The sequence below is a fragment of the Thamnophis elegans genome, chromosome 3 (assembly GCF_009769535.1).
Source record: "Thamnophis elegans isolate rThaEle1 chromosome 3, rThaEle1.pri, whole genome shotgun sequence".
Classification (NCBI taxonomy): Eukaryota; Metazoa; Chordata; class Lepidosauria; order Squamata; family Colubridae; genus Thamnophis; species Thamnophis elegans.
Genome location: NC_045543.1, coordinates 107,861,304 through 108,005,482, shown reverse-complemented (window position 1 = coordinate 108,005,482; position 144,179 = coordinate 107,861,304).

Here is a 144,179-nt window from a genome sequence, read left to right as displayed (position 1 = left end):
TGCAATTGGATAAGTTCACATCAAAAGTGAACTAAAATTATCTACCTTTCCCCCCCCCCCAAAAATTGAATTTGTATTCTCAATTCCCACCATACAACACACTTAAATTTCAACTTTAAAAGGCAAGAGACTCACCACACATCTTCCATATCACATAATATTTTGTTCTTACTGGAAGCTATTTATGCTTGATCTGCTATTTTGCTTGATGGGCTGAGACTTAAAGCTATTGTATTTCTCCTCTATTGAGCTGCATACATCCACTAATAATGTAGATGGCATATATAATAAAGTATTTTCAAAAAGTGTTTGTCACAGGACAATTAAGTGTAGAATCATTTGGTTGATCCCTGGAACAATTTTTAAGGTAAATATTTCATCCATATGTTTATACATAAATTTAACTACTGATAATTTAATGCTTATTTAGAATTCCTCTAGAACTAAAAGCACAAACCTTCAAAAAAGATCACAGTAAATGTCAATCTCTCGTGGTATTTACACTAAATAAATATTGGATGTTGCAAACCAATATCCATCAGAAACATGTACTTCCTTGATTGCTTCTGCTTTTGGTCTTACTCTTGGGGAAGATTACAAAACCGCCTAAAAAGTTTATCATGATAAAAAAAATACTTATTACTTGCTGGACTGACAAAAGTAACTCATCCACATGAGCTAGTTCTTTCAGCATGATAATTCCCATTTGCTTTTTGCTGAGGACATGTATTCACAACAGGAGCCTCTATCTCACTTCCAGCCTTTATTTGAAGTCTGCTAAGAAATATCTCTTTGCATCCCCTTTGTCTGTGTGTCTTCATAGCCATTTCAGTTCCAGCTCTAAGAGGAACCAGAGTCCTCAGCTGTATAACCTCTTTCTTTTCCATTGGGGAGATGACTCAGAAACTGGAATATCAACCACATGTAAAACTAAACCAGGAAACTGATATTCCTATTAGCACAGGGAAGGCACAACTTTGCTAGATCACTTTTTAAGGTCCTTGTTGGCAGACGAAATAAAGGTCATATACAGACATATCCTAATACCAGTACAATGGAAATATAAAATTATAGCAAATAACAACAAAGAACTTTAAACAGGACCTGAGAAAAGAAGGACTTAAGGGTCTTTTTAAACTTCAGGATTGTAGGTCTTAAGGCATATTTTACAAATAAGTCAATTCCAATGACAAGGATCTAGATGTGAAAAAAAATGAAGTGGCTATTTTAACATGATGAAAGTCTATTCAAAATTGATTGCATGATTGAGCTGAGCAGAGAAGAATGAGATTTTTTGTCAACTTATTAAGTTAACAGATACATGGAACATATGGCATTTAACCTGATAATTGAGTGCTTCCAAAGACCCAACTAAAGTTGGGATTGACTAAATACATACAGTACATATACATACATACATACATACATACACACACACACACACACACACACACACATGAATCAGAAGAAGTCTATAATTATTATACTTGCAGTGCTGTTTTGGTCTTGGAAAGCAAAGTTCCGCCAACAAAATAGTATAAAAATTCAGGTAGGACAATCCCAAGGCATTAGCAACTGCTAATCCATTCCTTTAATAAAATATGAATGGGTGATTTGGACATAAATCATAACTTTTGCAGTTTTATTGATGAACAATTTCAAAATAACTTTTAAAAATTATTATTAACAAGAATTAACAAGAGTAGACTTAGGACTGACCCTTGAGAAATACCTATGCACTGACATCAAAGACCTTTTACCTTAATCAAACATGTGTGATGAAAATTATTGAACTGAAGCCAACAAGAATCTGCCTACTGACCTCTGCAAAGATAAGAAAATGATGTTATAAAAATTCCACAGATAAGTCCAACAGCACTAATACTGAAGTCTAGAAATTTGCATTAGCCACCAGCAAGTCATTGATAATACAGTATGAGTGAGTGCTGACTCACTAGAATATCCCATAAGTACCTTAAAATAGGTCAGTGAAATTATTTGCTGACAAAATAATGGAATTAGAACAATTCATTCAGTGACCTTAGACAATAGAGAAACAAGAGACTTTGAGACATTGAATAGGCTGATGCAGCCAAAGTAGGGGGATAAGGATAATTTATATAAACAAGAAAATACCGGACTTTAAAGAGAATTTAACCAACCAACTCAAGAATGTAAAAAAAGAAAGGAAGAATATAAGAATGAATGAATGAATGAATGAATGAAGGAAGGAAGGAAGGAAGGAAGGAAGGAAGGAAGGAAGGAAGGAAGGAAATCTAACGCTTACTGTGAACTTCAGCTATTATTTTTATTAGTTTTATACCTTATTTTTGTTTTATAAGATCAATGTGGCATCTTCTGTCCCATTTTCTTAACAACAAAACGTAGGTGAGCTAAAGGAAGAATATGGACTTATGAGAATCCTGCATGAGAAGAAGCCTGAAACATTTCTATTGAGAAATAATAGAAAATACTTATAGATCAGAATTTAGACTTTGGCAGTGGTTTTCTCTCCAATATTGTTTCCATTTAATTCCAAAACATTTTGTTATCAGATTAGGTAACATTATGAGCAAGATTTTCTTGTCTTATTCTTCTTCTTTTTTAAAAAAAACCCTTCCTACAGCCAAAGAAACTCAGGAGAGTCTCCTCTAAGAATCTTCCCCAATCCACTATCCATTTGTGGGCTATGTTGTCTCTTATCTGACCATTCTCTAGGCAGCAATTCTTTGCCCAATCTCCCATTTTTCTCATGTACCATTCCCATGTCTATTGAGAGTATTACCATGACAATGAAGGAGACAGAACATCTTAACTCCCTAAGCAATAGTATCCAAATAATTGGCCAGAGACAAAAGCTACAAAGAAAATTCTACAACCAGTTGACTATTAGAACCAAAATGTTAATACATAAATACAATTAATCATTGTAATAAAAATTTCAATGCTACAACTAAAATATAAAAACCTCATTAGTATCATCCTAAGACAAATACAAAAATTACAAAATTTGGTTAAACAGCAGAATTGAACTTCTCTCCTTTCATAAATTCTTGGAGCCAGTACCGATTGGAAGTCACCCCAAGAAAAAGTAACCACAGACCAAGTTGCTATCAAGGGCTATGTTCAGTTGCAATTCACTTCTTCAAGAAACCAAACAATTGTGAGCTGATTGCTCTCTCATGAAAAATGCTGAACAAGGATAAGGCATGTTCATTTCCGAGACTTAGCTAGTTCACTGACAATTATCCCTTCTGCTACTGTATATAGAATCAAGTATAGCTTACAATCAAACATCTCTATAATCTATCAGCTCTGATGGAATTCATCCATGTGTTCATCCATCATTTTAAACCATAGAAGAAGAATGTCTAACAAGACTACTGTGTGTGAATGAATAGCTTTGGAGATATTATCAAGGGAAAATACTTGATTTTCAAGGCCATGGCCTCAGTTAGTTGAATGATACACTGTGGATACAAGGTGAATGGAATTCACCAGGATTGATAAAAGTATGTTTGGTCTAAACACTGAAAACATGATTATGAGGTTATCAGGCTAAAGTTGTGGGAGTTAGAAATGGAAACTTTGAAGTTAGTACTTAGATAAAGATGTGCCACTGTAAATATACAGGGAGCATTGTTGTAATGGGTTTTATTCAACCATTTAATGAAAAATCAGAAAGAACATTAGCTAATAAAATTCATTGCCTTCAGTTCTATAAACCAAATGTTCAGAATACTGAATGTTCAAATTAGTGCTCGAATGCAAGAATGACTTAATAGATTTAACCAGAGCTGGTAGGAAGACTCTCAAGATTAGAATGTAGCAATTGAAGGATACAGGTTGCTCAAAAGAAACAAGAAATAAAAAGAGAGAAAGGGTTTATTTTATGTTAAAAATATTCCACCCTGCTTAGTAAACCATGTTAGTGAGCTTGGTGATATGGCAAACAACAACAGATGTAAAATAAACGAAGACATAAAAACACTGCCTTTGTTGACGTCTACTATCATTTTGCCCAACCAGACACATGAATTGTGATTTATTGAGTTAAAATGCAGATCTTTGAAAGAGGTATGAAATAGGAGAGACATGGGACTAATTATCTTGCCATCAGTTGAGAGACCAACCTATTAAATATATTCCTTCCAGAAAATCCTTATCTTGTCTTGCTGACAATTCGACTCTTCCTTAAAGGAAGGAGGAGAGATAAAAGATCACTTATACTTGATGATACTAAATAAGGGGCATTTCTGAAGAATTGGAAATGATATAATGTGACTACTAGTGGAAAGTGCTAAAGTGCCTGATTTTAAGAAAAACTAAAGGTAAGTATTATTGAACAAAAACTTTAAAAAGCAAAATTTAATAACTTAAGAGCATTGATAATTAGGATCTTGAAAGAAGCTAAACATGGGTGGGAGGTCCTAAAAAGAACAATTACAAATAATTGCAACATGGTTTTAAAAACATGGGAAAGAAACCAATTTGGCTTCATTAAAAGCTTAGTGAAGAGATAAAACTCTTAAGGGGATTCATATCACAGTTGAAAAGAACAGCAACGACCCACAAAATTTTTCCTGAGATAGCCCAGATGTAGAGATTATATCAGAAAGTCATATACTCAGACTATGCTAACACTGATAAAGGATGCTAAAATACCAAAAAGGGTTTTTCCCTGGCACAAAAAGAAAAAGAAAAACTTTTTGAAAATGATAAACTCGAAGGATAGGAAAGGAAGAACTAATCAACTCCTATTATTCAAGTCCTAGTTTGTCTTAGTTTCCTCTATCAAGAAAATATGGGGTCCACAGAGCAATTATAAAGAAATGGATTAGGTGCCATTTTTTTCTATGTTGCTGCAATCCCACCTTCGCTATTGTTCCCAGGATATAGTCAATCTGGGAGAGAGAGAAAAGCAAGAAAGATGAAGGAACCAGAAACTAGAAATGAATAGAGGGTAAAGGAACTAGAAATGTTTAGGCTTGGGAACTCAATAGCACTCTTCAAATACTTTCTTTTGTCACACAGGAGCCCAAAACGTATTCTTTATCATCTCAAACAGGATAGCAGAATAATGGATTTAACTAGGAGGAAGGCAGATTTTAGGTGAAAGTTGAAAAAGAAAAATCTAATATTAATAGCAATTTGACAATACCCAGTAAAGTGCCATATTCCCATATATTGGATATATTTAACTGGAAACTAGGCAGCTCTTTACTCTGGATGCTTAATTGGATTTCTGTATGGAGTAGGGAATGGATTCTGTGGCCTTCAATACCCTTGCCAGCTCTATAACTCCATTAAACATTAGACTCAGATAGCATTTAGTGAAATTGAATAATGGGAATAGAAAAGGTATCCCATCCTACTGCATATTTTAGTATGGAATCCATATTATGAGATATGACAATGGACACCAAATATTAAAAAGGATAAGACAAATATTTGGGAAATAAAACAGTGTAAAATGTCCATTACTTTGATGACCAGAATCTAGAAGGGAGGTGCCTTCGCTTCTTGGCCTGCTTGATTTCTTTGCAGTATCTCAATGACTACTTCAGGAAACAAGATGATGGAAAAACAGCAAATCAGAGGAATTCCAGGGAGTAATGATGGATTTTACTTTCAAGGGAGCCAATAATTGTGGTGTAAAGTGGAGTCAGTAAAGAAACTGATTCCCTGAATTCCTCTCTGGAAAGGAGAGAACTTGGGATTGCTCCTTACAGATGTTCCCAATTATTTAATATTTGAAGAGAACATGACAAAGAGAAGTAAACATATGCATATAATCCACATTGTATCACAAAACCTGGGTACAACAGTGGCCTCATAACTGGATGTCCAACTTAGCTATCCAGGCAATCGCCTCTGGCATTGCTTTGTGGAGATTTTCTAGAGAAATAGAGAATGCATGTTGAATGCAGTCTTGCATAATATATTTAATTGTTTGCATATTAGCACCACAGTCACAACAAGAGGAATCTTTCCAGCTCCATTGATACAGGGCAGAGGCACTTCTTCCAGGGTCACATCTAATTCTGTTCAGCTTCATTCAGATAGAGAAAGGCAGATTAAAACCAGGTGGTTTCATAGATGGATCACTGATGGGTCAGGTTCCTTGTGAAAGGGCCATAAAGTTGTGGTCTCCAACAGGTTTTAGAAGTCTGGGAATTGAAAGAGATAGCTTTCCCCAAGTCATGGTCAGAACCTTTCATATGTATGTATGTGTATGAAGATTTGTGTTTAAAAACTATATTCCTTGAAAATGTTCTGAATAAGAGAAAAACATAATAAGAAGATTGGTTTCTAGAGGCAACTATAAAAAATTAAATATTATAATTAAAGAACCCCCATTAATACATTGTTTTGGCCTGTTGACTGCCATCCCCTCCAGCGGCCAAATCAGATGAGAAGGAGGCATGGGAGTCAAGGTCAGCATCAAGGCAACCTGAGAGCTCCGGGGGGAAGCAGGAATTGAGCTGTCAGAGAGAGAGAGAGAGAGAGAGACAGACAGACAGACAGACAGAGAAAGAGAGAGACAGACAGACAGACAGAGACAGAGGGGGGGGACCTGAGTTATCCGTCACCCCTCAGATGGAGAGTCAATAGTCCCTGGGTTTGGAGGAAGAGGAGGAACAGCTGGGTCCAGTGCCTGATGCACGGATGCGCAGAAGGCAGAAGAGAAGAGAGCAGTGGAAATCTGTGGGCTGATCCTTGGGATGAAAGAGTCACTGATGCTAGCGAAACTCCACCCTAGCTCTGAGGATAAAAGGCAGGGTTGGAGATGAATAGATTTGGCAGATGAAAATTCATCTCCCTGCCAGACAGACTTGCTTGTTAGCCTGCAGTGGGAGAGAAACATTTTATCAGGGTTGCTGATGGTCCTAATAAAGGAATAATTGCTTCAACAGAGGGTTTGTCATGTTTGGAGAGCTGGGTCATAATATACATAATGGAGAAAAATGTATTAAAAGCAATAGCACTTAGCCTTATATACTGCTTCATCTTTACAGCCTTTTCTAAGCAGTCTATTAAGTAAGTATATTGCTCCACCAATCTGGGCCCTCATTTTACTAACCTCAGAAGAATGAAAGTCCTTCTGAGGTCAACCTTGAGCCAATCAGGATCAAACTGCTGGCAGTTAGCAGAGTTAGCTTGCAATATTGCACTCTAACCACTGTGCCACCACAATTTTGGAGGTTCTGGAAGAATGTATTTGGCAACAATACACCAGAATTTATTCTTTAGACTGACTGATATAATAAAACTGAATTTAAATATGGATTTAAAACGAACAGGATATAAGTCTAAGAATGATATTGACTAAGATGTTATACAAAACCAACAAATGAAATTGGAATGAGGTTTCAATAGTTAAAAGGGACAGACCCACAAATGATAAATGAGAAGAATTACTTGGATGCATAGTTTATAACAAAGAAAAGTAACTTTGACATTTTTTTCTTATTATGAATTTACAAAAGGGATGTGGTATACTTTGGAAGAAACTTCTAACAAAACCAAAATGAGATGAAATGAGCTTTTGGCACATCGTCTAAAAGGAATACTCAAGAATCAAGTAAGGTTTACAAAGTGGACCTATCTAATCAAGGTTCAACTGTATATCATCCTCTTTTTTAAAACAGCTTTTTCTTGATTAGGAATGATGTTTATAGATAAGAAATGGAAAGCAGAGAGTTTTGTTGTATTTTGGAAGAAAGTGATAAGATATGATAGTATAATTGAGAGGTGATAAAGAAAATATGGGACATCATTTGAAGCAATTAAACATTAATATTTCAATTCATTGTTTCTAATAATTCTTAATGGAATTATTCTTAATTAAGATTCAATGGTGAAGTTTTACATATTTTTTATTGATGTAAGTTTTTTTTCTCTTTTACTTTTAGAAAAATGACAAGATATTGTGTATAGGAAAGGAAAGAATTGTGAAATTGTGTGTGTATATATAAACATATATACAGATATATATGTATGTATCAGTGGTGGGTTCCTACCGGTTTGGATAGGTTTGGACAAACCATTAGGGGTTTGGCTGCCTGAGTCGCTGGAACCGGCAGTGACCCAGGCCTACCACACCCCTGAACCGGTTCCCCAGGCTATCTTGTTCTTTAGTTCTGTGCATGCGCAGAACAATTTTAATTGCACTGCGCATGCATGCACAGCACACATCAAGCATGTTCACAGCATGCACATGAGCAAACCAGCAGTAGTGCCTGCTGGAACCCATCCCTGGTATGTATGTATTTATGTATGTATGTATGTATGTATGTATGTATGTATGTATGTATGTATGTATGTGCATGCGTATGTAGCTGTATACACACAAACATAGAATATATGTTGCTTTTTCTGGTACTTTTTAATGGATTTTGGCTGCTTAAGATTGAAAGATATTATTTGCCAGTAGATAAAAGATAAGATATAAAACAAAGAGAGTTTTGGTTAAAATATTAGAGATGTTATGCTATTGAGAATGTTTATACTTGTCTTGATAAAGGGGAAAGTTGTTTCTTTAGAATTTCAGGTGCAAAATCTCTCCGTCTCCAGTCATCTGCCCTATCCTTCACACAGGGAGCTGAAGGAGCTGCATCCCCTTAGCATTACCAGCTTCATGACAGCATCAGAACAGATTACTGACTGATAACACCCACAGTTCAGGGGCTATACATATGCTATCTATCTAAATAAGCAGCAATCATGATATGATGGCTGTTATTTTTCTCCTCCCTAGAAAATTGTGAATGTAGTTTTTGCTGTCCAGAAAGCAAATGATCCCTCTGAAATGTGGGACCATATGCTTGCACTTTGAGATATAACTGAAGCTGAAAAATATTTTTTTAAAAAAAATATATATACTAGTTCTTTTTTTATAAAGGTGGCTTGATGGGTTCTTGCTGAAATACAGTTCAGAAAATAAGGAACAGAGACTGTGGAAATGGAGATCTTAATCTTCTTATTCTAAGTATTCCTTTACTTCTTTATCTAGAAACATTTCTGCAGACATATTTTTAAGTATATATTGATATATATTTAAAAAAGCAAAATAAAAATTTATAGGAAACAGCAATAATCCTAGAATTTTTCTTCGAAATCCCAGCTTCCAGCACAGAGATATAATTGAAGTAGAAGATATATTTATAGTGCCTATTGCTCAGTATTTTAGAAGGATAGGATGATTTCCTGGACATTGTAAGCAGTGGTAATTTATCTATGGTTTTATCTGCACTTCCTAGCCATCCCAATAGGAAGATAGTTTACCTACTGTTTGGGGATGGAAGGAACAGATGTTGTTGATTTGAGTCCACCCCTAACCTGCTGGGGACCCATCTTCCATTCAAGTTTATCTGCATTAAAATGACTGTTTCCCCCCTCTGTCCTAATGTAAATAAGCCCATTGAGACAAATTGCTGAGCTTCACTCTGTCTCACATAAATGTTTTTGTGAGATTGCCATTCTAATATTATTACTGTTATTTTAAAAAGTTAGCATTCAATAAAATGCTGCCCATTTCTTAGCTTTTTTCTTTGAACTAGAAAGTTAAAAGAAAGTTCCCTTTCTAGCCCAAACAATAGGAAGAACTGTAAAACTGTTGTCTTTGTTGGTTCTACCAATCCTCAAAAGAGTGCAGTCACTTTTTGCTTCCTGGTTGGCAGGGCTAGTAAAAAAGTAGAGGAATCCAGTAATCACGGAACAGATGGAATCTCTGGTGACTGATGTGGCTAAAATAGGCCAACTAGTTGAAATCCAGAAGCATCTTTCTTAAGCCAGTTTCATATCTAGTTTATTGTTCACCACTTGTGCAGAAGATAGTGACAGGAACTACAAAATATTTTTTATCCAGACTCTTTTTTTCCTAACATGCCATCTTTGAGTCTTTAGTCTTTTTCAAGACTAAATTCTCCCAAGAGGTAAATTTAGAGACTGGTGAGGGGCTAGGAAGATTTTCTCATCATATGATCTTCTTGCTTCAATTTCATAGGGCAACTCTTTGGGAACCCCATAATGCAACTTTTATGAAATTAGACTGCCATTTTAATGGTATCTTTGCACAAAATAACATTCTCAGTTCTGATTTGTGCTGCCTTCCTTTTTCCCTCCAGTTGGTTAAGGAATTGATGAAAGATATTAGATAATTAACTCATTAAAATCATTATGTAAATGGTAAAACATGTGTGTATACTTATAACCTTTCTCTTCTATCCACGTCAATAGTCTTCATCACAAATACTGATTTTTAGCAGTGAAACATTTATGGCAGTCACCAAACATTTGTTAAATTTTTGCTGTGTGCAAAAGAAACCAGGAACAGGCAATGGGCTTTATAGTAGTCATATGATACAATTTCCATATTCTCCAGATTTCAAAACTATGCTATATGATTTTAAAATGTGTGGATGTTGTGAAGCTTTGTGAGATTTCTGACTTTTATGAGGAGATAGTCGGATTTATATTCACGGGCCAGCTGTATGAAATAATTCTTTTCTCCAGTACTACTCGCTGGTTAGGATGTCTAAGACTTCTAAGAATTATTTGGAAAAATCACAATCCAGATGGGCTGAGATATCTGGCAGCTGCACTCTGTGCTAACTGAGTGGGTACAGATGATCGTGTTCTTCAGTACTTCCATGAAGTTTAAGAACATCAGCTAACAAATGTGAAACCTTGAAATGAAATGAACTCTAAACACCAAGCCGTGGGCAAAAACAGGTTTTTAATTTTTGGAATCTTCTTTTCCCTTTCAAGTGTCAAATTTGCAATGAATAATGCATCCAAAGAATCCTTCAGTTCTAAATTCTGAATAACAAATTAGTTTGTCAAATGAGATATGCCATTCGCTTTCTGCACTCATCCTGCAGCACTTCTTTGATTTGATATGTGATGCTCACCTTGCTTGATCTCTTATTGGGACAGATTATGGTGGAAACATAAGTTTGTTATATCTCAAATTTGGCACAGAGATGTAAGCAAAAGAAAGAGTCTGAAAGTACAGAATATCGGTGGAAGATATTTTTGTCCTCTTTTCAGACCCAGTTCTTGTCCTAATAATATTGGCATGATAGACAACAATTTGCACAGTAAAATATCATTATGACAGTCCTTTTGGTATGGAACCAACTTTAGCTATTGTATTTCTACCCTTCAGAAAGATATTAAAGGAACAGTAGATATCTGAGTTTCATTTTTAAGGATGGCACAAAGCAGCAAGAAATTTCTTTGTTGGATGAGTCTGATTCCAACAAAAGATAGAAAAATCTTGCGATAGCATACACTGTAAGGAGACCCAGAATTGCCATTTTTCCTGTACCTAGGATTTAGAGATATGTCTTCCTCTATTAAACAGCACAGATTTTATATAGATTAAAGAACATATATATACCACCCTCCAGGCCTTCCACACAGCCCTTAAAACCTGGCTGTTCTGACAAGCCTGGGGCTAAAGACTCGCTGCCCCACTTCTAATGGTATGACTGTTGTACTTTTTAAACTATGTATGGTTTTATGTTTTCTGTAACTTTGTTTGATTTTCCCTCCCTTTGAGTTGTGAAGCCGCCCTGAGTCCCCTTAGGGAAAAGGGCGGCATACAAATAAATTAAAATGAAAAAAAAATGAAATGAAATGAAATGAAATGAAATTTATATAAAAATATTCCAGAATCATTTTCTGTTGTCTACAGGTATAGACACTGTTTGAAATTCTGGAAAAAAGTAAATATAAATCAAGGAAAGCATCCTATTGCTTTCCCGATATTTCTGAATTAATGCTCCAAACTTTCTTCACTAACTAAATATGTCAAGGCATCCTCAGTCCTCAGTAGTGAACTAGGTAAACCAGTTCATCTAACTTGCTGAAGAAAAGGTTCCATTTAAGTATTTATAACTATCAATAAACATATACTTCAGGAATGTATATAAACCATTTTGAAAGCCATACATGTGAATATAAGTAACTCTTTTCAAATGAATTCCATGTATCAATACTACATTGCATATTATTTATATGATATTCTATTATAAAAACAAATTTAGTCAATTTATATAATTGATCTCAAATGATATAGTAGAAATTGGCCTAAAACCTAGCTATCACAATGCTTTTCTTTAAGATATGCTGAATTGTTTTTCTTTTTGTGTAGTAAAAGTTACTACATAAAAGTAGTCAAATTTAGAAATCTCAACTAACTATGTTAATCTTATTATGGTCTCTGTGGTCCAAACCCAGAAAGATGTCATTGGGTACAAATAACAAAACTTTCAAATTTCAAGAGATGCCACCCAAGAGAGATTTATCTCTTGGGAAAGAATGAAGACCTCAAGGGAGAATACTGAGAACAGAATTGCCATGTGCCTGTTTTTCATAAGACTTCCATCTGTTTTTCACATATTTTTTTTCAATGCTTTCCATTCAATATAAATTGAAGCTTTGGTATTATTTAGTTGTCATCAATAGCATACAGTCATTAGTGCAAACTGTTTGGTGCCATTGGTAGAATGAGAACCTTTGATTTAGTTGTAGTAGACTTGCTTGCTTTTCAATTCAAAGTCATTCACAAACATTTTACTTTTAATATGAAAAGTTCAGATCTCGAAAGTACAAGACTTAGTTCCTTAGCCACAGGGTTAGCTATTCTTAGCACTGTAAGAAGCCCAGGGTTTGAATCTTACTTTTCAGTTGAGATTTCAGGACAACAGGTATAGTACCTATCTCTCTGTAACAGTTCCCTGTAGTTGAATAGTTAGTACATTCTACAAAGCATTTGTGCAACATATTAAATACGTGTAAATCGAAGCACTCTATCATCTCTGTCTTTCTATCTGGTGCAAAAATACAGAAAATAGCAACTAAATTTGATCAAGCAAGCAATTGTAGCAGCAAAAACTGTCCTGGGGTTCTTATTATTAGAGAAGGGATACTCAAGAGAGAATTTATTTTTCATTTTTATCTCATTGTACTAAATATAAGATGAAGCTGGTTTCTTGTAAGTGCATTACAGGGAATATATTTCTTTGCGCAAAGGATATCTAGTATGCATAATTCCTAACAGACAGTTACTTGATGGCCAGTAAAAAAACACGGATCTACACAAAGAAGCAGTACTAAAGAGGAAGTCATAACAAAGCAAGGACTAGGTGAAAAAAGGAGAGGGAAACACTTGAGTCCAATTGCAAAGGAAGTCCTGTCTAAGAAGTTTCTGCTTCCACTCCAAATGAATGATGTGAATGCAGATCAGTATTTCATCAGGAAAGCAACTAGATCCAGCATATTCTCATGCTTGGCTATTGGGTATTACTGGCTGTTTCTTTTTCATCACTAACATTTATAGTCTCATCTTCATGTCAGCTAAGTTGTTGTTCAGATGAACCTATCCTCCTTTTTTTTAAAAAAAAAAAAATCATTTCAGTCATTATGCGAAATTAGTTGATATCCCCCACTCCTGCGGGGGATGGATGTGTTTATTTAAGTTGTGGGCAGAGTTGAAGTGGGGGGATATTTGATATAGTGTTAGCTCATAATTTAGCCTTGACTATTTATTAAAGATTGGAAAATTAACTATTGGAAGATCCATCGATACGTATCAGCTATGACAGCTAAATGGAGTCTCCATGTCTAGAGGCAGTATACCTCTGGACACCAGATGCTGGAAACAACCAGCAGAGAATAGTTCCACACAGAGCCATATGGAATGACATTAAAATCAAAAGCAAAATATCATGTAAACATCAATGTATGCTTGCTCATTTCCATGCAAGCAGAAAATTCATATGGAAGTTTCCCATAAGAGTTTCCCCATATTTCTGATCCATATAAGGATTCAGGTGTAAATATTCCAGTAGACAATTACTTTGGGACTGTAAAACTCTGTCCATCCCCTGCCTACATCCAGCTGATATATAATCTGAATCTGGCAGAATTGGGCAGAAAAAAAACATAATATAGAATGAGATCTTTTAATTATATTAATATACTCTCAAACAAAAATCTGTTTCCAGTTCATAATCATTTTGTAAGAAGTCATATATAAGTTCATTTTATCCTAGTATTGCATTTATCTACAATTGTTTAAAATATATGTAAATTGGTATTCCTTTCCAGATTGTTTTTCTATAATAAATGCATTTTGAAATGAATGTACTCTAAATAAAGATACCATTTTTAATACATTTTTGTATTAGGAACTCAGGCACCATGCTTGCAAAAACGTGAAATTGGAAGATAACTGTGTCCCAATCTCAGATAACTCAATTTCTTAATCTAAAAAACATTGAACAAAAAAATTTGGAAAATGCATGCTAATATTTGATTCATGTCACTCAACCTACTATGTTTTCATTTCTAACAAACATTACAAACAATATACCCTCTATAATACTGACAAATCTGAAGACAAAAATAAAAAGCTCATTACTGATGTTTTTAAAAAATGCAAAAAATCTTAATAATGGCAGGTAAACTGAATAGTGATGTGAAAAAAATTAGCCCTACCACCATCACAGCTAAAAATCTTAGAAATGGTACTGAGAAGTGAGAAACATAATAAATGTCAATCATTTCTATCAAAACTTTCTCCTCTCCTGCAGGTTTTTTTTTTAAAATCGATGCTGAAATCTTCCCTCTTGATATTATAACAGTTTGAAAACAAACAGAAAAATAAATTATAGCTGTACTAGGATTGTTATCAATGCTTTCCATTTCTAATTAACTGTAAACATGTATTTCTTTTGTATATCAAAGAATTATCTTTCATGGAGCTCTTAATATTTTGGCCCTGATGAATACCTATTTTCCAACAAGGCTTCTTATGACTAAATAAGTGACACTGTAACACTTTTTAACGTTCAAACATAGGAAAGTTATCAAAGTAATCCAATTAAATTGAACAAAAATTCACACTGCTGGCACCTAAGACATGGAATGATAGATTGTGCCAAGGTAAGCAGGATCCCATCAGATATTGTCTTGAACCAACCTACATAAATGATACAGCTTGACGATGCTGAACACACTAGTGCAAAGCACTAACCTGTCTACAAGTCATATGTTGCTTGCCTATAATGCTTCTTCCTCATTAATAATACCCATGCTGATATGAAGCTGCCTTACCTTGTCATCAATTATAATCTCTGAAAAGACCTATCTTGTTAGAGGTCTTATAATGCTTGTCCCTGAAGGTGCTGCCTAGTGTGTGGCTTCTCCTCTTTATGCTTACTGGAAAACAATGTTGAAGTGATGTCAGTCATCTGATTCAAAGAATATGGGGATTGCAATGTTGTGTACAGTATTCATCATATAGAACAATCTGCAAAAAAAAAAAAAAAAAAAAACCAAACATATAAATCAGCTTCTGGCTATACTGAGTTGTTTGAGACTTTGCCATTTTATTGTATCTAAATTTCGTTTGGAAAATCTCTGGTAAACTATTTTATCCTATGTGTCTTTCTTTCTCTAACAGCATGCTATCTAAGCTCCTCTAGCTATCAGCAGCACCCCCTGTGGAGTGTTTGTAGCTCAGTAGTACAGTTTCCATGAGGATCAACCCAGATTCCATCTCTTGCATCTCCTGGAAACACTGGGAACTCCTGCTTGAAACTATGAAAAGTTGCTGCCAGTCAGCATTAACAAATAGACAATAGTTGGTATCAGCATGTGACACCCTTTGTTGTTTCTATATATTGTGCAAAAGTAATGGTTTTCTAATCATAGTGATGGGTTCTGGCCAAAAAGTGGGAAGGAGACAGCATTGGTTCTATGGTGATTACCTTTATTGACATGGGGATTGGGGTAGTATATTCTTCTGATCCTCCTAGACTTCTTCGTGATCTTTTGAGACCATTAACTATGGTAATAAGTCAAGGAGTACCTGTATACTTATTATTAGGGTTCTACCCTCCTATTTGATGTCTTCACTTAATGAAAGAAAAGGTGGTCAAAGGAAGAAGGTCCTTCTTTTTGGCAGAACTTCTGCTTCTCTGAAACAGCTTGCTAGTGAAAATTACAGTGCCCCCCTTCCTGAACCATTTAAAAAAATAGCAATAGCACTTAGACTTACAGTATACAGCCACTTTACAGTGCCAAATTGCAGCCAGCCAGCAGTCAGCAGCCTGCAGTACGGCACTTTAAGCACTGTGCCACCATTAAACATTGGCCTCTTTTAGAAAGTATTTGCAACTCAGAACTAGCCATTGCTCTCTATACACGGTTTACCATATCCATGTGTAGTTTTGTTCTGCTATGCCTGATTGATTTTGTGCTTTTTATTAATTTTAGATATTTTTATTTAGATCCACTATGGATGTTTGAATTGTTTTCTAAGCAATTTAGAACTTAAAACTAAGCACCAAGATTTTTGGTTATTCTTTTCCTATATGTATAATGTGAAGAGCTCTGAGTGGACTAATTAAAATTCTGATAGCTGAGTTCATATCTAATTAAAGCAACTGGATCATCTTCAAAAAGCAGCTGAGTACGTTGCAGGAATTGGCCACTGCTAGAGGCTAAAGTGTCTTAAATTGGCAAGGATAGCCTATGTCAGGTAAAATCACTTAAGGAGCACCCATAAATTATATGCCTGACTCCGTAAGGGGCATGCAACCTTATCCATTTTGGGAACCCAAATCTAAGGTCTACGACTCAACACCTAATTCCTTCTCCTGCATATTTGCTTTGAAGACATGATGCAATTCAAAACTCTGAAATTTACATTATGGAATCCCAACTCTCATTTTTTTTTTTTGCATAATTGGGATAAGAAACAGATACTTACAGTATGCCTGCACAGTCTGAATTTTATAAAAATTCATTTTCTATGTGTGCTGGATTTCTGATTTCAGAGACAAGAAACTTATATCATTACCTTGTATTAAATAAGATTATCAAATATTATCAGTGACCATTATTTAATTTATCAATATATCTGTAATATAAGTGTAAATTCATTGCTGGGTGGGCGTGGCCATGGTGGGCATGGCCTAGCCAGCCGCCTGCATCATGTCGGGGGACACTTTTTTGCATTCCTGAAGCTCCGGAGGCTTTCCTTGAGTCTCTAGGAGGGCGAAAACTGCTTCCCTCGGGCTCCAGAGGCCCTCCGGAGACTGGAAACAGGCCCGTTTCCAGACTTCTGGAACCTCCGGTAGGCCCATTCCCCCCCGACCATCCACACTTACCTGAAATGATGAACGGGCCATGTGGAGACTCCTGGGAGGGGTGGGGTGCGAGGGGTGGGGCGGGGCAGGCATAGCCAGACAGGGGTGGCATTTGGGATTTCACCAAACTGGGCAGAATCCTAGCTAGAGGATTGCCCAAACCCATGCAAATCCTCAGCAGCTCACTCCTGGGTTTATTTCCAAAATATTTGTTTGATGACATGTTAAACCAAATGGAACTCTCATGGCCTGTTTGTTTGGAGTTAATTTTGCAGGAATGTGATGCCTTTATGAATCTGAGTTTAGAGTGCTATAAGACTTTTTACAGCACTTTTTTTTTAAAAAAAGATGTTACTAAATGATTGAATCCTTCTGGATTCTTTTTCTGCTCCCCCACAACATCATTGTATAGGATAAAGACAAAAGATATTGAATGAGATAGCTTTGTTTCAGCTTTGTAAGGTCAGCCAAAGGAGAAATCTATTAAGCAATTAATTTAATATTTCCCCAAAGAAGAGAGGAAATGGAAGAAAATATGCACTGTAAACAATTCCCTGACTGTTTCTACAGTTCAGGATCTGTGTGCACAGCAAAGACAGAATGAGAATGAGTCAAGTACTTTCAGTAAGAGAAACATTGCACATTGAAGGAATCCATCCGTAAAAGCAATAGCAATCAAGCTTTTATACTAAACTGTTTCTCTGCGACATAATGGAACAGAAGACAAAAGCAACTGAATCAAATAAATGAATCTCATGAGCATATGGGGATTCCAGCATATCGGAGAGATGCCTGTGTCAGTTATTTTTTCCCTTCAATTAAATAACTCCAGCATTTCCCTTTCTGATTCTTGATTTTTTATTGTCGAAATCCTGCAATTAAGCCACATTTATATATTGAATCCTTCCTTTTCTGGGTAAAAAGCCAATGTAATATAACAGGGACTTTAATCAGCTGCAAGTGAACAAGAAGTACAAGCGTTAACAGGTGGAGAAAGCATATTATTATTTTTTAATCTGTAGATTGTAGGCCACACAAGGGGAAGAATGCTTTGTTCACTTAATTACTCCTTAGGGCATTGTTAGAATTGACACTTTCCAGGCTACTGTACTGATCCTTTTTGGCCTGCTAATGTTGATGCTTCTGTCTTAACTAAACAGTTGTGAAAGGACTACATGGCAGGAGGGAAATGCCAACTGTGTACTAAGGAGAAGCTATTCAACCAAATACATCCTCGACTTACAACCTCATTTGACCCCAAAAATTTCTATTGTTAAGAGAGAAATTTGTTCAATGAATTTTGCTCCATTTTATGATCTTTCATGCCATGGTTGTTAAGTGGATCACTGCAATCATTACGTTAGTAACACAGTTGTTAAGTGGATCTGGTTTTTCCATTGACTTTGCTTATCAGAAGGTTGCAAAAATTGACCACATGACCCCAAGACACTGCAATTGTCATAAATATGAATCAGTTGCTAGTTGTCTGAATTTTGAATATGTGAGCATGGGAATGTTGCAACGATTGTGTGAAAAATGGTCATAAGTCACATTTTTAGTGTTGCTTAACTTTGAATTGTCACTAAACTGTTGTAAATCAAAAATTACCTATACAGCCAGGACACACAACTTACAACAGGTTGATATAATAAATGTCTGATTCCAGAGCTGTTCTGAAGCTAAAAAGGGACACCATATATCTGTGATGGCAAACCTATGGCACATGTGCCACAGGGGACACACAGAGCCCGCTCTGCGGGCACTTGATCCATCACCCAGCTCAGCTCCACCTCCCATCAGCCAGCTGGTTTGCAGGTCTGTGCCGTGCATGCGTGAGGGTGGGGTGCATGTGTGGAGGTCACACGTGCATGCGCAGGTGGGTCAGACCGTGCGTGAAGGGCCTTCGCCCACATGTGTGTGGGTTGCATGTGCAATGGTGGGATTCAAAATTTTTACTACCAGTTCTGTGGGCGTGGCATGGCTTGGTGGGCAGGGCTTGGTGGGCGTGGCAGGGGAAGTATACTGTAAAATCTCTATTCCCTTCCCACTCTAGGAGAAGGTTACTGCAATATCCCCATTCCCTCCCGATCAGCTGGGACTCAGGAGGCAGAGAATAGATGGGGGTTGGGCCAGTCAGAGGTGGTATTTACCAGTTCTCTGAACTACTCAAAATTTCCCCTACCAGTTCTCTAGAACTGATCAGAACCTGCTGAATACCACCTCTGGTGTGGGAATGGGGGTCATGCACACATGTGCGGGAGTGGGGAAAGCGGGGGGGCACATGTGCATTGCATTATGGATGAGCACTTTCAGCATGCAGCGACTAAAAGATTAGCCATCACTGTCATATATTCTACTTGAATTTTTACAATGCAGTATATGTACAGTATGTGGTCAATAAATGGAAATAAGGAAAATAAAGTCTGCTTCAAATAAAATAGGCAAAAATGAAGAAAATTTTTGATTAGCTTCATTAGATTCCTTGAATTTTCAATATTTAAAGATTTAGACAATATTAATCAGACATATATCCACCACCCAAAGCAGTAAAAATAGAGCATCCATTTGAGTTTATGTCTTTCATTGTAGCTTACTTCAGACTAAGTCATCGAGGGACTAAGTTTCCTAACAGCTTCTTTACCTTAATTTTGATTGATCTGAGAGTGTGATCATTAACTAAGCTCCCTGCTAGATCATTTTAGTGTTGACTTCTAACCAGAGGTGGGTTCCTACCAGTTCGCACCTATTTGGTAGAATCGGTTCGTCAAATCTACCAAACCGGTTAGAAGAGGTTCCACCAGTGAACCCGGAAAGCAGGCCACACCTACAGAAGAGGTTCCAAAATTTTTTGAAACCCACCACTGGTCCTTGGATATGATTATTCTACACTATCATGCTCATATTTATAAAACTCAGTGCCTCTGTGAAAGGTAAGGATGACTACTGTGTTTGTGGTGCAATCAGAACATTGCATGTGTTCAAGTTGTTTTAACGCAAACCAAAGGTGCCTTTTAAAAAACAAGTTTACATCATAGTCTTATGTATGCCAGTGCTGTGTGTGAGGTAATTTAAGGTGGTTCTGACAAGTGTTGTTGGCATCTTCATATCCGGTCACATGGGCAGCAAGCCACTCCCATCCAGTCACATGGGCGGCAAGGCACTCCCACAAAGGAGGCTACACCCATAGAGTAGGTTCGAACAATTTTTGAAACCCACCACTGCTTCTAACCAACATACAATCTTTATAGAAAGGATATGTAAAAAAGGACACCATAACAATGGGCATTCAGGCACACATCTATGAATGTACATCCAATGTATTCGTGATACACAAATATAGTAAAGTGTTGAAAAATCACTAGTTTCAGTTGCTGCAAAAATTCAAAAGCTACATAATATTACAGCTGTTGAAAGTTGTATATGTTAGGATAACACATTGATTGAAATGATAATACCCAAACTCTCCTCTGTCCCTCAAAGGATTCTCACTTGTTTTTGTAAATCAGTTTTCACTTTCTTTTAAAAAAATGAAAGATGTGCATCTACAAAGTGGTCCTTCCTAAAAGTGTTTGCCAACATGATTAAAACATGGTTTTACTGAGAAAAGCACAAAGAGGCAAAGAAACCACTAGTTGACAGCAGGATTCCTCATTCATTCTTTATATTCAGCATTTGTAATTTCTGTTAGCTTCTTTTCTTTCTTTCTTTGAGATATTGCCTGTTTGGGTAGTACCCACAATATTGGGTAGTACCCACAATATTAAGTATGTTAGTCTCTTACAGGAAGAAAAAACAAGAAAGAGTATATTGATGTATTAATTATTTTTAATTAATCTTTAGTTTAAAAATACAAAACAATAATTATTCTCAAAGTTACAGATCTTTTTTTAAAGAAATGTAAAGTGTGAACTATAAAAAATGCTTCTATATTAAATATTAATTTATTAGCGGATATATAAATGGCAGTGATGTGCAGTCAGGGGAGCCAGGGGAGCAGAGCCTCACCACTGTCATCATGAAAAGAAAAAAAAATGTAAAAGGAAAAAGGCTGAGGTAGTTGCTGCCAGAGTCACAGTGGATGATTCTGCTTAGTGCTTAATTGTTTTAAAAAGCCTCTAAAAAATGCCCTCTACAGCAGGAGGCGGGAAAACCATGTGCCTCATTTAGTCTGACTTTATGATCACTCGAGCAGAGTTAAGCAAGGGTTAAAAGCCGAAAAATTCCTTATGTAGATGAGGCATGTGGTTCTTTTGCCTCCTCCTGTAGAGGGCTTTTTTAAAAGGCTTTTTTAAACAGTTAAGCAGAGTCTTCCATTGGGGACTCTGGCAGCAGCTAACCCAGCCTGACCTCAGCAGCTCTTGCCTTTTTCCTTTTACATTTTTACATTTCCATGATGGCAGGCAAGAGCAGAGTTGAAATCCTCTGTGAAACAGCTGGAAAAGGTATGTGGATCAGAGGGAGGGGGAGGAATTCAAAATTAATGTAATTTGTAAGTAATTGTAAGTAATTTTGTGTGTCTCTGTGTGTGTGTGTGTGTGCGTTTGCGTGTGTTTGTTTTTTGACTCAAACAAACTCTCTCTCAATTTGAGAGAGAGTTTGTTTGAGAGTGAAGAGAGGGAAGCGGGTAGGAGTCGTAGAGGCAGGGAAGGCAGCCCACCAGCTTTCTTTCTCTGTTTTCATGGCAGCCCGCCAGTAGAGGCGGGTCTTTTGCCCGCCTCTGCTGGCGGGCTGCAGCTTTCTTTCGCCTATCTGTCAGAGCTCAGTCAGGTGAAAGAAAGAAAGCGCTTTAGACAGTGGGGTGTTAGGGGAGAGGAGAGAATGCTCAGGCATTTTTTCCTCTCCCCCGACACCCCACTGTCTAAAGCGCTTTCTTTCACCCTCTCAGGCATTCTCTCCTCTCCCCCAACACCCCACTGTCTAAAGTGCTTTCTTTCGCCCACCTGTCAGAGCTCAGGCGGGTGAAAGAAAGAAAGTACTTTAGACAATGGGATGTCAGGGGAGAAGACTGTCTCACCAGCCATAAACCTCACTGCACGTCACTGATAAATGGTGTAGTCCATTTTTTATATACAAAGCATATAGATCTAGGAAAAAATTCTTAAGTGAAGTAAGAAAAAATTTAAAAGACAGGATTCTTTTATAGGTAATCCTATATAAAGAAATAATTTTCATGATAAAGTTAACATAGTTCTGTGATAAGTAACTTTGGTTCTTGTTCAAACCAGGAGAAATTGTGTCATATCTTCTACTGAATTCCTGCTCAGGTTTTTACAATGAACTCAATTTTTGTAATTCCTTTATTTGAGAACTACCATTTTGTGAACAGAGGCAGAATGTCTTCTGTTGATTTCTACAACTGATAGCAGATTTGTGCTTATTTATTCTTTTGTGCAGGGGCTCATCAGCTTCTCCAATGTGAAGTGACACTGCTGAGAGATAATGGTGGCTTCCATATTGGAAGATGAACAAGTCTATAATCACCTAATGTTATGAGAAGGACTGTCTAATTGTGTTGCCAAGCTAAGTATGAGACAATTCATTGTGCCAACTTAGATTTAAGTTCTTGTGTTCTCCATTCCTATCTTTAATTTCTAATGATTGGCCTAAAACAATTTTTTAATGATACAATAATTGATTGGACCAGAACCAGAGGCTTGTTCTTCCAAGCTTCCAGGCTTGTGCTGGAACCCATCCACAGGGAACTTCTCAATCTTTGGGATGTGATACACCTTAGAGATTGAGAAGTTTCCTTAGGATGGGCACCAGCATGAGTCTGAAAGCTTGGAAGGACAAACTTCTGGTCCAGTGACCAACTCAGATTGGATCCTGCAACATTATCCTGGAGCATGTATATTTGCCATCATTCATGATCAGTGGTGTTATTCTACCAGTTTGCACCGGTTCTAGGGAACCGGTAGTGCCAGTGAGCAGCTGACCCCATCCACCCAGCCCTGCCCTTTCCTTTCTTATATTTCCCTGTTTTTTAGCTCAGTTGATTTGCATGGCACAGTGGATTGCCATGTGTCAGCTGTTTTACTCACCAGCGCTGATATGGAAGGTAAGTCTTTAAGCTTAAAGGGGGCAGTTGTTGAATGCTGCGTGCACGCACAGCCTGCATTAGCTGCGTGTGCACACAAAGCATGTGCTCACCGAACTGGTTGTTAAACTGGTTGCATCCCACCCCTGTTCATGATACAACAATTTATAGACATAATAAGAAAACATACTATTAGGCTACTTGTGTCTTCCTGTATCAAATCTTGAATTAGACAACTTTTAAAGCAGTGTCTACCTTTTGGTGTCATCTCCCTAAGACAAATAAAGTTTCTCCTACCATGTCTCTTTATACATGAAGAAACAAGATATTTGAACTGATCTGATTGTTTGCTCTAGCATGCTACTGGTTCATATATAGTTCATTAAGTCAAGATCGCCATTTAGAATTGCATCTAAGTGGTGACTTCTTTTAGTCCTTCCTTCCTTCCTTCCTTCCTTCCTTCCTTCCTTCCTTCCTTCCTTCCTTCCTTCCTTCCTTCCTTCCTGCCTGCCTGCCTGCCTGCCTGCCTTCTCTTTCTTTCTTTCTTTCTCTCTCTCTCTCTCTCTTTCTTTTTCTTCAGAAAAAGGGTACTGCACACATGCAAATGTGTAATCATGTCTGACTAGACAATTAACAGAATTAATACAAAGATTGAATGTAGTTCACAAGTTTTTAAAAAAAAAATCCAAGAGTTTTGTCACTTCTAACATTTTAATGAGTGTAAGAAGCTTTCCTGCAAGGAGGCAGGCCTCTTGGGAGCTATTATTGCAGGAACTCATTGCAGAGGAATGTTTGCTAGACTCCACAAAAATGTGCCACCATATTAAACAGAGCTTGGAAGCTTTCAGTGCTGCAAGAAAAGGAAAAAAAAAATCATCACCAAGAAGGATACATCAAATAGATAGGTTGACACTGTTTACCTATCATTTCAGAGAAATTAAATGATTATTTAGGCTAAATCTTATAGGTGATATATTATCTCAGGCTATCTGATAAATAAAGCTGGCTGGAAGATATTTCTTCTAAATAAAATTACAGAATAGCAGAACAGGAATATTTCATTTAAATCACCAGCATGACCTACTTAACATATACATATTCAACAAAGTCCATTTCCGTTCCATTTTCAACATTGTTACTTTTTTACTTTTCTTGCACCTAATTCTAATAATAATAAAATAATTATTATAATTAATTTTAAAAATCTTAATTTTCATCTCAATTTAACTCTTTTGCGTATCAATAATTTAGTGGCCCTTTCCCAGAACTGACTTTCTCAGGTTTTAATGAATGATTTCATAGAGATGCACTATGGAACATGGCTAGGAATCTGAAGCATCTCCAAGGAAAAGATAGTATGATAAGTGAATAAGTATGTCGCTTTTAAAATGCCAAATGAACAATGTTAGGAGTAACATAATTTCATAAGCACACACAAACACATTCATTAAGTTAATATTTATCTATTTCGAGTTGATAACTGTTATACAAAAGTTATTTTTCAACCAGATTTCAAGATAATAGACACAATTCCCAAGTGCTTTTTCAACTAAATACTTTTTACTTTTTCTTCAAAAATGGCATTCTCTAGAAATTAAGAACAAATATTATTTATTTGAACAGTATATATTTGGCAGGAATAATAGTGCTTGTCATATTGAATGTAAATTAAAAGAGAGAGTGGAAAACACAGAACAACAGAACTGTGACAATTTTAAAGTCTTTCCTACAAAGGTATGGTTTGGGGGGGGGGGTTTCACATTCTCCTTTCTTCAATTTGAAAATCAAATTTCACACTACTGTCTTTATTCTGCTCAGTTCATCAATCTGTACTATAACCTGCTAATAATTTGACTATCTGCAAGCAAGGATTGAGAATTGGAGGAATCACTTAACTTCAACATAGAGGATAATATCTTTCAACAACCTTTGGGAGGCTATGAGTCTGGAATGAGATCTTATCAATATGCTGATGATTCTCAGTTGTACATTGCCACCCCAGGCTATGTTGTATATGTTATGGAAGTCCTGATACACTCTTTGGAAGCTGCCAAAGACTGGATGGAGAGATTAATTTTCAGCAAAATGGAGGCGGTGTTTATTATTAAATGCTTAGGCTTTCCAGAAGACCTAGTTTCAATAATTGCTGGAGGAGCAAAACTCTTGAATATACAATGGAAGTCCTGGCCACTTTTGGCTGGTGTGCAAGTTATGGATGTATCTTAAATAGGAAATCTTGGCAGTGGTGAATCATTTCCTTGGCATCAGGCAGTTGGACTATTACAATGTGTTGTACACTGGACTACTGTATCTCTAAAGATGATTTGGAAACAACTAATAATTCTATTGGGGGTTAAGCAGCATAAACTTCATAAAGGCCAAATTAAGAGAAATTTAAAGGAGGGATACTGAGTAGGAGAGTCTCTGAAAATCAAGTATATAGGATACTAATACATTTAGTTTCAAACAGGGCAACAGGGAGAAATATGTCAGAAGACTTCAAATAACCAAGGTATTGTCAACTCTTTAGAATGAGATGGATTTATTATCTGTTATTCCATAGGGTAAGACACGAACCAATGAGTGAAAATTATAAGCAAGTTCAATTCAGACTGAAAAAACTTCCTGCCTCTATGACTACAGATACTTGGAAGTTCTCCTTTGCTGAAGATCTTCAAACACAAGCTGAATTATAATCTATCAGAGATGCTGTATTGAATCCTGATTAGATGCTTACCAAAGCATTTCCCAATTCCAGGACTGTGTGATTCCCTTACTCTACACATTTAGGAAAGCATTCAAAACGTTCCATTTTAGGTGGTATTTGCCACTTCATAGATGGCTATTAGGATCCTAATGATGATTTTTTAAAATACAATGATGATTCTTTTAGCATCAGTTGGGAACCAAGCTGTGCAAGTGGTGAGTGAGTGCACAAGTGTGCAAAGCTACGTTTGTGCAAGTGGTACATACCAGTGGTGGGATTCAATTTTTTACTACTGGTTCTGTGGGTGTAGCTTGTTGGATGTGGCAGGGGAAAGATACTATAAAATCTCCATTCCTATCCCACTCTAGGGGAATGATACTGCAAAATCCCCATTTCCTGGGACCTGGGAGGAAGAGAATAGATGGGGGCAGGGCCAGTCAGAGGTGGTATTTACCGGTTCTCCAAACTACTCAAAATTTCCACTATCAGTTCTCCATAACTGGTCAGAACCTGCTGAATACCTCCTCTGGTGCACACACAAAGCCATTCCTTTCATTCTCACTGCTGGTCCCCAGAGCCACAAAAGTTAAAGATCACTGTTTTAGCAGAATGTTCAGTTAATATTTTATAGTATTTTATATCACTCAGTTACTAGCAAGCAGATGGCATTAAATGTAGTAAGTAGTTTTTAAATGAGTGAGCTGTTTTATTCAATGTGTTGCACTTATTTAGGAAGTTCACCTAATCAGAACTCACTTTAAAATTTTTGCATAATCTGTTCTTGAATTGAACAGAATTGTTCCTTTATTTATTTGATTTACCCCAGTTTTCTGCTCTGGTGAGCACTCAGAGATTAAATGAAATATTACCTCCCATGATTTCTTGTATCTGAGTCTTTTGATATTGAAGAAAGAGTCTAAATTTAATTTCAGCAGCTGATTCCAAGGAGCTTTGCTATGATTTTCCTCAATTACTCTAAAGGATTGATTAACAAACAGAAAAGTGGAAAGGATTTACAGGATTCTGCACTTCATTTTCTGCCAGATAAATTCTTATATTTCTTTCTAGAAAACTGATGTCTAGGTTGATATAGGTCCCTGATTTATTTAGTATACTATGTAACTTAGTATAGAACATTCAACAGTCTTGCCGGAATGAGAAAATCAATAATTCTTGATTTTTTTTATTGGCATATATAGAATTGTTTAAAGTACTGAACTGAGTGCTGACAGCTAGTAAAGGAGTTCACACAACTTCCATCCTCAACATCCTTGCTTCCTCATATTCCATTTTCTTTTGATTTGGTGTCAGAAGATCTGAAACAGTTTTCATATGCTGCTTGCCCTACAACTGTAAACCTAGCTTTATCTGAGTTTTTATTGAACTGAAGGGCTTCTACTCATCTTCCAGTGTCTACCAGTAGTGTTCCCTGTTAGTACCAGAAGATTTTAAGACAGAAAAATTGGAGAGAATATTTGTACACAAAGATACATAACCCCCTCTCTCCACACACATTTTGGCCATTTGTTCATAGGCTTAATGTTTCTCCAGAAGAATGCAATCCCACAAATGGGATTCAAAAGATTTAAGAAGAAACATGTATCAACCAGAAAATGACATTTTCTAGAAAAACCAGGGAGCTGAACTTTGCATAGTTATTTAACTTGCTTTTTCAGAGTACTATTAGTAGAATTGTATCACCTGTCACTGATTCTTGAGATTTTTCTCCAGCTACATAATTTAATCATTCCAGCTGAAGTGTCAGACAGTTAAGTATATTATTAGTTAAAAAGAGATGCTACTTTGCACTGAAGTAGCAGATTTGCAATTTGTTTTTAACTATTACATATAGAGCAAAAATTCAAAGAAATCTGCAGCAATGCTTTAAATGACTTTATGCTAATGCCACTTTAGATATCTAATTAAGTAAGAAAAGAAAACTCACTGGTTATTAGAACTTCTATAGAATTAGGCCTTGTTATTTAAGAAGTAATGTTAATCTTTGTTGTATTTATTAACATGACTTTTTTTAAAAATGAAGAGGCTGAGTTTCTCCCAATATTCAGTTCAGCAGTGCAAAAAATTGTGTTTTGTTTATTTATTTTTATTTCTATTTCTATTTATCATGGGCTTTAAAAAATTTAATGTTATTTAAGAAATTCTGAAATTCAGTTTTCTGCTAATCACTCACTGATACACTGGCTGATAATAAGGAGAGCCAAAATATTTGGAATAAATCAGATTGCATAACTATAAGTTAACATCTGAAAATAACCTCTATCTTTTGTTTCAGAAGATGATGTAAGTAGCATCAAAATCTAATCTTCGACATTTGATAAATCATAGGCAATAGGTTAAAACATGGATATATTTATTAACATGAGACATCCTATGACTAAAATAATTATTAAAAATATATACATATATACTTTTATATTTAAAAATCCCCCAGAACAGAAGAGCAATGCAATACTAGCCATTATTGGACAACTATTGTATGTTAAACAGTAATTTAAGAACAGCTATAACAAAGAAGAATGAAGACTCATTCAACAGTCTAAAGCTGTAACATTTAGGATCTCAATACAGTTAGCCTTCAAAAAGGGCAACTGGGGAGAAAATTGATTTTAAAATCAGAAGATAAAATATTAACTAGGTTTATTTACAAATTTAAAATCCTGTTATGATACTCAAGTTACTCTTCCACTGCCAGCACTCTTTTTCCATTCTCTGCCTATAGTTCTTCAAAGTTTCCCTTCCTTTCCTATAGTGACTTGCTACTGTTTTAGCAAAGTTGAACTATTAGTTGTTCCTTCTACAAAATTTCCATGGATCTGCTGTGGATTCTTTAGAAGAAGCTTGCTGCCCCGTGCACTTCATTTGAAAGGTGATAATGATGATGACAGAGGAAATAAGAATGGAAGATTTACCAGCTCCTTGTTGCTATGATTATTATAGCATCAGATCAATCATGGTATCATATCAAGTAAAAAATAAAGTCCCCTTCAGGATGAAAGAAGTAAAGGGGGAAGAAATCTCTGTGTGCAAACATCTGGCAAAAGATATTAATCCACACAGGGACAAGCCAACCAGCAAGGTTGATCTTGCCTTCCCTGCAGGAATGAAAGGATAAGAAGCAAGGGGACAAGCAATCAGGTAGTGCAATGACCATAGGGCAGACAGAGCAGCAGCCTACTGCTGTTGCTAAGTTTATTTTATTTTATTTATTTATTTAATTTTTCAAACATGTGCAGGATAACAGGTATAAGTATAAACATGGATATGAACAAAGGAAATGAGTACAAATAAATGGGGACAGTAGGAAAGGGACAGAAGGCATGCTGGTGCGCTTATGCACGCCCCCATAAAGACCTCTTAGGAAAGGGTGAGGTCCACGGTAGACAGTTTAAAATTAAAGTTATGAGGGTTTGGGGATGAAACCATGGAGTCAGGTAGAGCATTCCAAGCATTGACAACTCTGTTGCTGAAGTTGTATTTTCTGCAATCTAGTTTGGAGCTTGAGTTTGTATCTATTGTTTGCCTGAGTATTATTGAGGTTGAAGTTGAAGTAATTGTTGACAGGTAGGATGTTGTAGTAGACAATTTTGTCTACTGTTCTTAGGACAGACCATAGGCAGCATAGTTCCAGGTTACTGCAATCCAGATTGGAATTTCTGAAGGTGGTTTAACAAAAGCCAGGAGAGTACAGGATACCAGCAATTTGGCTGGCATACAAAATTATCCCCTAAAAGTTTGGTGAGGTTGTTTTGTACTTCCTAGTCATTTGTTTAGTACTGCTATGTGGCTGAGCTTCAATGAGCTCTTCAAAACTTTGCTATGAAATTGGAGGTGCAAAAAATAGTTTAAAAGCCAGGCAATGCAGATGAAGCCTCAAGTCAAATTTGACTTTTGGTGATTACACATAAAGGGCCATTCCCTTTCTTAATTGCAATATGAAAATGGTTTGCCATTGCCTCTTTCTAGAATAATTACTCCATTCAACTGCAAAGCAGGTCTGACCCTACTTAGCTTTTTAAAAGATCATCCAAGGTTAGCTAGGTGCTGCCACCTGCTGTGGCTTCACCTTACTTATTCCCATAATAAGGACTTTTGGAAGTCAGCCGATTACCCCATCCTGCTCTTACACATGTACTTGTCAATCATGTGGACAAGCTTTGAGCAAAATATTTTACATGCCTCGTCTAGACTACTTTGAAGAGATGCGTCTTCATGTTCCCTCCCAAATTCCTTTCTTTGCTACAATGCTATGAACTATAGAATGAAACCACTGGAATGTCTTTTTTGTTTTGTTTTGATTTTCTCAGTACTACAAAATTTCTGGATTTTGTTACATATTTCGGATTCAATTCATTTATGACTATAGTTTCTTTTCATTACTGAGGCACAGGTGCACATTGATAAAGCATGGCAAAAAAAGGCAAATAGATGCAATTGTGCATACAGCTGTGTCAAAACTGATTTTATGTTATATTGATGTTTATGAATAGATATGTACATTAATAAAGGTACAAGTAACAAAAATTTTAGAGCAAACATATGTACAGTTGCAGCAGAGTTTTATGTATGAACATGTATACAACAATAATGTGCCATACACTGCAAGGAACAATGCAGCAGAGATTTTTAAAATGTAACTGAAATGGGAATTTGCTGTATTATTCAACTCTAGAAAGAATATGACTCATTGAGAGTAGATGAGCATAGGAACTGTACTTAATCAGCTTTGTTGCTCCTCTGAAAGAGCTAAGATTCTACATATGATAGAAAGCAGGGCAGTAGATTTTATGTAAATCATTCTTTGGAAATGTTGTTAGGAGAAAAACATTCAAGGATGCACAATAGAGAAACATTCTCACTGTTAAGAAAGAAGGCATATGTCAATGACAATTAGATTAAATACAAGAATAAAAGTACAGTAATATATATTTTCCACAGAGGGTTAAATAAATTGGCAACCTTTCTGAATTCAAGTGAAAACAAGACTGTGCTTTGAAGCCCATGTGATTCCTTTGGAAAGAGACTTCAAGGGGCAATTTTTCAAAGTGATGATTTAGTTATTTATATTAATGGAAGCCACATTGCTGTACTCCTGACTGACACTTTTAAACTGCCCCCTACTACTGTTCTCACCCAGCTTTCTTTTTGTCCTAATTCAGCTGTTTTCAGTATTGCATTGAAGATTAAAAACAATTCTAATTTGCTGTATGAATCCTGTTGTGCCTGTGAAATCACATCAGTCTAATCGCTGATACTAGTATTTAATTAAAGGAAACCAAATATACTGAACACCACTTTAAAAGGGAAATATGCTTACATGCTGGGTAATCCACTGAATTACTCAATCAGTGGGACAAATGGCTTTTGACTCAAGAGGAAAATCAATTTGTGTCAAAAGATACTAAAGGTCAAAAACGCAGGGTTCAATTCTGACCCTATTTAAGTCAATTCAAAACCTCCTTTTAAGGAATCAATATGATACCATGGGGCTTTGTCCTGTAGTTCTTATTCAAGCATAATATTCAGTTTATTAAATAGAAAATGACTTTTCTTATTAAACAAATCAGGGACTTAGAGTAACTAGTCCTGTTTTCTTGACCATAATAAAAAAGAATGGCTGATCAGGACATCATTTTTTAAAATACAGGTCCACCAATATTTTAGAAAGGAAAGAAGGAAGAAATCACTCTATTAACTCTAATCTTCTTAGAGGTCTGATCATTTTTTTTTACTTCAGCACTTTCTCCACAAACTCAAGACATCATATATAGTACAAACAGAAAATATTATGTCACGTATAACAAATGTATAGAATTACAATTCTAATTTCTTATTTCTGAATGCTTTACTCTTGTCAAAAGAAAACATTTCAGAGCTAATCCCTCATACATGGTGTATCAATGTTGCTAGGTATCCTGAGCTACAAGTTGCAATGAACTGGCATCAAGCAGATAATTAAAGCCACTTTTTGGTCACATCTATGTCACTTCTGAAGGTCATATTCCATAGAAATATAGAATGCTGAAGCAATTTTTTGAATGCATTTTTTCACATAGAATGTTAATGAACAATATAGCAAAGTTATGACAGAAATACATTTATGAAGTTATTTTTTTGTTATAATTATTGAACAAAGCTTCAAAAATGTTGGTACTGATCAGAAACCCGAATTTGCCTTGTATTTCTGGAAGATTCTCTTGCCAATAACAATAAATAGTAAAAATATATTGTTCTATAGTGTGAAAGGTCCTTGCCCCAGATAATCATTATTCATAATCCTTCTGTCTAGACCCTTCAGAATAGAATGGCTTGGTTTGTTGGCTTGTTTGTGGGAATAATTCATATAAATGTGGAGTCAATTGATGGAATAATCTTAACCCAAAACAAATGTGAACATAAGCTCAGATGGTTTTAAGAAAGCTGATTTACATTAATTATCTGGTTTTTTAAAATTCAGAGATGCCTTAATAAAGATCAGTGTTGCTTTTTGAAAAATTAAGAATAGGATATATGCAGCTTTTGTCATCATGAAACTTCGAAATGATATAATTCCCTGCTGAATATACAGATGTTTATATAAGTATCTAATTGTTTCTCCATGCAAAAATGTTTCTTTAAATTCAATTTTTAAAATTCTTCAGGAAGTCATAATTCAGTGGAAGGACATCTCTATCCTTATCTTTCTATTAAGCTGACCAACAATTTGGTTAGTTTAAACTGAACAACAATTTGTATACCACCATACCATTCATGAGCTCAAGACATACAGTATTTATGTGTAAGGACCTGGATCAGACATTATAGAAATCAGATAGTTTAGTATCAGCAATAGTATCTCTCCCTCATAAGTATGACCACAAGGAGGAGATTGAACCCATCTGTTTCTTTATTTACATAAGCCACAGGTTGGTGTTATGTCTGAACCAGCAACTGCAGTAAGCGTAAAGAATAGTTTACTGAACCATAATTTACCTAATCCCAATTTAACTCAAATTAAATAGAATTAATTAACAAAGCATTTAAATTAAACCAAGTTCCCAGACATACTAGGGGAAAGGAGGAGTAGCAGCAGCAATTATTAAACTTTAGAAAAATGAGCTCAATGAGCTACCGCTTTCTGTCATCTTGTAATGATCAATGATAAAGAAATGAAGAAACAGATAATATTATTTGCTATTTCTACTGAGTTCTTATCCTAATGGCTTCTAAAGTATAGGAGAAAAGAACAAAATATGCTGATATGCTGATAAGATCTTCTCCATGAAGAATAGCAGTGGTTCTTCTACTAGAGCCGAGGTGGCGCAGTGGTTAAATGCAGCACTGCAGGCTACTTCAGCTGACTGCAGTTCAGCAGTTCGGCTGTTCAAATCTCACCAGCTCAGGGTTGACTCAGCCTTCCATCCTTCCGAGGTGGGTAAAATGAGGACCCGGATTGTTGTTGGGGGCAATATGCTGACTCTGTAAACCGCTTAGAGAGGGCTGAAAGCCCTATGAAGCAGTATATAAGTCTAACTGTTATTGCTATTGCTATTGATCAAATGAATCTACTCACCTCTTGTAAAACAGACCTTAAAATCACGAGGGAGTCTTCAGCACTGGATAAACCCAGGGAAGACATCTTACTGCAGAATGAATTTGTGTTTCAGTACTAATACAGAACACCCTCCATCAGTTTTTACTTCCCTTCCCACTTCCATTCCCTAAACAGCTTTTGTGCGCAATCTTAAAAGTCTACTTGCATAGACATTCATTCAACCAAATCAGAAAATCTTCCATTCTATTTTGTTTCAAATTGTCCCCTCACAAATTAAAACTCTTTCCCATTGGATTCAAACAGTGTGTATTATTCTCCCATTAGAAGATAGATTACCTAATTACAACTTTTTATATAATAAGCTATTAATAAATTAGGCTAAGTAAAATCTGCTCCACCTCACCTTGTCAAATTAATCAGCTACTGTTCTATTCAAGTTGATCATTTGAACTTCATCCAAAACTTAGAAAACTTCTTTATGGACAATTTTATGTAGCCTAATTCTTGTACTTGATTTGGCAGCATTGGTTTGGTTTAGGAAAATCCAGGACTCCAAGCAGATGCATATGCGTGAATATACCATGGACTCAGTCTGATTTCCTTTGCTTTATTACCTAAACTGACTGATAATGCCAAATTGGAACTTGCACTGTTATGTTACTGTATATTTATGAGCTGTATACTTCCCTAGGTAATCCACAAGGCACTCTAAACCACTTATATTTTCATATTTTCCTTGTAATTGAAAAAAATGAATTTTTGAAAAATAGAAAGAGGGCCTGCTATGATCAAACCACCACTATCATCACCTTTGTTTTTCAGAAATGCTTGGATGCAGTGGGATAACTTTTCTGGAGTCAATATTTTATAGTTAGATGTGGTCCATTTTCAAACTCAGACTTTTTTTTTTGCCAGATTTTGACCACATACCAAATCTGAACAGATTATGTTCATCTTTAGAAAGTTATCCTTCTGATGGACAAGCAGTTGGATTTTTTTTTAAACATTCCACTGAGTTTAAAAGAATTAAAGCATGAGTCCTTTATTAGAAAAGATACTAAGAGTGGGTGGAGTGAAATTCAAAGTTAACCTGGGAAATGATAAAGAATGGATATGGAGGTTAAAAGGGGTGGTTGGGAAAAAAAAACTTTATGCCTTAAGGCAAATAAATGCTTTTGTGACTGGGCATATTTACTTTGTCAGCCATTTTGTAAGTGAATCCACTTCATATGTTCAAAACTCTAATTATACATACCAAAGCAAAAGATTAGGGACATATTCGATCTATTTAAGAGATGTTCTACTCCAGTTATCAAGCCCATAATTTCTTATACATATCAATAATGTTCTATTTAGTATTATTAGCTTCAGAAAGTAGTGTCTCCTGGAGACCTTTTTTTAAAATCATCACATACAAAAGTAGCGTTAAATAAGGTTATAGATATGTGGTAGTCTCTCTTTTATTTCTTATCTGCCGTTACCAAAAAAATTAGAAATTTTGTATAGGAATGCCCTCCCAGAAATTTCTCACATACTGCATCCATACTAAATGAAAGTCTGTACATTAACCTTCCAGATATTCCTGTTAGCAATAAGTATTTACAACATTAATGTAATCAAAGTAAAGGAACAGAATATGAGCGATCTCTAAACAATGCAAACTTTTTTTTGCCAAATTGTTATTTTAGATGAAAATGAAATAATAGGGTCTCCTTGGAGTTATTTTTTAGTGACAATTATGAAAGAGTATAGGAAGAAAAAAATCTGGATCTTTAATATTTTGCAAAAGAAATGATTTTTTGCTAGTTCAAAACTATCCAAAGTAATGATTCTGTAACAATCAGCTAAATGAAACAAAGTAAACATAATTTTGTATTTATTTAAGTAATAGCAATATGAATTATAAAAGCATATACAGCATGTACATTTTTTATTACTCTAATGTGTTTGCTAATGCCAGGAATATTCCTGTAGTGACAAGTGCATACAATTTCCATAACAACCTTCATAAAGCACACACTTTGATTATATATTCATCATATTGTAGATTAAAGAACTGTGATTATGTGGCTTGGAAATATTATACGAGTAAATAAATAAATAAACATTAATATTTGAAATACAGAAACATTTGACACCTCTGAGCATTTAACTACAAAATCAAAACTTTCTGGCTATAGCAGTTAATTCCCATTTCATTTTTATCAGCATGTCCATATGAGAGTGGTGGCTACTGATTATTCAGGTTAAACATGAAAGTAACTCAATACAGCTACTTAACTTTCAATATTAGAGAGCTGTAAAGGTTGCAAGCATTTGGGCTTATGTCCCTGTGATAAAGTATCATAGTTGTAATTTTTTAAAATTAAAAAGTTTTAGTTTTTATAATTTATGGATATATGTTATCACTAAATCAATTTTATACCTGGATGTTAAGAAATAAGTAAAGAACTAGAAGTTCCTATATTATCTAGACCCATGATGGCGAACCTATGGCACATGTGCCTCTGGTGGCACGCGGAACCATTTCTGAGGGCACGTGAGGCATGTGCATGCTGGCCAGCTGATTTTTGGACTTGATTTTTGGCTATTCCCCCCCCACACACACACACACACTCCAGGCTCCTAGAAAGCCTCTGGAGTCTGGGGAGGGCAAAAAACGGACCTACCAGGTCCATCAGAAGTTGGAAAATGGGCGCAATAGTGTGTGCACATGTGCTTTTGGTACCCCAGTGAAAAAGGCTCACCATCACTGGTCTAGACAATGGGGAAATGTCTTAAATTCTATAGCAAGAATTCAATGGAGCTCAAATTACTATTTCTAAAACAAAAAAATATATTTAGAGTTTATTGGACATAGAAAAGGAAAATTGGAGACTGCTACATGGAATTTGACAACTGGACAAGTCAAATGGATTCTTACTATGGCTAATAGTAAGACCAATATTACAGCATTGGAAAGATAAGAGTACAGCTCCATTTATTAAATGGATTGAAGACCTGGTGTACTTGCCACTTGGACAAATAAGGTGAAATATGAGACTTGTTTATATAGAAAAGAGTGGATTAAAAATTATAGTCAGATAAATATATTAGAAATATATACACATTTGAATAATGTTTGTATTATACAAGTACATATAGAATTGTAGCTTTTACTATATTGTTAATTTTATGTTGTATTTCTTTCACTTTTTTGTTAAAACACTTTTTATGTGGATTTTTTCCATTTCTTTGACAATGTATTTATCTCCATAACTATTATGTTTGTTTTGCCCTTTTTCTCATTTTATTTATTAAAAAGCAATAAAGTAAAATAATAAAAAATATCACTTTGGGATGAAGCATTATTAATATAGTGATCATATTCAACTGTACACTGTCACTGCAAACTGGGGATGCTATAGAAAGTAACATTTGCCCACCTAATAAGAACATTTTGGAAGGTCTTACTGACAGTCTTCTCCCACATGAGGAAAGTCTAATCCCCATTGGAGGGGACTGGCCTGCCCCACACTTACCAGCAAAGGAAGTATGCAAGCCCCACCTGCCAAGGAGTTCTGACTCATGGAGTCCAGGAGAAGGGCCTTCTGCCTTCTCTCCTTCCCTATGTTATCCCCTGAAGTGAGATTGGTTCCCACCCTTCTGACCTTCCATAAGGGCAGAATTGGCTCTGCCAGATCACTTGGGGTCCCAATGGAAGAACATCATACTGGAGTTGGTTGATTAATTAAGAGACAATCCCACCTTCGCACGCACACACACACACACACACACACACACACACACAAACAGCTCTCTGCCTCCCCATCTTTTAGCTACAATTTTATTTTCTTTGTAATTTCTATTTTATTATTTTAGAAATATTTATATTTTACAAAGTTAATGATTTTAATGCTGTAAGTTGTCTAGGGTCACTTTGAAACAGGATGAGCGGCAAATTAAATAAATAAATTATTTATTTATTAAATAAATAAAGCCGGTGACAGGCCTGTTTTGTTATCCCCCCGCCGCCCCATGCTCAGAGAGTGATGTAGCCCATTCTCTTCTAATGGCAAAAGCAACTTGATTCTGCTGAATTTATTTCATAACGTACATCCTGAGGGGATTATTTTGTGTAATTCAAAATTATTACTTTGCTAGATGCCATCCAAAATTGTCAAATAAGGGTGTGCTGAAAAATTGTTAAAATAAATTAAGTAAATATGCTGCATCCATAGGATATACTGTATGTATAAATGGCAGTAAAATCTAAACCTGTGATTCAGCTGAGATTAATAGTGATCAACTTGAATCTGCCTCATGTCAACACTGGCTTGGAATTCTAGAGTTGTAGTCCTATGACCTCTGTGCCATATCAGAGATTAAGGAAGGCTGGCAAAGTCTATTTAAATAATTTTGGCTGAATTCCTGTATTGAAACATCACATTTTTTTTAAATTATGCTCAGTAACTTGATTATTCTGTTCAGATCTACAGTGCATCTTATAGTAGTTATAAACATAGAACAAAATCATTACTTGTTTAATCTTCTTGCATGCTTAAAAAGGCCCTATATGCTCCATATACTCATTGATACGAGAGTGTAATTGGACTCACAGCTTGTAGCCCCAATGTTTTCCAGGATTAGAAACTCTCCCCTCTTTCTTTTCTCCAGCTCAAGCATCACAATGTCAGAATGTTCCATAGATGTTCTCTGGGGAATCTGCAAGGCTAATTAGAGTGAACTTCACTATACACGATATAGTTGTTAAAAGAGCTTTTGTACACACTCGAGTAATGATCATTCTTTACACAGACTGTGATTTGTTGCTGCAATTTACAGTCATACATCTCTTAGGAACTAATTCTCGTGTTATTTATTGCATGCATTATTATTAATGATATCCTAACAACTGTTGGAAGTAACTTATTTCACCTCATTATGTCAAGTACTTTAGCTCACTGTTTACAGAGGAGGAGAAGGAGATTTCTTATGAAATACATTTTAAAACACTTCTTTCTGAAGCAACAACAACAACAAATTTAGTACAATTAGAACTGAGTTACTGTGTCATAAACCAGCTACAAGAAGTTAAGCTGATGGTCAAATCTAAGAACTGCAAAGAGGATCAGGAGATATCCTCAGAAAATATGACTTCAGCAACAGAGTGGTCAGTGCCTGGAATGCACTACCTGACACTGTTATTACATACTCAAACCCCCATGACTTTAATTTTAAACTGTCTAGTGTGAACATCCCCCTTTCCTAAGAGGTCTTTAAGGGAGTGTGCATAAGCGCACCAGCGTGCCTACTATCCCTATCCTATTGTTCCCATTTATTCGTACCCATTTCCTGTGTTCATGTCCATGTTTATACTTATACCTGTTATTTCGTACATGTTTGAAAAACTAAATAAATAAAAATATGGCAGCAGAAACAAAAAGATCAGCATCAAGCCCCCAGGCAAAGGAAATATTCACAATACTACACAAAATTGGGGCAAACAAAGAATAATTTCAGACATAATAAATCCAAAAGGAGTTCCAAAACCCATCTATTTTTGGATTGGATTGGACAGGGCTTGGATTTAGCACAAATTTAGCAAGCTCTTTCAGATTTGTTCATCTAGAACCGGGCTGTTTACCAAGCCACAAATTGCCCAGTCCTTCACAGATCTGCCTAGGCTGGCCAACAGTAATTCAACCATTTAGCCAGAAATATGTCACAAGCAGGAGGGAAATTCAGCAGGTTCTGACAGGTTCTGGAGAACCAATAGTGGAAATTTTGAATAATTTGGAGACCGGCAAATATCATCTCTGGCTGGCCCCAGAGTGGGGAGGAAATGGAGATTTTGCAGTATCCTTCTCCTGCCACACACACCAAGCCATGCCCACAGAACCAGTAGTAAAAAAGTTTGAATTTCACCACTGGTCACAAGGTCATATGGACTTTTCCTTGATCAAGCAATTGGATAAGAGACAGCTGCCTTGACTTAAGCCCAGTAGGTTATCACAAAATAAATGCCTCTCCAAAACAGCTTTTCAGCCTTCCCTGCTTTCTACTTTCAGTATTACACTATTATTAATATACAATATGTGACAATAATTTTTAAGGAAAAATATTTATTTTAAATACTAAAAGTAAGGTATACATATAGAAAATTTAAAAGCATCTCAGTGGGATGTCATTTGTTTGCTTACCTACTACTTATATTAAATAACACCAAAATGCATCTGCATACCTGATTATATATATATATATATATATATATATATATATATATATATATATATATATATATATATATATATATATTTATTTGTGGAGAATTTTGCTGATTTTATCTGTGGTGCCTTTGATATAAGGGAAATTCTCCACAAAAACAATATCAAGACAGCCTTAAACACTGACCAAAAAATAGCCAACATCTTAAGAAACCCCAAAGACAAAATCCAGCTAGAAAACCAAGGAGTCTACGAAATACCATGACATGAAATTAATTTTGAAGGAACCAGGTTAATCTCCAAAACAGAACACTTCAACAAGAGAATAATTATGGAAGCTATCGAAATAGAGAAACACCCTCACAACATGAATAAATGTGATGATACCTCCTGCCTACCAGACCTCTGGAAATCAGCCCTATTCAACAAATGAGTCCCACCCACCACCCAGGCCATTATACCACAAAACAACAATATACATACAGCCAGCACCAATCAGCACCAATCTACCAATCATGATACAACCACACAACCAATCATTCCACTTACTGAAACAAAGCCAGCACTCCACCCCCACCCCCCAAGATTTATAGAAAGATGACAGCTCCAACCATGCTTTAAGCCCAAAACCCAGCCTGAAGATGGCGAGTGAGACCTCGCTGAAACGTTGCCAAGACAATCTCAATCTTATACGGGAAAAGACCCGAATACTACAAGGCCAGCATATAGACCGTTAAGTAGATTGTGAGGTAGTAAATGTTTTAATATTAATTACTACCTTTATATTTACCCATTTTCAAGTATGACTGGTTGTGATTGCATATATATTTGCCTTCTGCATTAGTCTAAGTAAAGGTATGTAAAACAATCATGATGTGAGACAAAATGGACATAATTGGAGTTTTATTTCAAGCTCAGTACAAAACACATTCTTTTCCATAGTCAGAACAAATGTAACTGCTTCATTTGCATTTCATTCAATAGTACTGGACTTCTGTTTTCTGGCATATGACTGGATTACATGTTTCTAATTTTTCAGGGTAGCCAGTATAGCTTCACGAAGTTGTGGGGTATATGGAAGAGAGAAAGAAGAGCTGGCATTTAAAGACATGGCTTCTGGCTGATGAGCTGCTCTGGATTCTGCTCTTGGAGCAGCTGCAGGGAGAAGATTCAGAGGATGGCCACATCTCTGCAGTTAAAGCCCTGCCCGCGTTTTCAGGCACTGGTGTAGAGGCTCTCCCGTGGATTTATTTTAACCCTCTCTCCTTGAAGATAAGTTTGGCTCTGATGCTGGAGAGAACTGTCCATGGCAAGTTTATTACTGCTGCTCAGCTTTCTGGTAAATATCAAACTGTCCTCAGGCAAATATTCCTATTTGCCACATTTCCAGGTATTGCTATTAGTAATAGTGCAGAACACAGGTCACCAATCTTTGTTGACAACCAGGCTGTGCAAGCAAAAGGAAACACAGGAAACTCCTTTTGCACAAGTGGCATACATGCATGAAACCATCCCCTCCCCCCACTGCCCTGACGCCATTGCCTTTGCCTACTGCCATTGCTGCTGCCTGTGGAGTCAGAAAGGTTGGGGACCACTGGTATAGAAGGTTTGTTCTAGTTTTAATTTCAAATGAAAGAAGAAAGATTGGAAAAGATGGAAGCCAGACCCTCTGGCTGTGCATACCAAGAATCGCAATCCACTGGATACTTTTTCTAGGCAAATACACAGTCATCCGAGGGTCATTGTGGGTTATTCCAAGTTACTCCCATTCAAAACCTGGAGAGCATACTGCCAAAGAGCCCACTTTGGAAGCAAAGTCAGTTGCTTGTCAGCAGGAGAAAAACATCATTCCAACTCTCAGCATGCCATTTTCTGGAGATGCCTCTTTAGTAGAACATAGACTGATAGAGTTGGAAGGGATCTTGGAAGTCTATAAGTTCAAGCTCCTACTTGAGCAGGAGACCCTATACCACTTCAGATAAATGGTTGTCCAGTCTCTTTTTGAAAGCCTCCAGAGATGGAACTAATAGATGGAACCTTTCAATTTACATTGAGATTGATCTTCATGGTTGTGTTCCACACATTGTGAGTACTACTTACTATAGCTGCTCCATTCTTTTGTCCCTATCAATACCTGTCAACCCAAAACCACGCCTAAGAAGAAAGGAGTGGCAGTTTTAGATAGATGGGAGGACAGGAAAAAGCCTGAGGGTCAAGGTAGTGAATGAATGTCGCTTGTGAAAGCACAGCTTTTCCCTGATACCTGCTTCTTCTGTAGTATAAGTAATTGTGCCACCAGCTGGCAAAGTGGTTGAAACTGAAACAAGATCAACCCTCAGGAAGGGACTGTTTTTGCAATGCATAAAGAGGAGCTGATATTGCTAATGATTTGCCAAGTAGCTTATTTCCCTCAATTCAAGGGGAAAGTATCAGTTGCCTTTCTGAATCTGAAACTGCAGCTAGTAGACAGAGCAGAATGAGCAAACAACCCACCATCACAAAACAGTTATATCCTGGACTCAAAACCTGAAATTTGCCCATGATATACAATCTAATTTATGACAAGGTCCAGATCATCAGGAGCAAGAACAATATGTGTATCTGATGCCAGCTGTTGTATGCCCTGTTTAAGTAGCACCAGCCACCCAACTTTAGCATTGTGTGCAGAAACAAATTTCTAACGACAAAATGCTTGCTCTTTAATAGAGAAAATACTTGGACAGTGATAGATGAAGCTAGTGAAAAATGAGACCACCATCAAGTTATTGCAGCAGGTCCTTCCTCTGCAGCACTGAAAGAAATGCTAGGGTCCTCTACTATTCTTTAAAATTTATCTATACATTTATCCACACATTAAAGAGTTAAGGGGCATCACACAACCTAGTCTTAATGCCTGCTCAGTTCTGCACAATTCACTAAACATTCATCTTATTCTGATCACATACTGTTCTTCATGTATTCAGCAATCAACCTTAAATATTTAATCATTCACACCTATTCATTCACACCTATTTGCTTCATCATAAATTTTGTCTAAATAAAAATTGTACAATAAACTTTCTCACATTCATTCATTTCACAATGATCTGCTGAACAGCAAACATCTGGTCTGTGCACTCTCTGTCTGACAGTCACACAGCACTTCCCAAATTTTGCTTACTATCACCTCATACCACTTCAATCACAATTCTTTGAAACACCTTCGCAGCACACTTAATAAATTAATTCTCCCGTAGTTCTTATATTCATTGCAGCTACTTTTACTCTGCATAGATATCTATAACATAATTCTTCCAGTCATCAAGCACAGATTCAGCCTACAGACATTAAGCATGTTGTACAGCCACTACACAAGCAAAATGTATGCATATTTTAATATTTCTCCACAATGTACTGTTTGTGCATCTGCATCCTTTCAATATTTTTACTGTATTTAAGATTTATTTTTCATAGTCATAAAAGAATTCAAAGTTTTCTTAGAGATCATCTAGTCTACTACCTGCCCAGTGCAAGAATTCGTTACTAAAGCATTTCCAACAGTTAGCCAACTAGCCTCTTTAAATAAGTTTGTCTATTCATCTGGAGCACATCTGTTCCAATGTTGTAAACATATAAATTATTACTATTTTCTTCATGAAGTTTCCTCCTTTGTAATATAATCTATGGATTTCCTTATCTTGACTTCTGGAAAAATACTGAACTGGAGCAACTTCTATTTGACAGTTCTTCAATGTGGGGGATGGGGCACGATAACTGTCTTCCAGTTCTTGAGAGGCTATCATAGAGAGAGGGGATTTTCCAAAGCACTAGAAGGCAGGGGAAGAAGTAATAGGTTGAAGATTGTTTAAAAAATAACCAACTAAATATGGACAAATTATTTGACACTGAAAACATTTGAGAATAATTAATCAATGGATTAGCTTGCTTCCCAGAGCTATGGATCAGAGGTGGGTTCCTACTGGTTCAGACCAGTTCAGCTGAACTGGTAGTGGTTTGCTGGCCTGGGTCACCAGAACTGGCAGCAACCCAGGCCTGACATACCTCCGAACGCCTCCGAACCAGTTTCCGGTCAGTGCAGCATGTTTTTTTTTTCATTTTTTGCTCATGTGCAAAACAATTGATGGGCAACTGCACCTGCACACGGAATCTAGCTGTCAAAATTGTGCATGCACCAAACAAGCAGTAATGCCAGCAGCAACCCCTCCCTGCTATGGATGCTCCGCAACTAGAGGTTTTTGAAAATAGACTGGACAATTATTTGACTGGGATGTTATAAGGCTCCCGCCTGGAGAAAGGTTTGGGCTAGAAGACCTCCAAGGTCACTTCCAGTCCTATGATTCTATGTTATATATTCTATTTGTATGAGTTATCGTATCTTATTAGCTGTACTAATATTGTACTAGTTAGCACAATCTTATTCTTTATCTGGCTAAACATACCCAGTGCCACCTCCTGTTCATCATCTGACAATTTCAGTCAGTTTCAGACTAAGACAAAGTATGATCTCTGGTAGAATCAAACACCAGGGGGTCTGGCCATCTTTCAGGGGCTTTTGACAGCATCAGTCATGGTATACTTTTGGATCAATTATATGTAGTTATATAAAAGACTCTTTTCTCCCATTGTGTCTACCCATCCCATAAGAACCAATGGACTTTTGCATCCCATTCGTTAAGCTATGTCTTGGAAGCATACCTTCTCTGTCTGCCCTGTGGAATAGCACTTTGCTGAATGTTTAAACATCCCTAACCCTACTATCTTTGAATGAGTGTTAAAAAACTACCTTTCTATTGAGACTTGAGATAGATTTAGATATGTGTCTATCTGGATTAACTATATTGTTGCAGCTGACATAGCAGGAGTATTACATGGGCATACCGTGGTGTGCCCAAAACTGCACAAGCCACTGCAGGCAAAGTTTTTGAATTCTCTTCAAAGGCAACTTAATGTAAAGTATGTTACAATAGTCCAGTTTTTTTCCTCTCAAATGTAAAGTATTTTACACATTATTTTTTTCAAATTCAAAACAAAATGTATTACCAATTTCATGCAGATGCCTAATCTAACACAACTGCATGTACTTTAGTAATAGCCCTAATCTAACACAACTGCATGTATTTTGCCAGTATTCCTGATCCATTGAATTGAACCAGCAAAGAATTAATTGCCGATATATATCAGATGTGAGAATAATCATTTGAATGTGTTCCAGAGTATGAAATCTTTTGAAGTTATTGTATGCTGATTTTTAAGCAGGTAAAATTTACCCATATTGGTGGCAAAACTACTGCATTACTAAAATGTCTACCAAATGTCCAATTCCAAATAGGCTCTTCCCACCCTCATCTTTTCCATTGACATTTTTTTTTTCATGGAAAACTAATAATACATACAGGAAAAAATGGTTGGTGTTTCCAAAATCGAATGTCTTAGAAACATTGAGGCAGTAAGATATGAAATAAAAGTGAGGAAATCTACATATCTAAGGAGTTAGAAACAGCATCAGATGAAAAAAGTGAATATTCAAATGGAAAAGGCTGCAGGAGTTTGCAAGCAAATGTCAAAAAGTATACAAAAAGATGTCAAGAAACATATGACAAGAGTTTGGCTGAAAAGATCAGGCACTGAAGATATGCATGATGAAGAGCAGAACATTGTTTCTTGAAGAGGGATGAGGAGGGGTTGTGTATGACAGACTATAAAAATAATCTGTAGTCCTACCAGTAAATATGAGGATAGAATGTGTGAGGTCCTGGGTCATCTTTGCTCCTTCATAACAGAATTCTGAAGAGAAGCATTTGAAAAGTTATGTTTTTATCAGTTGCTTTATAAAACAAGCCAAAGTGTATCTCTATTATTAATGTATAGATTAGGATTAAACTCCCATTAACTAAATTTCAATTGTTAGCTTTTGATCTGACTTTTGATAATTTAAATAAATGAATGCATTTAAATATTTAACAAATATTTTAGAATGTATTCATTTATGCAAGTATGCTAATAAACAGGTTTTTTTTTTAAAAATAACCAAGAAAGAAATTAATTTTCTTATACAATTTTTTTTAAAAAAAAAAAGAATAAATGTGTGGTATTAATACTGGGTGTTCCATTAAAATCAAAGTAAGTACCTGTAGCTGTATTTACTCAGACCTGGTTAAGTCTTGATTGTTGTTTGTGACACAAATAATTATTTTAGTATAATAAAATGTATATGTAACCTCCATTTCCCAAAATACTTCTCTGTCATTGTTTTTCATCATATCATCTAATATTGGATTCAGTAATTAAATCCAGAAAATACTGATGAAAGTTCTCACTCTCTTATCTTCTGCCTATCTCCTCATTTTCTCTTGATATTCTTTCCAGATTCTTTCTGGAAATGTCATTTGTTCCAACATGAAACAGAAGAAAGAGATAGTGCTCAGAAGATTTCATTACTCAGGCCAGCCTTTCTATCACATCCTTGATCTTGGAATTTGGAAGACAATACAGTTCCCTTGATAACAGGTCTGGTGTGCAGACTGCCAATTCTGTTCCTTTTGGCAAGCCATGCATACAAAGGGATTTTAAAAGGTTGTGGGTAGAAAAGGACACGGTGCAATGTGTATGTGTGCTATATACTTCTTCACCTTCTAATTTATACCTTATTTGGATATCTTATCAGGGCTCTAGCCATTGAAAATAAATGGTCAGAATATTATTGTGTTGTAATTTCTTAGAAGGCAAATAAATGTATGGGTTTAACAAATTGTGAAGTGAAGCATCATTTGATCAAAACTCTGAATAAGAAGGAGAACAAAAATGCTTCCCACTTGGTATGTCAGTAGAGACTAATTCTGTGCTAAAGCCTGTCTTCTAATTTCCCATGAGTATTATGTTACTAAGAAAGCCTTCCGTTTCTCTGTGATTTTCAGGGTGTTTTCCTAACAAATTAGAATGTCTTCTGGTGGTATTTTTCATTGTTTTATGGTTTTAAAAATCAATGGCCTCATTTATTTCTGTTCCACAATTCTCACCATCACTTTATAGCCTCCTCTCAGAAATGTTGCCTCCGATAGTAAGATATTATTCCATAAGCTGTTAGTTGTTCCTGGATAATTTCAAAAGGAAAAAGTGATAGACATATGATTTAAATTTTCCCCCAGCCTTAGATTTTTGCTTATAACTTTGCAATTCTGTACCATCAAAACTTGTTTCTGAAATTGTTGACAAAGATACAGTCTTTAATAATTTGCAGCTCTGGAACTTAAGCTCCAAAATTCTCACAAGTTTCCATGCTGAATCCCTCATGTGGCATCTGAGCTATAATATTTACTGGGAACTATACCTGTCATGAGGAAGAGACACGCCTAATAGTATATCATCCTTGGGAAATTAGTTTGATGTGGTAAATGTCTCCGTTTCCGATTTTCCACTTAATTTGTGGTGAGTCATCTGTGTTTGTTTATGACCACTGATGTGTGCCTCTGACTAATAAGTAACGGATGCCTCATCTCCAAATAAAAAAATCTATGCTCCATTGCAAAATCACCATAAAATGGTCAGTCTCAGCAGCATGCAGCTTTCTGTTTAAGTAGTGATTTTGGCAGTGCAGTTCCCAAATGGAAATGCTGGTCCCCAGCTATCCATAAAATGGACTGTGCACCATACAGGCAATCTGTAAAATAACCATGCGTCTTTATAAGCAACTATGCTCATGCTTTCCATTAGCCTGGCAGTGTATTTTGATTCTAAGCTTTAAAGTTTTAAATATGAAACAGACCACTTTGGAGCAAGACAAGCAAGCTGTGCTGTTCAAAAAAGCAGAAGCAAATTAAATGGAAATAAAGCAAATGAAATCCACTCAATCCCTGTAAGGTTTGTAACATTTGGAAAATTATTTCATTTTGCTGTATTAAGGATACTATACTCATGATTATTATAAAACATCTAGATTTAAAGGGATTATTTCATATGTTTACATTGGGAGACAGGTACTTTCTGAGTAATTAGAATTTTTCTGATAGGGATCAAAGTTGATTGGAAGTGATTTGCTTATGCATAAGCTTGATTTGAGAATTAAGAACTGGTCTCTGTAGTAAACTCCTATTATGTTCTGTATAAATAAGGTTTCTTGATATAAACTCAGCCAAAGTTGGTGGTTTATCAGAACTCTCTATATTATCATACCGTTATTAAGTGTGTCATATGGATCTGCATATTTTTTTGCAGATTGTAGGGATCAAACTGAGACTTTCTGGCTGCTAAAGGCAAAAAGTAACCAGTGATCTATAGTGGATTACTGAAAGGAAGGACAGAATGAGATGAAATGCATTTGTGTATGTCTACACTAAGTGTCCAGCTTGAAACAATTTGGAAATAGTTTGCACAAGGTATTCATTTCAGACTCATCACCATCATCATGATATCCTATGTTAACCACAATTTTCAGTCTCTGCAACCTTCCATTTAAGATTGATGTTTTTCATATTTTCCTGAAATGTTGGGTTTCAAGTTTTCTTTGACTACCTTTTTTTTCTCCAACCATTTGGTGGTACCCAATTAATTGTCATTTTTACTGGACATTGTTCACTCTTGCAGAGAACATTGTCCAACAAAGTGCATTCTTTGTTCTGTCACTATTTCAGAGAGTCTTCAGGGACTATTTCTTTACAGAATTTCCTTGTTTGTGATATGGACCCAATGAGAGACACAAAAAATCCTTTTGCTACAATGTTGTTGGAAGATGCTGATCTCATGAATAAGACTTCTTGTAGATTTCCAGGTCTCACTAACATAGATGCCACTCAGTATGACAATGGCATTAAATAATCTGACTTTGGTTATTGTGTTTATAGTGGATGGGGTCCAGTTCATTTTTTTTTACTACCAGTTCTGTGGGCATGGCAGAGGAATGATATTGCAAAATCCCCATTCCCACCCAGTCAGTTGGGGCTCGGGAGACAGAGAATAGATGGGGGCAGGGCCAATCAGCGGTGGCATTTACTGGTTCTCTGAACTACTCAAAATTTCCGCTACTGGTTCTCCAGAACTGGTCAGAACCTGCTGAATACCACCTCTGATGAGGTCCATATTGAGTCCATTTGTGGGAAGGTAGCAGATGCCTTTACCTATTTGGTATTTCATATCTGCTTCTGTTTCCTCATCTGTTTCCATGATGCTACCAATAATGCTATCATTTCAGACTACAATTCTGTCATCTTTAGTGCAGAAGAACCTTTTTTAAAAAACCAAATCCACCTTCAATATATGCTAATAAATTAAGCCCTTAAGATATTATTCAATTCAGAGTCCTAAGACTGTGATTCCAAATGTCTTGGTATGTTTGAAATGGAGAACTAGAATGGTCCTTCTGAAATCTAAGGTCTTTACACACTAGCCTTATTTTTATTTTTGTTAAAGCTTCCTTTTTCCAGCAACTCCTGGCTACCATGATTTTTCTTGGTAACTTTCTTCTTTCTAGAAAGCCAGAATTCTGAATTTCTACCCTGGTGTAAGGATCCCTTAATTGCAGTGTTATCAAGATTTAGAACTACAGTCTGGTGGTGGGTGATTGACATGGATATCCAGTAAAAAAGACCAAATTAGTCAATCTGTAGTGGCAGCACACCTTCACGCCAGCTAATTATTTATACAGTTACTTGTACAATGCACTGCAGAACTATTTTCTTGGCATTCTGCAAAGCCTGGCTTTCTGCAATATTGTAGGGAATGCATAATAATATCACTTTTGCACATTGAACCTGCCCCTGTGACCTGGAGAACTTGAAACTGTCACTAATATGTTTCTTCTGTTCCACAATCCTGAGAATGATCTCATTCCTTTTTACTGTTTGACTAGAACCAGAACTTTGAAAGGCAAAGTTATTATATTATATATTGTATTATACAACATTGTTTACTGTATGGAAAAAAATTCCCTAATTTTAGGATTACACAAACATAATTTTTTATGCATTCTATATTCTTTGGCATTCTATGTCTTCTATTATTTTATATATACATATATACATGTATCCTCATGTAATACCCTAGCAACTCAATATGTATTTCAATTTATTAATCCAGTTGTTTTATAGCATAGGAAATGAGCTCTATCTATCTATCTATCTATCTATCTATCTATCTATCTATCTATCTATCTGAGTGTATACACACACACACACACACACAGAGAGAGAGAGAGAGAGAGAGAGAGAGAGAGAGAGAGAGAGAGAGAGAGAGTTTTCAATAGTCTGGATTATTTTACTTAATTCTATAAATCTTCTAGAAAGTCTTATGTGTTCTAAATTTGATAACTTAACAAGAATAGTGTCAAATGCTGGTCAGTATCGGTAATGAAAACACTACAAAATCCAGATCTTGTGGGAAATAACTGAGTTGCCACATTACTGAAATATATTATGTTTGTATACACAATTGTGTAGGTAAAACAATCAGCAGTCATAACGTGTATAGTGTGACAAGCTCACTAAAAATCAGTCAGTTTTATTTGTTTTATTATATCTGACTTCAAGAGAGTGTATGTGATTGTTTCCTGTCTCTTTGATGAACCACTATATTAGAATGATTTGCTGAGGGACCTTAGAGAAGTCACTTTCAACTTTAGTTTCTGTTTTTTATAAAGTTAGGACACTTTAAAGAAGGTGGTGGTTAATTGAGTTGCAACTACAACTCATAAAAATAGAATATGGTTGATCTAATATATTTTACGTAATGCTACCGACTTCTAAAAAGTAATCGAGTGCTAGCAAAATCATCTTGGATTTTCAGTGTAAGGAACTATTAGAAAAGAAATGGCCCAATGAACTTTAATATGCTTATACAGGGGTGTCAATACTTGAGTATTTTATTAGTAAAATTCAACTTTTCCCACTTTCCAAGGCATGCTGCATATCATTAACATTTTTATAATAGACTCATCTATTCATACATAATATTTAGAATTCATATTTGAACACTTCACTTTTTGTCAAAAACTTTCAAATTCCCAAGCAGAGTAAGTAAAATCAAAATTGCCACAGGATCATCTTGCCACAGAAATAACCCGGGGGAACCATATTATATGCCCATGATAGGCAGAGCCAAAATCCATAAGCAGGGCCTGTCAACAATAGCAGTATAATTTCTAGGTCTTCCTTCCTCCCTCCCTCCCTCCCTCCCTCCCTCCCTCCCTTCCCCTTCCTTTCCTTTCCTTTCCTTTCCTTTCCCTTTCTTTCCTTTCCTTTCCTTTCCTTTCCCTTCCCTTCCTTTCTTTTCACTTCCCTTCCCTTCTCTTCCCGGCAACTAACAAATGAAATCTGCAAGTCTTATCCTTAAGTATAACTTATGATATTTCATCGAAAGTGGATCTGGAGCATTCTTTCCTGCCTTATGGAATTGTTCGTATAAGGTAAGCAAATGTGTGGATTTTTTTCAGTGTTTTCCCAATCACTTGTATTAGTGATTGGGAAAGTATTATTTCTGCAAACACAATAATGCACTCTAGAGCTGCTATGCTCATGAGAATAGCTTGCTTGCCATGCCAGAACATTCATTACTTTTTCACAAAAAACTCTCATATTAAAATATCCAAGCAGCATCACGTGATGCATTTCCTCTCCTTCGCTAAACTGGGCATGGGCGTGGCCAGCACATAACACATCCAGCCTGTAGTTTGACAGCCATGATATACATATGAATCAGGTTTTACAGCATCTAGATTTCATAGACAATCACTCCAATAATGAAATCAGAACTGGAAAGTTGGGGGCTCCTTCAGCCTTCTGTTTTAGAGTGATACTTGTTGGTACTTACTTTGCCCATGATATTGTCTCCCTTTTCTTTTCTGGTTTGACAACTGTGGCTGTTACAAAATCCTTCAAGACAGCAAATATGTTCCCAGGGATGACCAATTGCTGACTTCCACTTTAGAGTCCCAATTTCATAATTATACCTTTACATGAGGAGGGCCTGTGGGTAATTACCTCTGTACTATTAAGAGTCATATATACATTGAATATGGCTAACCCGGAGTGTTTAGGCAATTTAGCCTCAGATAATAGGCACTCCATTCTGTTGCAAACTATTCCTTCTTATATTGGTCATGGATTATATGCATGCTATTAAGTTGGCCTTTTATTAAGCCTCCGATCCATTATGCAGCTGCACATAAGCATATTTTCAGAGCTTTCACTGCCCTGTCATGATCGGGCAAGAGTGCTTATTCATAAAGAACTGTATCTTCAGTCTCGAGTCATTAGTAAGGATGGGTCATAAATCATGCCGCGCGTCTGTAACCTAGTTATAGTTGTGATAGCAAAGAGTTTTTGAAATCATGGTTTCATATTAAAAAGCTTTAAAAACTCATTAGGTTTTGATAATTATACTAATATCTTAAAGCATGCAAAATCATTTCTGTGAGAGATTAGGCTTAAAACATTTGGAGAAGTTTTGTCTCAGCTTCACAGGAACTTAAGAAAAGAGATCAAGAAATGTTCTCCCTGGATCATAGTTGGCATCTCGGGTGAAAATGGTGGACTGAAGGCAACCTCAGAGCTAAAGCTTTCAGAGAGGGACAAACCAAATAATTATGCTTTTATGTTGGCAATAAAACATGATATATCAAAATAATATAATAAAAACATTAACAAAATGCTGGCAAGGCAAAGCAGTATGCGGTCAGTTTCTAGACAATAGTGGTTCTTAACCCATGGTCCATGGACCTCTGGGGGACTGCAAAATCATCACAGGGGATCCAAGAAGTCTTGAAATGCTGATTTAAATCTTGAGTTATGTCTTGGAGGGTCCTTGTATCTGTGGCCACAAAACATATTTAAAGGGGTCCATGGTGAAGAAAATTTTGAGAACCACTACTATACAAGATTTAATGAGAAATGAATAAAGATAAAACCTGGCAATGGTTTACAACTGAAATAGTTTTAAAAAAGAAACTGAAGGCTTAATTTTGGCTGCTCACAAACAAGGTATTTGTACTAATGCAAGAAGCTCGGACTTAAAATATTATCAAATGATTTAAAGTTCGGACCGTGTGAAGAAGAAACAGTAGATCATATACTTAGATCATGGAAGATTGCACAAACTGATTATAATTAACGTTGAATTATATAACACAGTCACCAAATGATTCACTGGATTCGGTAAATCAGAACACTCAGAAAGCTCAGAACACATGAGATTCAACTGTGGCTGAAAGAAGTAAGTATGGATATTTGATGTGGCATTACCACATCAAATAGGGGTTAGCAGAAGAGAAGAGAAAAAAATTGGAAATCATAAACTATTAAGATGAAAACTGAAATTGAAAGATTGTAGTATAAACTAGCTGTGGTGGTCACCGTGATTATTGGCACACTAGGTGTGGATGCCATATCAAAAGAACTTGGAGAGCACTTTGAAAATCTGTGCATTGACAAAATTTCCATCTGTCAATTACATAAGACCACATCACTTGCAAACACACATAAGGTATATAAATGCATTATGGATTTGGTGTAGTAGTTAAAGTGCTGGCCTCAAAACCAGGAGATTGTGAGTTTTAATTCCACTTTAGACATGAAACTTTCAGTCACTTTCTTTCAGATGGTTTTGTAACCAAATTATTTGTGGGAAGACTTATTTTCAGTCCTTTATCTTGATGTTTATGAATCTTTGTTTCATGCATTTTAATTCTATTATTTTCACTGTAACTTTCCTTCTAAAGTAAGGTGACCAGACGTCCCGCTTTTGGCGGGACACCCCCGCTTTTTGATGCATTTTCCCGCGTCCTGCCCGCTTTTTTAAAAGGCACGCTTTTTTTGGCGCTCGCAGCTCCCGCCCATCAGCTGCTGGGCTGGCTCATCATTCTGTTCTATGCTACCTACAAATTTAAGCCAGCCCAGCCTGCCGCTCACTGATTTGATTGGCTGGACTCCAGCCAATCAGTGAGCTGGCCAACCAGCTCACTGATTGGCTGGACTCCTTAGCTGAGGACGCATGCGCGAGTCTCCATTTTATTTTGTCTTTCTTGTTGGGGTTGCAGCTGCGCTTACTGGTGGTGAGTAAAATAAATCATGTTTTGTAAATAATGTACTTATTTTATTCTTATTGTCTTATTTGGTACCGTGGGAATTGGGAGGCGCTGGGCTGGGGGGAGGAGACAGCCCCCTTCTCCCCCTTTGGCTTTGCGGAGTTCACAGCCAGCCCCTGTGCTGCGCTGGCACGGGCGGCAAGTCTGGATGGAACCACGTGGAAGTTCTCTGCGCGACCGGCAGCCGCTTTTTACTCCCGAGTAAAAATTTTACTCGGGAGTAAAATTTACTCCCGAGTAAAAATTTTACTCGGGAGTAAATTTTACTTACTCCCGAGTAAAAATTTTACTCGGGAGTAAAAAGCGGCTGCCGGTCGCGCAGAGAACTTCCACGTGGTTCCATCCAGACTTGCCACCCATGCCAGCTCAGCACAGGGGCTGGCTGTGAACTCCGCAAAGCCAAAGGGGGAGAAGGCAGGGGGCTGTCTCCTCCCCCCAGCCCAGCAAACAGAGTCCGTTTTTCAGCCGTGCAGACAACTTCCACGTGGCTTCCGCGGCTCTCGCAGCCCGGCAGAAGCATTTTTTCGGGGGAGGGCTCTGCCTTAAGCAAGAATTGCATTAAAGACCAGAGCAACAGGTATTTCCTTATTTGCCTGGAGATAGATAATTCCTAGGGATACTTGCCATGTTCTTTCATCTGTGTGTGTGTAAGAGTGTGTGTGTGTGTGTGTGTGTGTGTGTGTGTGTGTGTGAGAGAGAGAGAGAGAGAGAGAGAGAGAGGTAATTCATAAAATCACTTCCCCCTCCAGCCATTCTTCCCCGGCTTTCCTACAACTGACATTTCTGCCACTGCATGGTTTTTTTTTTAAAAAAAAATTGTGGCGGAGGCTGTTTGCTTCAAGGTGGCTTGCCTCGTCGTTTGGGGGGGGGGCTCTGCCTTAAGCAAGAATTGCATTAAAGACCAGAGCAACAGGTATTTCCTTATTTGCCTGGAGATAGATAATTCCTAGGGATACTTGCCATGTTCTTTCATCACCATGACGATCTTATTTTTTTGAGCTAAATGTATTTTTCCAGTTTGAATTGGGCATAATCTTTTTTTATTGATCCACTGTCAGGAAGAGGGATTATAATTTAAAACAGATGATTTCAGTGGCATCTTTTTTATTAATTTAAATTTCTTTCCGTTCTCCATACCCATCTTCTTGTATCAAATAATAGCTGTGGATTCATTGGTATTAAGTGTATATGTTTGAAGCAGTGCAGGAAATCTTGAAAACTTATGAATTTCTCTCCCCTCTGTGGCATTAGGCCTTAGTATCTGATTTGCTATATAACTTAGCAGTAGTTATTAGCACTCTTGGTGAATGATTCCCTTTTCTCAAGTTATCTTGAACAATAGTTTGCAGTGTTTTCATATCATGCATCCACCTTTTTAAATTTATTATTAAATAATTTGTATTCTATCAGGGGCTTTCAGCAGTTTACAGCAACAAAAATGCCAAATAAAATTATATTATTATAAAATCATTGTAACAATTCCACAAAAACAATAAAAAGAAAATCCAGTGATAAAACCATATTAAATCCCAATGGCTCTAGAAGACAGAATAATTTGTACAGCCTTCCTGAATGGACAGCAGGTTAGGGCTCCCTGCTCTGGAGGAGGTTTCCAAAGGATGGGCACCAGCTGAGACCTTCCTCCTGAGAAAGCCCTACCTTTGTCATGAATGGGATTACTAGCAGGGCCTCCCCAGAAGATATTTAAAGCTCTGGTAAGATAGCTTTGAGGGGGGTGGTCTTTAAATATTTGGACTTTAAGCTGATTTTGGAACATCTGTAAATTTGAAAGCACAAAAATGCTATTGGCTTGTTTCCAGATGAGTCATTTACTGTAAGGAGTATAGGCTCAATGTATTTTAAAATAATATTTTATTTATTGTGCATATGATTTTTTAAAATAGTGGTATTCTGTGTTGATTCTTTTTTTTAATTGTCTTAGACTATTTAAAAAAAGATTCTATCCAAAATAAATTGAAACAAGCCATTTTTAAAATTTCTATGCACAATACTTTGAAATGGACTCAGGAGTCATGATTGACACTGAGTGAATTTGCACTTTTAATAATCAGGAAGATACAATGGCATTGAAAAAAGTGACTGATGACCATTTTTCACACTTAGCGACCATTTTCACACTTAGCGACCGTTGTGGCATCCTCATGGTTACGCGATCAAAATGTTGATGTTTGGCAACAGATTCGTATTTCTGATGGTCGCTAAGTGAGGAGTCTCGAGGAGGGGGAAAACATTTAGTGACCAAAGTTACAATGGCATTGAAAAAAGTGACTGATGACCATTTTTCACACTTAGCGACCGTTGCGACCATTTTTCACACTTAGCGACCGTTGCAGCATCCTCATGGTCACGTGATCAAAATTTTGTTTGGCAACAGATTCGTATTTATGCTGGTTTCAGTGTCCTGGGGTGACCTTTTGACAAAAAAATTTTTTTTAATCAAGCCCCCCCCCCCCCCCCCGGTCAAGGGAGTCCCTCTTTCCCAATCTGAAAATCTGGTCACCTTATTCTAAAGGCTTAAAGCTTACCTTTCTATAATTTTATATACTCCAACATCTTATTTTCTACTACTTCTGAAAATTCAGTGCACCTCTGACTGACCCATCAAAACTGTAAATGCTTTTTAAATGAATAGTTTCAGTTCTGCAGATCAATTCAAAATGTCCATAGCCCATTTATTTTAATATTGGAAAAACAAAGTTGGATTTTTCCCCTTCCATTTCTACAGATTCTATTGTAATTGACTAGGATAACATGGTATTATCTATTTTCTAATAAATCTTCAACTTCTCCCTTATTCTCCCTCAATATGATACACAATAAAATAGCAGGTTTTTTTCCCTGGCGTTTCAGGAAACCCACAATCTTTTAAATGTGATTGTTATAAAGTTCAGTGTTATGTAGTAGAGGAACAGAAAAGCAGAAGTTAGATTTGTTTTCAAAGCTATTGCTATGAACATAGGTATCCATGAAATTTATTTTGTTTCTTGTGCAAAGAGCATAACTATACAGCTACCTTCCAGATAAATATTCTCTTTTCTATTCCCTGATTATAGCACCTCTAGCAGTATGTTGTTTTCAATGCTTCATCTTAAAATATTTATTGGGAAAAACAATTCTAAATGGCAACCATTGGAAAATATTGCATTCTTTCTGTCAAACAATGTTTTTGATCTGAAAATATTATACCCTTACCCCTTCCATATTCCATGTTTTTGCAAAGTAAGCAAACTACCAAGCAAAAACCTAAACAAAGGAGAAAAGGAAAGGGGAAAGGAGAGGAAAGGAGAGGAGAGGAAAAGAGGAGAAGAAAGGAAAGGAACGGAATGAAAAGGAAAGGAAAGGATCCAATCCTGTGACAAACCTATTCTAATAGTAGGAGCAAACTATCCTCCATAAACATCAGAGAAACATGTGTAGCTTATTTTGCAGCATTTGGGAAGTTGGTACAGTGAAAACCAACCATCTTCCCAGTTTGACAGAAAAGAGAAAGCATCACAGCAGTCAGGGGCTCTTCAGAGACACAGCCCAATCCTGAGTTTGTGAACATTTTCCTGGGATTAGTTTCTAAGGGTAGAATCCATTTTGATTCCTTCACAGAATCATCTATTATTCAAATACATGTGACAAAACTTGAGGGTTGCCAGTTGAGCAGCTGGAGCAAACTCTCCTTTTTGCCACTGAGCATGTGGATTTGTTGAAGGTATTTCACCTGACAAGCCCTGTTGAAAGTACCCCTACGTCTTCTGACAAGCATCCATCAACATGTAATATTTATTCTTCTGTTTTAGTTTCACTGCAAGTAATTGGCAGCTCTTCAGCAAGGAGCAGGTTTCCTGCTGAGACAGCACCACCTGTACAGCTTTATGAGCCCAGAATGAACATTCTGAAACAAGAGTTTTCATAAGGGTATAAAGTGGATAAAATGAACAAAGTGCACTTGCTAAAATGAAGGGAAACAGAATTCTCTCAAGTAACCTTCTACCCCAGCTCTTATCACTGCATGTGTAAGTTTTATTTTGCTGTACTTTCCTTTGCAAAATCTCACCCCCACCCTCTCAAAAAAAGCTTCCCCCCATAATATGGAACCATACACAAGCTTTTCTACAACCCAGTAGTGATATTTTTGGCACTGGTTTTTAAATATATAACAGGAGACATCCTTAAAGAAGGGGATTCTTTTAAAAAGATGAACCCATTCCCCTTTCCTTTAAGCTTTTCCTGACAGCACATTTTACATGTTTTGGACATGATATGCTTATCAACCCAGCTGGCAACCCAAAGCAGATTGTTAGATAGGATGAGAGGCATCTAATATGTGGAGGACTGCACGTTTAAGAAGATTGTTCATGTCATTTCAAAGAAAGGAAGTAAGGAAAATTATACAGAGGGACAGAATCATAAACCTTGCAGAAAAGGTTGACATTGTTTTGCTATTTGCAAATAGGATTCTCTGATTGAATGAGCCTAATAGCCTTAGAATTACACTCACGTTTTCTGAAATACCGAATAAACCTTGGACCTGCTGTAAGCGACTGAGAGTGTTCTATGCCAGCAGTCCCAACTCTGGCCCCGGAACAGGCCCTGGTTTGCCAGGAACCAGCCTGCACAAATGAAGGAAGCCCCAGCTGTGGATGAATGCACAAGATCCAGGCAGGGTGCAAAACCAAGTTCCCCTGGTCCATGAAAAAACTACCTTCCATGGAACCAATCCCTGGTGCTCAAAAAGTTGGGAGCTGCTGTTCCATACAGCTAATCTCTGTATACTTAGCTGGTATAGGTGAGATTGTTCCCCACCCTTCTGTCCTTCCACAGGAGCCTGAAGACCTGGCTCTGCCTGATGGTTCAGGGCCCTAATGGGGGAACATCACATTGGAGATGGTTATTTAATTAAAAGGTAATCCCACTTCCCCCACCCTTTTATCCTGTTCCTTCCCTTCCTATTTTTTTTACTATATCTTGATTGAGATTTCTATTTTTATTCTTTTAAATATATTTATTTGTTAGATTTCTAATGTTTATATGCTGGAAGCCACGTGGAATCATTTTTGCTATGAGATGGGTGGCAAACAAATTCAATAAATAAATACATTTTTAAAGGAATAGTAATCTTTTCTCGACAATACAGTGATATCAGTTATATTTAGATACTACACGAAGGTTGATGTAGTAAATTCACCATCCACTGAAATTTTTGTATGGCATATTTAGATTGCCATCAATCTGTAAAATGTAACATCTGAAGCTCACTGAGATGTTTCTAGGCTAAAATAAACACACAAATATTTCATTGAAATAAATATGAAAAGTTGGTTGGAACTAATATATCTACCAATGATTTATTTCAGTAAATATAAAAAGAGTTTATTTAATCTGGAGCCAACTAATTGTGTCCTGGAAAAATCTATGAAATGTATCCCAAATCAAGAAGTTGTAAAGCAGGATTCCACCATATCTTACAGTTTAAGTTGCATTATTCACCATGCCAAACATCTGTTAAATGATTGTCCCATCCCATCATTAATCAAGCAGATGAATTTAATATCATGGCAAGTCAGATCACTTACAACGAGTTTCTTCTCTTCTAAGAGTCATCAAGCAAATGAGAAGGTGCATCTGAGTGTAAGTAAAGTGAGGAAAATCTCCATGAAACATTAGCAATCTTTTGAGACTTATCTTTTGAAGTATAGTTATAACAGAGCACAGTGAATATAAGGAGAAGCAGCTCATTACTGTCTGCCTGTGCTCTCATTGTGTCTAGTGAATTTATAGGTTTACTTTTCTTCATGTGTCAGTAATCTCATACTAATGTTCCTACCTCAAAACAAAAGAGCACTATTGTGCATCACTGTGCAACATCAACAAAATTGCCAGCAGTGCTCCATCTTAATAATTGTTATTAGAAACAATGGACTGAGTTGTAGAATTTATATACCTTTACTTGAGAGGGCTGCTTGATAAAGTATGACCCTGTGAAAAAAGTTGGGGGAAATTTATCCAAGACATAGCATGAGAGTAATGGCTAATCCTCCCATTCTTGAAATTCTACTAAGATTTATCTCCTATGCATCTCCTCTTTCCTTGTTTAAAAATGGTGGTTCAGATTGTCTTTAATGAGGCTGTAATGAAACATTAAAGACTAGAACTCTACAAATACACATGCAAGTTCCAGTTCCAGATCATTCTTGTCAATCACTGTCATTAGAAGCTCCTTTTGTTACCATGTTTTGTCTGCAACCTTCTGAATTTTCCAGATGATTCCTTGTTGCCTCAGTAGCAACAACAATCTAATGGACAAAGACATATCAACTCAGTGTGTTGAATATTATTTGGGAACCAGGGCCTTAAGATGGTCTCCATGAAATCTACCAGAAACTTGATCCTGGAATCCTATATAGCAGTGATGGCAAACCTATGGCACTCGTGCCATAGGTGGCACGCAGAACCCATTCTGCAGGTATGCGAGCCGTTGCCCAGCTCAGCTTCACTGCGCATATGCACACGCCTCCCATCGGCCAGCTGGTTTCCCAGTCTCTGCCATGCATGTGCAAGACACATGTGCAGGGGGTCATGTGCGCATGCATGGGGTGGAGCATGTGGGGGTCATGTGTGTATTGTATTATGGGTGCATCTGCGCACTTTTGGCACACAATAACAAAAATGTTAGCCATCACTGCTATATAGTGGTTGCAAAATAGGGGATAGACACTACTCAGAGAAGAAAAAGCCATTTACTAGTTCCTCAGACACTGTATAATTAGATACAGTGTCTGCCATTAAATCCTGCTATTAATTAACCAATGGAGAATTATAATGCTGTTACGAATTCTCATAGTACTAATTCTGCCAGGATCTTAATAATTTAGGTTATCAAACAGACTTAGAAGTTCCAGAAATCCAAAACTGAAACTAAAACAGCTTTTTTCAGCAAGTTAGAATAGAAACAAGCATTCTAGGATACAAGAATTTCTCATAGGCAGGTGTACTGCAAATAAGCTAAAGAACTTCCAATGGCAGCTATGTATCAAATGTAAGCTGCAGTGCAAGATCCTGAGCCTTATTTACATGAAATCAAGATTCACAATCTTGTATCTCTTTCCTCTACCCATGCAATATCTTTTCCAGGACCAATTCCACCAGTCACTTTTTATAATCTGTCACAAATTAGTACAATTTATTAAAAAGTAACTGAGGCTCATGGCATATCAAGCAATAAAATAATCACTGGCTATTCAACAATTAGAATTAACAGCAAGCTTAGAGTATTTTAGAACATGCCATTCCCTGAGAGAAAGATGGAGAGTGAATTCAAAGAAATGTAAGGGAAATGGGAGACTTGGCCCTGGGCTTCTTACCACAGCAAAGGAAGAAGGAAGTTTACAGACTGTACCATCCATACAGACATATCTACACTACTTTTTTCGCTTAAGTAAATAAAACATTTAAAAGTTATGTTCTAGGGGGAAAGGAAAAAAGAACAAACATATTGTGATAGAAAAGGAAAGTAGGCAGAAAAAGGACAGTACTAGCCTCCTTGGTTTTTTTCTGGCTATGGTGGAAAGTTGTGTGGCTTCGTGTAATACACAGGAAGTCAGTGAGGGAATTAGTGCCCTGTTCTCCTCTAGATATAAATAGAAGAGAAAGGGGAAAGGGGGAAAGAGATAGAATATAGTATCTGCTCAGTTATGTAGGACCTTCTTTTCTGAATAGACAGTGAGGGACCATTTTTATACTTCCTTGGATGATTTAGCAGATTTGTGATCTGAGGCAACTATTAGTAAATTTTCAAACAGAAAGAAGAAAAATAATGCTTCTTCCTTTCTTCATGACTTTTGGAGAACCCTTAACTTGACTGATAATAGATAAGCTTTGCCAGAGATCCTCCCAGAGACCTTCTTGTATGAGGTATCTGGGTTTGACAATTGTTAAAGGACATTATCAGCTCTGAATACTGGATTTATAACTGAATCCAGTGCTTCAAGATTTTCATGTTCATAATCAGAAAATTAGAAAAACGTACATTAGTAGCTGGGTGGTTTCTTGCATACACAAATGTGTACATAGCATAAAGACATGAATAAAATCTTTTGAATATTTAAATGGAAAGGTTCCAATCAACATAGATCTTATTTGATGAATACCTTTAAGGTAGTCTCTGCAGTTTTACAAATTTTACACAGAGGAGAGAAAGCATTCATAGAATTCATCAGGGATACTTTGCATAACATTATATAGTACATTTCTTGTTTGAATTTAAAAGCTAGAATTTTGTATATTTGTTAAGCTGAAATGGAGCTTCTCCTTTCAGTTGTAAGCTATCTTTACCAAAAATGTATGTGGCCTTCCTGACATTTCCACTTGTGTTGGGCACAGGCAGTCTGCAATAACATCCTATCTCCTTTTATAAGCAGATTACTATGGTGGCTCCAGTTAAGAAGTGTTCTTCACTAACAGAGATCCAGCAACAGTTTCTACTTTGATCAGTTGAATGACTGAGTAGACATTCTTGTTGCTGAAGGAAATGATGAGAAAGATGGAAAAATCACAGCAGATAGCAACTGTAAAATTCAGTGCTGCTGGCTGGGTCAGATTTATAAAAGATAGAACAAAGTATTAAATTCAGTTATGAAAACAGTGATTTTAAAATATCTTATGTTAACTGATATACCTAGTTGAATGACTTATTTGGTAAGTGATTTTCCTGGTGGCAGGAACAACAATGACCGAAGACACTGAAAGCAGCTAACAGGATTTCTTCTTCAGGAATGCTTCTTGCATTATTTGCTGAAAAGAATTCTGCCAGACAGTATTTTTAAAAGCTATGCTAACAAAAGTGACTCTATTTGTGGAAAATCATACTAGTATATGCCTAGAGTCATGGTCCTGTCTGGGAGACCAGGCCTGTGAAAACTTAATATCAGTTTTATTCCTCAGTACTGCAAGAATTGGCTGAGTGAGAGTTTAGGAAACAGAAGCTTCCAAAAGCATTCATTTTATATCGCCTGCTAGGTTCTTGCTAGCACCTAGATGTGCCAGCTTTGCTATAGGAGTGAGCTATTTCACACCAGCAGTGTTTTGTGTCTCACAGCATTGACAAAGTTTTGGGGCTTGCCAGACTAGTGTGCAGTTTAGGGAAGGACAGCAAATCAGACAACAATGTTGTAATACATTTGCCTAATTGCATGCAGTATATCATGTTAACATTTACATCATTTGAATTTGGACAATGTTGCAGAGGTTTGATCTTTCGTCTTAAACGCAGTTAAAAACAACGACATTGTTGAATACAATAATAGTACCCTGTTGTGACTCAGCAGAAACCTCCTGTGAGTGGTTTCGGGATGCATGCAAAGAGCAGCTGTGGCTCGTTAGGATCTCCTCCTGCAGATAAAATGACTGATGGTGCCACACCCTGGTTGCAGAAGTCAACGTTCCATTCCGTTCTCCGTTCGTGTGTAACCATTGAGAAAAGCATTTGGATAAGTGTCTTGATTTATGTAATTCTGTTTGGTATTAGTTTGAATGAAGACTTTTTGCCAGAGCCTTTTAGCTGTGTTTATTTTGGGCTCGCAGCCAGCTCAAGCCGGGACTGATACAGACATTCCTTTGCAAGCTTCATTTGGCTTTCGTTTCTGAATGAACAAGGTGGGGGTCAGAACAGTACCCCATACTCTCCACAGCCCTGGATTAACCAATACTGTAAGAAAAAATAATAATTAGGGAAGAAAGGTTCTATGGTACTCCATTCCCATGGTTCCTACACTTAAGGGACCATGGGAAGGGAGTACCATAAGGTTACCAGTTTTAACTCTTTCACTGTCAAACTCTTCTTTTTGTTTGAAATCTTTATCTACCATGTTCAATTTTATAGGTAGTTCTCAACTGATGAGTCATTACTTTGCAACCATTAAAAGTCCCAAAGGTTGTCCTACACCTCCCCCACACACAACAGTCATGGAGCTCATTTGAAAAGTTTGACAACCAATCCACATTTTAGCCTAAAATCATGTGGCAGTGATTTATGATTTATTTATTTATTTTACTGAAAACCGGCTTTTACTTTCAGTTCTTGGCAAAAATATTCCATAGCAAATAATGGCTGCCACTTTATGACCATAGTGTTCACTTAATGACCGCTGCAAAAAAAGGCAGCATAAAGGCTGTTGGTTTCATCACCATTCCAGGAGACATCGTCAGTGTTTTTTGAATCACATTTCAAAGGGCATAAAACCAGATCATCCACAAGGGTGTCTCACTTTATTACTGTCACAACAGGCTCCCTTATGGCAATAAATTGAGGATTACTTGTAATTGGCATTGTTATAAAAAAGTGCTTTTTTGTCATGGTGAGTGATTAAAGCTGACAAGCTTGATTTGAAGGTGTTATGAAATATCACATTTGTATCTGTCATGGCATGAGAGCTTCAGTTCCATCAAAGAGCACCACTGTCCTTAGAGTTTGTCTTAATCTAGCCCTTCTCGCCAAAGCTTCATAAATTTATTTCACATACAGGCAAAGACAATGTCTTGTATAAAAACTCATATAATTCTCCTGGGGAATCCAAGTCTGTATAGGAGGAAGGAAGAATTTCACCTTTCTGAACCCATAACACTCTCCCAGAAAGGAGACTATTTTAACACTAAATAACCCCAAAGCACATTGTGTGATGGAAAGACCTTCTGCAAAACATATAGTTTTGAATGTTAGCTTAATAACAAATCAGGGACACATCCTGCTTCAAGTTGTCAAATATGCAGATAAAGTGCATATAAAATGGAGAAACATTTACTATAAAAAAGGAGAAGTGATAATTAATTGAGCCAGCGGGAAAACAGCAGAAAATAAAGCTGCATTTTATGACTGAGGGACAAATTCTAGTGTTTTTTTTTAAACAATTATTGCAGAGGAATGAGATTTAACAGTGGATGGATTATCCTCTGATTTCTAGTCACATGAAAAGTTAGTCAGAACAGAAGTGGAATAAACAGGGGCTTTGAACCAAAGACTGGATAAGCACATCTTGGATGTGGCTCAGGCTAGACAATTCCTGCCGTTTAGCCGAATTAGCCTTCTGATGCTATGATGCCACTTTTCAGAGGAGCAGTCTGGCAGCAGCTCAAAGGGTTTCAAATGATGAACCAAAGCTTTATTGTTTCGTACTTAGTGAAACCAGTCTTTATATAGAGGAATGAATGGGAGAACTGCAGAAAGATGTGATACACGCTGCTTAGGAATGAAAGATAAAGTGATCTACTGCGAACTTTAATACAAGTCATCTAACACATGATTTGCAAAACTTATGCAAGCCAGTATCTATTTATGCGTTAAAGCAGGAATGTCAAATGCAAGGCCTGCAGGCCACATTTGGCTAGGAGGATGCCTAGATCTGGCCTGTGGATGCCCTGGAAACAGTGAAGCACCGGCCCAGGGTGCTTTTGCTGGCAAAAACAGAGCTTGGGAGGCTGTGACGGCCTCCTGCAACTCTCGGCCAGCCCTCCCAAGCTCCATTTTTGCTGGCAGGGGGTTGCAAGAGGCCCTCCTGAGCTCCGTTTTTGCTGGCAGAGGGTTGCAAGAGGTCGTTGCAGCCTCCCAAGTTCTGTTTTTGCTGGCAGAGGTGCCCCAACACAAGTGACGTCAAGCTGGCCATGCCTACCTATCCTCCAAGATCAAACACAATCTTGATGTGGCCCTCAATGGAATCAAGTTTGACATTCCTGCATTAAAGCATGTATTTTTTCTAAACTTTCAGATGATATTTACAAAAATATATCAAAAAAAAATATATCCAGGTTGGGAAATACGGGGTATAAAAATGTGTATGTGGAGAAATGTGAAAATGTGCACTCAATTTTGTGCTAATTATATTGGATGGTAAATTAATATGAAATAAGCTGAAACTTATTGCTAAAAAGTGAGAAAATGTTAAACAAATAGCAGGTGAATGCAACTCTAAACTTGCCCTAAAACATCTGAAACAGTTGTACTGAAAATGAACTATTAATGGGAATATCAGACAAATATTCCATCAAAAAAGTCTTAATTGGGACGAAGAAAGCTTCAGATGGATTTCCAGATGCTACTCAGTTCCGAAATCATCTCCAAACACCTTTTTTCAAGTTGCTTCAGAGTTCTCGACTAATTTGAATCAATTTCTGTGTCAGATTGCCACTCAAAATTAAACTTCTGTTTGAATAGAATCAGGGGAGATCTTTTCTCCCTTATTGCTTATACTTCCAAACAACTTCATTATTTTTAAGAAATTTACAAGGAATTGTATGCTATAATATAATTTCCACTTTCTTACATTTTATACATTAATACTTGTAGAGAATAAGTGCACAAAAAAGGTAGAATTGATCATCACAAAGTCGATGTAGAATTGCAGCTGTTATATTTGGGTAAAGCACCATTTTCAGACTCTTCTGTATTTTATTGGCAGAATAAAAACAGATGTGCAGATACAACTTTCTAAAGACAAGAAAGTCAACTTTCCTAGAACATCAGCAACTACATAATCCTCTGTCCAAAGATGAACTCTGTGGCAATCAACTAAATATCCCATGTGCATTTGGAATATGTGACATATTTGATAATATCAATAATTTCACATGACTTAAAAAACGTAAAACCAGCAGAAAGATATAAAGAGTCTTTAGGAGCAATGGAAAAAGATGAGATGAATGAAGAAAATTGTGCTACATATCATCTTGTCTTACAACTGTAAATGCCAGCAGTCATAATCAAGAGTTTATTGTACAGGGCAATCTGGATGATTAGAAATTGGATTCAAGTTCACAAAACAGCTTGACATAAAGCTCATCCTATTCCCCTACTAAAATCAAGAGCCAAATTTATCCCTTATGTAATTTCATACAGTATCACTCTTTGGGGGCAAAATTTCTTTAGATATATAAACTATGTTTTTAAAAATGTGTCTGTGTATATGTGTGATCTGTACTTAAATGGTTGAAATGTTTTGAACCACATTCCAAAAACTTATGAGATTCAAAAGTTACCACACATAGTAATACCATGTGCACGCGCGCACACACACACACACACACAGAGAGAGAGAGAGAGAGAGAGAGAGAGAGAGAGAGAGAGAGAGATTTCATTATAAAGAATATGTATATGTTTGTGTTTATAAGTGCTGATGTGATTCTAGGAATGTATGGCAAATAAAATACAGTAAAAATAAAATATTACAATATTTGGAGCTGATAAAATATAAGAGCTAGATATCAACCATAAGATTTAGTTAAGAGTTTGCTTTGATGATTTGGAAATTAGACTAGAATAAAAAATAAATTGGATATTATTGAAAGAAATCCAGTAAAAAAACAAAAAAAAATGATTGTTACATGATTCCCACTGGCAATCTTTAAGAATAAAAATAAAAGAGTTTTAAATTTTTCTTTGCTTTACACAATTTCAAAAACTATCCCATTTGACTCAGTATTTCAAAACTATCAAAACTCCTTTGCAAACTTCTAGAAAGCATTCTGATATATGGGAAAATGATAGCTTCACAATTCTACAATAGCTTATAGATTGGAACCATATATTATGGTTATCTAACCCAGGATTGACCCTTTCTTATAATAGATAACACTGATTACTTCAATAGATGTCATAAGGCAGGCAAAAATGAAAACAGAAATTGCTTGAAAATTAAAAAATTGGGAAAATTACCATTCCCAATAAAGTCCAAATTGTATTTTTTTTGCATGCATGCAATTAATAATCCCCACTTCAATACTTCTATCTAAATAGAACTCTTATATAATACTGTTTACTAATGTAATATTAGTATCTTACTGAAATAACTTGTGAAAATACTTCCATCATTAGCAACATAGGATTACTTATAGACAAATACAGCAATTTTTTCTCTCTCAGGTGATTTTATTCAAATATCTCTCCTATTTAACTGACCTAAATCAGCACAAGGCATATGTATGAAAAAATCAATCATTTCCATAAATATAGACATTTTGGACAAGCATGGTCTCAAAATTACATTTTAGAAAGAGAGAGATCTGTTCATAAATGCCTCGTGGTCTCTGCTTTTACTCTCTTTCAGTAAGAAACATCACTTCGCATAGAACTCAAGAGTTAAATGCACTAGTTTTGCATTAAGCTTGCTTTATTCTAAGCTTGTTTTTCACTATTATGAATATAAACTAGGATAAGTTCAATTTAAAAAGACCAGTATCTTGAATCTCTTTTTAAATGTTATTAGGGATATAAAATCTGAATCAGGCCCAAACTATTTTATTGACATTGTAGGAAGTAATATATGCAGCTGGATTAACAATGAGATAATTTTATAAGATGGTGAGTTGATGGACAAATTCATGCCAAACCATTCCAGATTATTTTCTGGGCATTCTTACAGCTTTGAAGTATCCTTCATATTCAATCATGGGGCCTGGCAAATGATAAAAACATCTTGCATTGGCATCTGCATTGCCAATTCCCAGCTTCCAATAAACTTCCAGTACAGTATATGTAGTTACTGTTGCCACAGATAGAAATTGCAAAGTATTGTGATACTTAAGAAAACTACTTTGCAATCTGCACGTTAGCCTTGTGAAAGGATCTCATTGCACTTTATGAAATCACTCAGGTATCAACTCCAGTCTTCTGGACTTGTTCCGTGTTTTGTTCTATGCATTTGGAAGTTTCTTTAATTCCTACTGAATGGCTTTCTTTTCCATAAAGACTTTGCAAATTATCATTTAAAAAAACACATACCTCCAATTTATGGCATCTAAAGGACCTATCATTTACTGTTAAAATCTTGCTTTTGATTTACAAACAGTCCTTTCTGTATAGTAATTATTTTTTTTAAAAAAACCAGAAGCTTCAGAAGCTGGAACTTCTGCTTTTGTATAGTTTATCATTGAGAAAAATCATGTACAGCCAAAGTTTTTAAAGTTTACAAAGTTTTTATTCCTTTGCTCTAATGAAAGACTACTCTTTTGTTCATCACCAATAAAAACAGTCAACCGCAAATCAATTTATTTTTTTCTTCTTCCACCTACTCTGCTTCCCAAACATATCACTCTTATCACATTCATCAACCAACCTTCAATTGCAAATTAGTGCAAAATATTTCATAATTGAAACTTGATCATTTTATCACCCACTTTGTCTAAATCAATATGGAATAAACTTTCGCACAGTCATAATTTCACATTCATAATTTCTCAAATACAAAGGGAAATTATGGATATGATTTATTCCAAATTTTGCTTGTTGCAGCTTTCTCTCAAATATCTACTCAGGTGCACTTAATAAATGAATCCTCCTGTTAGTTTGGCATTCACATTTGCTGCCTTTCCGTTTCTATAACAGCATCCTTCTAACTGTTAGGCAGGTTTGATAGAAAACATTAAATAGGTCATATTGAAATTTCATAGGCAAACCAAATCCATTTTAAAATATTTTTTAGTTCTGCAGCCTGCTTCCTTTTCACCTATTTTCAAACTTTTTTTTTATTTTCCTGAAAATTGATCTGTATTCTCTCTTTCTCATTTAACCTTAACCACACTTTCCAGAGCACTATATAACACATTTTTTCAATTTCTTCATCCTCCTTCTTTAAAGCCATTTTTCACCATTTTGATAATTAATCTACCTTTTCATTCTTTTTTCTTATAGGACTCCTATTTTCTTGTTGTTCTACTTTCATTTCTTTCCTTATCTAGTTTTTCACAAATCACTCTTGACATACCAAAACAAAAAAGTCTGTCCCACAATTAGAACATCTCATTATTCTTTATTCCTCACTAATTATTTCAATCTTTCATCATAAGTAATCAAATCAATAATGCTTTTCCGTTTATATTCATGTATTTTGCTATGTATACTATGAATAGATCTATCTTATACCATATATTTCAAACAGAGAGACCCTTTTCTAAGCAAATATTCACTAGTCACAATTTTTATTCATTCCAGGACCTTTTTATCTATCAGTTTTCCTGTACTCTTTTGTCTACTCCTACAAATTCATTCATATTATCTTATCACATTTTTCCCTTGGATTGCATTTATGATGCATAGTTTTCCTCAAAATCTATTTCTGGTTCTCCCATTATCTATTATCACTATTCACTAGAGCGTAACATCTGACTATTAGTAACTTATAGATTCCTACGTTCGGGTACTCCCACATAAAGCTAGATGACACCGATTCATACTTTTTGACTTACATCCTAGACCTGCTATTCAGAACTGAACCTACATCTTCACTTCCTTGCATGTGTCCATTTGTTCCTCAAAATGATTTTCATTCAGATGTCAGACCTGGAAGCCATCTTTTACCTTTTGTATTTCAGGTCTGCCACATTTTCTACTGTGGGAAAATGGGAGGGGGGATTATGCAGAGTATGGGTGATATGTAGCCATAATAACATTCTTTCTCGGAAAGTCAAGGTCGACCAGCCCTGCAGCTGTGATGAAATGACTGGGAGGTAACTCCTGGCTTGGATGGTAACTAATTGGATCATGTGATGGACATGTGGGTGCTGAACAGGGTCTTGAACTTTCACTTGGGTGGAGAAAACGTGGAAACTTTCAGATTCGGGTTTTCCTAGATGTGCCAATATGACATCTCTAATAAAATTGGGTGATATTGGGTGTACCTAGGTACACCCACGTCACACCGATCCTCCGCGAGCTGCACTGGCTACCTATTCGTCTCCGGACGCAATTCAAGATGCTGGTTATTACCTTTAAAGCCCTACATGGCTTAGGACCAGCATACCTCCGAGACTGCTTACTGCCACATTCCTCCCAATGGCCGGTGAGATCCCACAGGGTGGGCTTCCTTCAGATCCCGTCAGCCAGACAATGCCGGCTGGCGGCTCCCCGGAGGAGAGCCTTCTCTGTGGCTGCTCCGACCCTTTGGAAGGAGCTACCCCCAGAAATCCGAACCTTGCCCACTCTCATGGCCTTCAGAAAAGCTGTGGAAACCTGGCTATTCTGGCAGGCCTAGGGCTGTTGACCTCATTCTTGAGGTCCAGCCCCAATCGTAACGAATGTATGTGTGCTGTTTTTAACATGTTTTTATTGTCATTTTTTAATTATTATTCTTTCTTCGATGTAAGCCGCCCGGAGTCCTCTGGGATTGGGCAGCCTATAAATCAATTTAATAAATAAATAAATAAATAAATAAATAAATAAATAAATAAATAAATAAATAAATAAATAAAATGAAACTTTGAGGAAACTCAAGCCTCAGAATCTTCTTTCATTGGGGGTATTACTTGGAACCCTGACATCAGGTCAATTACATTTTTCCTCTTTATGTAAGTTTCATATACAAACAAGGTATCTATTTTTATTTAATAGATACTCTTATTATTTACTCCTTTTACACCTCAGGCTTCAGTCTTTTCAATAATAGCAATAGCAATAGCAGTTAGACTTATATACCGCTTCATAGGGCTTTCAGCCCTCTCTAAGCGGTTTACAGAGTCAGCATATCGCCCCCACAGTCTGGGTCCTCATTTTACCCACCTCAGAAGGATGGAAGGCTGAGTCAACCTTGAGCCGGTGAGATTTGAACTGCCGAACTGCAGCTAGCAGTCAGCTGAAGTGGCCTGCAGTACTGCCCTCTAACCACTGCGCCACCTCGGCTCAGTGGATAATGTGGTCATTACTAGATGGGCTCATACTGACATTTCCAAAAAAAATCAAGGCTTTTCTATAATATGCTTTGCGAAGATAAAATATGTGTGGACTAAATTACTAGTGTGATACATACCTATACCACATGTAACATTCTTGGTTAATATTAAGGGGAATATTGATTAGTTCTGGGCAATATTGTGATCAATATATCACAAATGCAACCAAAACCCTAATCATTCTCATGTTATTTAATGCAAGCTAGAAATTACTTTACAAGCTTCCTGCATCCTACCATTTCAGATGTACACAAACATACTGAAACACATTCTACAGAATAAATAACACCACAGGTTAGTTTAGCTAATCAAATATTTAAGATGAATACATTTCTCCAACGTATAAGATCTTTCTACAGTAATTTGCATAAGCGATATAATGCAATGAACTGAAGTAGGATTTTCATCTTGCCCTTCAAGGAGTTCCTATAATCATATCTATTCTGGCATGATCTTCTCCTGAGGAAAAGACTTTCATGCAAATAAGTGCTAATGTGTAATATGAGTGGGATATCACTGCATAAATAGACAACCATGTCACTATAAATGCTTATAGACTGCACCAATCCTTGAAATGGGAACAACAGGGATCCTTGAGATGGGAACAAGAGTAATTGACTATTACTCATATGCCCCTCCCTTTCAAAGTAATAGCAGAAAAGATTTTATGATTCATAGCTTAATTGTAATTGACTAATATTGCTTTATAAAGCTTGGAGCACATTCAAGCAGCTAAATGACAGCACATATCTGAGCAGGTGTGATGTCCTATTAACAGAAGATCAATGGTGATAAGATTCTTAACAGCAGAAGTGCCACAAAGCCAGCATATTATTACTAAGAATTAAATAATAATATTGGCAATATGGGACACAATCTAACCAAAATTAAGCATGGTAAGTGTATTAGAGTCCAGGAATTAGGCACACAGTTTATATTTTTTTCTTAGGTCACTAGGTTAAAAGTCTCGGAAATAGTCAGAGAGAGAGAAATAGAGAGAGAGAGAGAGAGAGAGAGAGAGAGAGAGAGAGAGAGAGAGAGGGAGGGAGGGAGATGAAGCATAATTTAGTGTACACTTTGCTATGTATTTAAATTGTGTTTTATCTCAAGCTTCCTCAAAAAGAAATTACCCTAGTGTTCATAGCAAGGTGAATTTTTTTCTTTTTTAAAAACAAATTTCATTTAATTTAATGAAGAATTTTTGTTGTTGTTTTTAAAAGCAATCTTGCAAAATTTCTCTGATGCTGTATGTGGTTCTTGCATTTAGCCACCTTTGCTGCAAAATGTTTAAATATTTGTATGAGTGGACATTGAAAGATAGCACAACCATCTTCCCAGCCATCTGAAGCTTCCCTGCATTCCCAGATTTAATTCATCCCCAAGAAAAGACTTCATTAGAGGATTTGTCCTGTAAGGAGTTCTCTTTGGAAACAGTTACAGACTCAGGAAAAAGATGATTTATACATTCAAGGGACTTTTATTACCAAATATTTACAATAAAATAAAATTGCTGATGCCAAAGCTGAATTTCCAGCCTCTTTTGGTGAAGTAATTAGGTTCTATGTACAGTTTTTTCCTTATCCTATTTTTGACAAACACCATATTTATTTCTGCCTTTCTCCTGCATATGATGCTCTCTTAGTAATAGCAATAACATTTAGATTGCTCCATAGTGCTTTTCAGCACTATGGAGCACTGTAAAAGCAGTTTACAAATGTCAACGTATTTTCCCCAACAATCTGAATCCTCATTTTACCATGGAAGGATGGTATGCTGAGTCAACCTTGAGTTGGTCAGGACTGAACTCCTGGCTGTAGGCAGTGCTAGCCTGCAACACTGCATTGTAACCACTGTGCCACAAGGCTTTGCATAAGCTCTCCTCTTAGCTCTGCTTCCTCTACTCCTTCTCCTATTCTATTTCAGTTCTTCCTTTACCTGGTCAATCCTGGTCCAATGTCACCAGGGTGCACAGCTAGTACTGGGCTGCATCACAATGCGATGTAGCCACCAGTCAGCAATCCTGCCCCCTCCTCAGATGCCAGGAATTCACTAGTGCTCTGGGCCTCTCCATGGCGTAGTTAATGCCTTAAATGTCATACTTTGCCAGCAGTCTGAGACCTTCCAAAAATTGCCAGTCTCTGGTTCTCTGTTACATATGTTGTGAGGGAAAGACGCAGGAGCCATGGAATCAGAGAGTAAGATGTTTATTGCGAGATGACAAGCGATTCAAAACGTCCCTGCAACTGTCAGGGTATTTATACTCGAGCCCAAAGCAACTGTCAAATGACCAGCCAATCAGAGAGCTGGTAAAGGGAACATTTGCATATATAACACTCCTTCCCCCCAGTTATTTGCATACTCAACACTCCTCTAACATTTGCATATATAACACTCCTTCCCCCCCAGTTATTTGCTTTGTGTGCAAAGAAAGTCCAAGCCTGTCGGTAACTTTGGTTTTTTGAAGGCAGGTTGGTGTCCTCGTGCTTCAGCTTCCCATCCAGCGCCAGGCCTCGCTTCTCCCGGTTGTTGGTCAGCAGTGGAGTCAGCGTGTAAACCTTGCAGAAGGTGGAGCTGGGAGGCAGGCAGCTTTGTAAGGCAGGTGGCCTTGGGAGGTAGGCAGCTTTGTAATGCAAGTGGAGCAGCGGAGGCTCCAGGCAGCAGCAGCTGCAGACAGTTTGTATTATGCAGATAGAAAGCCGTGAGGAGACGGATGGCAGCAGCAGCTGCAGACAGGCAGGCAGTTCCAGCCGAGGTTGGCCTTCGCAGTCTTTGGCTCGTCCTTGGAGTTGGCGTGGCTCGTCCTTCAAGTTGGCGTAGATGGAAGGCTTCACGTGGCTACTGCTGCTGCTGAGTGCATGCTGGCCATTGGTTCTCTGTTGTGGCTTTTGTGTCTGATTTTCGCGGGGCCGCGACTGGCTTATTCTTCGTTGTTGTTTTCCAGGCTCTGCGGGAATCGCATATCCCACCTTCGTCGCCAGTGTTACATATGTTTGTGAGGGAAGGACGCAGGAGCCATGGAATCAGAGAGTAAGATGTTTATTGCGAGATGACAAGCGATTCAAAACGTCCCTGCAACTGTCAGGGTATTTATACTCGAGCCCAAAGCAACTGTCAAATGACCAGCCAATCAGAGAGCTGGTAACAGGGAACATTTGCATATATAACATTCTCCTTCAGCAGTTTTACTGTTGCTTTAAGCCAGGGGTGGGCTGCTGTGGTTCACACGGGTTTGGAAGAACCTCTAGCTAAAAATCTGCGCAGTTCAGAGAACCCACAAATCTCACCCATGGCTGGCCCCACCCACCCTGCCCCGCCCCTCCAGGAGTCCCCACACAGCCCGTTTGGGTTGTCAGGTAAGTACAGAGCCCACACGGAGGCTCAGGCAGGGTGAAAAATGGGCCTCCCAGAAGTTCTGGAAGGTTGGAAACAGGCCCATTTCTGGCCTCCAGAGGGAGACCATTTTCACCCTCCCTGAGCTTCAAGGAAAGCCTCTGGAGCCTGGGAGAGTGAAAATGCCACCCTCTGCTGTGGTACAGGAGGCCGACTAGGCCATGCCCACCATGGCCATGCCCACCAAGCATCCGGACAGGGAATCCGGTTGCTAAAAATTTTGAAGGCCACCCCTGCTTTAAGCATTCTAGCTGAATATACAGCAATTCTCTTCAGCTCTGGTTTTCTTCTTCTCTTATCTTATTCCAGAAAAAGCCGTTCTCCTCCTCTCCTCCTCCAGCTCTTCTCAAATGTCTGGCAACACTGACTGGGAGAGTCTAGACTTCTTTTTAAAAGACCAGAGGTTCTTTAAATCTGGCAGAGTCTTACCTTTTGATAGGTATAATGCTGCAGGTGTTTTTCCTTCCCACAGCAATTCTTTCTCATCTGCCCTTGGCTTTTTGAGTTCAAGTAGCATGGAAAAGCAGAGAGGTTGTACCACAATACATAATAGAAAGAAAACGAAAAGTAACAATACCTTGGTCACTCTTCTGAATAAATTCATAAAGAGCATCAGCAGAATGTGCAAGGTGTACTGGCAGAATTTCTCTTTTGCAGAAGAGAAATTTGGGAGGGCAAAGAATTGAAAGGTAGATTCAAAGAAGTAAACTGAATTTATAGAATATACTCAATTTTTTATTGTATGGACTACAGTTCATACCAGTTCATATCTTTATTTAAAAAATAGTCATCCTCTGCTACTGAAATCCTAGTGGTGATTTCCCGGATATCTGGTTGCAGAACCTGGGGATTGTCTATAGAGAGAATTAGTAATGTCATGATACACTCCGAGTTCACCGTTTACAACAGGTGAGACAAGCTGTTACTTATGAAAAAGCTCATGTCACGATGAACTTGTGAGATTCTAAGGTGCCACAGTAACTTTCATATTTTATGGTCCACATTTATTTTTCAGAAATCCAACAAGCATATGGAGGAGGCATATGGTAGGGCAGCATTGCCTCTCAATCTGGCTTCAATGCAGATGTGCACAGTATGACTCCAGAACAAATGGTTTTGTGGGAAAACTGCTCAAATGCTGAGCTTTTTGTCTCATCTACAGAAACAAAGATGCTGCTACACGTTGGCTTTTGAAAATTCTGGCTCTGCCAGGTGCAATTTCCTTTTCAGATACTTCCCCCTTCAAGTTCCTGCATTGTGGTTTAGAAAGAGGATTTTGATCTTCCTTCTTCAAGAGGGTATTAATGAATTTCCTCTTTTAGCATCACTACTTCAGATTTGGGAACCTATTTAGGGATTTACCAAAGAGGTCTAAGAGACAAATTGCTGTTTGAAAAGTTCAAGAACATCATCATAACTGTTGGTTATGAACTGTTGTCAAGCTCCAAATCTCTTCACTAAATTTTTCTCCAGAAAGTTCCTTCTCCCTCTTCCCCTAAAATATTGGTTTTTTAAAAAAGAAAGAAAGAAAGAAAAGCTAAGCACAAAATAAGGTAACTTCTTTCGGTAGATAAAAGCAACTACTTGAATAACATTTCCCAGCCTTAGCCATTTTAAGATATGTGTACTTCAACTCCCAGAATTCACTTATCAGAATCATTTTCCAAATATACTTGGGAAAATTCCCACCTCATCTGTTAGCAATACTTACTGCTAAAATTTGTCTGATTTGTGGCTGATGGTTTGGGCAGGCAAGACTACAACTTCTAAGTGCTTCTTCCCCTTTAAGACATTATCTGCATCTTAGTTACTTAGTTAAGAGGCTAGGTAGATGATTGGAGCCCAATTGGAGGAACTGTGGCAACAAATCAGACGGAGCAAGGTTTTGGCCCTTTTTTAACTCCACAGCAGGTATATTAAAAAGGCCTTACTTCTCGGCCTCCTCCAAAGAGCCAATAATGTGTTTCCTAATGTGCAAATTGCCTTCATCAAGTCATTGATAGAAGGGAGTCTGAACAAGCTCACTGTGTGTACTTTTTATTGGTCTCTATTGATAATTAAATTTAAATCAGTATCTAATTTAGTATCTAACACAGTTGGGTTGCAGGAGGTATGCCCCGGTACGGGTTTACCGGTGCCTGCCGGGAGCACCGGGTACCATTCCGGTATGGTGCTCTGGAGGGCCCACCTGCCTGCCCACCATCCTTACCTGTATTTGAGCTCTTTGGTGCTTCCGCACATGTGCATGGAGCTTACAGTGCCTGTGCAACACTCTGCCAAGCAGCTGGAGCATCTCAGAGGCATCATGGAGCATTGCAGGAGGCAAGGACACATGCGTGTGCTGCACGCGTGTGTGTGACATGCTGCCTGCATTCATGTGGTGGGCGCTGGGCCCTGTTGCACTGTACTAGTTGCAACGGGATCCGGAACGCACCACTGATCTAACACTAGGCAACATCATAGGGAGGGAACAATTTATATGATTTATTTTCATTTAAAATCAACCAGGTTGGGATTGGTGTCATAGTTAAGGGAAGAAATTAAAAACATATTGAGTATGTGACATGTCCCAGCCTATATATGAGAGGTAGATATAATATGATTATTGAATAAAACCTTTCTTTAACCTGGAAGCTTTATAATAACAGGCCATTTTCATAAATGATGCTGATGGGTTACTACTCTTTGACAGCTGTCATTGATGTGTCTCTTATGCTGTTTAATATCTATATGAAATGACATGGGAAGGTAATTTGAAGCCATATTATTACTCAAATGCATCCTCTATGTTATATCTTTCCATTTATTTTTCCAAGGGGAAGATCTTCACATTTTCTCTGTCTTCATCTTTCACCTTTCCTGTGAAGAACAATAAAAAGAACCAGTTGGATCTAAGTGGTAAAGCACAGACTAGAACCAGGAAACTTTTAGTTCTGGTTCTGCTTTGAGTATGAAAGCTGGCTGGGTGACTGTGAGCCAGTCACTTTTTCTCAGCCCAACTTCTCTCCCAAGATATTATCTTTGAAGTATAATAAAGGTGAAATAAAAATAAATACCCTAGTAAAATGGTATCCTCTTTTCTTAATCTTGCTCTGCTAATTCTTCTTCTAAGAAAATTAATACATTGTGTTTCTAGTTGCATACTTTTAAGACTCTTCCACCAATTTCTATGCATTGTTTTGTTCATCTTTCATGTGTTTGTGTGTGTGTGTGTGTGTGTGTATGCGCGCACACACATTCAAACTAACTGTTACTACTTTAGGGAAAACTGTCTGCCATTGATTAATAGCAAGGACCCAGACAACATTGCTAGATGAGTTCTGAGAATGTGTACTTTATTTACTGGGGTTGTTTTTATTCTCCCATATTTTTTTACTTCGTTCCCACTCTGCCAAGCTTTTATACTTGCAAGTGATTCTCTTTAGGAACCTATTATATCATCTGCACTAGAGAATTGCATTTACAGAAGTAGTTTTCTAAAAAAAAATAAAGTTGTGAACTACTTACTGTGAAATAGCAGTCTGGTCAATGATACTAATGGAATAATAGCTGAGGACCAGGCTTAAAGTCCCCATTTCCCCCTTATTAGTATACTGATTATTTATAAATGTTTTTGGTTATAAACTTGCTACAAAAGCACTACCTGTAGCTCATTGTATTCTTCACAGATTAAAGTGCGGTAAACTAAATGAAATCTTATTTAAGTGCAGAAGCTATTCTTCACCATTTTTGTTCTTAGAGCTTCATTGATTTGAAATAATTCTCCTGTTGTAGTGGGATTTGTTATTTAATCTTTAGAACAGTTGGTTTTTTTAAAAGAAAATAATTGATGCACTTTCTCTCTTGGCACTTGCTTTTCAAATTAAAGTTCCTGATTCTTTTTGTTATGGTGCAAAATATATGTACATGTACTAGAAAACCAATCCTGCTCAAATGAGAAAAAGCACAACCTTGATGCTATGCATTCTCATGATTCCTATTCATGAAAACATAGATTCTGATTCTATATGCCAAAATACTTGGGTGTATATATTCTAATTAGTAATGTTCCTTCAAATTCAGAGAAGCAAATGACATGTCATGATATCTTCTGAGCAACAAATGGGATAACCTGAGCAACTCTAAGTCAGGGACAGCTTAGTGTTTCTCAACCTTGGTGACTTTAAGTCCTGTGGACTTCAATTCCTAGAATCCCTCAGCCAGCACAGCTGGCTGGGAAATTCTGGAGTTGAAGTCCACAGGACTTAAAATCACCAAGGTTGAGAAACACTGAGGAAATATTGCCTGGTAGGCTTTGGTGATTTCTTTCCAGTCACCAAGATTATTGGATTCCTGCTCTGCGCTTGGGCCTGCTGAATTGAGAGTTAGGCCCATGATAATCAAAAAAGGGGAAAAAATGAAAACCTCAGTTATTCACAAGATGCTAAGTTTTCACATTTAGATTCCAACATGAAGAAAGTACGGAAAATGACCATGACAGAAATATGCAAGATATGTTGCCAAGACAACAAGGAATAAAACATTGTCTAAGTCAATTCGATTCAGTTTATTGCAGTCATAGGCCAGTACAGATGATAAACAAAAAAAAGTTTAGAACAGAGTTAAAATACATTTGTAAAACAATCTAACTAACATCTATAAGTGATGCAGCCTATATTAAATGATAATGTAAACATTAAAATTATATTAAAGATAACTGGGGGAGAGCAGCCAGAGTTCCATAAAGGAGCTATAGTAGTAGATTAGAATTTAAGTGAAATAATTTAGGTCCAGCTAGAACATAATATCCTCCCTGATGGGGAAAAATTAAGGATGTCTAATAGCAATAGCATATTCATAGTGGACTTTCCTCAGCCAATGTGATGCATGACCATACCTAAATACTTAAATCTAGTCATTTGTTCTATTTTATTACCATCAATGCTCCATAAATGGAACTTCAGTCTTTTTTGACTAAATGTAGAATGTTTAGATAACTTTTAGAAACAGTCAGACAATTCTCTGATTTACAGAGCTATAAAAAGTAGAAAATAGGACACCATCACCAAACTTGCAAGATACTGTTATAGCTAGGAAGAGCCATGGTGGTGCAGTGATTAGACTGCAGTATTGCAGGCTACTTCTGCTGACTTCCAGCTGCCAGTACTTCAATTCTTACTGGCTCAAGGTTGACTCAGTCTTCCATCCTTCCAAGATCAGTAAAATGAGGAACCAGTTTGTTGGGGACAATACACTGACTCTGTAAAACACTTAGAGTGGGCTGTAAAGCACTATGAAGCACTATATAAGTCTAAGCGCTATTGCTATAGCCAATCTCAATTTAAAAAATAATTTTAGACTGCCTATGAAGTTGATTTGATTGGTCTGATCTATTTAGTAAGACTGACACATCCAAAAGACGAGATGCTCCTTGACTCTGTGACCATTTCAATCCTTTGACAGTTTGAAAATAATTGGTTCCCATTAGTGTCCCTTTTCACATTGACTTATCTCATTTGTCCACAGTGTAATTAGATTTCCTGGGTCAATTTTGTTGGGAGATTGAGTATTGTGTAATGGCTGTTATGTGGCCATGCATATACACAGCTTAAAGGGAACATCACCCATTTATAACACTGAAAATTCATGTCACTCATTTCTCACCAAGTAAAATATGCAGATCATTGTATTACTCATATATAGTAATGTATCTGACATTTCAATGCTTTTTCTAAGCCTGAAAGCTTTGTAAATGACTTTCTGGGTTCAGCTTTGATACTTTGTTGCAGAGTTTTTGTTTAAATATCTAAATGATATTTCTGGGGTGTGTATCTGGTTGTCATTAAGAATTTAAGGCCAAGACGTTGTTGTAATAAGTTTTTTTAAAGCATTGTTTCATTGATTATTGAAAATTTACCTTTACTAAGCAAAGGACTTGAGTAAAGCTACTGTTGGATGCTTTCAAAGCATGAAGCTGAGATATAAACTGTGTCACAGGATTAGCTAAAAGAGCACAAAAATCTTTGAGAATATGCAAAAGTCCTAGAACCCTATGAAATTAAATGTGGAAACATTGAAATATTATAAAATTTGACTTTCTTTGATGTTGTTAGTTGCAAAGTTGTGTCCAACCCATCGTGACCCCATGGACAAAGTTCCTCCAGATCTTCATATCCTCTACCATCCCGGAGTCCATTTAAGCTCACACTGATGGCTTCAGTAACTCCATCCAGCCACCTCATTCTCTGTCGTCCCCTTCTTTTGCCAGCAATATTTCCCAGCATTAAGCTCTTCTCCAGTGGCCAAAGTATTTGACTAATGAGCTCTTCTCATTAGGTGGCCAAAGTATTTGATTTTCTTACATTAAATTATATAAAGCTTTTTTGTCCAATCTCTTTGGAAAATCTCACACAATTTTGCCAAACCCCTGTGAGGTATTATGATTTTCCTTCCGTATCCAAGTCTTTGTACTCTTATAATGGCAGTTGGGGATGGAAAAGATATTCAGAATCCTGCTTGAACTGGAATGAACAAAAAGACTATATGAGTTAAAGTGCCTATAGCAAGTCATGTTTTAAACAGTTGTTTAGCAAAGAGTTACTTTTCACTTTGCTTATTCTTTTAGGAACAGACTGGTGTAGTTTTTTTTGACATGTGTTTTCTCTCACATGACAGAAGAAGCCAGCATGTTTGCCTGTTGCTTCATAAAGCTCCATTCTGAAAAGTGGTCTTTTAAGAGATTTTTCAAGATTTCCACTCGTTCACTTGTCTATGAAACTCCTACGCACATATTAGCTTTCACCAATCTAGACTTCTTTGTGGGTCCGCTTTGTATGGACTTATTAACACATCTGCCAAAGATGAATTTATTTGTACATTTTAGGGTGTTATGTTTTAAATTATAAAGATATTTTAAGACCATGAGACTGAGTTATGTTTTAATGAAGGGAATTACATTTCTGGTTTTATAAGAATTCTCATTTTATTTAACATTTTTTTGTCCCTGCTTCTATTAGGTACTGAATTGTATGACATTCTTTTAAAATTAATTTAATGCCAAACCTGGCTGGCCACCCAGAGAAAAGAGTTTGACAAGGTGCAGAGAGTAGCCTAAGCTAAACCAAATAAAGCAGTGATTTTCACAGCTTTACTCTTTTAAAACACTATCTTTCTTTTGTCATTTTTTTAAAAAAATGATACAATAGGCAGAAAATAATAAAACATCTGAAGTGTGTTAAAGTTTCAGTCAAGGAATAATTCAAAACAGAGGAACTTTAACTGAAAGGTTGAACTGATTCTTCTTTGTATTTTAATAAACTTTTTTTCAAGGATATTCAACATGATTGCTTTTTTATATATACTGTTAAGTATTTAAGATAAAACACACAGGGAAAACATTTGAAAAGATGTAGTGAGTTTTAAACACCTGCCAATTTAGCATGCTGCAATGCTGAATATTTTTTGCATTCGCAAAGAATTAACATAGATGATCCTAAATGTTCCCTTTCATTTATCTATTCTATGATCTTTCCTCACAGTTCAAATTGTTGCTGGGCAATTATAAGCATGAATCAAATTTCTTTGGTAGAGAAGTGGACATATGTGAAGCTGTTGACTTAACATCTGTTGTTACATATGTAGATGAAATAAAGAATAATATTCATGGGAGAAGAAAAACATGAGAGATGTCTAAAGTGCATGCTAGATGCACATTTTTCCTTAATAGACAAGAGGTGTTTTTTTTTAAATACTAAAACAATGTTACACCGAGAGTCGAAAGCTCTACTCATAGGTTCCTTTCAATGTGGAAAAAGGCATCAAATCCTCTCAAAGTAAACCTTTCTCACAGTCATATTACAGTTATTTTGCTGTTCTAAGCAGTATACCACTCAACAAAATTAGCCTGCAATTACACTTGTAATAAAATGTAAATTTGGGATGGAAGAATATGGTGCGCTCATGAAGTGAGAGCACTTAATTTTCACTTAGATTCCTACAGAGTGAAGGGTTAATTTACTAAGAGAGAAATAGAAGAATGCAGTAATTATTTCCTCCCTGCTTCTTCATCTCAAAGAATATGTAAGATGTTAAATTCCAAGGCCTAAATCGACTATTAATATTACCCAGAGAAAAATCCCTTGGAATATTAGAAGATACTATTAACATAGATATACCTGAATATTTTTCACAATGGTTTATTTTTAAGAACTATTTGGTTGCTTCGTACTACTGTGAAAAATGTGTTGCTCTGAGAATTTAAAAAAAGGCTTTAATCACTCATTTCTTTATTTGTTCTTTCTGACATCTGTTTTAGGTGGTTTTGGATAACAAATACTACTAAAAAACAAAAGTGCATTTTCACTGTAAAGCATCAAATATTTGAGTTAAACCAAAAAGCAGTCTTTTTTTTCATCCAGGAGTATTTTTTTCCAATGAGAGTATCAGGGCAATATAGGACAGAATATACTGCTTCCACTTTCGCCTTCAATCCCAATCCAGGAGCCTTCATAGGCAGTCACATTCAAAACCAACTATTTTTGTGTTAAATTTATATTTTACTCACAAAGAAATAAAGGGAGACTAGTATAGATCTGTTTCAAGCTATTTAGCTCTCCTCGGCTAGCCATACCCTTTCTGGGATTTGGACCTGGGCTATTTGCATATTAGATAGTTCTATTAACGTCTAAACCAGTGATAAAATTCAATTTTTTACTACTGGTTCTGTGGGCATGGCTTGGTGGGTGTGGCTTAGTGGGTGTGGCAGGGGAAGAATACTGCAAAATCTCCATTCCCACCCCATTCTAGAGCCAGCCAGAGGTGGCATTTGCCAGTTCTCCAAACTACTCAAAACTTCCGCTACCGGTTCTCCAGAATCTGTCAGGACCTATTGGATTTCACTCTTGCTCTAAGCCATTGTCTTAGAGAGGTGTTTTCCTTGCCAACTTGCATGAGGAACCTGTCCGAAAAAAATAAAGAATAATATCACAAGTATGATTAAAGGCATAGTGATTCAAATCTAGGTTTTTAAAAACTAAGCAAAATGTCAAGGGATTGTGGGAGTTACATTTCAAGCCAATTGCAAGATCCAGATTGTCAAAATGAATGAAGCCTTCAAGACCTGGATAGACAAATAAGTCAGATATGTAGTAGCCTATATTAATTTTTTTTTAACTCTCAAATTCTCTCTCAGTTCAGAAATTTAGAGATTTACTAGATTGTTATGAAAATTTATTAGATTTTTATGAAAAAGAAGAGTATTAGTACTGTTAATACCACTTCACAAAGCCTTAGTGTTAGATTGGGTAAAGGAATGGCACACTCAGGCTAACGGCAACAACAGCTCTTTATTGTAACAGAACAACTATGTACAATCCAGTGAAGGTTCAGTCTGACAGCAGCCCTTTTATAGGGAGCTGTCAGACCCTTTGACCAATGAGATTGAATCTCTATTCCCGCCGGAACAGAGGACCTGGGTGGAAACCATTATAACAGTTGCTAATATCTAACACTTAGTATGAGCCCACCTGGAATACTGCATATAGTTTTGATTACCACACTATAAAAATATATTGAGACTCTGGAAAGAGTGCAGAAAAGAACAACAAAGATGATTAGGGTGCTGAAAGCTAAAACACATGAAGAACAGTTACAGGAATTGTGTATGTAATCTAGTGAAAAGAAGGACTAGGCAAGACATGATAGCAGTGTTCTAATATTTGAGGGCTGCCACAAAGATGAGAGGATTATACTATTTTCCAAAGCACCAGAAGGCAAGGCAACAAACAATGGATGGAAACTAATCAAGGAAAGAAGCAACCGAGAACTAAGGGGAAATTTATTGACAGAACAATTGATCAGTGGAATGACTCGCCTTCAGAAGTTGTGGGTGCTTCAGCATTGAAGGCTTTCAAGAAATCATTTGTTGGAAATGTTTTAGGGTCTCCTGCTCAAGCAAGGGATTGGACTAGATGACCTCCGGTGTCCCTTCCAACTCTGTTATCCAACTATCTATGAATTTCTATGAATGACATTTTCACCTATGTCAAGCTGCAGTCAGAAATCAGAAAGAGAGATGTGAAGAAGAAACATTTCATGCTTTCTTTGGGTTGTTTTTCTTTAGCCTATTCTTTAAGCAGCTTTCCTCCTTGCATGGGAGAACTTTATCTTTACTCTTTAGAAGGAAAAAACACTTTTGAGAAAGGTGGAATTTAATAAGGAAGCAGACTCAATTGAATGAGTTAAGGAATTCCTTCCCATCTTGGTCGATAATATTTTTCTCCCTAATGTAGCTTTCTTTGGTAAATTACAAGTTTACCACCTTGAAATTAAAATATCTTAAGTACAACCTCCATCCCCACCCAGATAGATATCTGGTTTGGATTTTGAAAGAGATGCATGAAAAGATTCTGCAAAGCTGACACGTAGAAGTCCTTTATTTCACATAGCATAATTATTATGAAACCTTATCAAGAAAGATTTAGCTCATGCTGCTTATTATGCACCACCAGAGCATGTATCTCAGAGTGGGATAAACTCAGCGGGAAGAAAGAGAGTGATTGATAATTGTACAAGGGAGGAAAAAAATAGAAACATTAAAAACAACAACAAAACTTTACAGCAGCAGCAGATCTGCTGTTACTTACGAATTGCTAACAACTTTTGTAAGTTATACATGCTTATTCCATCTGCTATTCATTAAATAAAAGTTGTCATGGCAACGATCACATGACATGGTATTTATGCTACATCTGATGTACAAAGCATAGTTTGTGTAGGAGTCTGTGTATGTATATGATGTGGCAGCTGGCATCTCTGCCATTTTGTTGCTGCTCCAGGGAAAAATGTACTGTGAATACTCATTTGAGTACTGGTATTAGAATTCCTTTGATTAAAGCTTTTAATACCCCCTCACATCGTCCTACACCCAAAAAACCTGTCTCAAAATGGGAGAAATTTACTGTAAGGAAGCCAGGAATAGGTTTGACCAGTTACTAAATAATGTTTAGAAAATTAGCCCCTTTTTTTGGCAGCCTAGAAACTGGATTTATAAGAACATATTCAAGAAAGTATGCATGTATGAGTCAACTCTTTTAGTTGATAAATCATGATTCAATGATACAGATGGAAGAAGTAAACTACTGGTATCAAGTAGAAGCTTTTCATAGTGATCAGAATTTTGTCCATGCCCATTTAGACATTAAATGGAAGGTTCTGTCTATCCCCAATAATCAAAACTCACAGCTCCAGTTGTGCCCAGCCCACAGTGGTACATCCATCTGACTATAGCTACAGATTCATGGCCCCTATGTGTTCCCTTGTTATGTGGCACACATGACGTTATTCATCATATATAACATAATTATGCATGCATTTGCAAAAAGAGGGAGAAAGAAGTATGATGGGAAATAGGTGAGGGTGGAAGATAAAATGGATGAAAAATGCCCATTTCTGGATTTATTCATTACTACGTGATTCACATAACAACCCTTTGGTTCACTTAAAAACCATGATGATTGGCTTAATGACCACTGCAAAAATTGATGTAAAATCAAATCTAACTTATGACCACAATGACGTTTGATGGGAATTCCTGACCCAATAGGGGCAAGTTGAGGACTACCTATAATATCACATATAACTCAGCAATATGGAATTTTTGTCAAAATATATAATATTATTTAATATTAATATGAGTTTCTTCCTTTAAAACAACTGGCATATTGTATTTTGAAAGCTAACTCTTGTAAAAATCCAATCCAAATCATTTTTCCCATATTCAATGCCTGCTGCTAACTGTAAGAACAGATCCATATAGTTTATAATGGCTGATTTGGGTCTTTAATATCAAGGTCTTCCATTCCTGGGCTTCAGGATGTGATCAACCATCCAGAAATGAATAAATGTTCAAAATACATTTTTTACACAGGAATAGGAAGCTCCAAGGTGGGGCCCAAGGGTATAAATCGCTCTCTCTCTCTCTCTCTCCCACCCATGTACTTTTTCTTTGCCCAGGACCAAAAAAAATATTTGGTTCTGTCCACCATTAAACCATCTTTCTAAGCAGTCTCCATGTTTCCATTGCCTTTTTTCTTACCTGAAACTGAACTCAGATGGACATTTCTTCCAACAACTCTTTGAATAGAAATATCTTGTTTTTTTTTATGCCTACAACACAGAAATTTTATTCTCTAATTGCAACAAAAGTTTCAATCAGTGAAGAATCAATTCAAATTCAAGATTTGAAATCAACAATATTTGATTTAATACAATTTCAGGATTAATTGACAAAAGAATTGACCATAGTTTATGGAAAAATATCAAATTGCTTGCAATTGTTTAATTTTGGGGGCAGAATAAGGTGAACATAGCATGTATGGTAAACCCTTTAGAGAATATTAATCCTGCCAAATTTAGGTAGCTTCAAGTGTTTCATCACAATTTTTGAAATATGTTTCCAACACTTATTTTAAGGGAGACAAAGCAGAAATGAGGACATCACAACTCCCAGGTGTCAAGCAAAAAAATCTACACAGGAATTCTATCAAACTGAAAACAATAATTCCCTGCTCCAATTTAAAAACTTTCAAAAACTGTTTGAAACATAAACTTATACTAAAGACGAAGGCTTCACCATCCTGTGACTAGTTTTTCAAAACTGGAAGGCTTGCAAGGTTAGCCTCTTTTAAAAATGATGCATTATGTGCTGTTTACACAATAGTGAAAAAAGTCAAGAAGAGTAAACATATATTCTATATATAATGTACTGTATGCGGTCTAAAGAAATACTGTGCTACATGCGTAACCTAACAGCAAGGCTACTATTTCTGACTCAGAAAGGCAAGGAATAGATGGACAAATATCAGAAAACAGGAATCCTTTTGTTTATATTTGTTTTCTTTAAACTTTTAAACATGAACTGAACAATTGATCTAAAGAAAGTGATAGTCTTAAAGTTATCTAATGAGCTATGTGGCTGATAGCAGACCTGAACCTTGATCATCCTGGTCTTGGTCAATTCCTTAACCATTGTAAGACACTGACTCTCATATACTGTATTTTTTGGAGTATAAGGCACACCTTTTCCCCCTAAAAAAGAGGGTGAAAATCTGGGTGCATCTTACACACTGAGTACAGCATTTTTGGCTTCCTGAAACCCCACCCCCTTTACAAATGGACGTGCAGAGGGTTTGGGAGGCTTGCAAAGTGCTTTTGGGGGCTGAAGAGAGCAAAACCTAGCAAAAACACGCCATATTTGCCCAGTTTCCCCCCCCCCCCGCCCCCAGGAGCACTCTACAAGCCTCCCAAAGCTCTGCATGCCTTTTTTTGTTGCAAAAAGTATGAGGTGTACAGAGGAGGCCCGCAGAGTGCAAAAACTTTTTTTTAATTTACCTCTTCAAAATCATGGTGCGTCTTATACTCCAGATCATCTTATAGTCCGAAAAATACAGGTAGTTTTTCATATACAGTATGATAAGGCATGAATGTGCTGTGCTATGTGTTTGAGCAATGGGTTTGGTGGGTCCCTTTCTCACTTCATAAAGTATAATTCCAAATCGGTTTCCAAGCTTGGTATATACTGTGTCTGCTGGTTATTTGTAAAAAATTTCCATTGAGTCATTTTGCAATTTTCTGTATGCATGCTGTTTTCATTTTTACAAAAATAAGAGAAATGTTTAATATCAATTTCTTCTGATAACTCTAGATTTCGTCTGTGCTAGTTTGTGCTTTCTATTTTCCCGAGACAAAATCTACTATACTGAACACAATGGAATACTGTACAATTTTTGGTAGGTAGGCATTTAAAATAGAGCTACCCTGAGCTGAAAAAAAAAATCCAAATAATTATTGTACAGCAAGAAAAACCCAAAGAACCTTTAACTTTCCTAACATCTGATGACCATCTATATTTGCACAGCCAAAACATAATACCCCTAATTTAAAATATATTTCATTATGGAAATAATAATATGAAATATTTCGGTCAACGGAAGAATGAACTTCATAAGGCATAGTCTGTCATGTAAACACCTGCTAAAGTCCCTGCTTCTACATCACTATTAAAAATGATAAATCCTTTTTCACTTACCACTCCACCTGGAAATTACTATTCTTGGGGGGTGCATATTAATATCTTGTCCTTTAATTACAAAAAATCAAGACAACATCAAATAGAGCAGATTTAAGCTACCATTTTAAAACCTTTTCAAATAGAAGCACTGCAGTAGGACTAGTAATTATTTTTGGTAAAGCCACAAGCCTTCACAGCTTGATATTTCTATAGTCTGTTCCACTTATCTGTCCTCTTATTTTATCACTTGCCCATCACATGCCTGTGATTTTAGCAAGTAACCCAGAAACTGTAATGACAAAAATGAGAGGTACATTGAGTACTGCAGAAAGAATCATCAAAAGACCAGCTAATGTAGCTTTAGAATAGTCTTAGTTCTGACAGACTAGTACGGACAAAGATTCAGCTTGAGTTTTGTTTACACTGTAAGTAATGAACAACATTGTATAGGGAATTCATTTAGATGTTGCACTTAGTTTACTTAACATTGCTGTTTGATGCTAAAATAATGAGTCAAGTATTACATAAGGTAGATTTTTTTCCTTTTTAAAATTCAATTTATGTAAAATAATATAAACTTTCTTACCCTACTTACAATGCATATGCAAATGTCATTGTGTTCATTTCAGTTTACGGTGAGTGTTATCACATAGAATGTGTTAATACTTAAGTCATAGTCCAAATGATTAAATTCTTTTCACATATTAAAATTCTTGCCTCAATACAGAAATACTTTGATATTTCTAAGATCTCCTTCACCTGTTCTGTTCATGATAACCTCAGAGCATTACTACATTTCACCACCACTCACACATACCTTCTTTTGTCATTTGTCAGCTGTGACCAGGGGGGCATTTGCCCAGGTTCGCCTGGTACACCAGTTGCGTCCCTACCTGAACTGGGAGGCCCTCACAACAGTCACTCGTGCCCTTGTGACCTCTAGGCTGGAATATTGCAATGTGCTCTACATGGGGCTGCCCTTGAAGAGCATTCGGCGACTCCAGCTAGTCCAGAACGCGGCCGCGCAAGCGATAGTGGGTGCACCTCGGTTCACCCACGTAACACCTATCCTCCGCGAGCTGCGCTGGCTACCTGTTGATCTCCGGGTGCGCTTCAAGGTGCTACTTATCACCTATAAAGCCCTTCATGGTAGTGGGCCTGGGTACTTGAGAGACCGCCTACTGCCAATTACCTCCACCAGACCGATTCGATCGCATCGATTAGGCCTCCTCCGAATCCCATCTTCTAGCCAGTGCAAACTGGCAACTACCCGGAGGAGGGCATTCTCGGTGGCTGCTCCGTCCCTCTAGAACGAACTCCCCGTGGAGATTCGGACCCTCACCACCCTCCAATCCTTCCGCGCTGCTGTAAAGATCTGGCTGTCCCGGCTGGCCTGGGGTTAAGATTATAGCCCCACTCGAATGGTGTGATTGTTGTGTTTTTTTCTCTTTTAATATGCTGTATTGTTTATTGTTTGTTGTTTCCCCCTCCCTTTTGAATTGTGAGCCGCCCTGAGTCCCCTTAGGGAAAAGGGCGGCATACAAATAAAGGCAAAAGTAAAAAAAGTAAAAAGTTCTGCATTTCCAACTATTATTACATTGCCAGTCTTGATGGTTCCTTGGATAGCCATGATCATTGTGCTACAGGAAGCAAGGGAAAAATCTTTAGTTCTACAAGCTGTTCCATCCTTTTGCAGGTGTGTTCAAGACTAGCACAGCAGAAATTAAGCTACTATTGCAAAAGTTAGACAATATGGGCTGCATACCCTGAGGGGCAATTAGCACAGGCGTGGGAATAATCAAACATTTCTGAAAAATAAACAGAGCTTGTTCACATTGAACTTCAAATCCCAGTTAAATTGCAGAACACAGATGTTAATCCCTTAAAAGAAACTGGCACCTTTGAGTTATAATTAAATCATTCACACTCCACATGATCATGAAGTTTGTCTTATAGTCTCATCTTTAGCATAGGAAAAGCTCCTTGAACCCAATATGCCATCAATGTTTAGTGATTTAGTTGCTAAATCACTATTACATGATAGTAACATTATGGAAAGGATGGAACAATGGAAAGGAAAAAACAATGGAAAGGAATTTTTTTTTTACAAATAAGCAAAAGGAAAAGAAAGACCATACTGTCAGATGCAAAAGACCTGTCTACACATAAAGGTTCAATTAAGGTGATTTATTGCTAAAAACTCATGCACAGCATTCTTCTCAATTAAGGATCAGCATCTTGTTAAAGATCACCAATACTCAAGGGAAACTGAGTTTACTTTTGGCCATGTAAGGATTCTAGGCTGATTCCTTTTTCTCACTCTATCTCCAGGTTCTTCCATTCTTTCTTCCACACAGTGTACAATTCAATCTTCAGTGTTTTTAGTGTGGTTCGATTTCCTGCCCAGGATTGTGGGGTTTTCAGTTCATTCCATGGCAGAATTATTTTTCTTCCTTGCCCAGGCCTTCCCTGTCAAGAACTTTTTTTCATCTCTTCTTGTTCCCCCACACTCCTGCCACCACCACAAATGGCATCATTTCTTGCACTACTCAAAAGGGCAACTCAAGAAGATTTCAACCTTTCACATCTCCATGTGTGACAGTCCACTTCAATTTATAAAGCAAAAGATAAATAGCACTGGGAATATAACTTCTTTGAAATCTGCAGGTACCTTGTATTTTTTTTTTCATTTTATCAAAAGCCAATGTTTTACCTGTTCTTATTGAAGATACATACATATGTCATGAAGATGCCGAACTTAGTCTAAAGAACAATGCAAAGCCAGTGGTCTAGTTGAGCCCTTGAAAAATAGAGCACTTCCACAGCTTGATGATGTCTGACTGTGTTCAGTTGATGTATAAATATACTATTTTTCCAGTTTGGATTGATAAACTAATTATTCAGTTGGCCTTCTTTTCCAGATATGGATGTAACCAAGGTTATTTCCAATTTTGGTAAAACTAGATTAATCTGTGAAGATGCTATTCCTGAGGATGCTTCAAAACTGCACTTTTTTCTTTGGTGATTACAAGCCATGTAAGATTGTCTTGGCAACATTTCAGCGAGGTCTCACTCGCCATCTTGAGGCTGGTTTTTGGGCTTAAAGTGTGATCAGAGCTGCCGTCTTTCTATAAATCTTGGTGGGTGGGTGTGGAGTGCTGGCTTTGTTTCAGTAAGTGGAATGATTGGTTGTGTGATTGTATCATGATTGGTAGATTGGTGCTGATTGGTGCTGGCTGTGTGTCTATTGTTGTTTCGTGGTATATCAGCCTGGGTGGTGGGTGGGGCTCGTTTGTTGACTAGGGCTGGTTTCCAGATGTAGGCGGAAGTATCATCACATTTATTCATGTTGTGGGGTTTTTTCTCTATTTTGATAGCTTCCATAATTATTCTCTTGTTGAAGTGTTCTGTTTTGGAGATTAACCTGGTTCCTTCAAAATTAATTCCATGTCCTGTAACTTTAAGGTGCTGGAAAAGGGAGGAAGTTTTTTCTTTTTTTCTTATTGCATTCTTGTGTTCTGCGATGCGTGCATTAAGATTAATATTCTATTATTTTGAGTTAATTTTTACAGTTAATTATGTAAGAAAAGATAATTGTTGCACTTAGTTCAACTATAGTTTCATTCCCCAAAGTTAGACCATTTTTTTAAATTTTTATATACCATTATTCATTTTCAATCATTTACACTGACTGCTGTATTTCAACTGATAAAGGATCGTTCAGTCAATGATGAACATACTTAATTTAAACATCCATGTGATTATCACTATATTTTACATCAATTTCCAACTGGAAGAAAAAAGAGACATGATCTATTTCCTGAAATTTCATAAAACTTTTCTGAAAATAATTTACTGTATTATAACAACAAATAGAAATCCATATTCTGTTTGAAATATAAGTTATCTTTTATAGAGATTTGAATTAAATCACCTTTCTTTTGTTGTATCCAGTAATGCATATTTGATGACTGCAGATATTCTATTTTGAAAAAGAGAAAATTTCTTCGACTCCACTCTCTTCCCAAACAAGACTTGTTCTAAAAGAGATTTGAAAAACGGCTGCCTAGAAATTGTTATTTCACACATCCTGATTCAGAGTGTCATTGTTTAGGTCAAGAACTTCAGCTGCCATCACAGGATCACTCTCTGTACATCAGGTGTCAACTGATATGCCTTGTCATCTCCTTGATAAGTTGCAACATAAGAGTCTATTCCATGGAGTAACCCAGCAGAAACTTAAAAGGAGATCTTTAAGCATGAATATTATCAACATCTTGAATCATAACTGTTGAGAGTTCAAAACTGTTCTAGAGATTAAGTAGGAAAAGCAGCATTATCTTCCTTTCAGGGCGTAGGTTTCCTCATGTCTTTCCTCCACATAACTAGGGTTCATGGTAAGGAACTTAGGACTATTTTAAAGTTATATAAAATTATAGATCACATCAAAGATGTTTATTTTTCCGCTTATAACTCTTGTTTACCTCCATAAACTGCAGAATCCAGTACACCAGTCAATTCCTAAGTAGTGTTGAGGGGTAAAAGGTAAAAACAGTCTTGTGCAAGTGGGTTTCTTCGGCGATGGCAAATGAACAACTTCACAGCTGAACATGGGTAGATTGCCACATATTTTGTCTTATAAACCAATTAAGGTTTTACCTGATTTTATAGATTCTGGTCAATTAACTGATCATAAAGTTGCACAGAGGTAAAACTCATTATTTTTAAACTAGCTATATCCTTTTCTTTTTAACTGATGCCCTATCAGTTAGACATCAGTTAAAAAGAGATAGTGTCTCCTGTGAGTGGATAAGGTCAATGACTATTCACGTAGTGCTTCCTATTTCTATCATAGCCACTTTGTATACTTTAATGTGATTTAGTTTTCATAATTCAATATTACATTTTAAGGATATCAGAAAAAAAAGAAAAAAAGAGATGCATAAAATTCCATGTCCAGGCATATCTATATTGGTCTGTATTTAAATTGCCTACTGTCACCAATCACACCCCCAAAAGGAATATATTAATTGAAATCCTGGGTATGAACTGAAAATGGGAAAGTTACAGTTACTATAAAGGTAAAAGTAAAGGTTCCCTCGCATATGTGTGCTAGTCGTTCCCAACTCTAGGAGGCGGTACTCATCTCCGCTTCAAAGCCAAAGAGCCAGTGCTGTCTCAAGATGTCTCTGTGGTCATATGGCTAGCATGACTAGCACCGAACACTGTTACCTTCCCACCAAAGGTGGTTCCTATTTTTCTACTTGCATTTTTACATGCTTTCGAACTGCTAGGTTGGCAAAAGCTGGGAGATGTATGCAGTGCTAGGGATTCAAACCGCCGAACTGCTGAGCTTTCTGATCGACAAGCTCAGCGCCATCACATCCCTATAGTTATTGTAAATTTCTTTTTTTATTAGCAGATTTTTTCCCCCTTCGATAACACCTTACAGTCATTATATCAACATTGTTATGTCATCATACCTGTACATGTATATAATATTTCACTTCTATATTTACACACCTTTATACACAGTTATATATATATATGTAGGTCTTTGGTTATTCGGGTTTTCTCCTGCGTAAAATTGGAAGTGTCTTAGCGACGTTTCGATGAAATCTCATTCATCATCCTCAGGCTTGTTTGCTCGGCTTCGTGTTTCCAGGAGCAATGTGAGATCTCGGCTGTTTCTTCCTTTTAACTGCCAGTGGGGGTTTGAGCTGATTGGGTGGGAGCTTGGCTGTGTTCTGATTGGGTGGAGGTGTGTTCTGATTGGTTGGGGGTTTGTGTTTCATGTAAGGATTGGAGGGGTTTAAAGTGGCTAATGGTTCAGTTGCGGTTTGGCTTCTGGTAGGCTGGTAGGCGGGAGGTAGGCGGGAGCCATTTGGAAACCCGCCCTTATTGACAAACGAGTCCCTAACATGAGGAATGATACCAGACCCACACTCACAAGAGCCACACAGGATGTCACCACCAAACATCCACGCAGAAAGCAGACTAAAACCCACACTGATGATGAGGCATGACCAAGGACCAGAAGCCAGACCGCAACTGCACCATTAGCCACTTTAAACCCCTCCAATCCTTACATGAAACACAAACCCCCAACCAATCAGAACACACCTCCACCCAATCAGAACACAGCCAAGCTCCCACCCAATCAGCTCAAACTCAGAACTGACAGTTCTCCAAGTCCTCCTTCTTTCTCGGTTTCTTTCTACTACTCGAGTCTGTATGAGTCAGTTCGTGCTCTTTCTTGTTGTCTCCCCTCCGATTGCTCACTTACACTAATTAGTTCTTCGGGCTGGTCTTTGCCTCTAAAAATCTGTCGCTCTCACTCCTCCAAGTGCCCTCTCAGTTATAGGGCTCTCTCACCCGATCTCTGGAGACTCACTGCTTTGCCCATTCTCCTCTGCGATCTTCCCTTTCTGCCCACACTCACCACTGTTTCCATTCACAAGCCAGTCCGCTAATCCACCCGATGACACAACAACAAGTTGATTAAATTCTTCCTTCCCCTTTTAGATAGTTTGTCGAGATTCCAAGTCCGCCATTGAAACAAGGCAGATGCTTGCATGCTGGATTAAAAGGGTATCCCCATGTCGTAACGGGTGGTCACCCTCCACCGCATTAGTCCTAGGGTTTCCCTACTCCTCCACATCTCTCTCCAAGATTGGCGTACCCCCAAAGGCATCCTCCAAATGTGTAGATTGGGATAAAAAGTCAGAGCCCTGATTTCTTCCCCACACTCATCTCAACGTCACCACCGGTTATTGTAGATTTCTAATCATGAGCAAATTGCTGAGTAGTCATTTCAATGGAAACTGAAACTGATTGCATAATAAATATTATGAAACATAGAAAAGAAAATTTTAAGAAACTCAAAATAATGTTTAGGATTCCATGGTTGTAGATACTAAGGGTAAACATTGTCAAAGGAGTTGACAGACTTAACCAATATTGTGGTTTGGAACTACTATGCAGAAGGAGTAACACTGATATTGAAAATATGAATTCTATTATTGTTGGTATTATATGCACAAATCTTAAGTCATGAATTTCCCTACTCCTTTTGTGATGCACTCAGTTCTTGGTCTAATTAATTGCAGTTTTTCATTTTCTTCTACCCATGTGGTCACTGGGAGTCAAAAATCCCTTGTAGCACTTCCACACTCTTTACCTGTGATTCCCTTTGCTTCCCACTTAACAACTCCATGCATCTGGGATTATTATAATAACCAGGACCCATGAATTTCTATTGCTAAGCTATGAGGTTATGTGGTACATCACGTTATGCCAATTTCGCTTAGAGATGGCAATTCCAATACCAGTTGCAGTTGTAACATAAGGACTACCTGTTTGGAAAGATTACCCATTTGTCTCATAATTTCTACATTCGTTCATTCCAAATTTAAAGTGCCCAATTGATGTAGTTTTTCTTCAAGGATAAAAACTGCATTAACTTTTAATTATTTTGGTTACCTTTTTATCTTTGTAGCTTTTCTAATTCAAGAATATCTTTTTTAACGTGCCATGACTATAACTAATGCCAGATAAAGTCTCACCATAGATTAATGTAATCGTGTTATTATATCAGCAATTACGATATAATAATACTATTACATAATCCTCAATGGAAGTCCTCAATTGAACTGCATCTACATAGAGGAAAGTATGCAGTGGAGTATCCCAAGGCTCTGTTTTAGGCCAGTACTCTTCAACATCTTCACCAATGACTTGTATGAGGGGATAGATGGGGAACTCATCAAATTTACAGATAACACCAAACTGGAAGGAATAGCCAACACTCCAGAAGATAGCGTCAAGATACAGAAGGATCTTGACAGACTTGAATATTGGGCATTATCTAACAAAATGAAATTCAATGGTGAAATGAGTAAGGTTCTACATTTAAGCAAGAAAAACAAAATGCACAGGTACAGTATAGGTGGTACCTTGCTCAATAGTAGCAACTGTGAGAAGAATCTTGGAGTCCTAGTGGACAACCATTTTAATATGAGCCAGCAGAGTGCAGCAGCTGCCAAAAAAGCCAACACAGTTCTAGGCTGCATAAACAGAGGAATAGAATCAAGGTCACTTGAAATGTTAATACCACTTTATAATGCCTTGGTAAGCCACACTTGGAATATTGCATTCAGTTTTGGTTGCCACGATGTAAAAAAGATGTTGAGACTCTAGAAAGAGTGCAGAGAAGAGACTGGAAACTAAAACATATGAAAAACAGTTGCAGGAACTGGGTATGTCTAGTTTAATGAAATGAAGAACTAGGGCAGAGATGATAGCAGTGTTCCAATATCTCAGGGGTTTCCACAAAGAAGAGGGAGTCAAACTATTATCCAAAGCACCTGAGGGTAGAACAAGAAGCAATGGGTGGAAACTAATCAAGCAGAGAAGCAACTTAGAACTAAGGAGAAATTTCCTAACAGTTAGAACAATTAATTAGTGGAATAAATTGCCTCCAGAAATTGTGAATGCTCTAACACTGGAGGTTTTTAAGAAGATGTTGGATAATTGTTTGTCTGAAGTGGTGTAGGGTTTCCTGCCTAAGCAGGGGGCTGGACTAGAAGACCTCCAAGGTCCCTTCCAACTTCATTATTCTATTCTATTCTAATACTGTTACTGGGTGCATCACAAAAGGGGGAGGAAAACCTATTCTTATAACTCCAAGCAATCAATTTGCATTTGAATGAACACAAGATTGACCTTTTTTACTGAGCTATACACCATAATTCAATTTTCCTTTCCTTGGTCAGTCATCACCAACTCAGATCCACTGAGGTCTAAATGAAGTTTGGTTCTTTTCTATCATTTTGCACCAACCGCAGTTCAGTACTATTCAGCTTATCACTACAAAAGCTACTTCCAAATAATAATTTGGGATAGAAGAAAAAAGATTAAATATATGTCTTAATAATACAATACAATACAACAACAGAGTTGGAAGGGACCTTGGAGGTCTTCTAGTCCAACCCCCTGCCTAGTCAGGAAACCCTATACCATTTCAAACAAATGGCTATCCAACATCTTCTTAAAGATTTCCAGTGTTGGGGCATTTACAACTTCTAGAGGCAAGCTGTTCCACTGATTAATTGTTCTAACTGTCAGGAAATTTCTCCTCAGTTCTAAGATGCTTCTCTCCTTGATTAGTTCCCACCCATTGCTTCTTATTCTGCTCTCAGATGCTTTGGAGAATAGTTTGGCTCCCTCTTCTTAGTGGCAACCCCTGAGATATTGGAACATTGATATCATGTGTCCCCTAGTCCTTCTTTCTATTAAACTAGACATACCCAGTTCCTGCAACCGTTCTTCATATGTTTTAGTCTCAAATCCCCTAATCATCTTTGTTGCTCTTCTCTGCATTCTTTCTAGAGTCTCCACATCTTTTCTACATCATGGTGACCAAAACTGAATGCAGTATTCCAAGTGTGGCCTTACCAAGGCATTATAAAGTGGTATTAACACTTCACATGATTAAACACTTCTGTTTATGCATAGAATTATAATAATCATATTAATAGATTTAATTGTATAAATGTAAATATTTAGTTTTTGTTTCAGCTCTTGTTATTGTTTTCAAGTAGTCTCTACCAAACCCTGTTCTGCTAGGAAAAGATCAAGTAAAACTTTGGAATCAGAAAAAAATTGCACTACAACAGTATAGCCTGCTCTAAAATAATTATTTTAGAAAAGGATAAAGACAAAGTCATCCTAATTTTGCACTGAATTCTCAGAAGCAAATTGGCAACAAAAATAAGAACATCAACTACTAGCTGGGAGGATATGACCTCGTAGATGACCCTCACTGAGTCAAAGACCTATGAGTACTCATCTGAAACAATCTACGTCCCAGAGCTTACTATAACAGCATTGCCAAAAAGCATTAAGAGTTGTTAACCTTATTTTGCGAAACTTCTTCTCCAGTAACATTATACTGCAAACTAGAGCATACAAAACTTTTGCCAGACCTATTCTCGAATATAGTTCATTTGCCTGGAATCTACACTGTGTATCAGACATTAATACAATCAAGCAAGTCCAGAGGTACTTCATGAGAAAAGTACTCCACTCCTCCGCTCACAATAGAATACCTTACGCCACCGGACTTGAAATTTTGGGCTTGGACAACCTACAACTACACCAATTAAGGTCAACCTAAGCATAGTTCACAAAACTGTCTGCTACAATGTCCTACCTGTCAATGACTTCTTCAGCTTCAACCACAATAATACATGGCCAAACAATAGATACAAACTCAATGTAAACCACTCCAAATTTGATTGCACAAAATATGACTTCAGCAACAGAGTGCTCAATGCCTAGAATGCACTACCTGTTGTTACATCCTCATACCCCCATAACTTTAACCTTAAACTGTCTAGAGTGGATCTCACCCCTTTCCTAAAAGGTCTGTAGGGGGCGTGCATAAATGCACCAGCATGCCTACCATCCCTCTCCTATTGTCCCCATTTATTCGTACCCATTTCCTATGTTTATGTTCATGTTTATACTTATACCTATTATCTCATACATTTTTTACAAACTAAATAAATAAATAAATTTATGAATAACCTCTTTTAAGTAGAGTGAAAAATACTTTTGCAATCTAACTGGAGATGTCTACATAAAAATTATGTCCAGGTAGTTTAAGTTGGTAAAAACATTCTGTTTTCTATTTCTTTAAAATTCTATGGGTTTCAATTCCTGTTTTCCTGCAATGAAATGAAAGGAAAAAGCAGCAAAGTCCATAAGGTTTGTCCCCCTGCTGTTTATGAGTTTTATTCAGTATTTCACATTTTGACCTGAAACAGCTGCAGCGTGGTGGCAGCAATGTAGCTGATAAACAGCTAGATTGAGAGATAGAAAGAGAGATCATGATTTGAATAGCTCTTCCTTAGAGAGCATAAAAAATTACAGTCCTTTTCTACAGATCAAGCAGCAAAAGAACCAAGGATACGATAGAGATAATCATGTTTTATGAGGGCAGATGTAAAAATTAAAATGAAAGTTTGTCTAGAAAAATGCTAGCCAGAAGGTAACCACTGAATCAGAAGCTGAATGCTAGAACTTTAGTACCTCACAAGATCTTTACTTCTGACATGATCTGCAATTGCACTAAGTCATTTGTCCCACTGCATAAATTTTTCAAAGTTATTAACTGGAGGTTCCCATCGACCAAGTTGAGTTTCTAGTTAAAAAGTGTTTAAAACCTAATGCTTAAATCTTTGTGGTTTAGGAAAGCTATGCAATTTTAAGATATCAAATGGTCCACCAAATTAAACTCCAGATTATAAAACACTTGATTCAGCTGCCTAAAGTCAAACATATATGTTGCTAGGTGGAAGAGCTAGAGGGTGAAGGAAACGTTTGGTCGAAGTTTATGCTAATATGAATTCACCTGATTTCACATCTTCAATGCAATTAAGCTGCATTGAATTAAAGTTTGGTTGTCCCTTGTGTGTCTTTGTTATTGTTTTTCCAAGGGTATTCAGTTGTGCACATTAAGGAAAAATGCTCATAGACATACATGTATCCTTTAAATTGACACAAATTGCATATTAATGGAAACTGCTTGAAAAATAATGCACATTAAGCACAAATTTGTCTAGGAGTTGATGGATACATTAGAATAAATGTATATACACAGATTTTTGTGGCAGCTCAATACATAAAGAATAATACAGAAATGGGATGGCTCAAAGCTAAGACTATAAAGATCAGAAATGGAGGCAAATTGAAATGGAAATGTTTGCCCATCTGCAGACAGCAGGTACATTTTGGTTCCTCATCAAGGGACACATTGTGAAGTAACATGGGACTCTGTGGAAAGAGCTAAAGCAAAACTTTTGGATTTACTATAAACTACATTATCAGTGTGAATAGGGCTTTATATGGCTTTGGTTTGCTGTGGTGCAATTTCAAAATCTATTTTGAATATTAATAGGACTTAGCTCAATAAGGCCAATGCCCTTTCATATGTAAAGCATATATCACTATACAAACTGTACCACACACAGTTGAGATTAGGAATCAGATATTCCAAATTTGGAACTATGACCACTGAATGGGGGTGAAACTAAATCCCAGGAGTTTTCTGTTTAGAAATTAAATGCCTATTACAGCACTGCTTGTGTTCTCATCTGGGGTTAGCAATGTTCTCAGAGTATGATCAAAAAAATTGACAGCCACGAGGTATAATTCAAATGCCACCTGATTTTTATATGCATCTTGTCCTCCTTTTTGGCCATAATTTGGAGAAACTTCTGACTTGGTTTTTTTGTCTCTGTGTGTTTTAAGGAATTAAATCACACTGTATTTGACATAAGTAGCAAAAGTGGGGGGAGGCTTTAAAACGTTTAAAGTATATTGTGAGGCAAGGCTGTCACTGAAGCAATTTATTAATATATTAACTCATCTGAGTGAACAATGCCAAGCATTTGTGTTGTTTTGAAAACCTTTTCCAACACCCTTTGATTGATTTGAGCTTGATAGCAATGAGGATGTCTAATAATCCTCCAAATTTACTTATTTCTCCAAGGCTGGGGGAGCTTGTTCTTTGGGAAAAAAATCCTATGCCCATTTATATTCAATATTTACCATGTGCTCAAGCTTGAGTTGAGAAAATTGTGTGCTCATGTCTGTTAGAAGACAAGGAGAGCTGATATTTTTATTATTATTTTTCTTGCTTGGGGTGAAATGTGTGAAATTAACAAGGAGAATAATCCAGAAAAAAAGGAAAGCATGACATTGATTGTCATGTGGAGTCGTTTGCAGCAATGTGGGAGAGATAGCTGTAAAGATTTATTATCATTATAATATGATGCTATTAGCATACTAAACTGAGGGTGGGGAATTGGGGGACTCAAATAGAATCCATAGCATCTCAAGTAAGGATTAGGCAGGACCCTGCTTCACATGTTAAGCTAAATATTTCACCTGGGTTCCAGGTTTTCAGGTTTTGTAATGCTAAGATTTATATATGTGTATGTATGTGTTTGTAAGAAAAAGTATTTTCAAATTTCTAAGGTTTCATAAATCTGTAAATGCTGCTTCCTTCAGAAACGCTTACTTGTCACCATCTCTTTAAAAAAGACCTTGCCGGTAGTTCTCCACTACAAAGTTTTCCAAAGCACTTGGAATTAACCTTCTGTTTCAGTTGCAATTCTTACATCTGATTCTGCCTCAGTGGGATATTTCAGTGGTAATTTTAATTTTCTCCTTAATTTGTTCTTGTATATCAACTGATCAACCCACCAGAATGAAAATTCATGGACATAAAATGTTATATCACATGCTGTTAGATGGAACAAAGAAAAAGTGTGACATCAGGGATGTGCAGTCAGGGGAGGCAGGGGAGGCAGAGCCCCACCACTGGCATCATGAAAATAAATTAAAAAATGTAAAAGGAAAAAGGCAAGAGCTGAGGTCAGGCTGAGCTAGTTGCTGCCAGAGTCACTGAGGATGACTCTGCTTAACTGTTTAAAAAAGCCTCTAAAAAGCGCCCTCTACAGGAGGAGGCAGGAGAATGACGTGCCTCATCTAGTCTGACTTTAGGCGTTTTATGATCACTCGAGCAGAGTTAAGCAAGGGTTAAAAGCCTAAAAATTCCTGACGTAGGTGAGGCATATATCCAATCCAACTTCTGTGTTTGTGTTTGTTTGAGAGAGAGTGAGAGAGAAAGAGGGAAGGGGGTAGGAGAAATAGTTCAATCCAACTTCTCTGTGTGCGTGTGTCTGTTTGAGAGAGGGGGAGGGAGGGAGAGGGGGAGGAAGGAGAGGGACGGAGAAGAAAAAGAATGAAGGAAACTTTTCGCAAAGGAAAAAAACAAATGTTGTCGCTTTAAATTGGAATTGAGCATGCCTGGTTGTGCAATTCTGGGAGTTGAAGTCCACAAGTCTAAAAAAAATTGAAACCCACCACTGTGTATGGCCTCACCAGCCATAAACCTCACCGCACGTCACTGTGTGACATAGATGGTGGATTCATAGATATATTCCTATCTAGTAGCACCATGTGACCCAAACATCATTATTTCATTGCACAGACAGTGCCATGAGCAGACTCTCTCGCTAGAGGAAGTAAATTTAGGAGGAGGAGTTTTTCCAAAGGAGAAATCATTGTGGAACACTACATGTTTTTTTAAAAAGAAATAATCACCAACATTCAACATAGAAATGACAGAATTAAAATAATATTTCAATAATAATAATAAACAGTTTATATCTAGCAACAATATCTTTAAGACCATCAAATATCCACATCTGTCTACTCCAGTTCCTTGGGAAGGATTTGCTATGTGGACAAAAATGCCAAATCCAGTCTGAACACCTGGCTAATTATGCAGTGAATCATAATAATATTAATGATGCATTAGAAGATCTGCAAGAACTACCATTTGACTGTAAGCAAGAATTGGTGGGACCATAAAATAGTGAAAGTAATAGAAAATGAAAAAAGTGCTCTGAGACTTTAGAATTCAAACAGACAAGCACCTAGTTTTAACAAGCGTTGATAAAAAAGACAGAAAGGGTCTGGATAGTGGTCATGGCATTACCTGGAGACAACTGAATAGAAGAGAAAGAACTGGAGAAGATAACAAAATACAAAGATCTGAAGACAGAAATAGAACAACTGTGGCAAAAGAAAGCAAAGATAGTACCAACAGTAATCCCAGAACAACTAAAGCCTCACTGAACACATTGGCATTGGCAAATTCATCATGGGTCAATTATAAAAGACAGCTTTATTTGGAACAGCTTATATTCTGTGACAATACCTCTAATACCATCAAACATCAACATCTGCCTATCCCAGGTACTTGGGAAGGACTGGATAGGCAGATAAAAATGCCAAATCCAGTCTGAACATTTAGCTGGCTATGCAACAAACCAGAATAATAAACATTTCAGTGAAATAAATTTTGGTTGCAGATAATATGTAGCTCAAAGTTGGAATGTTGAGATTTAAGAGTTCTCTGAATTTGATTTTACATGTACACACATTTCATTAGTAATGAAAAATAGACCTGTGAAGATGGCCCATTGTCAATAAAAAGGAAGGTATGCTCCAGTGGTGGGATTCAGCCAGTTCGCACCTATTCGGGAGAACCGGTTAGTAACTTTCCAAGCAGTTCAGAGAACCGGTTGTTGGAAGAAATCTCATTTTGGTTTTTTTCCATTTTACAGGGCTAATCCTGTAAGGAAGGCAGGAAAGAAACATTCTGGTGTTGTTTCTAGCCTAATGTTTATTGCCTTGCTTACAGAAACTGCATGACTACCGAGCCATGCCTACTCACTGGTCATTAGGCAGAGAACCGGTTGTTAAATTATTTGAATCCCACCACTGGTATGCTGTCATGAATTATTACGCAGTTAAATGGAGTTGTTTATACCCAGTCAAGGCCATCTCTCCCAGATACTAGATGTATGACAATACCTGAAGATGCATCCCTCATGACACCATGTGAGATAGGAATTGGACATTCAGCCTGGGTCCCTGGGAGAGGGATTTGGGGAAACTTTCAATATTTAATTTTCATGCCTTTTGGCTCAGATCTTGCTTTTCTTTCAATACTATCATTTCAAACTCAGTAAAAGTACCTCTTCTCTACTACAATGAAGTTGGTGTTTTTCTTTCTTTGGTTTTGAATGGAGGTATGCCTCACATGGTGTACTTATTGGGTGGTGCTATTTTTTGGTGGTTTTGTATCTGGTTCTTGTTATGGTCATGTAGTTTTCTTTCCTCTTGTTTTTCTGGGTATTGTTTAATAGTTGTATAATAATGAGGAATGTTGTAATCTGTTTCTTCTGTTTAACGCTTGGTTATTTCTTATGAATGCTTCATAGATGAGATACACTATATTGCCAAAAGTATTTGCTCACAACTGATTCTGATTATTTGGATGTGTGAGCGAATACTTTTGGCAATATAGTGTATATGTCTGTCTGTTTACTGCTAATTTGAACCATACTTCTAGGAGTTCACATGCTTTTTAAAAAACTTAGCTGTTGAATGAAAATGAAAATTTCACCAGCTTCGCAGTGGAAGTTATGTCTGAACTTGTACAATGAATGTAATGAGGTTTCATCATGTTTTCTATTAACCACAGTCCAGGCCTTCCGCACAGCCCTCAAGATCTGGCTATCCCGTCAGGCCTGGGGATAGGATTTACTCTCACCCCGCCCGAATGTTGAGTGAATGTTGTGTTTTATGGTTAATTTTTTTTTACTCACGTTTTTCTTTTATGTCTTGTCTTGCACTCCCTTCCCCCATTGTTGTAAGCCGCCCTGAGTCCCCTCAGGGAAAAGGGCGGCCTATTAATGTTCAATAAATCTAAAAATCTACAAAAACCAGTGTTCATAGATATGTTATACCAAAATATTTGTATTATGTAGTGATGGTTTATTTTATGAATGACCCACACTTTGCTTTCTTTAGGTATAAAACTATGAGTTTTCTTAATAAGTATTGAGTGGATATTATTGATTTGTATGGTATATGCTACAGTTATAAGCTTGTGTAGAATCACATCTAAATTTTCCTTCTGGAAATATCTTATTTTTACTATAAATATAAAAGAGAGCAAAGATGATAACTTTTCAAAAAGTCATCAATATCCTGTGTAGTGTAGGGATAAAATAAGCAAAAGTCACATTCCTAAATCAATACATTTACAATCCAAATTAAAATGTGGGATAGAAATAATAAATACTGTAAATCCTATAGATTACAGTGGTTGAACTTGTGCAAAGGCAATTATCTTAGGAATGGGAGAGATATTCAGGGACCATGTACTGTATTTCTAATATTAAATGATTACATTCAATGTAATCAGTACATAAATACAGTAAACATCAGAGTGTCAGAAATCTCTATGTCCTTACAATTTAATCCAATGCAAGAACTTCACAATTCCTGACACTTAAGTGAATACTTTCCTCTTACAAATTTGTAAATCTGCTGAGAAAGAAATTCTTACTGCTGCCCATGAGAACTTTACTTGTGCAGGATTTACTGCATCCAGGCTATTTCCCAGGTTTGTGACTCAGAAGCAAAACTAACTACCATTCCCAGTTCCATTACATCCATCCCATGTCTGTTATTTTCAAGAAAAAGGAGACTATAGCTATGCAATTCCATCAAGTGTGATTTGCATGTCGCAGGAAAATAATGGTATGAAAACATCAGAAATCGAGATTGTGGAGGTTCTCCAAAGGGTTGTTGAGTTGCTTTGTTTTCTGTCTTAGGCAGTCCTTGAAACTAGTTTGGCACTCTCTGAGTATCATCCTGTCATAATGCCAACTTGTACCATTATTTCAGCTGGTAGAAACTACAGGAAACTAGTTGTCACTGAATGTCAGACATATCAAGTATAACTTCAGTATATTTTACTCTATATCCATTGACAGAGAGTTCAGTTTTATCTGCTGCCATTGCTAATCAACACTTAGAATGATTTCCTTTGATGCAAATCCTACACATCTCAATCTGATGCAGTTACACAAACTGGCTTTACCATGAGAAGATTATGAGGCTGTCACGAAGGGTTTGGCTTTCTCATGTTTCAAATGGGCTTTGATAGCATCAAAGAAGCTGCTTAGATGTAGAACATGGATACATTAAAAGTTACTTTGGATTGCATTTCTGCACTGTAAATCTGGTAGAACCCTCTCTTTTTTCCACGGGGCATCAAAGATTACCATGACAGGAGAAATTACATGATCCTGTGTGGTATCATTGCCGAAAGTTGTACTCAGCTATAGGTGTCAGCAGAATGAGGGGATAAATGATTAAATGTGTGTTACAATGAAAATTCAATATCACAACAAAAAGCCTAATTATTTTGATGACTTATTGTAAGTATCACTGTATTCTATAGCATTTGGGGGGGGGGGGGAGAATAGTCTGGGAATGAGAAATGCTTTTCGTGGTTGATGTATTTGCAATTTGATATTTTATTAAGATATTGCTTTTTTATCTTTCTTTTCCTATATGTTTATTCTGTACAAAGTTGACCTCCTAATGCTCTTCTGATGCACTGGTCTTCAAATTGTTTTAGCTGTTTGCTGTATGGACATAGGGTTTAAATAACATTACGGTCAAGACCATATTAATAGTTTACTGGTTTATGAACAGCAAGCTGAACAAAATCTTGGTCCCTTTCATTTTTTCTTCAATAATATGGTATTTGATATCCCTTAAAGTCATAATTAAATAATTAATCCTGCTGACATTTATCCATGAACAAGCTCACTGAGTTGAACTGGACTTGTTTTTAATTACACATACATTGAATTGTCTCAGTTTGGGAATTACTTCCCAATGTTGATACACTTGTTTTAATCTTCCAATAATTCATACCCCAACTTTTTTTTCAATTTCTCAATCAGCAAACAGAAAAACTGGAAAATAAAATAATCATATCTTTGGATTGGTTTCTAACAGAAAAATATTCCTACAATAATGGATTTTGAGCACATTGAAATACAATATTAGAAGGGAACTTTCTTCAGCTGTCTTTATTCACTTGTTTGTTTATTCAATTTCAATCTCAACAAGTGTCTCTAGGTGATGAACAATCATAAAAATCTATTAAAACCAAATATACTGTACAAAAATGAATATATAGAGCAGCCAAGAAAAATCAGGGGGAAAATTGTTCCAGTCCAGGTTCACTTGAGGTAAATGCTGGTAATTGTAAAGGGATTTGTGAGCAATAGAATATCTGGAAAGTAGCTCTGGAAAACTGGACAGAGCTGGTGTTTTAAACAGTCTAATAAGCAGCTGTTAAAGTTATAAGGCACTGCAGGAATCATTTCAAAGTCACTGAATAGAATGGTCATATGTCTAAGTTGGTTGAATACTAAAGAAAAGAAATAAGATTTTACTTTGTTAAAACTAAAGCCCAGGAATTCCTCTTTGAAGCTGCTTCAACTAATTTCAAATAACTTTCTAGCAACATTGTAGAATATATAAGGTAACCTCTAGTAAGAACAATGCAGAGGTTCAAATACATTTCCAAGAATGATATCTGTGTGCTCAAAGACCTAGGTCAGTGACAGTCTAAACAGAAATCTATCACCCCCAAATTCTTGCATCTCTCAACTGTTTTTAATATAACAGGGTATAAAGCGGTGGTAAGTCTAAAGTTTCCATTCATAAAGTTTCAAGCTCTTTTGATTAGTATTTTTCCATCTGAGCAACTTTAAGATGTTTGAATCAACTCCCTGCATAGCTGGCTGGGGATTGAAGTCCACATATCTTAAAATGGCAAGGGTTGAGAAACACTGCTCTGAATTAATGCACATTCCTTAATAAGGAAAAAGAAAACATTTTTGAGGTTTTAACTCAGCAAAGTACAGTAGAAAGGAGTGGATTTCTGCTTACAACAAATGAAACTGTTGTGACAGGACTGCAACAACAGCACTAGTTATATGGACTAGTGTAACCTTGTATGCTGCCTTGACTCGCCATGTGTGAGTAGGAGGCAATATAAATTTTCTAAACAAATAAATAACCTGCAATATTATGCAAACATCAGGAGGATGTATATGTTAATGCAATGTCCAAAGCTGCCTCAAACTGTTGTAGCCAGCCTGCCCCATAAAAGTGCTGAGTATAACTTACAGCAATAGCACTTAGACGTATATAGCACCCCACAGTGCTTTACAACTCTTTATGGATCGTTTACAACATCCATTGGAAGAATGGAAGTCATAGTCAACTTTGAGCCCAACGTGGAGGAAATGGTGTTCCATAGAGAGCGGGGCCACCCTTCTTCATGGTCCACCAGATATACATCTCTAATTGAAGGAACCCATAACATTCCCTGTCTTTCTGTCCTGGTGGGTGCAGTGGATGTAATAGGGGAGAGGCATTCCTTCAAATAAACTAGCCTCAAGCCATGTAGTGTTTTAAAGATGGTAACTAGCACCTTGAATTATACCTAGAAGCAGATTGGAAGCCAGTGCAGCTTCCATGAGAGAGGTGACATACGTGCAAGTCTAGCTTGTGCAAAACTACTCAATTTTCTCCATTCTGAACCAACTAGAGATTCTAGATACTCTTAAGGCCACCCTCCCATTCAGATCACATTACAATTGTCCAGACAGGAGGTGATCAAGGTGTGGATAATTGTGAGAAGATCCAGAAATGGGTACAATTGGCATACAACTTCATGCCCTGAGTTGTCTCTCTCTCTATCTTTTGTGTAGCTCCAGTCCTAAATATTTTAACTCTTTTCTTGTAGGAAGGTTCTCAAGTCTCCATATAATTTTGATTGCCATCTTCAGCTCTTTTTTCAATTCCATTATTGTCACTAACCAAATAATTCTAGGAGTATAAAAGACTTCTTCCCACAGCCAAATTCCTTTACACAACTGCATAAACTGTAGATGTCTGTGAAAACAAAAGCTAACAGAAATCATATTTTGAGTGTGAGAAACCAGTGTCATTGGTGAAAGAAAAATATAAATATGAATAGTCCAGTGTGCTAAATGCACAGAATGTATGTAACCACCTGAAGGAATTTGTCAGTGTAAAAAGAATCCTTAAATTGTGTCTATTTATAGAAGGTGAATACATTCAGAACATTCTCTAATGTACTACTTACAATTGCAGGGCACAAGCAATGACAAGCACATTATCTTGGCAAGGATTCATTCACCTGTTAGGAATTAAATTCATTGTAGGCAGCATATATTTTCTTTAACATTCATATTGGCAAAAACATCCATAAGAAAGTAGGCTAAAATAGCTTTATGTGGCTGATAGTTGCCAGAAAATTGCCCAAGCTTTTTATCTGCCATGAAAACATCTCCATTACATACAACTATCATATGTCTGTAAAGTTCAAGAACTGACAGCACAGTCTTTGTTAAGGACAAATATCTTGAACCCAGAGGTAGAGAAACCAATAGAAACACTTCTGGGAATGACAGTTGATTCCTCACAACACAGATGCATATAGGAGTGGCAGATCATGAGCTCCATATGCTGGTCATTCATAATTTTACTGAATCCACCCTCATGAGAAACAGCTTCTCTGCAGACCCTATTGTCTAACACTGTCAAACTATTTATTAAGCCTGCATTACTATTACTATTACTCTTCTCATTGTTCCTATCACCCATCTCCTTCCACTTATGACTGTATGACTGTAACTTGTTACTTGTATCCTTATGATTTATATTAATTGCTTCCTAGTATGATTTGATTGCTTACTTGTACCCTATGACTATCATTAAGTGTTGTACCTTAGGATTCGTGACAAATGTATCTTTTATTTTATGCACATTGAAAGCATATGCACCAAAGACAAATTCCTTGTGTGTTCAATCCCACTTGGCCAATAAAGAATTGTATTCTATTCTAGCTCTATTTTTCTGCTTACAAGTTTGCTATTGTTCTCAGTTGGCCAATAATTAGAAATTTTTAAGAAATTTGAAATATATTAATCTATACTAGTAAAGGGAAATGAATGAATAAACACTGAGGCATGATATTTTCCAGGGGATTGTGGACCCTTAAAATAAAAATTAAACAAATCAAATCAAAACTGAAACTGCTGGCTGCACAGAAATTCTGAATGCTGCAGTTAAGACAGCAACCAACAGCAGAGATGCCACTGTAAGCCTCCTTTTTGTGCTTTGTGCTGATGCTCCAAGCAGGACTTTTGAGTGCAAAAGCTGTTTTCTCTCTGTGTCATGGTATTTGGCCAGGCCAAGGAATTCTAGGCAACTACACCCACTCCACATTTGCAGGTGCCAGTCTGGGTGAGAAAATTGTTCCTGGATCTATATTTTCGGGCTTTAAGGTTGAATACAAAAGTTTTGAACTAAGTCCTGTTGACATCATATGATTGCATTGGTCATCCCTATTTCAGGATCTTGGCAGCTGTATTTCCCAGGGAAGCTTTTGAATAATTACTGAAGTTAACCCCAGGTACTATACATTGAAATAATCCAACCCGAAGGTCAGCCATCTGGGTGTTGGTTAGATATATCAGTTTATGGTATGAAAAGGTGCTCCCAGTTATTCAGGTCATTTATGCTTTCTGGGACAGTGATGGATCCAGAAGCGGCAGCACTGAACTTTCAAGGAAAGTTGAAACTCCCAAACAAAGTGAATACAATTCACTTTGGCAGACAGATCTGGATGGAGTTTCAACTTATTTGGTTGCCATTACTTTGTTCAGGATGGATGAATTCAACTTTACTATATGATTTGGATGAATGTGACACAACAATCTTGCTGAAGCTAAGCAGTTTTGTTCAGTGCCTTGAGGGGACATGTTCCTACTGATCTTCTTGGCCAGTAATTAAAATGACAGTCTCCTCTGCCCTCACATTTACTTTTTTTTAAGGGGGGAGCCAAAGAGCCTGGGAGGTACATAACATTAGGCTGACAGCATCTTCTCTGTTACAAACAATCCTGAAGAGGCAATTATTTTGTAGGAAAGAAAACTCAGATTTTTAAAAAGTGCTTAAGCTAAAGTAAGCATCTTGTTCATTAAGCACTACTAGATTATTTCACACAGGGTTACAAGCACTTAAAACCTTATGATGTACTATATAAAGTGCCAGGTTTAGAACATTGTAAAGACCTTCTGAGATTTAGCTATTGTGTGAGAATTCAGTCACTTTGTTTTTTAATAGAAATAAGAGCTAGTGAGAGTGATATTTAGGAGAGCCAAGTGACCAGCACCTTTCTCTCACAATTTGCATTCCTGGCAGCTTCTCAGGATCCAACATAAATTGCTGAAAGCAAACAGATCTGGACAGCAACAGCTCACAGGAAATACTTAATCGTAACAATTCTTCTGCTCGATTTTGAATACGTCTCTGATATGTGGTGATTACTGGGGAATTATGTTTTCTTAAAATTTGTTCAGGTTTGCTCTTCTATGAACTAAAGGGATTGATTTTTGGTTCCAAGGTTAGACTCCTACATTTAGCAAGCACATGCAGCTCTTTGGAAAAACAGTTTTTTGTTTCTTTGTTTTGCCTTTGGTTCAGATTTCCATATCACAGCTACTCACATCTCTATAAAGTTCCTTATGTTGGTTTAGACACCTGCCTGTTCAGGATGAACAACGTATCTTACAGTTTGAAAACGAATAATAAATTATTATTGCCATAATTTAAATGCCCATTTTTGATAAATACACAATTTGACGATGATATTCTATTTGAAAAGAGAGAGGGCTTCAAAGAATGAGTGATGACAGCATTCTAGTTAATGTAGTATTTACATCTAGTTTTCAGGTTGATGACTTAGGACAAACTGGAGCTTCAGATTCAGTAATTCCCCAGGATGTCTGCCCTGCCATAAGGATTTTAAACTAAACCACCATTCTAGATAACTCCATTTTTTTCTTGCTTAGAGCAGAAAGGCTTCATGCATCTCTGATTTCTCCTTACTATCTTTTGCATGGTAACACAATCCAAAGAGAGGAAATTGTCAGGGTAATTGTTGATCAGCTGTTGTAAGGCTGTAAATGGAAATGATGACCTGAGGATGAGTCAGCAGTATTACTGCCACTTTAAGAAGCTATATATATAAGGGAGGCCATGTGAGGAAATCTCTCTCTCCTTGTGCATCTTTCTCCTCGTGTAGCTCCATTGTAGTTCTTCATGTAGAGTTGAAAATTGATTGCTTTCCTAGTATTTGCCTGACACATGTAGGTATATTTAGGTCCTCTATATAAACCATTGTTTGAAAGACAAAACCTCTGTGTACTATATTTTGCCCCTGGGTTGTCTCAAAATCATAGAGTCATGATGTGCATACTCTGACAGAAATAAAGAGTTAGGGTGCACTGTGTTTTCCTGTGATTTTTTTAATGGTAGGGAGGGAGAAGGATCTTGTGATTTCTCTCCAAAGTCAATCTCTTTTGAAGTCATGGTTGTTTCCACCTCAATTCTAAGGCAGCACTATGCCCTGTTTCAGCTCAGAGAAGCATGATGTCTTTTGGGACAGAGGCCCTTTCTTAGCAGGTTGCTATTGAAAAATAAATGCAATGAAGTAGTCAGAACTCAAATTATCTGACAAGTGGACCTGTGAAGTTTTGCCCTACCTTCAGAATCAAATCTCCTGCCTAACTAGTGTTCTAATACAAGGTTTTGCTTTACTGTGATTTCAAGAGCTTTTCAACATGCAGAGGAAAAGGGAAAAAATGTTGCATATATTAGGATATTTCTTAGCTTAGCTCATATTCCAAACATTTTTTAAAAGTTCCAGTTCATTTCCCATTGCCAAGGGAAGGGATAATTGCAACTTTAAATGATTTTTATTGGCACAAGGAAGAGTTGTTCAGTCAAGCTTCAGCCAAATATTGTTCAAGTTGACTTAAGTCAAGCCTAAGCATAAGATGTCTTCATTCTCTTTTCAATGTTCCATTCCTTTTTATTATCAAATGACATATTCGTACTTAGCAGCAGGATAAGTTCTCTCTTCCTACTGATTAGGTGAAACTTTAGAGAGGAGGGTGGGGAGGTAAAGCACAGCTGCTAATTCTTTGGTTTTAAGTCCCACTTTTGACAGCTTATCATTTTACAACACAGGTAGCTGCTACATGCCCTGCAATGATTCAGGGAACATCTGGTTCTTTGTCGTTCATGTTGCATAATTCTGTACAATACATTCTCTCTTTTTTGTTGATGTTTTAAAAAAATATTTGTCTTACATGTAGGAATTGGGCAATGATGCTTATGTGACTTCAAAAAAATGTTCCTATGGTCCCTTCTTATGTACAACATTAAGTTATTTTCAATTGATCAGGCTATGCTTATAGATGATAGGAGGACATTCTTTGTAAGTATAATTATTAAGGTTGGGTTGACATCTATTTATGTTGCCATTTACAATTTTATATGGCTTCACTCTTTACAAACAAAAAAGATTAAATGAACTTCCCTATACTGTTATAAGTTTATAAATCAATCAAGTCATAAAACAAATCCCAGTTGTTTCTGAAACAAAGAAACTAAACATTATTGCTCTATGTAAAATAAATAGGAAGCATATATTTAAAAACAAAAGACGTCTCAGTATGTCCTACTTTCTTCAGTCTTTTAAAGAGGTCACACAGAAATGCATCTTATCTGGTGTATCAAATTCGTCCATAAAATTTAATATATGAGCATCTCTTCTCAAAAACATTTTAGCTTCCAAAAAGCTTTTATACGCTCATGAGAATTTTTGAAATAATTGCAGAAGTATTGAACTATCTTCATCTTTACCAGAACCAACTTTAGAAGATCTCTCGGAAAACATTCCCCATGACCTCTGAAAGTCATTTTTTTTCTTGAACTTTGTTCTTTTCTAATGAGTTGGAATCCAGTTCCCACAATTCCTAATGTGAATCCTTCACACTTCTGGTAGACCCCAGGTTGAGATAGACAAATGCAGCAGACTCTATATCAGGCTATAGAGTGAACATAATTTCCATGCCTCATTCCATGAACAGGACACCAAACCATTTCATCAATTTCTCTGTAAGGGCCTCTGTTTTAAGATGGGTTCCATTTTTTTCAGCTTAAAAATCACACAAGTTACAAAGCCAATGTATAGAATGAAATGCAATAAAATAAAACCAGCAAATAAAAGAGAAGTTAAATATCCAATCCCTCACTTTTAAAAACAAGGGAGTAAGGAATAAAAAGAGAAGAAAGAACTGATAGGTTTCTCCAAGTACTTATACTCAGTTTACTCAGCGTTGCGTGAAATATTACATGGGACATATTCCAAAGTTTGAATGCCATGGTAAATGGCCTTCTGTGATAACCAACTATCCCATATAAGAATAGTAACATGATAAAAAATTGCATCTGACCAACTATTTAGATGCAACTAAAAAAGCTGGAAATGAAAGCAATAGGCAGTTTGTATCATCATTCTTTTTAAAAAATCTGAAGATTACACACAGCTGTTATGATTAGCAGCTCTTAATAGTCATGTCTTCTGTGAATTTACCCACTCTCATTTAAAACTATTTAACTGATGACCATCTCCATGCCTTGGCAGCACACAAATGCTCAGACACCTGCTATTGATAAGGAATACTCAAAAAACAGAAGGAACTGTATGAACCAACCTATAAACAAAATGGTACCATATTTGTTAAGGTATCCAAATGATGGGCTGGGGTAGGAGACAATTATCCCATTTTGTTTCTCATCTAAGCTGGCTATTGCAATCTGATGAACATGGTGAAGCAGCAGATGTAGCACTGTCTATTCAAATCTGATTCTGGCATTCTGCCAGAAAGTACATTTCAGAAATACTAGAATTTTTTTTCAACAATAGTATCTTTCTTTCTTTTTTTACCTTGGAGGAAGTACATCCTTTAAATATGATTTGAACTTTTGCATCTTTGCATTTTTCCTTAGATTTAGTAATCTTTTAATGCATATCTGATTCATGCATATATTTCAGGTGGTCCTTTCAATAAAATAAAACAAAACATGCTTTCTATTGATGCAATGAAAGAGTTCTATTTAATTCAACATTATTTGCTTAAGATATCAGATTAGAAACCTGGAATCTAAGAGTTCTAGTCCTGCCTTAGCCATAAAAGCCAGCTGAGTGACCTTGGGCTAGTCACTATTAGTTCCTACCTTATACTTGCTTTTGCTTCACTATTATATGGTAACAGACTGCCATGAAGTGTGGGGAGAGGGAATGAAGGGGAATATGCTTCAGGAAATGAAAGTAAGTGCTGTATCTCCTTGAGACACTGCTTCAAGGTCACTCAGCTGAAAGAAAGAGGGGGCCATATACCAACCCACCCTTGGACTAGCTGTTAGGAACATCTTGCCCGATTGGTTTCACTTGGGTGGGGGGCAAGCAATGAGAGACAGTTAAGGGAGGGAAAAGTAAAACTTAAGAGATTTTGTTGAACAACTCTCAGTTCTGGCTTTGCAATACTACAACACAATTGATCACTACTTAACTGTAACTTTCTTAACAAATGAAGCCAAGGATCATTTCTATTTAGGGATTTAAGTTGTAGCAGGTCCAACAGTCAAACTGTCTCAGCCCAACCGTCACTCTGTCTCAGCCCAACCCACCTTCCAAGGTTGTTGTAAGGCAAATAGGAAGTAGAAGGAGTATTTTACAGTATATGTTTGGCAACTTGAGTTATTTATAAAAAATAAATGCAGGATAAAAATAAATGAAGTTGCCATATTTGAGAAACAGTAATGTAGTAACTAGGCAGAGGGTCCTATTCCCAAATCAGTTCCCTAGTGAAACCATCAGTAGCCCAAATGACTATTGGTTTCCACAGTGTCTAAGGATCAGATCTCTCTGGCCCTTTCTCTTATTTTTCTTTCTTCATAAACCTCTTGTCCTTCTGCTGTGATTACAGGAAGGAAATCCAGATGTCTCTTTTTTTCTGACCAGCATCTAAGTTCCTTGGGTGCTTTTAGCTTTTGAAGACAATATCGGGGCACCAGCTGGGTATTATCTTAGGAACATCTATGTGAAAAGCGGGTTCCCAGGAATCTATAGGATGGGACATGCTTGTCAAAAAACATTATGCCTTGATTCTCTATTCCAGCAGAATATAGTTGCCTAGAAACAGCTAAATAAATATTACTTCTGTTAAAAAGAATGTTTAGCCTTATCTATATGCAAAGATGTTTTTTTCCCCAAAGTTAGAAGAACAGAGTATTACCAGTAAACAAAAAGTTGGTCATCTTGAAACCATGTCAAATGAATGCCTATTTACAGAAACAGTGAAATCAGATACTGTGCGAGTACTCTGAGGTTTGCAACATTTGACAAATTGTAATTTTGTTCTTCACAAACTCCTGAACACTTCCTGCTAAGTGACAACAAACCTCAGCAAGTTTCCACAAACCTTCTGCAGCTTCTTCATTTTAGTATAAAGAACAGATGCCATTTTGGTGCTGTTCTGTATTTCTCTGTTCTCCATACTCAGGGAAAGGAGTTTGCATTATTTGATTGGGGAGGGGGGTATTATTAAACTGTTTCAGAAGATATTCTTTTCTTCTTTTCTTTTCTTTGCAATAAGTTATGGGAGGTCAACAAATAACAGTCATAAAAAACTCATGGGCATCATTCTTAAAAAGGAAGAAAATTCATAGGCAGAATTTAGGATTTGGTGTTCAAATGTTCAAAAGTACCAAATCCAGATAGATATGAAAAGGCACTGGAGTAGCCAAGCCAACATATAGGAAATTCCCTATTTGCATATTTTTGTATTATTTATTACAATTATTTTCAGAACCTACCATTATATTAAATTGGCAAGGAAAAAGCAGTCAAAAACTGAGTGGTGTAAGTAAAAGGGGCATCTCATTAGAACGATATTATTTTTCATCAAATAAGGATTATGTTAATGTGTACTGGTTTTGTTATAGACATTTTTACCCAAGAATATATAAATATTTTGAATTCAAAAATGGATAAAAAGTAAGTGATATTGCAGCAACAACCGAAGAACACAGAAAAGTGAACTTGAGGGAATACAATGGCCAAGGTCTCTTCCTCTGAAACTATAGTCTTCTGGGGGTTGTAAATGAACCCATTCATCAAGCATGTTGATATTTTAACAAATATTTCCAGACTCATTCTGAACAATAAGCAACCAAGATTATACCTTCTAACTCAGTTTGGGAAAAAGTTTTAATTGAAGTTAATGGCAGGGTATTTTTTCCCAAGCATGAAGATGATTTGAGGTTTTAGGGCAGTGTTTCTCAACCTTGGCGATTTTAAGTCCTGTGGACTTCAACTTCTAGAATTCTCCAGCCAGCTGTGCTGGCTGGGAAATTCTGAGAGTTGAAGTCCACAGAACTTAAAGTCGCCAAGGTTGAGAAACACTGTTTTAGGGGGAACATACAGGTAGAAAAGAAAGAATTTCCCAGTCCCAAACGTATAGGGAACAGGCTCTAGAAAGTCAAATGGAACAGGAAAGGTTTACATGTAAAATTAGAAAGCACAATTCTAATTCAAAATTCCTTTGAAATCGATTGCTTGTTAAAATTGTTAAGATTTGCAAGACACCTGTAAATAAAACAGGTTAAGCTTTCCTGGATAAGAAAAAGCAACAAAACAGCATGGTGGCTGCTAATCCAGGTTCCATTTCAAATGTGGCCATAAATAAAGATTATTATGGCTTAGCGAAGCAACAGTGTCACTGTCACTGTCACTGTCATACAAGCTAACCCACTTATCTAAGAATAGGAAGGGGGAAGACTCATCTCTAATGCCTGACACGCTACAAAGTTCTAGAAAATTTCAAGGTAAATGAAGTTAGCTAGACCTAACTAAGCAGAAGGAAATTCCTATGTTCTTCCTTCCTCCACTGGCTTTTTATTAGTGAAGTAAGATGTGGAACAGTAGGCCACAACTTACAACTGCATAGCTTGTTTTCAATAACCAGAATGTAACAATGAATAGTTTTCATTAGCAATAAAATCTGTATTTTTTTAATTAGTGGGAGTTTTGTATAGATAAAATATCCTGTATCTTGCCATAGCATCACCTTAACAGCAAAGTCATTATTTTGGCTTATTATTTCCAAGGGTTGTCATCATTTTTACCCTTCTTCTCCATTTTGAATTGTATCTTAAGGATAACTTCCAGCCCTGTTGCCAAGCAGCACAACTGAAATGAAGAAAATGTATATGTTGCTTCTAAAATACTTTGAATCTATGAGATATTCTCCAAAATTAATTCACCAGGAATTATTGTCTAACTATATATGGGGAACACCTAGCTGAAAAAGCTGCTCAAAACAAATTGAAATCACAAAATTAAAGCCTGCTGGAGGTCAAAATAAAGAACGTGCCATGCTACTTTGTTCACTGAAAAATGTTTTAATTAATAAGGCATGAACAAACTGTCTCTGCATGGAAAATTAAAATATCAGAATAAAGGAGCCGTGGTGGCACAAACTCTGTCCAGAGCCTGGAGTTCGAGCCTGATGGTGTTCAAATTTGTATCAGCATTCCATCCTTCCAAGGTTAGTAAAATGTGGACACAGATTATTGGGGACAATATGCAAATGACACTTACATTGCAAACTGCCCAGAGAGTGCTGTAAAGTGCTATGAGGTGGTATGTAAGCCTAAATGCTAGGCTAGGTTAGGCTAGGCTAGGCTAAATTGTAGCAATTGAGTGCTGGGGGGGAGGAATCTGGTTTATCTGAAAGAAATCATAATGAGAACTGAGCTCCCCTGAATCCTTATTCCAATTCAATTTACTGAACAATCATATTGGTCATAGTAGAGCTGATGCTTTCCTTTCTTCTTTTTTGCTCCTTATTTTTTTTACATTATATATTTGGAAGAGCCATTTAGTCCATAGAATCTATCCTGCTCAATACTAATGAAAGCATTGTTGACCAAAGGCTGTTAAGTGTCTGCTTGATGGCATTAATCCGTTCAGATCCCACTATCTGTCTTCTCAGAAGAGATGCAGTAGATCCTATGACTCTAGAAAACTTCTCCTAAAAAATCATAAAGCTGCATCCTTATGATTGTGGATAAACTTTTTTTTGGGGGGAGGGGGAGGTAGAGGCAATTCTTTCTAAAACCTGTGGATCTACCAAATTCATTCATATATTTTTAAACTAGCTTTTAATTTGTTTATTTGATTAACTGATATATTTCAAACCATGAAATGGAGATAGTGACTGGCCAAAAATCCCTAGTGAGCTTCTATGGATGAGGATAGATTTGAATCTGAGTATCCAGTATCTAGTATCCAGCCGAGGTGGCGCAGTGGTTAAATGCAGCAGTGCATGCTACTTCAGCTGACTGCAGTTCGGCTGTTCAAATCTCACCAGCTCAAGGTTGACTCAGCCTTCCATCCTTCCGAGGTGGGTAAAATGGGGACCCGGATTGTTGTTGGGGGCAATATGCTGACTCTGTAAACCGCTTAGAGAGGGCTGAAAGCCCTATGAAGCGGTATATAAGTCTAACTGCTATTGCTATTGCTATTGCTATTTTTCTACAGTTTTGTAATATAAATAAATGATTCTTCTGAAATAATTTTCTTATTAGTTACTGAGAAAATATATACATCAATTGAATTGTTATTAAAGAAAAACATATATCTAAATCAGGAATGTCATCCAGAAAAATATATTTTAAATTTGCTAGAACAAATTCTGCAGTTTTCACTTGAGTTTCCATACGTCTTCATATCTTTGGAAGACTGCGAAGAACACAGACGAGCTTTCTGATTCCTTCTCACTTAACCAGCATCAAAATATTTGGCTCATCTTTGTTATTAATGCTCAGTGCTTAACAATCTTCTTTTTAGCATGTTTTTTTTAATAATGTTTCCTCATGTTGTTTCTTCTCATCCCTTTCTTGTCATCCCTAGCCCATAACTAAGGTAGCTTAAAGTTGACTTAAATTGTTCCTGTTTTAAAATAATTTTTTGTCTCATCTACCACAATTTAACATACTTCAACAACAGTATGTTGCTCTCATCGACAGGAATGCAGTTTGCTGTTTAGATATTAGATATTTGCTAATAAAATTTTTAAACCAATTGAAGAGATATTTTGACTGCTTTATTTTGAATAGGGGGGACAGTTGCCAATCTTATAATACTGATAGTAAAATATGATAATTGTATTTTATCATGACATGTTTATGGAGTCCTATAGCAAAATGCCCTTGCATTATACTTGATTCATTTTTATTAGCCAATGTGTACTTTAGAAACTCAAAGGGCACCAATTATTGTTTTCTCACATGTGCAATGAGAGTATATTATGGAACAAAATAAAGCTTGCAAATTCATTCTTTATATTCAGTCCTCTGAAGCTCAACTCTACTATATTTCAAAAAAAGATCCTCATCTTTCCACTTAAACATCAATTTCTTTCATACAGAAGACCCATAATCTGTTGCCTAAAATTTTTCTCAGAGTAGCCTGACCATATATCAATATTGCTGCATTTCTCCAGAATTTTGGTCATCACTTTTGGTAATGTTGTGCCTCTAGTTCCATGAGGGTGAACCTATCCACTCCAGCATACATGTGTACACCAGCCAGCTGATTTTTGACCTTCCAGAGGGCTGGGGGAGGCTGTTTTTGCCGTCCCATGCTTCAGGAAAGCCTACGGAGGTCTGGAGAGGGCGAAAAACTGTACCAACAAAACTGGATCATTTCCAAACTTTCAGTAGGCCCGTTGGGCCCATTTTTTACTGTCCTCTGTCCTCTGGCTCCAGAGGCTTTTCTGGAGCCTGAGAAGAGCAAAAATGGTCTCCTCCAACCCCCTGGGGAAATACCAATCTCAGCTTGGAAGAAAGCAGTGTGGCACATGTGATGGGGAGTGTGGGGGAGGGTTGTGCACGCATGCGCATGTGAGGATGCGCTTGCATAATGGGTGCTGGAACATGCGCGTGCATTTTTCGCACTCAACAACAAAAAGGTTATCCATCACTGCTCTAGGATAACCAGATGAGATTCAGCCATTTCTAAAAATCAGAAGTGGGAACTTAAATTCAACCAGACCACAAATTATGACATTATGTCTGGTCACCTGAATAACTCTTTTTTTAAAATTTCCACCCAAATAGTTTACAAATAACAGAATGCTATCACTGTCATTTGATGCCTCTTTGAGGACATATGCACAGCTTAAATATATACATGTCATTCACATTTTATAGAAAGTGGAAATATGTTATTTTGAAATAGAAAGTTAAATTCTAATCAATGTAGCATTTAATGTCTGTTACAGACTGAGAAAAAGCATAGTGTGGGAAAATACCACTGAATTTTCTCTTTATAATTCATCACTATTAGGTCATGATCATTAGGTCATTAGGTACTTGAAACATTTCAGTAATAGGTCACTAGGTTAATATATTAACTATAGTGTTCACACATGTTGTTAAAAGTCAGTGATTTATTGTTAATTGATGTCTACTTAACCCCTAGCTTTCAAGTAACAAAATAAAGGTACATTTGGAGAAGTAATTATTAGCTCTGCAATGTGTACATGATACAATGAATAAAATACAGAAAACAATAACAGTAAAAATAGCTTTGTATAAATCATGCTGGAAAAATTGATTAGCAAATGCAACCCAAGTGCTAGCAGTAAAGCTGAGAATAGAGTAAAGCTTGAGGAAAACTGGAAAGAATTTAACAGAAGCAATGAGGAAATGAACTTGGGTGCTGGTTTCTAGTTGCAAACTGGAGTTTCCTCTAGAAGAGTAAAAAGTCAGAAGTGGAAGAACTGAGGTCCCTAGAAATGGAGAAGCTTCTTGGATGAGAAGTGAAAATTCTTCAAGTAAAACAAAGAAAGTCCAGTTGCCTTTTGAGAAAGCACCTTTGGGGCCTAGAAATGCTAAGGTAAATAGAGGGACAGGTAATCTGAATAAATGGGAGTCTTCTTGTTAGCATCAAGCTTTCAAGATTGACTCTGCAAGCTATTGGATAGCTTGACATTATAGAAGACCTCTACCAAGGCAGCAAGTATGTCCCAAAGACCAAATAGGCAATTGACAAAGCTACAAAGTTGAAGAGCTGTAAATACAGATGCATAGACACATGTTTGGGAGAAGAATGGAAAGGAAGAGCAGTTTGGTTTGCAGGACTGGCTATAAAATAGGAGAAAAGAAACAAAAAGATGGTTATCCAAGTGAAGGATGGATGGCCTAAGAAGATTCTGAGAATATGAGACAGACTTTCAAAGAGAAAGAGAAGCTATTTGTCACTAAAGGAGAAACTTTGCTCAGCTGGGAGTCTTCTCTCTGCAAAACAAAGAGAGGCTGGCTTGAGGATACAAAGTAAATCAGGGAAGCCAGCAACAAAAAGGGTAACTAGCAGTGGGGAAGCCTCAGGGAAATATTCCATTGTCTCACCTTGCTGCTTCAAAAACTAGTTGTCAGCACTCTTTTAAGTTGACTGGAGAGGAGTAGGGGAAGATGGGGTATTCCTCTTTGGTGTTTCCTTAAGAGAGCCACTTCCTCAAGCCCAGATTTTTTCTGTTGTTAAAGTAAGACCTAAACAAATGTGTATTTTGGAACTCAAATATATACTTTTTTAAAGAACTGTGTTAATATACTGCAAATTCATATGCACTCTTAGTGGCTTCCAAAAGTCCACAGTAAAACTGCTACAGAAGTAACCATTGTGATTTTGAAAGCATTAGAAGATCAATTAGATACCTACCTATTCTAGCATTCTCCTTCAAGTATGGGTACATCTGGAAGTAAACCTTACTTAACACAAAACGACTTAATTTCTAAGTCAAAATGCTTATAAGTTCAAGACAGGAAAGTAATGGCTCTAGGTTTGGTGCTAAATTCTATGTGTCTGAAAATGTAAAAATTAATATAACCGGATGCTCTGTCAAATATAAAATCAATATTAGCAAAAAAAAAAATAACTTGTAAGTGAACAACATTTACAAATCCTTTCCCAGTCACATCTACCCAACCCACCAGAATAGGGAGGCATGGAATGTTGCTGGCCCCCTCTCCTAAGGAGGTATAACTGACAGGACCCAGAATAAGAGACTTCTCTGTGGTGGCTCCCTCTCTTTGGAACATTATTTGTGTGGAGATTAGATTGGCTCTTACTGTGACACTCTATTGCAAGTCCATGAAGACCTGGTTTTGCCAATGGACCTAGGGAACCCAAAGTGGGATGGAGCCCATCAAGTGCCTTGTTTGATTGATTATGGTTGCCAGGGAGGTAGGGGAATTACTGATTTTTTATTGTTTGTATCAGGGGTGGTATATACTTACCTTCCCATCAGTTCGCAAATGTGAGACCACCTCTGCAGATCCTTCCACACATTTGCTTTTGATGAAAAAAATGGCCTAAATGGGATGCCATAGAGTCGGGCATGGGTGGGCGGAGCCACCTGCGATTTCCACTATGAGTTCGGGCAATCTGGTCCAAACCGGTAGAATACCACCTCTGGTTTGTATATTGTTGTAAGCTGCCCAGAGTCACTGAGAGTGAATGGGCGGCGATACAAATTTTCTTAAATAAATAAAATAAACATGGCAGAGCTATCAAAAAGGGAGTCTTGCTGGCAGAGTCATCATTTAGGGCAAATCCTTTACCAAGTCTCCTTTACCAAGTCACTCAGATCTCTTTGAATCCTTTGTTCCAGTACTGAACCAAATTTCCAAATAGTTATATTGATACAAACAGAATATTTCAGAATCATTGCTCTGTATTCAAGGGTTCAAAAGATTATGGACCACATGCATGACAAAAATCTGAGCTACAACTTCTAAATACAAAATGCTGTCACAGCAGCATGACTTGTTTAAACATTTATTAAATCACTTCACAACAAATAGTAACACATCAAGTGCTATCCTCACTTTTCACAGCAATCTCACTTCTAAGGAGGAGAGTGCTAGCCAAACCGGGTGATGATTGTTGTGGTTTTTGTAAAAGAAAAAAAATGCCTCAATTGAGATATTATTTCAGTGAACATTTAGGGGATGAATTGCTGCTGCAACATCTTAATTACAAATATTTATTGGGCTATTTTGTAGTACAGCAACTGGCTACAAAAAGAACAAAGGAACAACAGAGTCCTAAAGATAGTCCAAAATTTCCACTGTGTAAAATTACAAGATAAAGAAAAGAATCTTTGCAGTGGCAGTGAAGGCAATTTATTTTTCTTATAAATAATAATAATAACAAGTGTATAAAATGATATCCAATATCTAGGACAGAAAAGAGCAAATTTTTCACAAAAACAAAGCCCTTGGAAAATCTTTGCCAAATATCACCACCAAATATCTGATCATTAAAGCCTCCTGACCTTCTTTATTCCCATTGAAGTCTATTGGTAAGTCTTGAAGACTACATTTCTATATGTAGTTTTTTTCCAAAGATGTGACAAAGATTTCTATTTTTTTAATGATTCATAAAGACCATGGCCAGGACCTGGATGAGTGAGAATCTCCATAGACATGTTCTATTTTACCCATTACTCTACCAATGACTTTCTCTCATGGAGATTCATATGCAAATAGTATTAGTTGGTTAATTCCTACACACACACACACATCAGTATATATCAGTCTACTAGCCGATAACCTGGTGTTGACTAGGTATTTATTTATTTATCCTGTATTAGGTTGGAGCTTCATTGTGGAGTACTGTGAAGTTGTTACCATGGCAACTCCACTGTGCTGTAGAGTAGGGCACAACAGGCTGTATCCTAACACTATCACACTAATACACACTATTACTGTCAAAAGTACTCTGATTTGACACTATAGATATAATTAATTCATTTTTGTTTCAGCGGCTCAGGCATTCCAGAGTTATGCTGGAATGAACACACACACACACTGAGGAGTATTAAAGGGTGTCTTGCCCCCACAGTATTTGTTTCCAGAGAATAAGTCATCTGTGTACCAAGTTTAGTTGAAATTGCTCAAGGCGTTCCAGAGTTATGCTGGAAGATACACACACACAGCCATTTTTATATACAAATATGTGTATTTTTTTGTTCACTACAGTATAAAAATGAAGTTTGAAAAAAGTGAGATGGGATAATGAAAGTAAGAAAGATTGTGGTGATGGACGTATACCATAACTGTTGTCTAGGCAAAAGAGTTAAAACATTATTTAAGCCAGAAAAGAGATAACATTTGGAAGCTGCTCTGCAAATGTCTCTCTGATTCAGTGAAATATAAGGAGGAGGAGAAGTCGCGGCACAATCAAACTTTCAAAATTCTTTTTTTGTAGTCAATATCAATAAAAGTAGTTTTAGCCTTTATGTTGAATTGAATTTATGATGTGGTACACCTCTGGGTCTAACAGAGAGTGATGTCAACTGAAGTTAAGGGGAATTCAATTGACTATATGAGGTAGAGTTTCAAGAGATTAATAGTATGAAGAAAAGTACAACCTATAGGAAATAGTTTATTGGGAATCTTTTCAGTCAAGTATTCAGCCTGAGTATAAGACACAACATGGCATTGATCATATTAACAGATGATGTATTGTATATGAGATAACTCCTTCTGGATGTCTTAAACTTCTCAGCAGCTATTAATGTCATTAATCATTGTATCCTTCTTGACTGCTTATATAGGCTATGTATTGGAGCACTGTGTTTCAGTGGTTGTCTTTCAGTGGTGATTATAGTATAAAAATCAGCTTGGTGGCCTCTGTTCAGTAGTGTGTTGACCTTTACTTTTCAACCTCTAAATGAAGCTGCTGGGGTGAGAGGAGATATCAACAAAATGATAACGATGGTGGTGATGACGATGGTGGTGATGACGATGGTGGTGGTGGTGGTGGTGGTGGTGGTGGTGGTGGTGGTGGTGATGATGATGATGATGATGATGATGATGATGATAATGATAATATTCAATTGTACTTCACCACTTCAGGCTGTGGCGTAAATGTGGTGGAAGGCTTGGCCAAGTATCTTGAGGCTATTAAGGGACCTGCTGTTTGTACATTGAGGATCTCTGTCCACTTCAGTACTGACTCTCAAAGAGGTTCACTTCTCCTAGAGAAATCATGCTCATCACTTGAAGGTCCTTGGATGAGAAATTGGAGACTATATGTATGAGGGCCTTGCCCTGCTCTGGTTGACATACCACTTGCAGCCATATCTGGAGCAGGAGGATATAGCAATGGTAACTCATGCTATCATAACCACATAGCTGGACAACTGTAAGTGTCCTACATGTCACTGCCATTTAAGAGCCCCCGGAAATCACAATTGGTACAAAATACTGTTTGCTAACTGGCACTAAAGATCATGAACATATTACAGCTATGCTGTGAGCCATGCATTAAATGCCAGTAGGTATCCAGGTGCAATTTAATGTGCTATTTTTAATTTATAAGCCCTATATGACTTGGTGATGCCTGCAGGAGCACATCCCTCAAACACAATTAATGCATCTAATTCAAACAACTTGGAAAAGTGTTGGTAGTCACCTATTAGTGGGAGATCAGAGAACTCAAAGCTAGGAAAAGATTATTCTCTGCTATGTTCCATTGTTGTGGAATAGTTTACCAAAAGAACTTAGGCTTGCTCTGATCCTGACAGCCTTTACAAAGCAAGTTAAAATGGAGGTCTTCAGGTTTTTTTTAATTAGTTCATATAGTGCGGTAAAATTGCATGTTTCAGTTTTCAAATAATTTAAATACTAAAATACTATTATTATTACTATTACTATTATTATTATTATTATTATTATTATTATTATTATTATTATATTATATATTTGATTTTCTTACAAAATGCCAAGAGACTTTGCAAGAAGGTGTATTGTCCAATTTGTTTGTTTTTCATCCTGGCAACTGGAATAGCTCCAAAACAAAGGCTAAACCTTGATTTCTTATTTGTTTTCATAGAATGTCCTTAGCTTCAACAGGGAACTAGAACTATCCTTATGTACTTTTTTCCTCTCCAAAATAAGAAGGAAAGAAACCATATAGATGTATCATTAGGAAAAGAGAAGTAGGAAAGTCAACAGATAGACTAAAAAGAACTACAGGAACCAATGTGAGACTTGGGGCAGGAGCAGGGGTGAAATCCTACCAGTTCAGTAGCGGACATTGTGCCTGGGTTGCTGAAGGGCATTGTGCCTGGGTTGCCGGTAGGGACTGAAGGCTGGCTATGCCCCCAAACCAGTCCCCCAGTTGCCACTCACTCGCCCACACCACCCAGTCTCTGCTTTCCACCATCCCAGCCTGCTTCCTGTATTCCCTTCCCTGTGGCCCGCAATCCTGCCATGCTTACCTGCCTTCCATGCAGCTTTCCTGGTGTCCCCATGGCCAACTTGCAAAGGCAAGCAAGCAGTGGGACACATGGAAGAAAGGCAAGCATGGCAGGGCTGGCCAGCCATGGGGAAGGGAGCTAGCAGCCTACTCCCTTCCCTGCAGTCCTGCCATGCTTATCTGCCTTCCACATGGCCTTCCCGGTGTCCCCGTGGCCAGCTTGCAAAGGCAGGCAAGCATAAGGCCACATGGAAGGCAGCCTTTCTGGCAGTCCCCCACACCCACTTGCCTTCTGAGGTTGGAGTCCAGCCCAGCCCAGCCAGTGGGTTGGCGGGCAGCCCTTGGTGGAGAGGCTACCACTGCTCTTGGGCAGAGAGGGTGGCAGTGGTCTGGGAGAGCAGGCGGTGTGCACATGCAGCAGCCCCAGGACATCCATCTGGTGCCTGCCCTCCCAGAGCACCACTGACACCACTGCCCTCTCAGGCCTAGAGCAGCAGCTATGTATCTCTACCAAGGGCCACTGCAGCGATGGGGGCAGAGCTTGCCTGGGCTCTCTGCCATCCTGGAATTCTGCTGTGCCAGGGAGTTCTCCTGCGCAGATGCGCCTAGTGGCAGCAGTGACAACAACAGCAACAGAGAAAGAGAGAGGGAGAAAAGAGAAAGAGGCAAAGAAAGAAAGAAAGAAAGAGGAAGGAAGGAAGGAAGGAAGGAAGGAAGGAAGGAAGGAAGGAAGGAAGAAAGAAAGAAAGAAAGAAAGAAAGAAAGAAAACCTATGACCACAATTGAGCCCAAAATTTTGGTTGCTAAGCAAGAGCATTGTTAAGTGAGTTTCACCACATTTTACAAGATGGCCACACCCACATGGTCACATGACTACCAAGCCACACCCACCAAGCCAAGCCCACAGAACCGGTGGGGAACATTTTTGGATTTCATCACTAAGCAGGAGTAGAGGATGTGGAAAAATTAGGAGTGCTAGGAAGGTATAATAAAGTTAGTGGGAAAGAACAAATGGTGCCAGGATGAGTTTGTGAAAGTTTGTCAGTGTCCTAGGACAGTTGGCATCTTTTTATGAAAACTGCAGATAACGTCTGCTGTTTGAAAATACACATAAAGACACAAAAAACATTCAAAGCAGCAATGGGTGGAAAACCACAAAGGATTCACTTCCTAAATGTAGCTTACATACACTATGGCAATGCTTAATTTACAATGGAGGAAAAGGCTTTTATATCATTTTCACATAAATGCCTTCCCAATCAGCTTTTGATAGTTTTGTGGTTGCTGAATGAAGTGTCCATGTTGTATTTTTGTCTAGAGACTCTGAGAGACTGAGGCTGGGTAGGTAAGCATTCAGAAAATTTAACTAATATGGTGCTGCTTAGGCACTTCCACAAAGCAGAACCATAATTCTTTTGACATACACTATCTATGACATAAAGTAAATTTTGTGTGTTCTCATAGATTCTTCAAAAAAAAAAAAAGGTTGAGAACTTGGAATTGTAATGAATCCAAAATATTGTATTTCCTATGTTACTCATTAGGAGAGAAAGGAGGCAGCATAAATGGCTATCGGATGATAACAGAAGAGTTTCAGCAGTCACTGTAAATCAGAGTCTGTTTCTGTTTATTATGTGTAGTTATGTCCAGTGAGAAAATATTTATATATCATTGTACTAACTCACACATATTTTTGGAATCTGCTATTCCCATTTTATGGAAGCTGACTTCTGGGTTGTGACTAAAAGTCTTCATAATAAGTGAATTTGACTACTTTAAGATTAGCATTAATGTTAGAGTGTAATGAGCTTCAATCAATGCCATGCCATCTATGGTAATCCAATTTTCTTATATGTTAGACATCTTGATGAGCAGAATAAGGCGGAGATGATTGATTCATGACATTTTTGAAGCTCTGTAGGGAAGAATTGTTTGAATGACTACTTGGCACTTTATGTCTGTCATTCAAGACTAGCCTTACAAAAGAGAGTTTTTAAAGTATTTGCTTAAAACTCAGAGACTTACCATATAATTTGATGGTATCTTATAAAGAATGAAGATGTTCTTACTCATGTTATATAAAAGAAGCTAGGTGGAATTAAAAAAAAGATTTCTATGAAATTTAAATATTTTGTTGCTTATCTGGTTAATATTTTTTAATTAAACACATTCCTATAGCAACATATCCCCCTCCCCTTTGCAGTTAAATTGCCTAACTTCTAACCTGTGGTTTCCACAATGATGTTGAAATAAATTGATCACACCTTTTTTAAGTACAGTAGCTGAACTCATAGGCAGTTGCTTAAAAAACTTGGGAAGCTCATAACTGGTGACAACACAGTTTGATCCACAGACAGCTCTCAGAAATGGAAACCCTCCCTTTCTGTCAGTGTGTACTGTGGCTGCTTTGACACTTAACTAAGGATTAATAATCTAATTAGAGCAGAGTTGTTATAAATCCATATGAAACAATAGGACTGAAGAACAAGAGGGGGAAAAGAGACAAAGACACATCAGCTTTGATCCAAGATTCACTGCTCTGTGAGAATTGAGATAGCCATTAATTTTTTTCTAGCCAATGGCTGAAATATATCAATAGTGTGACCCAAATAATCTTCAGAGGTTACCAATATAGATCTTCAAGGATGATGATGATTATAATACTTTATTCATTAAACATGAAACTCAATCAACTGAACATGCAAAAATGCATCACAAATACCACTGACTGGTGCTAATGGTTGATACGGGTTGCTTCCAGTGTCCTAATAGCAACCAAGTGCCTTCTTAAAATATACGATGTTCCAAGTAGCACAGATTTTTGCAGTTTCATTGGTGTTATTGCAGGAAGCTGCAGTTTGCTTATGTATCTTATAAAATTCTTGGACATGGTACCAAATGCCCCAATGAGAATGGGTATCATTGTAACATGTTTCATCCATAATTACATAGTTTTGATGGCCAGGTCATGGTACTCCATGATTTTTTCCAGTTTTTTTTTCTTCAACCCTGGCATCTCCTGGTACCGTGATGTCAATAAATTGTATGTTTCGGTTTTCGATAACTGTGATATCTGGCATGTTGTGTTCCAGATGGAGATCCGTCTGTATTAGAAAGTCCCAAAAGATCTTTACCTTCTCATTTTCAATAACTTTTTTCACTTGATGTTCCTTTGACTTTCTGAATACAGGTAAATCGTATTTTTTTACATAATGATCAGTGGATTAATTTAGTAATTTGGTCATGTCTAGTTTTATAATAAGTTTGTGTGATTTTGCTGCAATCACATATTAAATGTGAAACAGTTTCAACTTTGTCGTTGCAAAATCAGCAGTCTGAATTGTTGGTGGATTTCATGGCATTAGTTTGTAGCGCTTGCTCTTGAGTAGCAAATATTATTATTATTATATATAAAATATATTATACAATTGTATCACAGCGGCAAGTTGTTTTGCCGGATTTGGCATTGGTTGTTGTTGTTGTTGTTGTTGTTGTTGTTGTTGTTGTTATTATTATTATTATTATTATTATTATTATTATTATACAATTGTATAACAGCGGCCAGTTGTTTCACCGGATTTGGCATTGGTTACTAGTCGGGCCCCACCCAGGGGCCTAGGACGTCGTAACGTATTTTCGTAATATGCGTGCAGATCCAAGCAGTGCGGCTTTTTGCATTTGACTGATGGTGATTTTGTCAATTTTTAACTGTTTTAAATGTAATTCCAGTGCTTTTGGAATAGCACCCAGTGTGCCAATTACCACTGGAATTACCACTGCTGGTTTGTGCCATAGTCGTTGAATTTCGATTTTTAAGTCCTGGTATCTTGCGATTTTTTCATGTTCCTTCTCGGCGACCCTGCTATCACCTGGTATTGCGATGTCTATGATTGTGACCTTATTTTTCTCAACCAGTGTGATGTCTGGTGTATTATGCGCCAGTATTTTGTCGGTTTGTATACGGAAATCCCACAAGATCTTGACCATCTGATTTTCGGTGACTTTTTCAGGCTGATGTTCCCACCAGTTTGTTGCTGTTTTAATATTATAATTTTTGCACAAATTCCAATGGATCATTTGTGCTACTGAATTGTGCCGCAATTTATAATCAGTCTGCGCGATTTTTTTTACAGCAGCTGAGTATGTGATCAACAGTTTCATCAGCTTCTTTGCAAAGTCTGCATTTGGCATCATCAGAGGATTTTTCGATTTTGGCCTTAATGGCATTTGTGCGGATAGCTTGTTCTTGCGCAGCCAGGATTAGTGACTCTGTTTCTTTCTTTAATGTACCTGTTGTTAACCATAACCAAGTTTGTTCACTGTCCACTTTATCTTTTATTTTTTCCAGAAATTGACCATGCAGTGCTTTGTTCTGCCAACTCTCCATTCTTGATTTTATCACATCTTTTCTGTATTCTTGTTTTGTCTGTTGGGCCTTCAGTAGATTTTTGTTCTTTACTTCGATTAATAGATGTTCTTGAGTGTCTTTTAAATAATCAGCCAGTGCATGTTTTTCTTCTTCAACTGTTTGCTTCACTTGTAATAATCCTCTGCCACCTGATTTTCGGGGCAGATATAGTCTATCAGTATCACCACGTGGATGTAAACTGTAGTGCATTGTCATTAGTTTCCTGGTTTTTCGGTCCAAAAGGTCCAAATCAGCTTGTGTCCAGTTAACTATGCCAGCTGTGTATCTTATAACTGGTATTGCCCAGGTATTTATGGCCTTGATTGTATTTCCACCATTCAATTTAGATTTCAAAATTTTCCTAACTCTGTTGGTGTACTCTCGCCTGACAATAGTTTTTACTTCTCCATGCTTGATGTTATCCAACTGCAGAATGCCTAAGTATTTGTAGGCTTCATTTTCTTTGCATTTAATTAGTTGGCCATTGGGCATTTCAATTCCGTCAGATGCAGTGATTTTGCCGTTGTTGTTGTTATTATTATTATTATTATTATTATTTTATCTTCTAAAACATGGGCAATACTTTTACAAATTGTTGTGGTGCAGTGGTTAAAATGCAGTACTGCATTCTGCTGCCTGCCAGCTGCCTGAAATTTTGCAGTTCAGTTCTCAATGGCACAAAGTTGACTCAGCCTTCCATCCTTCCAAGGTCGATAAAATGAGGAGCCAGATTGTTCCTGGCAATATGGGGCAATATGCTGACTCTGTAAATCATTTAGAGAGAGCTGTAAAGCACTGTGAAGCTATATATAAATCTAACTGCTCTTGCTACTGCCACAATATGGAATCAACATAATAGAATCAACCCATTCTCTGTTTAACAAACTATTACTCCCTCTTTTTTAACTTCAGTTCTAATAAAGAGGCCAAGGGAATATATTTTTCCTAATACATTTTTCAGCCAGCACTTATTTGGGAAGGATTCTGTTTCATCAATATCTTCTTCCACAAATCAAGATATTTTTAATTATGTTTTATAAAAATACACAGTTGTTATATGCTGCTAACCATTTTAACTATATTTCCTTTCAAAAAGATACAGAAAAACAAATAAAATGTAAATAGTTTGGAGCAGAATACATATGCAAATATTACTACATGGTCCATTTAAAAATGCAACTTTATACAGAAACATAGATACAATATAACATTTCTACAAGCTTTATACGTATTTGATGTACTTAGGAACTCATGCATTTTTAGAGAGGAATTTGAGAGTCCTACATGCAATTTAAAGAGGTAGGAACTAGGAAAAAGTTCCCTGCCTCATTTTCTGTTTGCAAGAGCAGACTTACCATGTTGTGTAGTGACCCTCATGTGTGAAAAACCATACAAATCAGCAAAGCTTTCATCATATCAACTCAAAATCAGCTCAAGCCCAACACTTTTCAATGAAGTACAAACATGTGTGAATCAGCTCTAAAAAGTTCTTCTTTTGGCTGGCTTTTAGTGTCAATTATCAGATTACTACATAGAAAAAAAGTATATGTCTATGTGATAAGGGGATTAATTTGCAATTTTCATCTGACTGGGTTTTGTTCTGACAGTTTATGTCTTTTATTTTCAACAGTTTGGTTTATCATTTCATTTTTAAAGCTGGTGTAATCTTTCCTGAACTCTGGGATAGGAAGGAAGAAAATCCAACTAAATCCATCATAAATAATATGTAGCCATCTTGTGCCTGTCCTGACACTATGACATGACTAGCAGTATCTGAATATTGAATACCTTAGGCTACCAAGGAGAAATATCCTTCTATAATCACATATGGTCAAGCAGAACCCATTTAACACTCAGAAATGCACATTCTGACAAAAACTTGGTCTAGAATCAGATAGGGCTGAAATTAAAAAAATAAAAAATAAACCTCCAATGGCCTAAAATACTGTATAAAAATGAAAAGAAAAATGGATAGACATTTATGAATAACATGAACTTTCATGCCCCCCTTTTCTTCCTCTTTTTGGATCACTGTCTCAAGAGCTTTTCTATTGAGATGCAGTAGATCACCATCATGCTTGCTTTTCAATAGGACTAATGCAAGATAATTCCCCAATTCTTTATGACATGTCAGGAAAAGCAGACATGCAAAGTAGGAAGTGTTGCTACAGTACCATTATGCAATACTTCCCAATAATTTCAATTTACTTAATTTATTAAATGTATGATTATATTGCTTAACAGTATTTTTTATATCAAATGATTGCTATAATGAATAAAATAAAAAATGGTACAAACAGATGCTAGTCTCAGTCAAGAGACAACTGTCATGAGGTCTTTAAACTCAACTGTCATCATCTATGTAACACTATTATATACGCTCATCTAATTTCCATCAGCTTCTCCTTCCTGTCTCTATTTACATGATGGGCTATCAGTTCAGTAAAATAAATTAGAAAGTATAAAACATGCTCTGTGCCCCTTATTTTTTGTTTAAGTACTTTCCAAAATCATTAGATCAGATGAGAGTACTATTAAAAATTTTATAGGTTTTTAATGTACGTACAGTATTTTAGTCACATATTCTAAATGAGTCTAGAAAAAAGGAAGTTTGAAATATTGATTCGACCCTTCTTCCTGAGGAGATACTAACTGTATAGTTTTAATTTATCCGATATTGCATTCAATAGTACATTTTGTATTTGACAGTACAGGTTGCATTTTTAAGAGTCACATATTAATGGTATCTGCAGGTGATAAGAACATGGAGGTGGGGGAGAGAGAAGCAGGTTTCTAGAGATGGCAACTTTTATAATGCTAGAGGTTTGTAAATGGTTTAGAGGGGTGTTTTTTTTGGCTAATTCAAGCTGTCAGCTATTTAGAGCAAATACACCTATTTTCCTAATCATTCAAGTCTTATTGACCTATTGATGGTGGTTGACATTGGAACAAGTAAGGAAATAAGATAACACAAGCTTTAATTGGATGCATAAAGCAAGGCAAACACAATCACCTTATCAATACTTAGAAAGTTCTTTATGATTTATCGCTATAAAGCAGGATCCCAAGTGATTTGAATAACATAAATACTGTATGTAGCAACTTGCTTGTTTATATTCATTGATAACCTAATCAGAATCCTGCACAGTCCTTCAGCCAGTGTTGCTATGAAGTGGTTCATACAGGAACTACTATTTCACTCACGTGAAAGAGAATAGGATAGGTATGTGTAATGGCTGTTTGATGGGATGAAAAAATGCTGTTGTGCATTATAGTTTTGAAATTTGATAGCTTTTACACATTTAAGCTATTAAATGTCCATATTGTGCCTCTTAGCCCTTTGGTGTACTTTCCCTTTTTAAAAATTATTTATTTTATTATTCCATTGAGCACCTGTATACAGCATGATCCAGAAAGAGGACTGTGAAAATATCTACAGATTCCTCACATCCTGGATATAAACAGTTTCAACTTCTACCCTCAAGACAATGCTATAGGGCATTGCACACCGGAACAACCAGACACAAGGACAATTCATGTTGATTGCTTATTTAGCATCCTATGACTATCACTAAGTGTTATATTTGTAGTAGTTGTAGTTGCGTTTATTTATAGGCCGCCCTTTTCCCTGAGGGGACTCAGGGCGGCTAACAACTTGTATGGGAGGGGAAGACATACAATAACATAAAAACACAATGTATAATTAAAACCAAGCAACATTCATACAACATTCGGGTGGGGGCGGACTATGGTCTTTACCCCCAGGCCTGGCGGGATAGCCAGATCTTGAGGGGTGTGTGGAAGGTCTGAAGGGTGGTGAGGGTACGAATCTCCATGGGGAGATCGTTCCAGAGGGTCGGAGCTGCTACTGAAAAGGCTCTCCTCCGCGTAGTTGCCAGCCGGCACTGGCTGGCAGATGGCACTCGGAGGAGGCCTAATCTGTGAGATCTTATGGGTCGAGAGGAGGTGATTGGCAGGAGGCGGTCTCCCAAGTACGCAGATCCACTACCATGAAGGGCTTTGTAGGTAGTAAGAAGCACCTTGAAGCGCACACGGAGATCAACAGGTAGCCAGTGCAGCTCGCGGAGGATAGGTGTTATGTGGGCGAACCGAGGTGCACCCACAATCACTCGCGCGGCCGCATTCTGGACTAGCTGAAGCCGCCGGATGCTCTTCAAGGGCAGCCCCATGTAGAGCACATTGCAGTATTCCAGCCTAGAGGTCACGAGGGCGCGAGTGACTGTTGTGAGAGCCTCCCGATTCAGGTAGGGTCGCAACTGGCGCACCAGGCGAACCTGGGCAAATGCCCCCCTGGTCACAGCCGACAGGTGGTAATCAAAGGTCAGCTGTGGATCCAGGAGGACTCCCAAGTTGCGAACCCTGTCTGAGGGGTGTAAAATTTGGCCCCCCAGCCTGAGCGATGGATCACCAACCAAATTTTTGGGAGGGAAACACAACAGCCACTCGGTCTTTTCTGGGTTGAGTACAAGCTTGTTAGCCCTCATCCAGTCCCTAACAGCTTCAAGTCCCTGGTTCATCACGTCCACCGCTTCATTGAGTTGGCACGGGGCGGACAGATACAGCTGCGTATCGTCCGCATATTGGTGGTATCTTATCCCGTGCCTCCGAATGATCTCACCCAGCGGTTTCATGTAGATGTTAAATAGTATGGGGGACAGGACCGACCCCTGCGGCACCCCATATGTTAGGGGCCTCATGGTCGATCTCTGTCCCCCGACCAACACCGACTGCGACCTGTCCGAGAGGTAGGAGGAGAACCACTGCAAAACAGTGCCTCCCACCCCCACCTCCCGCAGTCGTCGCAGAAGGATACCATGGTCGATGGTATCGAAAGCTGCCGAGAGGTCAAGAAGAACCAAGATGGAGGCGTGGCCTCCATCCCTGGCTCTCCAGAGATCATCGGTCAATGCGACCAAAGCGGTTTCTGTGCTGTAACCAGGTCTGAAGCCGGACTGGAAGGGGTCCAGGTAGTCGGCTTCCTCCAAGGACCGCTGGAGCTGGTAGGCCACCACCTTCTCAACAACCTTCCCAATAAAGGGGAGGTTGGAGACTGGACGATAGTTGTTAAGTACGGCTGGATCCAAAGATGGTTTCTTCAGGAGGGGTCTCACCACCGCCGTTTTGAGTGCGGCGGGGAAGTGCCCCTCCCGAAGCGAGGCAGTAATAACCGCTTGGATCCAGCCCCGTGTCACCTCCCTGCTGTTAGCAACCAGCCAGGAGGGACACGGGTCCAGTACACAGGTGGAGGCACTCACAGCCCTCATGGCCTTGTCCACGTCCCCGGGGGTAACATCCTGAAACTCAACCCAGCGATGGTCTACCAAATCGTCCTCTCATGTCTCGGCTGGCTCTGCAAAGGTGGAGTCCAAATCTGACCGAAACCGAGCAACTTTGTCCGCCAAGAACTGGGCATAGTCTTCAGCCCTACCCTGCAAGGGGTCCCCCGTATCCCTCTTATTTAAGAGGGAACGGGTTATCCTAAACAGGGCGGCTGGACGGGACTCGGCGGACACAACCAAGGTGGCAATATAAGATCTTTTTGCTGCCCTAAGTGCCCTGATGTAATCCTTGGTGCAGGTTGTTAAGAGTGCTCGGTTCGATTCGGATTTATTGGACCTCCACAGGTGCTCTAGGCGTCTCCTCCGGCGCTTTCTCTCCCGGAGCTCCTCGGTGAACCAAGGAAGCCTCCGGGATCCGTCACCTCGGAGGGGCCGTAGTGGCGCAATCCGGTCGAGGGTCTCCGATGCTGCCGAATTCCAGGCAGCAACCAGAGTCTCTACCGGACTGTGGGCGAGAGTATCAGGAATAACCCCAAGCTCCGTCTGGAACCTCAGAGGGTCCATAAGTCACCTGGGGCGGAACCACTTGGTCGGTTCCTCCTCCCTACAGTGGGGGTTTGGTCTTCGGAAGTCAAGCCTCAGTAGGCAGTGGTCTGACCACGACAGGGGTATGATCTCATTACCCCTCAGACCAAGATCACAAATCCACTGCTCCGAAAGAAATACGAGGTCGAGCGTGTGACCCGCAGAGTGAGTTGGGCCCCAGATTATCTGGGTCAAGCCCATGGCTGTCATGGAAGCCATGAACTCCTGCGCCCCATCAGAGTGTTCACCGAGCGTAGGCAAATTGAAATCCCCCAGTACCATAAGCCTGGGGAACTCAATTGCCAGCTCGGCTACCGACTCGAGGAGCAAGGGGAGGGCTGCTGCAACGCTGTTGGGAGGCAGGTACGTTAGCAGCAGACCCACTTGACCCTTGAGGTCCAGCTTCACCAGTAGGGACTCACACCCGACAAGCTCCGGAGCAGGGATCCTACGAGGTACTAAGGACTCCCGAATAACAATAGCCACACCCCCACCCCCTCCCTGAGCTCTCGGCTGATGAAGCACCTGAAATCCTTCTGGGCACATCTCTACGAGGGGGACTCCTCCCTCCGGGCCCAGCCAGGTTTCAGTAATACATGCCAGGTCTGCCCCCTCGTCTAAAATTAAGTCCCGGACGAGGGGAGCCCATATTTTATGATTTATGATGAATGTATTTTTATGATGACTATGATCATGATTTACCACATTGCTTGTATGTACACTGAGACCGTATGTACCAGGGACAAATTCTTTGTGTCTCCAATCACACTTGACCAATAAAGAATTCTAGTCTATTCTATTTAGAATGTTTCATATTTTTCTTGTATCTATCTATCTATCTATCTATCTATCTATCTATCTATCATCTGTCTGTCTATTATCTATTTAATATCTGCTTCTCAGTTTCTAAAAACTGGCAAAATAGATATGGTATTGTACAATTACAATATGAATCAAAAAGTAAAAAATAATTTTACTAAATTCTGAAGATATTAGCTTCTAGAATATGTTGACATTTTATTTTTCCTTCCACCCACACAATATTTCCATCAGTCAAATGCAAAAAGCCGCACTGCTTGGATCTGCATGCATATTACGAAAATATGTTACAATGTCCTAGGCCCCTGGGAGTCACCAAATCCGGCGATCTGGCCGCTGTGATACAATTGTATAATATTACATCCTTTACTGAAAAGGCGATGAAACAATGGAGAACTGAGTTGGCAGTAGGGAATGAGATCTATGGAATGGTTAATATCAAGCGAGGAATTTTCCAGGGTGATTCACTTTCACCTCTTCTCTTCATTATCACAGTGATCCCACTATCAGTAATCTTTAAAAAAATGAAATTAGGCTACCAAACAGCCAAAGAAGCTGAAATTTTTTTGCATTTACTATATATGGATGATTTGAAACTCTATGGAAAGTCAGAAATAGAAATCCAATCATTGACAAACACAGTCCGAGTATTTAGCACCAATATTTCAATGCAGTTTGGCGTGGAAAAATGCGCCACTATATCCATAAAAAGAGGCAAAATCACTGCATGTGAGGGAATTGAAATGCCCAATGGCCAACTAATTAAATGCAATGAAAATGAAGCCTACAAATACTTAGGCATTCTGCAGTTGGATAATATCAAGCATGGAGAAGTAAAAACGATATTGGGGTCCCTGGACATCTGTCAACAAATGGGCTACAAGTGGACCAGTCAACAAAACAACAAAAATGCAGTGCAGATAAAAACCGTGCCATAATGGCCTGTTACAACAACTCAGAGCCAGAAAAAAGAGGCTATTTAAAGTGAATGTATGAATTATGGAAACAACAATATCCAGATTCAAATGTTAGTGAACAACGACTAGCAGATCAAAGGCGATTTATTATAAGGAATAAAGTGTTTAGTGAAGTTGAACTTGAGGACATTCAGGACATTCAGGACATTCAGGACAAAGTGTTTAGTGAAGTTGAACTTGAGGACATTTGCAATTTGCAAATTGCAAAACCAAAAAAACAATATCACAAGCAGAAATAACTGATATTTAAGACACAACTAAAGACATTATAGTAGAACTCCCAGAAGAAGCTCTCGGGGAGGAAATAACACCACCACCACTAGAACCAGTTATCACTGAACCAACTGATGAACTAACTCAAAAACAAAAAGAATTGAAGGATAAGATCATGGAGCATTTTCTGCTTCATGAGGAAAGGCAACGTTTACCATCATTAAAAACTGTGCCTAAGAAAATTTTGGCCCCTATCATGAAAATGGTTAATGCAGTGTTTTCAACAATTGAACCGGGATGCATCTTGGAAACAAACCAGTTAATGTACAGCGCAGCTGTAATAGTCACTAATGAACTAGGCCTTAAAATCAAGTACCTAGGATACAAGAAACATCAATGAAGCTGTAGAGATTGTAAAACAGCGGATAACAGCAACAGCTAGAAAAATTGAAAGATATGAGGCATGAATCATCCAATATAAACAAAATCACCAATTTCGATCAGACCAACGGCGTTTTTATCAAAGTCTTCATGTGAATGGTGACACCAAAAGTGAAAAACCAGAAAAGCAGGCCACAGTTGAATTATGGAAAGAATTGTGGGAAAATGCAAAGGACTACAATAAGGAAGCAAAGTGGATACATGACTTTGAGAAAAGCATTGGCAACAAACAAATGCAAGTATTAGAAATAACAACTGAGAGGGTCAAAGATCGAGTAAAAATGATAAAGAATTGGACATCACCTGGAAAGGACCAATTACATGGTTTCTGGCTCAAATATCTGACCGGTTTACATGCAATATTGGCCAGACAACTGAATGAAATTTTACAAAAGGGCCAAATTGATGAATGGTTGACAACTGGAAAAACATACTTGATTCAGAAAGATGCAACTAAAGGAACAACACCTGAAAACTACAGACCAATAACATGCTTGCCAACAACCTTCAAATTACTCACAGGCATTATTGTAGATAACATGATGGATTATTTGGAAACAAACATCTTGCCAGTAGAGCAAAAAGGCAACAAAAGAAGGAGCAGGGGCACAAAAGATCAGCTCCTAATTGATAAAATGATATTAGAAAATTGTAAGAACAGAAAAACAAACTTGAATATGGTCTGGATTGATTACAAAATGGCATTTGACTCACTGCCACATAGTTGGATCATAAAATGCTTAGAAACAACTGGCATTAGCAAAAATATTACATCCTTTACTGAAAAGGCGATGAAACAATGGAGAACTGAGTTGGCGGTAGGGAATGAGATATACGGAATGGTTAATATCAAGCGAGGAATTTTCCAGAGTGATTCACTTTCACCTCTTCTCTTCATCATCGCAATGATCCCACTATCAGTAATCTTTAAAAAAATGAAATTAGGCTACCAAACAGCCAAAGAAGCTGAAAAAATTTCGCATTTACTATATATGGATGATTTGAAACTCTATGGAAAGTCAGAAATAGAAATCCAATCATTGACAAACACAGTCCGAGTATTCAGCACCGATATTTCAATGCAGTTTGGCATGGAAAAATGCACCACTGTATCCATAAAAAGGGGCAAAATCTGCATGTGAGGGAATTGAAATGCCCAATGGCCAACTAATTAAATGCAACGAAAATGAAGCCTACAAATACTTAGGCATTCTGCAGTTGGATAACATCAAGCATGGAGAAGTAAAAACTATTGTCAGGTGAGAGTACACCAACAGAGTTAGGAAAATTTTGAAATCTAAATTGAATGGTGGAAATACAATCAAGGCCATAAATACCTGGGCAATACCAGTTATAAGATACACAGCTGGTATAGTTAACTGGACACAAGCCTATTTGGACATTTGGACCAAAAAACCAGGAAACTAATGACAATGTACTACAGTTTACATCCACGTGGTGATACTGATAGATTATATCTGCCCTGAAAATCAGGTGGCAGAGGATTATTACAAGTGAAGCAAACAGTTGAAGAAGAAAAACATGCACTGACTGATTATTTAAAAGAAAGTCAAGAACATCTATTAATCGAAGTAAAGAACAAAAATCTACTGAACGCCCAACAGACAAAACAAGAATACAGAAAAGATGTGATAAAATCAAGAATGGAGAGTTGGCAGAACAAAGCACTGCATGCCCAATTTCTGGAAAAAATAAAAGATAAAGTGGACAGTGAAAAAACTTGATTATGGTTAACAACAGGTACATTAAAGAAAGAAACAGAGTCAATAATCCTGGCTGCGCAAGAACAAGCTATCCGCACAAATGCCATTAAGGCCAAAATCGAAAAATCCTCTGATGATGCCAAATGCAGACTTTGCAAAGAAGCTGATGAAACTGTTGATCACATACTCAGCTGCTGTAAAAAAACCGCGCAGACTGATTATAAATTGCGGCACAATTCAGTAGCACAAATGATCCATTGGAATTTGTGCAAAAATTATAATATTAAACAGCAACAAACTGGTGGGAACATCAGCCTGAAAAAGTCACCGAAAATCAGATGGTCAAGATCTTGTGGGATTTTCGCATACAAACGGACAAAATACTGGCGCATAATGCACCAGACATCACACTGGTTGAGAAAAATAAGGTCACAATCATAGACATCGCAATACCAGGTGATAGCAGAGTCGCCGAGAAGGAACATGAAAAAATCGCAAAATACCAGGACTTAAAAATCGAAATTCAACGACTATGGCACAAACCAGTAGTGGTAATTCCAGTGGCAATTGGCACACTGGGTGCTATTCCAATAGCACTGGAATTACATTTAAAACAGTTAAAAATTGACAAAATCACCATCAGTCAAATGCAAAAAGCCGCACTGCTTGGATCTGCACGCATATTACGAAAATATGTTACAACATCCTAGGCCCCTGGGTGGGGCCCGACTAGTAACCAATGCCAAATCCAGCGAAACAACTGGCCGCTGTGATACAATTGTACAATAATAATAATAATAATATAAAAACATAAAAATAATCACATCTCAGAATGTTGAATACCATTTCACAATCTTTCTCTTTCTTTCATACAAATCCTTTAAGGCTGATTTGAAGATATCTTTCACACTGTTGTCTTGCTAAGATATCCAATGTTTTTTCTCCTTCCATTTTACTAAATTCTGAAGATATTAGCTTCTAGAATATGTTGACATTTTATTTTTCCTTCCACCCACACAATATTTCCTATGCCACCTGCTGACATGCAACCCTAAAAAAAATAATAGACCTACTTCATACTTAACAGTTAACAAGGTGTTTAGACATCCAACTTCCATGGGTATACATTGACTCCTTGCTCCATTAAAACTAGGAACACTATTTTATTTTGGTTCTAATTGAGCAAGTACTTCCACTTTTATTCTTTTTTATTTCAGTTCCAAATTAGTGGCTAATATTCCCAAATTGTTTTACTCCACTCCTTTTTATTAATCGTTCACTATTTCTAAATTCTTTTCTCTGGTCAAACCATGAAACTGTCAACATAACAGAGAATGTACATGCATATTAACTGATATGTATAAGAATGGATTGGCATTGTCCAACTCAAAGCCCATGTTTTGTAATATTGATTTGGCTTATAAGACCATGTTTTGGTGCTGACTTCAGTCTATGTATGGATTTTTTTTAAGTTTACAAACTAGATTTTCTTTCTGTGATTCTTCAAAACCTGAGGATTAATGTATGTACATCTTCTCTTTCATTCACATTGCAGAAATGTTCATATCCAAGTTCTCCACATGTGGTGTTGTCAATTTTTTCAAACTTGCTAAGTTTAAGATGAGTGGACTTCAACTCCCAGAATTCCCCAGTTAGTGCTGGCTGGGGAATCCCGGGACACAAATTCCACTCATCTTAAAGTTGATGATTGGGGGGGGGGGGCGTGGACACTTCTAAATGCTCCTACACTTTGTAGGAATCCTGATGCTTTCATGTTTAACTATTAGTGCAACAACTTTGCCATAATCTTAACCATATGTTTACTTTCTCCTAATCTAATTTTATGAGGTTTCATGTTTCCATGAAAACGATGCTTTATTAGGAAAATCCATTTGCAATCTATGTTTTTTTTGCCCTTCAGTAGTCCTGTTAGACCCCATGCTTGACTTCTGTGCAAGGATTCCATTTCTTTCCCTGCAGCTACCTCCTTTCTGGGCCTCAGCTGCAGGCAATTTCCTAACTTTCTTTCTCTGAATTGATACCAATTGATACCAATTCAGAAAAAGAAAGCAATCAAGTGGT